Source organism: Erinaceus europaeus, chromosome 22, assembly GCF_950295315.1.
Source record: "Erinaceus europaeus chromosome 22, mEriEur2.1, whole genome shotgun sequence".
In the NCBI taxonomy this organism is placed as follows: domain Eukaryota; kingdom Metazoa; phylum Chordata; class Mammalia; order Eulipotyphla; family Erinaceidae; genus Erinaceus; species Erinaceus europaeus.
In genome coordinates this window covers 16,234,910-16,374,946 of record NC_080183.1, presented here as the reverse complement: position 1 = coordinate 16,374,946, position 140,037 = coordinate 16,234,910, and the positions used below count along the sequence as shown (strand labels likewise).

General features: G+C 49.8%; 4 protein-coding genes, 1 long non-coding RNA gene and 1 other non-coding gene across 7 annotated transcripts in view; 5 read left to right on the top strand and 1 right to left on the bottom strand.

Moving 5' to 3' along the window:
- SNW1 (SNW domain containing 1) overlaps positions 1 to 34,695 on the top strand; it is a 35,369-nt gene extending 674 nt beyond the window's left edge. For both annotated transcript variants that reach the window (XM_007531187.3, XM_060181346.1), the window contains exons 2-14: positions 2,840 to 2,993; positions 9,568 to 9,729; positions 13,882 to 13,977; positions 14,080 to 14,186; positions 15,469 to 15,573; positions 17,281 to 17,350; positions 17,820 to 17,885; positions 21,994 to 22,110; positions 24,370 to 24,511; positions 30,180 to 30,276; positions 32,210 to 32,327; positions 33,810 to 33,973; positions 34,068 to 34,695. In XM_007531187.3, the coding sequence (XP_007531249.1) occupies positions 2,840 to 2,993; positions 9,568 to 9,729; positions 13,882 to 13,977; positions 14,080 to 14,186; positions 15,469 to 15,573; positions 17,281 to 17,350; positions 17,820 to 17,885; positions 21,994 to 22,110; positions 24,370 to 24,511; positions 30,180 to 30,276; positions 32,210 to 32,327; positions 33,810 to 33,973; positions 34,068 to 34,266 (1,597 nt within the window). In that variant the 3' untranslated portion in view covers positions 34,267 to 34,695. The remainder of the gene's footprint in view (positions 1 to 2,839; positions 2,994 to 9,567; positions 9,730 to 13,881; positions 13,978 to 14,079; positions 14,187 to 15,468; positions 15,574 to 17,280; positions 17,351 to 17,819; positions 17,886 to 21,993; positions 22,111 to 24,369; positions 24,512 to 30,179; positions 30,277 to 32,209; positions 32,328 to 33,809; positions 33,974 to 34,067) is intronic.
- Positions 34,696 to 34,697: 2 nt separating this feature from the next.
- SLIRP (SRA stem-loop interacting RNA binding protein) lies at positions 34,698 to 38,651 on the bottom strand. The gene is made up of 4 exons (XM_007531195.3): positions 38,512 to 38,651; positions 36,891 to 36,949; positions 35,363 to 35,470; positions 34,698 to 34,802 (listed from the first exon to the last, which is right to left on the bottom strand). The coding sequence occupies exons 1-4, from the start codon at positions 38,585 to 38,587 to the stop codon at positions 34,731 to 34,733; spliced, it is 315 nt and encodes a 104-aa protein (XP_007531257.1). The 5' UTR covers positions 38,588 to 38,651; the 3' UTR covers positions 34,698 to 34,730.
- A 12-nt stretch (positions 38,652 to 38,663) lies between these two features.
- Positions 38,664 to 51,129, top strand: ALKBH1 (alkB homolog 1, histone H2A dioxygenase). Its single transcript, XM_007531194.3, has 6 exons — positions 38,664 to 38,875; positions 40,350 to 40,458; positions 44,753 to 44,915; positions 46,528 to 46,618; positions 49,151 to 49,344; positions 50,005 to 51,129. Exons 1-6 carry the CDS (start codon positions 38,693 to 38,695, stop codon positions 50,402 to 50,404), a joined length of 1,140 nt encoding a protein of 379 aa, XP_007531256.1. The 5' UTR covers positions 38,664 to 38,692; the 3' UTR covers positions 50,405 to 51,129.
- A 27,983-nt stretch (positions 51,130 to 79,112) lies between these two features.
- On the top strand, positions 79,113 to 132,561 carry SPTLC2 (serine palmitoyltransferase long chain base subunit 2). The gene is made up of 12 exons (XM_060181347.1): positions 79,113 to 79,309; positions 97,946 to 98,140; positions 104,330 to 104,484; positions 106,335 to 106,483; positions 108,413 to 108,537; positions 113,643 to 113,736; positions 116,870 to 116,975; positions 117,895 to 118,114; positions 120,238 to 120,364; positions 129,309 to 129,444; positions 130,222 to 130,351; positions 131,322 to 132,561. Exons 1-12 carry the CDS (start codon positions 79,196 to 79,198, stop codon positions 131,439 to 131,441), a joined length of 1,671 nt encoding a protein of 556 aa, XP_060037330.1. The 5' UTR covers positions 79,113 to 79,195; the 3' UTR covers positions 131,442 to 132,561.
- Positions 89,445 to 89,552, top strand: LOC132535476 (U6 spliceosomal RNA). Its single transcript, XR_009547279.1, has one exon. It is a non-coding gene; the product is annotated as a U6 spliceosomal RNA (small nuclear RNA).
- A 1,119-nt stretch (positions 132,562 to 133,680) lies between the features above and the next one.
- On the top strand, positions 133,681 to 135,752 carry LOC132535458 (uncharacterized). The gene is made up of 2 exons (XR_009547271.1): positions 133,681 to 135,100; positions 135,139 to 135,752. It is a non-coding gene; the product is annotated as an uncharacterized LOC132535458 (long non-coding RNA).
- The last annotated feature ends 4,285 nt before the right edge of the window (positions 135,753 to 140,037 follow it).

Sequence of the window (140,037 nt, the reverse complement as noted above, 5' to 3'; positions counted from 1 at the left end):
TTCGGGAGCCGGGCGGCGGCGTGGCGGGGTCAGCGCAGGTGGCGCAAAGCGCAGGGACCGGCGGAAGGATCCCGGTTCGAGCCCCCGGCTCCCCACCTGCAGGGGAGTCCCTTCACAGGCGGTGAAGCTGGTCTGCAGGTGTCTGTCTTTCTGTCCCCCTCTATGTCTTCCCCTCCTCTCCATTTCTCTCTGTCCCGTCCAACAATGACGACATCAATAACAACAACAATAATAACTACAACAATAAAAAGACAATAAGAGCAACAAAAGGGAAAATAAATAAATTATTTTAAAAAAAAACAAGGGCAACAAAAGGGAAAATAAATAGAATTACAAAAAAAAATTTTTTTTTTTAAGTTGCCATTTTCAGGACGTCGATGTGAGCTCCTGGACCGCCCCCCATGTTTTCATCGGAAAGTCACGTAGAGGGTCGGGGAGACCGAGCTTCTGCAAGTGCTTCCCCCGGGTTCGGTCCCCAGCACGGCCATCAGCCAGAGCTGAACAGGGCTCTGGGCTCTCTGTGTCGCTCACGATATATTTATTTGTTCATTTCTTTTTCTTTTCTTTTTTTTTTTAGTTTTTCTCTTTATTTATTCCCTTTTGTTGCCCTTGTTTTATTGTTGTAGTTATTGTTGTTATTGATGTCGTTGTTGTTGGATAGGACAGAGAGACATGGAGAGAGGAGGGGAAGACAGAGAGGAGGAGAGACAGACCGACACCTGCAGACCTGCTTCACCGCCTGTGAAGCGACTCCACTGCAGGTGGGGAGCCGGGGGCTCGAACTGGGATCCTTATGCGCGTGCTTGCGCTTAACCCGCCCTGCGCTACCGCCGACTCCCTGTTTCCTCCTTTTTAAAGAAAGGACGGAAGGGACACACACGAGAAAATAAAAATGTCAGAAGCCATCCTGTTCCGGTGAGGAGAACGTTGGGCCTGCAGAGGCCCGCAGAGTTGTGGCTCACCCAGCACAGCCGAGTGTGTTATGCAAACTCACTGTTTTGGCAGAATAACCCTCCCGATCATTTCAGGGACCACTTCCAGCCAAAGGGAGCTAAATATATTATGTATTTATTTGGGTAGAGACAGAGAGAAATCGAGAGGGAAGCGGGGAGGTAGAGAGGGAGAGCGACAGTGAGACACCTGCAGCCCTGCTTTACCACTCGTGAAACTTCCCCCCCCCCCCAGGTGGGGCTGGAGGCTTGAACCTGGGTCCTTGCACATTGTAGCATGTGCGCTCACCCGGGTGCGCCACCACCTGGCCCTTCCAACCAAAGGTAAAGACAACAGAGACAGGGCAGAGACAAGGCTGGGCTACTTGATTCGCGTGGTGGGAGCCTTGCTTCAGTCCCTGCAGAAGAAGCAAAATGCAGCGCAAGTTAGTATTTTGATTTGCAATTTATGCGTCTTTCCCACGAGTTGTGTAATAGCTGGTGGAAGCCCTAAACTTGACTCCGTTCCTTCTCCCAGCTGGTAAATGTTTTTGGAAGACCTGTCACTGCCCACCCACTGTTCCAGGGCTGGCTTCACAGTACTGAGTCAGTCAGGCTGACTGACTCCATCTCCAGAACTCCATTCTAGGGGTAGACCAGTCAGTACTGAGTGAGTAGGTCAGTAATGCAATAGTAATGCAGCGTTAAGAATTAAGGACTGGGGAGTCGGGCGGTAGTGCAGCAGGTTAAGCTCAGGTGGCGCAAAGCGCAAGGACTGGTGTAAGGATCTCGGTTCGAGCCCCCTGGCTCCCCACCTGCAATAACACAAGGGCAACAAAGGGAATAAATTAAAAAAAAGAATTAAGGACGGGGGTGGGGTGGGGTAGTGAATTGGTAGTGCAAGCACTGAGCCCCAGCAATCACCCTGGAGGCAAAATAAAATAAAGTCAAGAACCTTTTCCTGGGCGGCCCTTCTTTGATGAAAGAGTAGCAGGCTGCAGCCTCTAGACTTTCTGCTCTGAACCTCCGGCCTCTTCAGTCGCCCTTGCTACTAAACTGGACCCCCTGGGCCAGGTGCTTAGACACTCAGCTGCTTCCTGTAACTCACCTCTGGTGCCACCCCCTCTAATTCTTGTTCCACGCTGACACCAAAGTAGTTCAAAGGAAGAAGCTAACAGTATAAGAGAGTTTTAAAATAAGGGCAGTAAGAATAGCAAGGACCCTGGAAAAGCCTGTATTCCACTTGGGTGGAGTGAGACTTGACATCGTTTGCTTGCTTGTTCCAAGAAAAGGAATGTGTTTCTATAAAAACTAGGGGCAGTGTGGTGGCTCTTCTGGTTGAGCACACATTACGGTGCACAAGGACCCAGGTTTGAGCCCCCAGTGCCCTCTGCAGGAGAAAACTGGTGAAGCAGGACAGCAGGTATCTCTTGTCTGTCTCCTCTATCTCCCCTACCCGATTGATTTCTGTCTCTAATAAGTAAAAGACTTTAAAAGCTAAAAAAATAAAAACTTGAGTTAGTCTACTATGAAATATCTTTTCTTTTTTTAAAATATTTTATTTATTCATGTGAAAGACAGGAGGAGAGGGAGAGAACCAGACATCACTCTGGTACATGTGCTGCTGGGGATTGAACTCTGAACCTCATGCTTGAGAGTCCAATGCTTTATCCACTGCGCCATCTCCTGGAGCACTATCTGTTCATTTCTGATTCTGGGTCCCATCTGCCTGTCCCCTACTCGGATGGGTTTACTGTCTGTCTGGTGCTCACTTCTTCCTACAAAAATGAAGGGCAGCTATTGAATTAATAGCAGTGACTCACCCATTCCTCACTGCAAATCTTGTTCTGTTGCTTCTATGCATATGTATTTTTTTTCCTTCAGTTCTCTTTGAATCTCTTTTTTCTTAGCTTTTTGCCTGCACCTACTCAGCTGTCTCAGGACCAGCTCGAGGCCGAGGAGAAGGCGCGGTCCCAGAGGTCCCGACAGACTGCACTGGTCTCCTCCCGGAGAGAGCCTCCCCCCTACGGGCACCGAAAGGGCTGGATCCCACGCTTACTGGAGGTAAGCATGCATCTTCCTTTTGCCTTTAGTTGTTTTGAAATTTACCCTCTGCTTTCAGGTCGCAAGTGGAGAGAATTCAGGGCTCCCTATGGAGAAGCTTGCCGCCGAGCACCTCACAAGCACACAGCCCTGTTCTTAGCCTTCCCCGCCTGCCGGCTGAAGTAGCTCTTCTTGCTTTGGTTTTTTTAATTAAATCAGTGTGGGGGGTGATTTACAAGGCTGTGTTGCTACATGACGTCTTCCCCAGCTCAGGTGTCAGCACTGTCCACCCTCCGCCCGCCTGTCCACTGCCTTCGGGTCTTTAATGTTCCTTCCCCCGGCCTGCTAGGTCTCTGCTTTTTGTTTGATTGCTTGTTTTCTGATGCAGCATTTATGATACTGTGCTTGTCTTATCTTTCCCGCTTTCCTGTGGCGTTGGGACTGAACTTGGCCTCAGTGTGCAAGGCGGCTTCTCCACTGCCGCTCCCCAGCCCAGAACTCGTTGCAGCGCTTAGGAGACGAGTGCTTATGTCCACTGCCGCTCCCCAGCCCAGAACTCGTTCCAGCGCTTAGGAGATGAGCGCTTATGTCCACTGCCGCTCCCCAGCCCAGAACTTGTTCCAGCGCTTAGGAGATGAGTGCTTATGTCCACTGCAGCTCCCCCAGCCCAGAACTTGTTCCAGCGCTTAGGAGATGAGCGCTTATGTCCACTGCAGCTCCCCAGCCCAGAACTCGTTCCAGCGCTTAGGAGATGAGTGCTTATGTCCACTGCCGCTCCCCCAGCCCAGAACTCGTTCTAGCGCTTAGGAGATGAGTGCTTATGTCCACTGCAGCTCCCCAGCCCAGAACTCGTTCCAGCGCTTAGGAGATGAGTGCTTATGTCCACTGCCGCTCCCCCAGCCCAGAACTCGTTCCAGCGCTTTGGAGATGAGCGCTTATGTCCACTGCAGCTCCCCCAGCCCAGAACTCGTTCTAGCGCTTAGGAGATGAGTGCTTATGTCCACTGCCGCTCCCCAGCCCAGAACTCGTTCCAGCGCTTAGGAGATGAGTGCTTATGTCCACTGCAGCTCCCCCAGCCCAGAACTCGGTCCAGTGCTTAGGAGATGAGTGCTTATGTCCACTGTCGCTCCCCAGCCCAGACTCGTTCCAGCACTTAGGAGATGAGTGCTTATGTCCACTGCAGCTCCCCCAGCCCAGAAATCGTTCCAGCGCTTAGGAGATGAGCGCTTATGTCCACTGCAGCTCCCCCAGCCCAGAACTCGTTCCAGCGCTTAGGAGATGAGTGCTTATGTCCACTGCAGCTCCCCCAGCTCAGAACTCGTTCCAGCGCTTAGGAGATGAGTGCTTATGTCCACTGCCGCTCCCCAGCCCAGAACTCGTTCCAGCGCTTAGGAGATGAGTGCTTATGTCCACTGCAGCTCCCCCAGCCCAGAACTCGTTCCAGCGCTTAGGAGATGAGTGCTTATGTCCACTGCCGCTCCCCAGCCCAGAACTCGTTCCAGCGCTTAGGAGATGAGTGCTAATGTCCACTGCCGCTCCCCAGCCCAGAACTCGTTCCAGCGCTTAGGAGATGAGTGCTTATGTTCACTGCAGCTCCCCCAGCCCAGAACTCGGTCCAGTGCTTAGGAGATGAGTGCTTATGTCCACTGTCGCTCCCCAGCCCAGACTCGTTCCAGCGCTTAGGAGATGAGCGCTTATGTCCACTGCCGCTCCCCAGCCCAGAACTTGTTCCAGTGCTTAGGAGATGAGTGCTTATGTCCACTGCCGCTCCCCCAGCCCAGAACTCGTTCCAGCGCTTAGGAGATGAGTGCTTATGTCTACTGCCGCTCCCCCAGCCCAGAACTCGTTCCAGCGCTTAGGAGATGAGTGCTTATGTCCACTGCCGCTCCCCAGCCCAGAACTCGTTCTAGCGCTTAGGAGATGAGTGCTAATGTCCACTGCCGCTCCCCAGCCCAGAACTCGTTCCAGCGCTTAGGAGATGAGTGCTTATGTCCACTGCCGCTCCCCCAGCCCAGAACTCGTTCCAGCGCTTAGGAGGTGAGTGCTTATGTCCACTGCAGCTCCCCCAGCCCAGAACTCGTTCTAGCGCTTAGGAGATGAGTGCTTATGTCCACTGCCACTCCCCCAGCCCAGAACTCGTTCCAGCGCTTAGGAGATGAGTGCTTATGTCCACTGCAGCTCCCCCAGCCCAGAACTCGTTCTAGTGCTTAGGAGATGAGTGCTTATGTCCACTGCCGCTCCCCAGCCCAGAACTCGTTCCAGCGCTTAGGAGATGAGTGCTTATGTCCACTGCAGCTCCCCCAGCCCAGAACTCGGTCCAGTGCTTAGGAGATGAGTGCTTATGTCCACTGTCGCTCCCCAGCCCAGACTCGTTCCAGCACTTAGGAGATGAGTGCTTATGTCCACTGCAGCTCCCCCAGCCCAGAAATCGTTCCAGCGCTTAGGAGATGAGCGCTTATGTCCACTGCAGCTCCCCCAGCCCAGAACTCGTTCCAGCGCTTAGGAGATGAGTGCTTATGTCCACTGCCGCTCCCCCAGCTCAGAACTCGTTCCAGCGCTTAGGAGATGAGTGCTTATGTCCACTGCCGCTCCCCAGCCCAGAACTCGTTCCAGCGCTTAGGAGATGAGTGCTTATGTCCACTGCAGCTCCCCCAGCCCAGAACTCGTTCCAGCGCTTAGGAGATGAGTGCTTATGTCCACTGCCGCTCCCCAGCCCAGAACTCGTTCCAGCGCTTAGGAGATGAGTGCTTATGTCCACTGCCGCTCCCCAGCCCAGAACTCGTTCCAGCGCTTAGGAGATGAGCGCTTATGTCCACTGCAGCTCCCCCAGCCCAGAACTCCTTCCAGCGCTTAGGAGATGAGCGCTTAAGTCACTGCTGCTGCCGCTGCTGCATTTCTGTTCTTCCTTCAGTTATCTTATTACCTGTCAAATTACAGAGTGGGTGGAGCACACCTTCTCTTAAATCCAACAGAAGTCTCATCTTTGCTTCTCTTTCAGCATTTGAATACTCAAATAGTGTCAGCTTTTTAAAGTCAGTCTTGGCTATCAGAGGTTTCACACATCCTGGTGGAGAACAGGCAATTGGAAAATGAAGTCAAAATAGCCATCTAATCTAGAAGCAGCTTGAATGCTTCTTGAGGGAGTGAATGTTCCACAGAAGAAGGCATTTTGTTCTCATTTCCAAAGTGAAAGCTGTGATTTTTCTGACAGACTTAATGACCACGTAACACCACACGCACAGTGCAGAAGTGCTTATTAGAGAAGTAAGCGAGCAGATCAGAGCGCGTGCTGTGCTGATGTCTCGGTGCAGGATGCCCGTTCCTGGAATCGCTCTAACCGTTGGATGATTGGGAAAGGCTCGATGCATTTTGCTTAGGAAAACACAGAAAACAATATATATATTGTTATATATATTGATATATATATGTCATGACTTTTCTGACACCCTGATACCTGCCTGGATTGTAAAACATTGTCTCCCTAAACTTTATCCTTTGAAACTCTTTTTAAGACCTTTGGCAAGTGCACTGTGCCTAGGCAGCCACACATCCAGGACACCGTGGGGTGTTTCTCGAAGAAGGAGGCCATATAGGAGGGACTGTTTTCATAAATTACTTTTGTTACCAAACTCCTCAGTGATTGACTTAAAGATCTATTTCCCCAGTCATTTCTGAGCAGTTCTGATTTGCTTGTTTGCACTAAAACAACTTAGACTCAGTAGAGAAAATATCTGGGGGTGCCGGGTGATGGCGCACCTGGTGAAGCACATGCATTACAGTGCACAGGGACCCAGCTTCAAGCCCCTGGCCCCCACCTGCAGGGGAAACCTTCCTGAGTGGTGAAGCAGGGCTGCAGGTATCTCTCTGTCTCTATCAAGTAAAAAATAAAGTTTAAAGAAAAATAGAATTGTTAAAAAAAATAAAATATCTGGGTTCAAATCCTTGGTGTGCTCCCGTGTAAGACCTTGGAAAAGTCAATTCGTTTTTTTTTTTTTTTAATTTATTATTTATTTATTTATTTTATTTTTTTAAAGAAAGGATTAATTAACAAAACCATAGGGTATGAGGGGTACAACTCCACACAATTCCCCCCGCCCAATCTCCATATACCACCCCCTCCCCAGTAGCTTTCCCATTCTCTATCCCTCTGGGAGCATGGACCCAGGGTCATTGTGGGTTGCAGAAGGTAGAAGGTCTGGCTTCTGTAATTGCTTCCCCGCTGAACATGGGCATTGACTGGTCGGTCCATACTCCCAGTCTGCCTCTCTCTTTCCCTAGTAGGGTGGGTCTCTGGGGAAGCTGAGCTCCAGGACACATTGGTGGGGTCTTCAATCCAGGGAAGTCTGGCCAGTATCCTGATGACACCTGGAACCTGGTGACTGAAAAGAGAGTTAACTTACAAAGCCAAACAAATTGTTGAGCAATCATGGACCCAAAGCTTGAAAAAGTGGAGAGGAAGTGTTAGGGAGGTACTCACTGCAAACTCTAGTATACTTCTGCTTTCTTACTTTGGTGCCATACTCCAAACTCAGTCAATTTCTGCTTTGCGTTTCTACTTCTTCTTCTTTTTTTTTTTTTTTACATGCATAACATTCCCCAGATTCCCATTTAACAATACAACCCCCACTATTTCATTCATCATTTTTCATGGACCTGTATTCTCCCCACCCACCCACCCACCCCAGAGTCTTTTACTTTGGTGTAATACTCCAATTCCATTTCAGGTTCGACTTGTGTTTTCTTTTCTAATCTTGTTTTTCAACTTCGGCCTGAGAGTGAGATCATCCCGAATCCATCCTTCTGTTTCTGACTTATTTCACTCAACATGATTTTTTCAAGTGGTGAAGTATCTGTGAAGCTCTGTAAGCTAAAGACTAAATGATGAGTACCAGGGAGTGGTGTGAGGAGAGCCTTTTATGGTTTTGCTCCCAGAAAGAGATTGGTCAGCTCTAGGAAACAAGAGTGGTGAAGCAGGGCTGCAGGTATCTCTCTGTCTCTATCAAGTAAAAAATAAAGTTTAAAGAAAAAATAGAATTGTTAAAAAAAATAAAATATCTGGGTTCAAATCCTTGGTGTGCTCCCGTGTAAGACCTTGGAAAAGTCAATTCGTTTTTTCTAAACTTGACCTTTTTTCTATATGAAAATGTGTGGTGATGCAAGAATTACATGAAACAGTATAAGCTTGGATTATGCCTTGTAAAGAAGGTACTAATCAAATCTTAACTAATTTAACAACCCTCTTAAAGTTATATTTAATATTTCCATGTTTATTTGAAACTGTGCCTTCTTGGTAATTTCATATTAATATGCATGAGCATGGTAATGGTTGACAGGCTCTACTGTACTTGTTAAGAGTTTTAGTGTTTTAGTAGTTGCAGATAATCACCATTAGAAATATGGATGTGGGGCAGGATAGACAGCATCATGGTTCTGCAAAGAGACTCTTGTGCATGAGGCTCCAAAGTCCCAGGTTCAATCCCACACACCACAATAAGTCAGAGCTGAGCAGTGCTCTATTAAAAAAAAAAAAATAGTAATAATAGAAACAGGGATGTGTCAGCAACTGTACTGTAAACCTTTAACCCCTCCCGATTAAAATAAAAGATGGAAAAAAGTTTGATGAACTCACTTCACTGTATTCTATTTATCATTCTCATAGAACACTGAATATTGTTTTATTCTGGTTTCAAGGAAAAAAAAAAACTGTCCTTATTGTTTGACCTGCTTTCTCAGGGAGAGAAGTAAAAAATCTTCCTCAGCCTACACTTGTTACTGACTGTCTTAGCTACTTCCTAGCAGTGCACCAGGACCACCCACGTGGCTGCTCTTCTGCTGTCAGTGACCCCCAGCCCCAATTGACTCTGTTTCCTAGAGCTGACCAATCTCTTTCTGGGAGCAAAACCCATAAAAGGCTCTCCTCACACCACTCCCTGGTGCTTATCATTTAGTCTTTAGCTTACAGAACTTCACAGATACCTCAACTCGACTGCCAGAAGGAGCCTGCACTCCAGTGGGCGTCTAGTGTAATTAGAGCTCTGTGACCTGCAGGGAGCGTGACGTGCAGTGCTCAAGGCCTTGCCTTTAAGTCCGGGCACCACATAGGAACACTAGCTGAGCCCTATGACTGTTGGGGCTGCAGTGTCTCTTCTCTCTCCTCTCTCCTTTCTCTTCCCTTCCCCCTTTTCTCAGAGAGAGCAAGAACTATACTGGGAGGCCCCTCGGCAGTATTGAGTGGGCAGGGTGGTCCCATCTCTGAATGAAAGAAAGTCAAACAAGCAAACAGACTACAGGGCTGGGTAGTGGTACAGCTGATAAATGCACCAGGGTCTGAGCCCCCACTGGCAGGGGGAAGCTTCATGAGTGGCGAAGCAGGGATACAGGTGTCTCTGTCTCTCTCCTCTATTTCTCATTCCCCCTCCCTTTTTTTTTCTGTCTCTATTTAAAGGGGGGGAGGGTTTGCCAGGAGTGGTGCGTTCACAGTATAGGCACCAAGCCCCAGCAGTCATCCTGGTGGCGATAGAAAATGAGCAAATGAAAAGAGTGACTTGCCTCGAGTTTCAGATCGCTGCTGATCAGCCTTCCTTTGTTTCTTTAGGACTTTGGAGATGGCGGCGCTTTCCCAGAGATCCATGTGGCCCAGTATCCACTGGATATGGGGCGAAAGAAAAAAATGTCAAACGCGCTGGCCATCCAGGTGGATGCTGAAGGGAAAATCAAATACGATGCCATTGCTCGCCAAGGACAGTCAAAAGACAAGGTACCCTGGGGCCCGGCGGCGGCGCACCTGGTTGAGCGCACGTGTGTGAGGACCCGGGTTCTGGGGCCCGGCGGCGGCGCACCTGGTTGAGCGCACACGTGTGAGGACCCGGGTTCTGGGGCCCAGCGGCGGCGCACCTGGTTGAGCGCACGTGTGTGAGGACCCGGGTTCTGGGGACCGGTCCTTTTCCGCCTGCGGGGGGAGAGCTTTGCGAGTGGGGAAGCAGTGTTGCCAGTGTCTCTCTGTCTCTGTGCCTCTGTCTCCCCCTTCCTCTCAATTTCTGGCTGTCTCTATCCAATAAATAAACAAAGACGACAATTTTTTTTTTTTTAAAAAGACAGGTACCCTCTTGACTGGCTGAAGACACGACTGTAGCAGTGGACAGTGCGGGCGGCGGTTCACCTGGCAGAGCACACGCATTACAGTGCGCAGAGCCCTGGGGCCACGTCCTCCGTCTCTGCTTGCAGAGGGGAAAGCTTCACAAGTGGCATTTCCCTCTCTGCCCCCCTCTTTCTTTCCCTTCCCCTCTCAATTTCTCTCTGTCTCTAGCCAAAATAAGTAAATATTAGAAGAATTCAAGACTGGTGTCAGGTAAACAGTTGAAAGCTCAAGTTTGGGGAGAACAGCATTTAAAGTGACCAGCTAAGACATATAAGCGCAGGCATCAGGAATCAGACGCCTTGGGACTGAGTTTGAAGGACAGTGATGGCAGAAGGATAAGGTTGGGAAGGAGCAGTGACAGTGAAGTGAGTGGTTGCTACAGTTCTCATGGTGTTTTCGGCAGATGTGTTTTCTCAGCGCATTTAGTGTCCGTATCGGTAGATGTGTTTTCTCAGCGCATTTAGTGTCCGTATTAGCTTTGTACCCACTGCGCTGGTGCTTGGACAGGGGCCCTTACTGATTGTTGGGGACCCTCTGAGCATTGTGTGGGGTTGGACAGAACTTCCTGCTTACTGCCTCCAAGCAGACTCTGCTTGCCTCTGTCCGAACCAGGAACACCTCATGTCTGCAAAGGTCCCTGAAGGGAGCTGGAGACGACAGCAGAGCTCTGTTTTAAAAAGATCGCTTTTCCTGTTTTAGAAGCAAGAATTGGTCTGTGTTGGGGGTGAGACTGTTTCACAGACACTGACCAGGGGAAAATAAGAAATTGTAAACCATTAACCCCAGTAAAGTGATTGCAGAGTCAGAATTGGGGGTTAAACATACAAAATGAGAACTAAAAAAGTTGATCATTCAGGAAACTACAGTGTGGGACCACAGCATAGGATGGAGATGTCTGTGGGACTGTTGAGTTTGCTCCCTCGTGCAAAGATTTCTGATCTTCCGAAATGAAATATATGCTAGTTGAAGAGGTGAGGACCGAAGCCATATTCCAGGAGATAATATTCTAGACCTTAAGCCTTGGTCTCTACATGTCAAGGAAAATACTGCTAGTACCTGTGGACAGAAAGAAAGGAAAAAAGAATTCTAGAGCCAAGCGTATGTATGTGTTGTGTATGTTTTCAACTGTGACTTGAAAACTTTTTTTGGGTGGCACTGAGTATTATACAGGCTTACTTCCACTGATGTTGGGGTTTTTCTCTCATTATTTTTGTATCATTTCAGAGAGAGGCAGAGAAAAAGATCAGTACCACAGCTCAACCCCACCAGTCACTTGAGCCTGTGACTTCACACCTCGCCTAGTACAAGCCTACAGAGTGAACACTTAAAAAAGAAAAAAGAAAACAACCCTGTCATTTGGGCCAGGTAGTGGCTCACCTAGTCAAGTGCACATATAACCAGGCGAAAAGGCCTGGGTTCAAACCCACAACCCTGGGGGCCGGGCAGTAGCACACCAGGCTAAACGCACATAGTATGAAGCGCAAGGACTGGCTGGCACAAGGATCCTGGTTCTAGCCCCCGGTTCCCTACCTGCAGGGAAGTTACTTAGCAGGCGGTGAAGCAGGTCTACAAGTGTCTGTCTTTGTCTCCCCCTCTGTCTTCCCTCCTTTCTCAATTTCTCTCTGTCCTATCCAACAACAACAACAAAAGGAAAAGATGGCCACCAGGAATAATGGATTCATGGTGCAGGCACCTGGCCCCAGTGATAACCCTGGAGGCAAAAAAAAGCAACAACCCACAGTCCCACCTGCAGGGAGAAACTTCACAAGTGGTAGAGCAGTGCTACAGGTGTCTCTCTCTTCCTGTCCCTCTCTCGTTCCCTGTCCTCCACCTTTTCTTTGAAAGAAAAAGAAAAGAAAGCATTTGATGTTTCTTTCTAAAATAATTACATATGAAGTGTTACATACACTTGAAGAATGCCTCCAACCCCTGGAAATAAAAACCTCCAGCTTTAAATTGACCCCAAGATAAATGATAAGCTGTTCCCTCACGCATATGCTTTCACACATTAGCTCAGCCTGAAGAGAACATTTGCTTTGTATCTGAGGTGGGGACTGTGTTGACAGACTCGGCCTTTTCAGCAGCTCAGCCTTTGCCGGTTTTTAGTAATAAAGAATAAATAAATCCTTCACAGCTGAGTTAGTGTGGCATCCTGCTCCCAGAGCCCACTGTGCTGCTTACACCCCAGAGTGTTAGAGCTTCCAGCACTTTCCAGCCCCTCAGCCTCCTGGGATGCCGAGTCTTCCCAGCACACTTGGGTCACGCGCGAGCTAACGCTGGAGTTTCCCAGCGAGTTCCCACGGGGGATCTTGCTGCTCACGTGGCCTTCACTCAGCTCTGAGGTGCTCGGTTCCTCCCTTCACTCACTAAAGGGTCATTAACTTTGGAGCAGCAATGGCTCCTGGGCGGTAAGCGGGTGCTGACACTTGATGTGAGCATCACTGACGACCTGGGAGCCGTCTGCGCAGAGCTCCTTGCTGATTGCTGGGTAAAGCGGCGAACTCTTCAGAGGCTTGGCAGTTCTCTTCTGGGGTATCGGCCTATCCTGTAGGACTCTGGTGGTGAGAAGCGTGGGTAGTGGTGCACCCAGTAGAGTGCACACACTAGAGTCACAAGGACCTGGGTTCGAGCCCCCGGGTCCCACCTGCAGGGGGAGAGCTTCACAAGTGGTGAAGCAGGGCTGCGGGTGTCTCTCCTCTCTCTGCCTGCCCCTCTCAGTTTCTCTCTGTATCCATGCAAAGTAAATAAAATATTAAAACAAAAAGAAAAGAATTCTTCTGTTGATTATCCCACAGTGAAAGGAAGGGAGACTTTCTGATCAGTCGCTGGCCGGAGACCTGCCGCACTGGGTCCTTCCCAGATGAACTCCCGGACAGAGCGGCCACACTGGCAGTTCACGAGTCAGCAGTCCATGTTTCGTGGAAAATCACCTTGACTTTCATACTTGGTCTCAGTCCTGACTAAAGCAGCGAAGTCTAGGATGCTGCTCATTTGTTCAGTTTCCAGTACCCCGGGCTTTAAGCGAAATCTGTCGTGCCAGTTTTTACGACAGGTTGAGAGGCACAGACCAACTAGAAGGTAGACTGTATTTTCTGTGTCTGCGGCCCACCATGCAGTGTCAGACAAATGAAAACACGCTAAACATGGTCAACCTTGGGTATTGCATGGAAGATGAGTTGTCTGTGTAAAGCTTCTTTTTTTCACAAAAGGTACTTTATTTTAAAGCCAGGCACTTTCATGAAAGAAAGTGTTCCAAGTATTTCTCCTTATCGCCATTTTCTTAGTCTGTGAATACAGTTGATGCCGAGAAAGGCAAACATTGTAAGCAGAGCAAAGACTGGAATTTTCCAGACCCAGTGAATCTGGAAAGGATTTGGTAACCTGACTTCAATTCTGATGAGCTTGTAGTCTAAGCAAATGGCGCTCTCGGCAATTTCTATCATCATTAATTTCCAATCTTAGTGAACCTCAAATAGAGGAATCACTGATGCATAAGATTCTGTTGGCCAATTTATCTGGGATTAGACATGATTAGACAATCTCAAATAATTTAAATGCGTGAGGTCAGAGGGAAAGTATTCCATTGTATAGCCAGGGCAGCAATTTGTGTGCGTATCTTAAGCTTCCTTGGCTTTCAAATCTAAAAGACAAAATCTGTGTCCTCAATTTGCAAGTGTGCCGAGAGGACATATTGACTCTGAAAATGACTTAACGACGAGCCCGCTTTTCAGTGTCTGCGCTCCTAAGCCGCCTTGTGTTTGAACATTGTAGGTCATTTACAGCAAGTACGCTGACCTGGTCCCCAAGGAAGTCATGAACGCGGACGACCCCGACCTGCAGCGGCCAGACGAGGAAGCCATTAAAGAAGTAATGAGATGTGCTACTTACTGCCGCTGCCCACTTTCTGCCCCTGCTGCCCCGCCTCTCAGGTGGCATCCAGACCAATCAGTGTGGCATCTCTCATTTCAGATAACAGAAAAGACGCGGGTAGCCTTGGAAAAGTCTGTATCGCAGAAGGTGGCTGCGGCCATGCCAGTGCGAGCTGCCGACAAGCTGGCCCCTGCACAGTACATCCGGTAGGAGCCACGCCGGAGGCTTCATCCCTGTCGGGCAGTATTAAGGGTGTCCCAGCAGGCTTCACAGTCCTCCTCAGTCACAGTGAACTTTCTGAATAAGGACCTGTAGTGTCTGCTGTGAACATGCTAGCTGTTAGGAAATAACTGGACCATGAGCTCGGCCAGTAGGAGGGCACACACTAGTCTATGTGAGGTCCTTCTCCTGTAAGCTTTGTGCAGTGCTGGGAGAGAGAATGTGTGTGCCTGTGTCTGTCTCTCTTTCTTCCCCTCTCCCTCCTGCTCTCCCCCTCTCTCGACAGGAGAGTCAGAAAGTTGACCTAGGGAAGGCAGCTAACAGTGGCATTGCACATGCACGAGACCCTGGTGCTGTGTTATTTTAAAGTAGACGTTAGCTATTCGTGTTATTTTCAGACTCATTTTTCATCTTAAGAATGTAACAGTCTGGTGGTCCGAGAGGTGGTGCAGTGGATAAGGCATTGGACTCTCAAGCATGAGATCCAGAGTTAAATCCCAGACAGTACATGGACCAGAGTGATGTCTGGCTCTTTCTCTCTCCTCCTATGTTTCTCATTAATAAATAAAATCTTAAAAAAAAAAAAAAAAAAGAATGTAAGATTACGGTAGACGATCCAAACCACAAGTGTTGCTGGTTTCCATTTGCATATAATTAGCACTATAGTGTATAGCTATTATGTCCTATACTGTAAATCGTATGTTTTAATATATACTGTCACATCATTTGACGTTTTATTTTGGAATAATGATGTACAAGACAGTTGTATGTTATATACATACATAGTGTTTAATGTACAATCCACTAGTGTTGTTTATATCATAGTAATAAGCCAGACTTACTACTATGTAGCACTTTTAAATATTAAGGAAAAATGCAGGGCTAGTCAGGTTGATACCACTGCTTCTCAGCTGACAACCCGTGACAGATCCAGACTGCCATGCTGCTTATAGGGAACATTCTGGGCGTGTGTTTCCTCGAGTGCTGACCTTCAGAGCAGGTGCTGTTTGCCAGGCCTCTTCACTTTGAAATCCACCTGGGGTGGGAAATGGACAGGGCTGGGTGACTTGCAAAGCAACAGATTCCAGTTTACATTTTGCGTGCAACTCGCAACTGCTGGTCTCATCCTTTTTACCTAAACACTTTGTGTTTTTTCCCTAACGTTTTGAGAGGAAGTGACAAAAGAGCCCCATTTGGGCTGATGGTGGGAGAGTGACCACTGAAAGCATACACACTGGTGATACTCTTGGCCACGTCTCCATCCTGTAGGTACACACCGTCTCAGCAAGGCGTGGCTTTCAACTCAGGTGCCAAACAGAGGGTTATTCGGATGGTGGAGATGCAGAAGGACCCGATGGAGCCTCCCAGGTTCAAGTAAGTCGACGGCTCTGGGCCATGAGCTACTCATGTGTGCGTGTCCACACGCACACCAAGGACCCGGCCCACAGCCTCGTCCACGAGAGGATGCCCTCTGGGGCACCGAGCTGTGTCCTCCCCAGCCGGAACACCTGTAAACATGCTCTTGGTGGTCACGGGAGATGACTCGGTGGGTAGGATGCAGGACATCCAAGCTGAGAAGCAGGCTTCCAGGCTGGCTCTGCACATGCCAGAGCAGAGTATCTGCTGCCCTCTCTCTCTCACAGCATAATTAACTTTCCTTTTTAATATATAAAAAGAAAAAATTAGCTCAGCGAAGAAAAATGTCTCAGTTGTCAGCCAGCAGGTACGTGATGATTTGGGGATATACATGGAGTACAGTCCTAGGTCTGCGTTCATCGGCAACAAAAAGGAACAAACGGTCAGTACAGTAACAAGGGTGAAAGTCACAACGGTGAGGGCGAGTGAGTGGGAGCAGACAGGGCCCAGGAGATAGCTCACCCGGTAGAGTGCACGCTTCCACCATGCCTGAGGACCCTGGCAGCCCCGGGCGAAGTGCTGTGTGTGGTGGAACAGTGCCGTGGTATGGCCTCCGTTATCTTGGGGTGGACTGGGGGGGGGGGGAGTCGGCCACAGAGCCCCAGCAGGGCCCTGGTAGCAAAGTCAAATAAGAGAGGAGAAAGAAGCCAGGCAAGTATACCCTGTGATTCGTTCATAGGAGCTAGAAATTGCTCTGTAGTGACAGAAAGGGAATCAATCACTGGTTGCCTCCGGCTTGGCGAGGGAGGGGGAGAGGAGCGATCAGAAGGGCAGGGACGAAGGTGCAGAAAATGGGGGGTGACTGTAATGATGGCAGGGGCGCTTTCACGGCTGTGTGCTTTTGTCAAAACTGAAAGTGTATGAACATATATGTATGTTGAATTGGAGCCGGACAGTGATACCCCGATTAAGAGCACAGAGGACTGTGTGCAAGGATCTGGCTCCCCCCTGCTGCAGTGACGCTTCACAAGCAGTGGAGCAGATCTGTGGGTGTCTTTCTCTCTCCCTCTCTCTCCCCGTCCTCTCACTATTTCTTTCTGTCTTACAGAATAAAATAGGCTTGGGGGGGGGGGACCTCCAGGAGAAGTGGATTCAGCATATCAGTACCAAGCCCCAGCAATAACCCTGGAAGCAAAAGAGAAATAGATATATATATTAATTGCATGTCTGGTACCTATTCTCTTTCTCTCCCTTCCATAAAAATCTTAACGTTTCATGTCAGTGCACCTCCACAGAGCTGGGGTTTTATTATTTTAACGGCAGAGAGCAGAGAGCGCTGCTCCAGCCTGGCTCACAGCGGTGCCAGGAACTGAGCCTGCAACTTCTGGAGGTCTGGGCAGAAGCTCCAGGTGCAGGTGCAGGAAATCCCGCGCCGTCCCCTGGCCACAGGCTGTTTCTGAGAAAGGAAGAGGCACATTATACTGTGACTTGATGACATTGTGGCGGTGACGGGGCAGTGGGCACAAGGTTGGCTGTTTTAGTGATTGTTGAAGCTGAGAGGTGGGTGTTTTGACAAGGAATGCTCGTTCTCCACTCGGTGTCCTGCGCACACTCTGCTCTGTGTATGTTGGTGGGACTGCGCGGACCAGACCAGGCGGGGACCCTGGCTGTTGGTTTTTAAAGGGAAAACATAATGCTCTGTCTGTGCTTTGCTTTACCTGTCAGGATCAATAAGAAAATTCCTCGGGGACCTCCTTCTCCTCCTGCACCGGTCATGCATTCTCCAAGTCGGAAGGTAATGCTTGCAGTCTTTATGTACTCAGGATCATTGATTTCACAGATACCCTAAGTCCATATCACTACGCTTACTGAGTTTTTTTTTTTTTTTTAATTTGTTTTTCAAAATTCAGAGGGACCCACTCCCAGCTAACTTGTAGTGGCAGAGTGGTCATGGGACAAGTGCTTCTGTAAAGTGTAGCCGTCGGCTTCCTGATTATTAACACGACTCCTGCTTTGAGTGGAATGAGCAGGACCTGTGTCCGATATAAAGGATGGCATAGTTGCAGGACTTCAACACTTGGGTTCGTGAGCTGACTAGTCACCACTCTGTCCTGCTCTGACAAAGCCCAGTGCCCACAGCTGGGGTTTGGGCCTTTGACTAAACCCAGCCACGTGTCAAAGTGTGTTGAGCTGCCTTTGAAAAGAAAGACAGCACCTGGGTCTTCAGCCAGCTTGTTGATGTCTCTCTACTCTCTCCAACTCAGATGACCGTGAAAGAACAACAGGAGTGGAAGATTCCTCCCTGTATTTCAAACTGGAAAAATGCAAAGGTAATGGAGTTGCCATGAAATCAGCCCCTGGGATTGGAGCAGGAAGCAGCTTCCGCTGGGTAGCTCAAATCTGGCTGAGCGACAAACATAAAGGAACACATGTGTGATCACTGCTCTTTTTTTTTTTTCTTTATTGGGGGGTTAGTGTTCACAGTTGACAGTAAATAGTTTGTACATGCATAACAATAGTTTGTACATGTATAACAATAGTTTGTACATGCATAACAATAGTTTGTACATGCATAACAATAGTTTGTACATGTATAACATTTCTCGTTTTTCCACACAACAATACAACCCCCAGTAGGTTCTCTGTCCTCTGCTCTTTCCTTTTTTTTTTTTCCCCTGTAATGTAAAGGAAACATTAACATGCCAGTATGTAGTTTATGTAGTTTTTTTTTTTTTGACAGTTGCAGTTGTCAGTAGCATTTAGAGAAGGAATCAGTGAACTGAAGTAGCATCAGTGATAGTTTTTTCTTTTAATTTATTTCTTTAGTGGGGAATTAGTGTTTTACATTCAACAAGTCTTCTTTTTCTGGTGGTCACATTGGTGGCCCTTCCTTATTTTTGTCTTGCATCCAGAACATTTAACCGGATACTGAGACGGGGCCAGCCAGTGGCTCACCGGGCTAAGTGCACATAGTACAAAGTGCAAGGAACCGCTCAAGGATCCCAGTTCAAGCCCCGGCTCTCCACTTTGCAGGGGATTGCTTCACAAGCAGTGAAGCAGGTCTGCAGGTGTCTGCCTTTCTCTCCCCTTCTCTGTCTCCCCCTCCCTTTTCAATTTCTTTCTCCAAAAAAAAAAAAAGAGAGAGAGAGAATTCTAGAACAATATCCATTCACTCAGAATTGACTCCAAGATGTATTTCTTCACCCCAGACACTGTTCTTCCTCCACCAGGGTCCAGTGGGCCACTTCCCCTACCCTTGATCTTCCCCTCCCAGTCCTCTGTGTATGGTTCCCATTAGTATTTCTTCCAGCTCTGGCATAGTGAGGGTGAATTCTCTGCGTTGTTGCATGATTCAAACTTCTCCAGAGCTCCTTCAAACCCAATTGCTTGCCTAGCAGGATAAAGTATTCTTGGTGGAAGCCTCTGCCCATCAGAACTTTAAAGAGCTCTTGCCAGCCTTTTATGGCCCCTCCCATTTCTGCTGAGAAATCAGCTGATGTCCCCCCGTGTCTCTCCTGCTAAGTGACTCTGTATCCTTCCTCTGCTCCTGGCCAGCATAATTGTTACGTATCTGTGTCATCTTGGGTTTTGAATAATTTTTCTTGGGTAATTTTTGAGCCTTCTAGATTTGGAAATCTGTCTCCTTTAATTTGGGAACTAAGATTCCTTTAGATATGAATTCTGTCCTTTTCTGTCTTGCACCTCTGGATTATTCCTCCGGGTTCTGTCCTGTGAGTCTCTGGAATTAACCTCCTTTGTTTTAGCACATTCTTGATGGCTTCCCCTCTGGGGGTGAGGGGTGAGGTGAACTCCTTGCCTTGTCATTCTTCTCTGCTCACACCTTTGGCATCTGTCTTCCTGCAGGTATAGCCTCCGCTGTGTTTTTCTTGCAGTCACTGTACTTGCTGTTCCTTCAGCCACTATTAGGAGTTTTTCTACCAGTTTCTGTGTTCGTCTGCCTTTGTTGCCATTCTCCACTGATCTCGTTGCGGTGGACACACTCTGGGCCATTGCTTTGAGGCCTCCACTGGAAGGTCGTCTGAGCTCTGCTGGGTTTAGCATTTTCATCCAGCTGTTGCCTTGCTGCGTCTTCATAGCTGTCCCCGCTGCCTGCCCTGGCCACGTGCTTTAGCTTTTCCGTCTCTTGGTCGGTTGCCACCAATCAGGAGTGAGTCCTCAGCAGCAGTGGCAGTGCGTAGGCAGGATGGGCAGGGCGGACACCGGTGGGCTGGCAGTGGGCACTGACACCCGGCCGACGGCTGGGCTGCAGTCATCTCTCTGGCCTCACCACCTGCACGTGGGCTCGTTGGCCTCTGTTGGTTTTTCTGGCTTTTCTTGTAGGCTGTAGTTGTGGCGAGAGAAAGCACGGGACTTCTCTGCTAATCTGTCGCCGTCTTGGCTCCTCAAAAGAAAGTTTTCTTTACAAAACTCAAATTTGTGTGTAACATTACTGCTGAAAGATGCCAATTTACATGATTGTGTGACAGAACAGTGAATTTGTATACAACGCTTTAATTTTAAAATCATTTGTTCTACAACATAACAATCATAAGCTATTTAGCTCTGATGTTTCCCTACTAGTCACCAGAGTTTCCCGGAGCCACAATAAATATGTAAAATGATTTGGAATAGATTTTTCTAATCACTATTTTTCCTCTGTCCCCCAAATCAGAGGTTTCACTTTCCTGTCTTTTATGGGTGAATAAAGGGCAGATTTTTTAAGAGGAAGAGAGAGGAGAGGCGCCATACCACTGATCTGTCACTTGTGGCGCTTCCCCACGACATCTTGCTCACATGGCAGCCAGAGCTTGAACCCGTTATCCGCATGGGAAAGTGTGTGCTTTACCCAGTGAGCCCTCCCCCAGTCCCGAGAATTAAAAGTAAATTAGCCCTTAGAGCTTGTTTTCTATTCTGAAACTAAGGCCTTCGGGGGTCTGATACATATATATGTAATTCCTGGGTTGTTGGAAGACTCATGATGGATTTTTGCGTTGACACAGGAAAATATGCCATGCCTTTTCCAACAACCCAGGATATGGTAAGGATTTAGTGTGTTAGGCGCAAAGAGCCTGGACTAGAGGTCAGCAGCATCTGGGAGTCTAGTTGGAAACCCGCAGACACTTCACTTAGCTGCGCCTGCAAGTCCCATGGATGTGAAAGCATCGAGTTGCGGAACAGGGTGCGGGATTCCAGAGCACACACGCACACACAGAGTCTCCCTGGCCGGACACATTTCCTTCTCTTTCTTCTCTTCTCTTTCTTCGTTTCTTTCTTTTTCTTTCTTTCTTTCTTTTTTGAATTTCTTTATTGAGGGATTAATGGTTTATAGTCAACAGTAAGATACAGTAGTTTGTACATGCGTAACATTTGCCAGTTCTCCACATAACAATTCAGCCCCCACTAGGTCCTCCTCTGCCGTCCTGTTCCAGGACCACCCACACTCCCCCCAAGTCTCTTGGTGCAGTACACCAGCTCCAGTCCTGACACTTTCTTCTTTTCCATAGATTAGATTTCACAGTTGCAAGACTCTGCCGAGTCTTTAAAGCACAGTGGGTGAAGCCACCAGTGTGTCATTTGTCCTGCCTCCACCTGGCTTCTATATTCACCTGAGAAACAACCATTTTCCTACTTGATAAACAACTTCCTTTAGACAGATCTGCAATTACTCATAAAGTACTTCCTCTGAGCTTGAGCTAAGAAACCACTCTGCCCCTGTTGGAGTCCTAGCTCATCCACTTGTTAACTGAATGGCCTTGGGAACATTATCTGCTCTCTTCCTCAGCACCTTCATGTCTGAAATGGAAACATTACTAACCCGGGGCCTGGTGGTGGCGCCCCTGGTTAAGCACACATACTATAGTACACAGTGACCCAGGTTCAAGCCCCTGGTCCCCACCTGCAGGGGGAAGCTTCACAAGTGGTGAAGCAGGACTGCAGGTATCTCTCTGTCTCTCTCCCTCTCTGTCTCCCCTCACCTCTCAATTTCTCTCTGTCTCTATCCAGTAATAAATAAGTAAATAGATTTTTAAAAGAAACATTAACCTTTTGTTTAATTTTTAGATGATTTATTTATTTATATCTTATTTTAATGAGCTATACAGGGAGAAAGACCAGAGCCCTGCTCAGCTCTGGCTAATGGTGGAGCTGGAGTTTGAACCTGGGACCTCAGAGCCTCAGGCAGGAGAGTCTGTCTGCATAATGATTGTGCTGTCTCTCCAGCCTCAGCCCATCACCAACCTTTCAAGTTAGTAAGATCCTTGATATAAAGGACTCGAACAGTGCTCCACACGCTGCCGGCAGTCTGTCCACTGCTGCCGCCACACCTACTATATGATCGTGAAGGTGCAAAGAGCTTCAGCTGCGTGCTTGTCACAGTGGACGTTGAGGCCCGACTGACTCTCTCTTGTGATGGTTCTTTTCTGTCGCCTTCCGTGCCAGGGCTACACGATCCCACTAGACAAGCGTCTGGCTGCTGATGGCAGGGGACTGCAGACCGTCCACATCAACGAGAACTTCGCGAAGCTGGCTGAAGCCCTCTACATCGCCGACCGGAAGGTGGGTCTGAGCCACGAGGTGCTCCACACGGCTTGCCCGCCGATTCCTGGCTTCCCTAGATGCAGTGGGTCCAGCTGAAGCTGCGGGAATTGAGGGACCGGGCAGAGCTGGCAGCTGCGGGTCCATGTGCCAGGGCCCTTGGGCGCACCAGCCTTCTACACTCACCCCCTCGGGTGGCCAGCTTCCTGCCCGCTTCGCAGATACAGGCTCACTGGGCTCGTCCCACTGCGTGCGGGGTGCTGGGTGCTGCCCTAGGTTTCATAAGCTCCGTCTCATCTTCATCGGTAGCTGGGAGAGGCAGGGAAGCGTGGGGGGGGGGGGGGTCGAGTGCTGCCCTAGGTTTCATAAGCTCCGTCTCATCTTCATCGGTAGCTGGGAGAGGCAGGGAAGTGGGGGGGGGGTGCTGGGTGCTGCCCTAGGTTTCATAAGCTCCGTCTCATCTTCATCGGTAGCTGGGAGAGGCAGGGAAGTGGGGGGGGGGGGGTCGAGTGCTGCCCTAGGTTTCATAAGCTCCGTCTCATCTTCATCGGTAGCTGGGAGAGGCAGGGAAGTGGGGGGGGGGGTCGAGTGCTGCCCTAGGTTTCATAAGCTCCGTCTCATCTTCATCGGTAGCTGGGAGAGGCAGGGAAGTGGGGGGGGGGGTGCTGGGTGCTGCCCTAGGTTTCATAAGCTCCGTCTCATCTTCATCGGTAGCTGGGAGAGGCAGGGAAGTGGGGGGGGGGGTCGAGTGCTGCCCTAGGTTTCATAAGCTCCGTCTCATCTTCATCGGTAGCTGGGAGAGGCAGGGAAGTGGGGGGGGGGGTCGAGTGCTGCCCTAGGTTTCATAAGCTCCGTCTCATCTTCATCGGTAGCTGGGAGAGGCAGGGAAGTGGGGGGGGGGGAGGTGCTGGGTGCTGCCCTAGGTTTCATAAGCTCCGTCTCATCTTCATCGGTAGCTGGGAGAGGCAGGGAAGCGTGGGGGGGGGGGGTCGAGTGCTGCCCTAGGTTTCATAAGCTCCGTCTCATCTTCATCGGTAGCTGGGAGAGGCAGGGAAGTGGGGGGGGGGTCGAGTGCTGCCCTAGGTTTCATAAGCTCCGTCTCATCTTCATCGGTAGCTGGGAGAGGCAGGGAAGTGGGGGGGGGGGTGCTGGGTGCTGCCCTAGGTTTCATAAGCTCCGTCTCATCTTCATCGGTAGCTGGGAGAGGCAGGGAAGTGGGGGGGGGGTCGAGTGCTGCCCTAGGTTTCATAAGCTCCGTCTCATCTTCATCGGTAGCTGGGAGAGGCAGGGAAGTGGGGGGGGGGGGGGTCGAGTGCTGCCCTAGGTTTCATAAGCTCCGTCTCATCTTCATCGGTAGCTGGGAGAGGCAGGGAAGTGGGGGGGGGGGTGCTGGGTGCTGCCCTAGGTTTCATAAGCTCCGTCTCATCTTCATCGGTAGCTGGGAGAGGCAGGGAAGCGTGGGGGGGGGGGGGGGCGAGTGCTGCGGAGCTGGCCTTCACCGTGCGAGTGTGCAGCCCAAACTGCTCTTGGCGTGTGCTCAGCACAAGGCATTTATGGCCTGTGGACACACTGTACCTTGGATTGACTTGCTTGGTTCTGAGAGCTCTGCTAACCGTGTTGAGACTTGTCTTATTGTGGGGCCGGGTGGTGGCACACCTGGCTGAGCGCACATGTAACAGGCACAAGGACTCAGGTTCGATCCCCTAGTCCCCACCTGCAGGGGAAAGCTTTGCAAATGGTAAAGCAGTGCTACACATGTCTCTCCTTCTCTCTGCCTCCCCTTCCCTCTTGATTTCTGGCTGTCTCTGTCCAATAAAGATACAGTGTTTTTTTAATGGCTTTATTGGCAGATGGGAGAATATTAGAGCATCAGACCTGCTTGCCTGTGGCTCCCATGCACCTGAGTGGTTCTCTAACCTCTCTCTACCCCCCATCCTTCCCCTTTTCCCTCTTTCTCCCTTTGTCGCCCTCCTCCCCGTCTCTACCTCCTATGTAATGAATAAAGCTTCAGAAAAGATGGACTAGTGATTGTTTTGTGGAAATGCTCTTTCCTGTCCTCTGCGGAGCATCAGCGAAACACTGGGTCAGTGAGGATCCGCCCGGAGCGCGTCTCCTAGAGTGGAAAGCCTCCTTTTCACCTTGTTCCCAGCTGGGAGCTCTTTTAACAGACCAACAAAAACAAATGCAAACTTTTCCGAGCTGTTCTTTCAAACTGCTTTAGGTAGGGAGTGGACTGGTGTCCCCGGTGGTGTCTCATGGAACATGTGACTCTTCCGACAGGCTCGTGAAGCTGTGGAAATGCGCGCTCAGGTGGAGAGAAAGATGGCTCAAAAGGAAAAGGAAAAACACGAAGAGAAACTTCGAGAAATGGCCCAGAAGGCCCGGGAGAGAAGAGCTGGGATCAAAACCCATGTGGAGAAAGGTAAGGCGTGCTCCTCACTGGCCTGGCTTTACTTTGTGAGCAGTGCACTTGGAATAGCCTCTTTTTTTTACTGCATAGAAAAGTGCTACATGTATATAAAATCACGTACTATGTGCGCTTAACCCGGTGCACTACCACCCGGCCCCCTAAAATGTAAAGATACCTTTAAAAAAAATGCAGGCATGAAAGAGGACAGAATATGAAGAGGATCTCAATGTGGGTCGAGTTTGGGCTACATTGTGGAGGGCTTTTTTTTTTTTTTTAAGTTCTATCTATATATATATATATATATACCAACTAGATCAATGCTCAGCTCTGGCTTATGGTGGTGCTGGGGATTGAACCTGGGACCTTTGATGCCTCAGGCATGAAAGGCTTTTTGTAGAGCCATGATGCTGTCCGCCCAGCCCTTTTTTAAAAGTTCTATACAGTGTACTTTAAAAATCGCTTATTACGGGAGTAGCGCAGTGGGTTAAGTGTTCGTGGCACAAAGCGCAACGACCAGCATAAGGATCCTGGTTCATGCCCCCGGCTTCCCACTTCCAGAGGAGTCACTTCACAAGCAACTTTCTATTTCTCTCCCCCTCTCTGCCTTCCCCTCTTCCATTGCTCCTATCGAATAACGACAACATCAATATCAACGATAACTGCAACAACAATAAAAAACAACCAGGGTAACAAAAGGGGAAAATAATAAATAAATATAAAAGATTGCGTATTACTCAAATGCCTGGTCTTGTTTTCTTTTTTTCTGAGATGAGTTATCCAACTAAATGATTTCGTTTTCCCATACGGTAAACTCTAGAATTTTTTGGCCTTGTAGACTATTGCTAATCATTAAATTTTCCAGACTTTACCCAATGGTCTACATTAATATTTGTATTGGAGATTAATATTTTTCTTTATTGGGGGTATTAATGGTTTATAGTCAACAGCAAAATACCACAGTTGGTACATGTGTACATTTCTAAGTTTTCCGCATGTAACACTACCCCACCTAGGTCCTCCATGGCTATGTCCAGGACCTGAACACTCCTCCCTGCCACCTGAGTCCTTTACTTTGGTGCAATACACCAAAGTCCAAGTTCTGCTTTGTGTTTTCCCTGGTGTTGCTACTTCTCACCTTCTGTCTGAGAGGGATCATCCCATATTCATTCTTCTCTTTCTGGCTTACAGAGTGAGATTAATTTAAGAAAACTCTTAGAGTGTTTCTTGTTTCTCTAATAAATCTTAGACTAGTATCCACTCATTCATTCAACTAGTATTTGGTTTATTGATCACAAGGTGTTGAGGCTTGGGAGAGGGGGTGTCAGATTGTAAACATTCCTGTAAATGTGGCAGACCAAAAAAAGTTGTATAGTACATGAACTGGTCACTATAAGGCCTGACAGACAGCATAATGGTTCTGCCTTTCATGCCTGAGGCTCTGAGGTCCCAGGCTCGATCCCCAGCACTACCCATAACCCAGAGCTGAGCAGGACTATGGTCTTTCTGTCTGTATCTTTCTCTCTGTATAGCTCTCGTTAAAATAGATAAGGTAGTAATTATTATGGAAAGAAAAAAAGGAGTGATAAAAGTGACAAAACGGGGCTGGGCAGTGGTGCAGCAGGTTCAGTGCACATGGTGCAAAATGTAAGGATCCCAGTTCAAGCCCCGGCTCCCCACCTGTGGGGGGGGGGCAGTTGCTTTACAAGAAGTGAAGCAGGTCTGCAGGTGTCTGTCTTTCTCTCCTGTCTTCCTCTCTCCGTTTCTCTTTGTCCTATCCAACAACAGCAATGGCAACAGTAAGAATAACAATAAGGGTAACAGCAGTGGGAAAAATGTCCTCCAGGAGCAGTGGATTCAAGCCCCAGCAATAACCCTGGAGGCAAAAAAAAAAAAAAAAGTAACAGAAGGAAAGAGTGATCAGGACAGACCTCGCTTCTGAGATGGTAACATTAGAACAAAAATTGGGAGGGAGGGAGCTGTGGTGCTGTCTGGTGAAGAACCAGCAAGTGCAAAGCCCCTGGAGCGCTCGCTGTAGGTTTTAGTCAAGGAGGGAGACACCGAGTGTGGCGCTTGGGACTCTGCCTCCTGTGTGTCCAGGGAGCAAAGTGAAGTGGAGCGAGGAAGGGGATGGTGGTAGGACCTGAGCCACCAGCTGCTAGCAGGAGGAGTTGTGGGCACAGCATCTGTGGTTTCTAGGCCATTGGAGACTTTGCTCTAAGTAGCGAGGGAGACAAGGAGAGTTCTGAGCAGGGGGGAAGGGAGGGAGACAAGGAGAGTTCTGAGCAGGGGGGAAGGGAGGGAGACAAGGAGAGTTCTGAGCAGGGGGGAAGGGAGGGAGACAAGGAGAGTTCTGAGCAGGGGGGAAGGGAGGGAGACAAGAAGAGTTCTGAGCAGGGGGGAAGGGAGGGAGACAAGGAGAGTTCTGAGCAGGGGGGAAGGGAGGGAGACAAGAAGAGTTCTGAGCAGGGGGGAAGGGAGGGGAGACAAGGAGAGTTCTGAGCAGGGGGGAAGGGAGGGGAGACAAGAAGAGTTCTGAGCAGGGGGGAAGGGAGGGAGACAAGGAGAGTTCTGAGCAGGGGGGAAGGGAGGGAGACAAGGAGAGTTCTGAGCAGGGGGGAAGGGAGGGAGACAAGGAGAGTTCTGAGCAGGGGGGAAGGGAGGGAGACAAGGAGAGTTCTGAGCAGGGGGGAAGGGAGGGAGACAAGAAGAGTTCTGAGCAGGGGGGAAGGGAGGGGAGACAAGGAGAGTTCTGAGCAGGGGGGAAGGGAGGGGAGACAAGAAGAGTTCTGAGCAGGGGGGAAGGGAGGGAGACAAGGAGAGTTCTGAGCAGGGGGGAAGGGAGGGAGACAAGGAGAGTTCTGAGCAGGGGGGAAGGGAGGGAGACAAGGAGAGTTCTGAGCAGGGGGGAAGGGAGGGAGACAAGGAGAGTTCTGAGCAGGGGGGAAGGGAGGGAGACAAGAAGAGTTCTGAGCAGGGGGGAAGGGAGGGGAGACAAGGAGAGTTCTGAGCAGGGGGGAAGGGAGGGGAGACAAGAAGAGTTCTGAGCAGGGGGGAAGGGAGGGAGACAAGGAGAGTTCTGAGCAGGGGGGAAGGGAGGGAGACAAGGAGAGTTCTGAGCAGGGGGGAAGGGAGGGAGACAAGGAGAGTTCTGAGCAGGGGGGAAGGGAGGGAGACAAGGAGAGTTCTGAGCAGGGGGGAAGGGAGGGAGACAAGAAGAGTTCTGAGCAGGGGGGAAGGGAGGGGAGACAAGGAGAGTTCTGAGCAGGGGGGAAGGGAGGGGAGACAAGAAGAGTTCTGAGCAGGGGGGAAGGGAGGGAGACAAGGAGAGTTCTGAGCAGGGGGGAAGGGAGGGAGACAAGGAGAGTTCTGAGCAGGGGGGAAGGGAGGGAGACAAGAAGAGTTCTGAGCAGGGGGGAAGGGAGGGAGACAAGGAGAGTTCTGAGCAGGGGGGAAGGGAGGGGAGACAAGGAGAGTTCTGAGCAGGGGGGAAGGGAGGGAGACAAGGAGAGTTCTGAGCAGGGGGGAAGGGAGGGAGACAAGAAGAGTTCTGAGCAGGGGGGAAGGGAGGGAGACAAGGAGAGTTCTGAGCAGGGGGGAAGGGAGGGGAGACAAGAAGAGTTCTGAGCAGGGGGGAAGGGAGGGGAGACAAGGAGAGTTCTGAGCAGGGGGGAAGGGAGGGAGACAAGGAGAGTTCTGAGCAGGGGGGAAGGGAGGGAGACAAGGAGAGTTCTGAGCAGGGGGGAAGGGAGGGAGACAAGAAGAGTTCTGAGCAGGGGGGAAGGGAGGGGAGACAAGGAGAGTTCTGAGCAGGGGGGAAGGGAGGGAGACAAGGAGAGTTCTGAGCAGGGGGGAAGGGAGGGAGACAAGAAGAGTTCTGAGCAGGGGGGAAGGGAGGGGAGACAAGGAGAGTTCTGAGCAGGGGGGAAGGGAGGGAGACAGTTCTGAGCAGTGGGGGGAAAGGAGGCAGCTTTCACTGAGGCCTGAGTCAAGCCTCCAGCCATCATGGAAGCAGCTGAGGGCCATGGTGTCGGTCTGTCTGTCTCTCACCTCTCTCTGGAAGGCGGCGGAGCAACCAGCAGGAGTGGTTGGAATCTTGGCAACAAAGGAACAGAAACAGCCTATGGGCAGTGTGGCTCCGTGTGCCGCATCAGGAGGCTGTGGGGCAGACCAGTCTGAAGGCGACTGAACCGTCCACAGGAGGGTGCTGAATGAGAGCAGGTGAAAACATGACTAGACATTGGCTGCTGATTCGAATGAAGAACTGATGAGAAAGTGACCTCAGGGATAGAGAGAGTTGCATTGTCTCCAGAGCGGCTGGCTGAGAAGCAGTGGTGAATCCAGTTAAGACAGAGGTTTGAGAAGGCAGTTGATTTTAGGAGTCTAGAGTTACTGGGGAATTACCCATTTTTCTAAGTAGTGGTTTGCTTCCTTGACTTGATGAGGAGATAAGTATAGATGTCTGTTGTGTACTTAGTCACTGAAGGTAATTAGGAGTGAAACTGGCGTGCATCTGAGTGTTCCAAATTGGTACGGCGGGGGAAAAACCCAGCAGATTGAGTCTTATAAAACTAATTAAATGTTGAAAAATCTGTTGCCAGATATTAATAAAAACTGAAAAGGGTGGGAGTAGATAGCATAATGGTTATGTAAAGATTTCATGCCTGAGGCTTGAAAGTCCCAGGTTCAATCCCGCATGCCACCACCATAAGCCAGAGCTGAGCAGTGCTCTGGAATGTATGTATGTATGTATAAATAAATAAAACTAAATTAAAATAAAAACTGATATTTTTTAGCACTGTGCAAATGTTGAAAGCAAAAGCAGGGTCAAAAAGCTGAGTGGATTGCTTTTTTTTTTTTTAAGGTTACCTGCACAAAGTCACATCACTAATCTGTCATAGAAACAAGGCTTCGAGCAGACTCCAAAGCTCAGTCTGTGCTGTATTCCTTCAGAACAGAAAGGGCGGAGAAAGATGAAGAGGAACATAAACAGTTTACAGACACTAAGGTTCAAACAGCCTTTACTGACCCCCAAGCAGAGGCTTCTTCCTCTCTGAAATATAAAGGCACACTTAGGATTATTCTCTCCCTATTCTTTTATGATCATTTAAAAAGTACGGAATAGGGAGTCGGGCAGTAGCGCAGCGGGTTAAGCACAGGTGGTGTGAAGTGCAAGGACCAGCATAAGGATCCCGGTTCGAGCCCCCGGCTCCCCACTTGCAGGGGGGTCACTTCACAGGCAGTGAAGCAGGTCTGCAGGTATCTGTCTTTCTCTCCCCCTCTCTGCCTTCCCCTCCTCTCTCCATTTCTCTGTCCTACAGCAATAACACCAACAATAGTAACAACAATGATAAACAAGGGTAGCAAGGAGGGAGAAGCGTAGACTAGCTGGAAGGACTGTACTGTGTGCAACGCTGTGCACCTCACTACTGTGAGCATGTTCTGGAAAGTTAAAGACACCAGTGCACTTTAAACACTTGGTCTGCACTTACGCTTGTGGAATTCACAATCAGAATCAAAGCCAAAACTATGAAGTTTAAATGAATTGCAGGTAAGGTCGAGAGGTCTGGATGTGACGACAAAGAAGCTTGTGGAATGTTCTGTCTCAGCTGAAAGAATCTTCTGTCATCAAGTGTACTGATGAGCAGCACCAGTGAAATGATGTTCGATTTTGTTCACACAGAGGACGGGGAGGCACGGGAGAGAGATGAGATCCGACATGACAGGCGGAAAGAGAGACAACACGACCGGAACCTGTCCAGGGCAGCCCCAGATAAGAGGTGAGTGCGGTGCTGGTCAGAGGGGATGTGTGCGGCGAGCTCTGCAAGCCTTTCCCACAGGAGGGGCTGCTAAGGCCAGTCTCCTTTCTCTTTCATTTGATGCAGCCTAGGAGGGGGCACAGTGGATCAAGTGTTGACCCTCCAACGTGAGGTCCTGAGTTTGATCCCTGGCATCGCGTGTGCCGGGGTGATGCTCTGGTTCTTTCTCTCCTCCTCCTCTCATAATAAATCTTTTTTTTTTTTTTAATGTGTATATATATGAAGTAAATCAGCTCTAAAGTACTTACTTTGTCCGGGGTTGGGTGTTGGTGCACTGGGTTAAGTGCATATAGTACTAAGTGCAAGTACCCACATAAGGATCCCAGTTTGGATCTCTGGCTCCCCACCAGTAGCTGCTTCACAAGTGGTAGGGCAGGTCTGCAGGTGTCTTTTTCTCTTCCTCTCTGCCCCCCGCCCCCCATTTATGTCTGTCCTGTCCAAAAAGTCTTAAAAATGGCCACAGGAACAGTGGGTTTAGAGTGCAGGCAGCAACCCCAGTAACAACCCTGGAAGCAAAAAAAAAGAAATTATTTTGTCTTAGAAGAACTAACTCTCTCCAGAAGCAATTTTGCAGCATTGTGTAGTCACCAAGATAGAAAATGCTGTGAACATGGGAAGAGGAATTTGGCTCATGTTTGGGGGGAAAAACACAGCAGATGAGACAGTACTGACTTGTTCTGCCCCTCTTCCTCCCAGCGGTGAGACACGTTTGTTCTGTGCCGGCTTCAGGACAGTGGGGCGGGCGGGCAGGCTTTGTAAGGGGGGAATCTGCCTCTTTCCAGGAGCGCTTCCAACGGAAGCTTCAGACAGAATTAGAACTAGAACTGTCGTAGCAAATGACGTGGTGGCACGGAAAGCACCATTGAGAGCAGGCGTGGTAAGAGTAGAGCCACGTTATGAAGACTTGGCCAGAGTTTGGGAGACTCGGATTCACCAAAGGCAGTGGAAGTTCGATGCAGAGTTAAGAGCACATAGAAAACATCTTCTTTCCAAGCGAGTTTTCCGTGCTTCCATCATCCTGTCAACTGATAAAGTCAGGTGTATATTTTTATTTTTGTTTTTGTTTTCCCCGAGTCCTGTCTTAAACCTGGAAACATGTCTGTTGGTGTTGTTATTTAATGATATATTTCATCTCTCATGGAAAGCAGAAAATCTGAATATCAGTTGAGCCGTGGGTATCCATTCACATGCAGCATGGGAGAAGGATGGTGTCAACGTGTAGACACAGTTGACCCAAGTCCCCTGATGTGGTTCTGTGCAGATGTATTTGATCTTTATTTATTTATTTATTTGTATTTGATCTTTAAAGCCAATGAATTAGCTGTGAGAATTGATAACACCTTTGGCTGTGGAAACTCGGTTTCTCCCTGCAGATCATTTTAAAACCTGCACTACAGGTAATGCAGCGGCAGTAAACTGGCTTCATTGCAACGCAAGTTGCATCCGATCCAAACGGGAAGGGAAATGAATCAGCCTAAATGCCAAAAACCATGCGTCATCTAGTGGATGGGTTTTCCTCCACGTTTTAGCAAGATAAATAGCGTAGTTTCTTAGCAATGATTTGAGAAAGATCTAATCTGCACCCACCCCACGAATCACATTGGCCGATAGGAATATGGACTAGTGCAGCTTCCTGTCTGTCTCAGCACGCTCTAAGGGGACTGCCTCTATAAGATTCCAAGTCACAAGGGCACCTCGGGTAGTTCTTTTCAGCTAAGCGAGAACCTGATCGGCCCACGCCTGCTTCCTTCCCCTCTGTGCACTAATATGGAGCATAGGTTCACAGGGTATGAGAAGGAACACGTGAGTTTGCACTGCTTGTACGAGTGGCTGTAAATTGAAAGTCAGCGTGTCTGGGGAGGCTTTTAATTAGTGACACTGTACTCCCAAACAGGTCGAAACTTCAAAGAAATGAAAACCGAGATATCAGTGAAGTCATAGCTCTGGGAGTGCCCAATCCTCGAACCTCCAACGAGGTCCAGTATGACCAACGGCTCTTCAACCAGACCAAGGTATGGGGCACCCCGCTTAGCATGGGGTCTGTCTCGGGGCAGCTCCTGCTCTCTGGAGAGGATTGTGCCGCAGACTGGGGCACCTGCTGTCGTGATGACAGGGAAATGGAAGCTGGGTGTCAGCTCTGGTTCCTGACCTCCGACCTATGTGGGATATTCCCTGTGTGGCGCACTCAGTAGAGTGCACGCATTTTCATACCCAAGGACCTGGGTTCATGCCCCGGTCCCCACCTGCAGGGGAAGCTTCGTGAGCAGTGGAGCAGATTTGTCTGCAGGTGCCTTTCCCTTCCCTCTCCAATCAAAAAGAAATATTTATTTGCAGAGCCAGGACTTCACACGTGCACAATTTCACTGCTTCCAAACTACTTTTTCATTCAAAGAGAGGGAGAGATCCAGGAGCTTTCCCCAGTGCAATGGGGCCTCACATGGTGTCAGGGGTCAAACCCGGACCACACACACAACAGCAAATTACTGTGTGGGTCATTCCTGTGGCCCTGGAGCAGGATCAGGATATCCTAGTGACTTCGCTAGTCCAGCCTGTCCAAGAATGCTGTCAAAGGGCCGGCCGGGAGATGGCTCAGCAGAGAAGCAGAGGCGCCTCCACGCAGGCCCTGGGCTCGGTTCTAAAATGGGAAGCAGTTCCCCTCAAGTCTCAGTCTGAAAAAGTCAGCCATGGTCAGAAAGCCTCAGGAGTCCCCATGAATAGAATGAAAACACAGGTGGGTGGGGTGGGGGTGGGCAGCTCAGTGCTGGACTTCTCGCAGCGTTTACCTGGACCTTGTGCAGCCTGGCTGCTGCACCTGCTGCCACCCCCGCACTCTGAAAGGCCTCCATCTAATTGGAGAACCTAGAGGTGGCGTCTGGCACCTTTGCAACAGCTTTCTTCCCTCCGAGGTCACCGCAGTGTGAATCCACTGCACCTGGAGGCCTTTCCCCCTTGTTGGTGCTGTTGTTGAACAAGACAGAGAGATTGGGAGAGAAGGGGAAGACAGAAAAGGGAGACAGGCACCTGCAGACCTGCTTCACCACCTGTGAAGTGACCCCCCCCTGCAGGTGGGGAGCCGGGACCCAGCCCTGGTCCTTGGCGCTGCGTACCACGTGCTCTTGACCCGCTGCACTGATGCCGGGCCCTGCAACAGCTTTTTAAGGAAGGCTGAACTTGTTTTTTCTTTTCTTTTCTTTTCTTTATTTCTTTTTGTTGCCCTTGTTTTATTGTTGTAGTTATTATTGATGTTGTTGTTGGATAGGACAGAAAGAAATGGAGAGGAGGGGAAGGCAGAGAGGGGGAGAGAAAGACAGACACCTGCAGACCTGCCTCACCACCTATGAAGTGACTCCTCTGCAGGTGGAGTCGGGGGCTTGAACCAGGATCCTTATGCTTAGCGCCACCTGCATTTAACCCTCTGGGCTACCGCCCAACTCCCAAAAGATTGAATTTGTAAGTCAACCGCTAGGCGAATGTAATGGCCCATTCCCCCCCAGGGCATGGACAGTGGCTTCGCAGGGGGAGAAGATGAGATCTACAACGTTTACGATCAAGCCTGGAGAGGCGGTAAGGACATGGCCCAGAACATCTACCGGCCCAGTAAGAACCTGGACAAGGACATGTACGGCGATGACCTGGAGGCCAGAATCAAGACCAACAGGTGAGAGGCGGGTGTGTGGGCCGGCTGGCGCCTCTGCGCCTCTGCGAACAAGCGGCTCACGCTCCTCTCCCCACCCCACCCCACCCCACCCCAGGTTTGTTCCAGATAAGGAGTTTTCAGGTTCAGATCGCAGGCAGAGAGGCCGGGAAGGACCCGTGCAGTTTGAGGAGGATCCTTTCGGTTTGGACAAGTTCTTGGAAGAAGCCAAACAGCACGGTGGCTCCAAGCGACCCTCTGAGAGCAGCCGCCCCAAGGAGCACGAGCACGAGAGCAAGAAGAGGAGGAAGGACTAGGCCCTCCTCCCCAGGGTGGTGCCACTGCTCGCAGGCCCCCGCGATGCCGGTCGGGACGCCGCCTCACGACCAGGATGAAAACCAGACCCGGGTGTCCGCCCAGCACTACTTGTTATTACGGGAGAAAGGGTGGCGGGACTTGTACTTTCCACACTTAGTTTTTTTTAAAGAATGAGTTGTTCGTCCTTCTCCCACCTCTTGCCATTTCTAGAACACGCTTCCCCAGTAAGACCGCTTCCTTTTGTGTGACTTTGGGGTCAGTATTTTGTATAAGCACTAAGGAATAAAGTAACCCCGGCAGCACTGAATGGAAGGATGTTCGTGTGTTAGAAGCGACCAGGCCGCTTCCCCCTAACGTGCTGCTTGAGATCGGGAAGTAAGCTCTTGCTTGGTATAATATTTGTTTCAAATAAAACATTTAGACAGAAACATCAGGTTTTGTTTATTTATTAGGAGTAACGGTCTCAGAGATCTTTGTCTTCATCAGACGCTTGGCCTCCTTGAAGTGCTTTAGGCCTCTGGGATAGAACCATGAGCTGGGGAGAAAGAGTCAGCTCGTGTGAGCAGAGGCGGCATCTGCAAAGGCATCAGTGTGGAAACCGGCCGGGGGGCAGCCCAGCACACACTACATGGCAACAAACGGAAGTGACAGCCCTGCTCTGCCATGCTGCTCTTAAGAAAAACAGAGAGGGACAGTGGTGGCACCCCTGGTGCACTGTACATTACAGTGTGCAAGGACCCAGGTTCAAACCCTAGTCTCTACCTGTAGGGGAGAAACTTGATATGCACTGAAGCAGTGCTACAGGTCTCTCTTTTTTTGCTATCTCCCCTCTCAATTTCTATCCAAAATGAAAAATTTAAAACTTCATATTAGGACGTCATCAAGTTAAGTATGTTACATTCCTAGTTAAGACCCACTGAACAACTAACTAGTAGCTGTCAGTCTGACCAAAGGTCAGTTGGGGGGATTTTCCAACCCTGCTGCCCGACTTCAACTGCTACTTCAACTCTGTCACAAACACTTGATGGGAACATAAAGGTCCCTCCTCCCAGTCACCCATTACGTGCACAGGAAGCTCGTGATAATGACACTTGCCTTCACACCATCGATAACATGCTTGTCGTGCTGCAGGACGTTATTAAGTTCTTCCTCCGAAGAAAACTGGACCCAGCCTAGTCCTCTGTGAAAGCCAGTATCTTTGTCCTAGAAAGTTCAAGTTTTGGAAATAATTAAGAACTTGAAAAAGGGTCTATGAGCTTCAAATTTCAAATCATACTTTTTTTTTTTTTGCCTGCTAGGGCTCTGTACCTGCACCATGAATCCACTGCTCCTAGAAGCTGTTTTTTTCCTTTTGTTGCCCTTGTTTATTGTTGTGGTTATTTTTGTATTGTCATTCTTGGATAGGACAGAAAGAAATCAAGAGAGGAAGGGAAGATGGGAGGAGAAAGACCCCTGCAGACCTGCTTCACCGCCTGTGAAGCAAACTCCCTGCAGGTGGGGAGCTGGGGGCTTGAACCGGGATCCTTAAGCCGGTCCTTGCGCTTCGTGCCATGTGCGCTTAACCATGTGCGCTTAACCTGCTGCGCTACCACCCGGCCCCCTTGTTTCCTGTTTATACCATCACTGAAAGGGAAGCAAATCTAGAGGGCGCCAGACAAAGTCAGGCACTTTCTCCTTATCTGAGAGAGAAGAAAAAAGGGAGGATGCTAGAAAGTAGTAATAGGTGTAGGAGTGACTTTGAAAAGAAGTGAAGACAGGACCATAGAAGAAAATGGGCAAAATATATATAGTGATAAATACAAGGCCAGCCCGTATCTGTGACCCTGGGCGAACTGCTGCAGAATGGGCAAAATATATATAGTGATAAATACAAGGCCAGCCCGTATCTGTGACCCTGGGCGAACTGCTGCAGTTTGTAGTGGAGGGGCTGGGGACACAGCACTCTGGTGGGAAAGGTGTGGAATTATAACCCTATTCCAATTTTCTAAGTCAACATTAAATCACCAATAAAATGGAGAAAAGACAAAAAGGGCTGGGGAGGTCCCTCAATTTCACAAGAGAACAAGTCTGCGAGAGAACTTGAGAACCCACCTTCCCCAGCTGAGACCCTAAGCACCATGAGGCAAGGATGCACCCAGAGTCTTCATCTACAGAGACTCTGAGATTGTGTGTGTGTGTGTGTGTGTGTGTGTGTGTGTGTTGTTTCGGGCCATGAACTTTGTGGCCAGTTGTTACAAAGCAATGAAAAAGTAACACAAACACCTAGGAAGAATTTTTTTGTTTGTTTACTCTTTAATCAGGACCATCAGACAATAGTGTCACTACATTAAAATTGATAAAAGTTGATGTTCTGGTGAAAAATCAAGAATCTAAGGTTCAAGTTAATGCAAAAAAAAAAAAAAAAAAAAAGATTGAGGAGCTAGCATAATGGTTCTGTGGTTCTGCAAAGAAACTCTCAGGCCTAAGGCTCCAAAGTCCCAGGTTCAATCACACACACCACCATGAACCAGAGCTGAGCAGGGCTCTGAGAAGAAAGGGAAATCCAGTCTCAGATTTAATCTCCAGCATCACTTGTAAACTACACCTGAGGACCATCGTAATAGTTGTTAATAATAATACTTACAAAAGGTAAGTTGCACCTTCGTATGTGACCAAACTGTGCGAAGTGTTGTCTCAGCTCACCTGCATGGAGGACGTTAAAAGTCGTTCACATATTTTGCATTCTCCGTTGCAGATGAAAGAAGACAGAAACTGAAAGAAGTCCCAGAATCCCAACCTTCCCAGTGAGAGAGTTACAAAGAGAGAGACTAGTGGAGATTGGGCCTGGTTTGTTTGTGAATAAATGCCTCTATGGCCTTGAGAGAATTCCAGTGGTTAGCGCTGGCGGGGGTGGGGTGAACCCTGGTAGTGGGAGTGTGTTGGAATGATACCCCCAATACTTTGTAATCTTGTAAATCACTAACAGGAGGCCCGGCGGTGGTGCACCTGTTGTGTGCACGTTACAGTGCTCAGGGACGCGGGTTTGAGCCCCCAGTCTGCACCTGCAGGGGGTAAAGCCAGGCTGCAGGTGTCTCTCTCGCTCTCTATCAACACCTTCCCTCTCGATTTCTGGCTGTGCCTATCCAATAGCTAAATAAAGATCAAAGGAAATCACTAATAATGAAGAAGGGACAGTCCTTTCTTACATACTTGGCATCTAGCAAAAGAGCTTCTTTAGCCAAGAATTCTATGAGGGGAGGACTGATTCCATTTTACAGGTGACCAAGCGGGTTCAGCGCAAGTGGTGCAAAGCGCAAGGACCGGGTTCGAGCCCCCGGCTCCCCACCTGCAGGGGAGTCGCTTCACAGGCGGTGAAGCAGGTCTGCAGGTGTCTGTCTTTCTCCCCCTCTGTCTTCCCTCCTCTCTCCATTTCTCTCTGTCCTATCCAACAACGACATCAATAACAACAGCGACAATAAAAACAAGGGCAACAAAAGGGAAAATAAAGAAAAAAAATAAAAAACAAAACAAACAAAAAAACCCAGGCTGCCCCAGTCCATGGCACTGTGGTTCTGCAAAGGACTCTCCTGCCTGAGGCTCTGAGGTCCTGGGTTCAATCCCCAGCACCACCATCAGCCTGAGCTGAGCAGGGCTCTGTCAGAATGAATAAATGAATGAATGAGACATACAGTCAGCAAAGAGGGGCCGCGTTGACAGAGCGCACAGGTTACACCGCGTGAGGACCCGGGTTCGAGCCCCCGGCTGCCCCGTGCAGAGGGGAAGCTTCCCGAGTGCTGAAGCAGGGCTGCCGGTGTCCCTATCTCCCCCTTGCTCTCAATTTCTGGCTGTCGTTATCCAATAAATCCAGCCTCGAAAGAAGTAAAAAATGAACAAATAGAAAGGGAACCTGCCCGGCCCGACCCGGCCTTCTGCCGTGGCCGGGGTTCGAATCCCCCCGTGGACCCAGAGCCCTGCTCAGCTCTGGCTTGCGGTGGACTGAACCTGGGGCCTCCAAGCCTCAGGGGTGGCGTCTTTTTATTATTATTCCCTCTTGTCGTCCTTGTTGTTGTCGTTATTATTATTATTACTGACGTCGTCGTTGTTGTTCGGTAGGGCAGAAAGCAGCGACTCCCCTGCAGGTGGGGAGCCGGGGACTCGAACCGGGATCCTCACGCCGGTCCCTGCGCTTCGCACCACGTCCGGCCGGCCCGGGCCCCGGATGTCAGCCTTCCCCCCGGCCGGCCCGCGCCCCAGCCGGCACTCACCCGCGGACACCGTCCAGGGGATGCCCCTGATGAAGGCCACGGTCCGCACCGCGCCGCGAGCCACGCGCGCCGCCATCTTCCGCGCGGAAAACGACGCGAGCCGAGGTCGCGACCCGGAAGTGCACCCTCGGCGCCCAGCGTGACACACTTCCGTGTCCCAGGAGCCCCCGCGGGCGGCGAGATGGCCAAGATGGCGGCAGCCGTGGGGTCGATGGCCACGCTGGCGGCTGAGCCCGGAGAGGACGCCTTCAGGAGGCTTTTCCGTTTCTACCGGCAGAGCCGCCCTGGGACCGCAGACCTGGGAGGCGTCGTCGACTTCTCGGCCGCTCGACCAGCCTGCGGCGCCGGGCCCGACGGCCGCCAGGTACAGCGGAGCCGCGCGCAGGCGCAGAGCCGCCCGGAAGCGCCGCGCCGACCCGCCTTAAGCCTCGTCCAGACTTTTTCGTTATCGATGCAGTTATTATTGTGCTTATTGATGCCGTCGTTGCTGCACAGGACAGAGGGAAATGGAGAGAGGCAGGGAAGACAGAGAGGGGGAGAGACAGACAGACACCTGCAGACCTGCTTCACCGCCTGGGAAGCGACGCCCCTGCAGGTGGGGAGCCGGGGGCTCGAACCGGGATCCTCACGCCGGTCCCTGCGCTTGGCGCCACCTGCGCTGACCCCGCCGCGCCGCCGCCCGGCTCCCTGTCCAGACTTTTGCTCTTGCAGAGAGGAAACACCGAACGATGCTGAACGAAGCATGTGGGCAAAGGGATTCGAGTGCTACCCGCCGCCTCTTTTTCTTTCCCTTTTTTTTTTCACCAGAGCCCTGCGCCGCTCTGGCTCATGGCCGTGCGGGGGGATTGAACCCGGGACTTTGGAGCCTCGGGCACGAGTGTCTGTTTGCAGAACCATGATGCTGTGTGCCCTCGGCCCCATCCACTATTTCTCCTTTTTTTTTTTTTTTTTCCCGTCCCATGGAAATACAGTGACGGGAAGAGTGGCGCAGGGACAACCCCGGCCGCACTGTCGTGCCGTCGGTCGTCGCAGGCGCCGTGACTCTGGAGGTGCTCCGTCCTTCACTGTGCAGTGCGGCGGCCTTTCCAAACTAGACCTGCCTCTAACTGAAAACGCAAACACTCCTTCCTGCCGCACCAGTGGAGAACTCGGCTTCTCGTAGTCCAACTTCTGTCAGCAGAGATGGCCTTAGAGTTGTCAGAACAACGCGCAGAAAGTGCAAACCGGAAGAATAATGTATCTGAGGCTGGGAGACAGCAGGATGGGGATGCAAAGGTCTTTTAAGCCTGAGGCTCTCAAGTCCCAGGTTCAATGCCCGGCACCGCCATAAGCCAGAACTGAGCAGTGTTCTGGTCTCTTTCAGTGTCTTTCCCTCTGTGTCTACTCTTTATCAATAAAGTAAGCTAAATAAAAACATTTAAAAAGTATAATATATTTAAGGGACAGAGTGATGGTGCACATTACCAAGTGCAAGGACCCGGGTTCAAGCCCCCAGTCCCCACCTGCAAAGGGGAAGCTTTGCAAGCAGTGGAGCGATCTCTTTCCCTCTCCCTGGCTTCCCCTCCCTCTTAGTTTCTCTTTGTCGTTACCAAGTAAATAAGTGGTTTTGTAGAAGAATAGATTTAGAGCCAGCAGTATGGTTTTCACTTAGGAGCGGTACTCGGAGAATCCAGGCTCATAAACGTCTCCATGTGATTAGCAGAGAAAAAGGGACAAGACCACAGCAGGGCCCTGGGAGCGCTGCGGTGACCTGTAAAATAGCGCTGCCTCTCTCTCCTTGTCTCTCTCTCTCTCTCTCTCTCGCGCGCGCGCCCCTGACTTGTGCTTCCTCCTGCCAGGTGGTGAGGTCTCCGCTGAACGTGACCTCGGTCAGTGAGCAGAATGCTCGCAGGGCAGGACTCGAGCCAGTCAGCAAGTGGCGAGCCTACGGACTGGAAGGCTATCCTGGTGAGTGTGAGGTCCCCTGAAGGCACAGAACACAAGTTAGCAACAGAGGAGAGAACTAGACACAATTACATGGCCACCGTGGGTGGGGTGAGGGGCTGGATAGCATAATGGTTATGCAAAGAGATTCCCCATGCCTCAGGCTCTAAAGTGCCATGTGTTCTGGTTAAAAAAAAGGGGGGGTGGGCGAGGGTCCGGCAGTAGCGCAGCGGCTTAAGCGCACATGGCTTGAAGCGCAGGGACTGGCATAAGGATCCCGGTTCGAACCCCGGCTCCCCACCTGCAGGGGAGTCGCTTCACAGGCGGTGAAACAGGTCTGCAGGTGTCTGTCTTTCTCTTCCCCTCTCTCCATTTCTCTCTGTCCTATCCAACAGTGATGACATCAATGACAACAAAAATGGGGGAAATGGGGTGGAGGGTAGATAGCACAATGGTTATGCAAAGAGACTCTCATGCCTGAGGCTCTGAAGTCCCAGGTTCAACCCCCTGCCCCACCATAAGCCAGAGCTGAGTAGTGCTCAGTGCTCTGGTGTTTCTGTCTTTCTCTCTCTGCATCTCTCTCAAAAATAAAATAAATAATTTTTTTTTTTTTGAAAAATGGGGAAAATGGCCTCCAGGAGCAGTGGATTCGTAGTGCAGGCACCAAGCCCCAGCAATAACCGTGGAGGCAAAAAAAAAAAAAGAGAGAGAGACATGATCAACTCTCCAAGTCGTCCCCAAGTTCTGCCTCATCTGTGGTTGCTGTTGATGTAGCCTTCCCAAAGGATAAGACAGGAGTCATGTGCATCCCTTAATGTTGCAGAGAGTGACATGTCAAGTCTAAAAAGAAAAATAAAATCAGAGCACTAATTCTTCTGGGCTTGCTACCATGTCTTTGAATAGCTCCTCTGGCTGAAGAACCACTTTAAATGCTAAAATAACTCCCAGCAGTCTCTCAGTTCTCAAATAGGAGAGAAAAAAAAGTTGGGACTAGTTTAAGCTGTCATGGGGCTGTGATTTTGAAAAGAGAGCTACAGTTAAGGAGATCAAAAGTTCTAACAGTAAATGTAGAATTTTGAATGTTGATGAGGTTGGGTAGCTTGAGAAAGTAATTTTCTAGGTTCACGGGGCCAGTATAGATTAGTCATAAGGAACTAGTTTAACGAGAAGGAAGTGCCTTGTTTGGTCAGGTAATTTTGCATCTGTCTCCCTGTCTTTTTGGAGGATCTAAAGTCAGCGTTGAGCTTGTGGATTTAAGAGTAAAGTTTTAAAAATACTCATTTTGTTATGGTGAGCTCCTGATGTTTTCATGTTATAGTCTAATGTTTTGCGGTCCCTGAAGTGCCGTTGACAACACGGGACACATAACCTCTTAGTAGTTCCAGATAGAGACTTCGCTTAGGAGTTCGTTTTAAGTTTCATGTTCTTTTTTAAAGATTTTTTTATAATTATTATTATTAACTTTATTTGTTGGATAGATACAGCCAGAAATCAAGAAGATAGGGTTAGAGAGAGAGGGAGAGAGACAGAAAGATGCCTGCAGCCCTGCTTCACCACTTGCAAAGTTTTCCCCCAGCAGGTGGGGATCAGGGGCTCGAGGCTGAGTCCTTGCACATTGTACCATGTGCTCAACCACGTGCACCACCATCTTTCCCCTCTAGTATTTGTTAATTTAATTTTTAATCTAATAGGACAGAGAAAGAGAGGAAAGGAAGCTGTAGGGAGACACCCACAGCACTGTTTCACCACTCATGCAGCTTCCCCCATTAGGACGGGACCAGCGTCTTAAACTCGGGTCCTTTTGCACGGTAATATGTGCACTCAACCAGGTGTGCCTCCATGGTATTTGTTTGGTTTTTGATTTGTTTGTTTACCAGAGTGTGCTCAGGGATTGAACCTGGAACCTCAGAGCCTCGGGCACTAGAGTCTGTTTGCATAACCATTATGCTATCTCCCCTCCCCACTCCTTTTTGTTTTTATACCAGAGCACTGCTCAGCTCTGGCTTATGGTGGTGCTGGGGACTGAACCTGGGACTTTTAATGACTCAGGCATGAAAAGCCTTTTGCGGGAGTCAGGCGGTAGTGCAGCGGGTTAAGCGCAGGTGGCACAAATCGCAAGGACTGGAGTAAGGATCCCGGTTCTACCCCCCAGCTCCCCACCTGCAGGGAGATCTACGGGTGTCTATCTTACTCCCCCTCTCTGTCTTCCCCTCCTCTCTCCATTTCTCTCTGTCCTATCCAACAACGACAACATCAATAACAACAACAAGGGCAACAAAAGGGAATAAATAAATATTTTTTAAAGAAAGAAAGAAAAGCCTTTTGCAAGGGAGTCGGGCAGTAGCACAGCAGGTTGAGAGCAGGTGGCGTAAAACGCAAGGACCGCCATAAGGATCCCGGTTCGAGCCTCCAGCTCCCCATCAGCAAGGGAGTCGCTTCACAGGCGGTGAAGCAGGTCTGCAGGTGTCTGTCTTTCTCTCCCCCTCTCTGTCTTCGCCACCTCTCTCCATTTCTCTCTATCCTACCCAACAACAATGACATTAATAACTACAACAATAAAACAACAAGGGCAACAAAAGGGAATAGATAAATATTTTTAAAATCTTTAAGAAAAAAGCCTTTTGCAGAACCAAGATGCTGTCTCCAGAGCCCACTGCCATGTGTTCTCGACGCCGTATTTCTCTGTTGTCTCTCAATAGATATGTCAGACCACAGAAGCTGTCAGCCCCATGTCGGCCTTCTGTTGCCCAAAGTAGCGTGTTTGCTTTTTGGTGTTTTGTGGGATTTCCCCATCATTGAAGTTGACACCTCGTTGGGTCCTTGGAGACTTTTTTTCTGTCTTTCCTTCTCAAGGACCTTGAGTACCCCACCCTGCATGGGTGACAGGCCTCAATACCCAAAAGGGTCTGGGAGGATTCGGTTTGATGGGGCCTGCAGTGCCCCCAGGCGTTTTGGTATTGTCCTGTCTGAAAGGGGGTGGCAGGCAGTACAGGCCGTGCTGCAGCCTGGGTGCTGGTGCCAGGCTACCGGGGTTCATGCCTTGGCTACAGTCTGCTCTCAGATGAGCTGGGGGCCCATAGAATCAGGGCTGAGCTGTGGCCTGTATTTTAGATTTAAAATCTAGTCTCCTGAGTAAGCTGCAAGTCAAGTAAGGCGCTAGCTTGGAACCTAACGAGTGACTGAAGGACCTTGGTGAATTTAATGAGTGCCATTTATCATTTTGAATGAGAAGGAATCTCAAGATTTGTGCTTATCATGCCTGGCTAGAGTATGATTAATAAGCTTGTGATGTGAGTGCTAGAAGGCCACTAGAAACAACCCTGTCAGGAGCACAGTGGGTTAAAATCAGTGGGTCCAGAGGCAGTCCCTACCTCCCCACTAGAAGAGATCCCAGCCCACTTGCACCTGCAGCCCATGTGATCACCAAAAATAGCCGTTGTCAGGGCAACAACACACGCAGCTGACTTGTCAGTGGAGAGTGGGGCAAGGAGAATATCTGAAGGGCTGCTATAAAGCAGAGGAGCTGAGAGCTGGGATCAAACGCAGAGTCAGACCAGCTGCTTTTGGCGCGTCTGCGTCTGTGACTTTTGCTTCCCAGAGAGCGGAAGACCTAGAATGCTCAGGGCCGAAGTTTCCGAGGTGCTTGCATGATAGAGCTACTTGCGCTTTCACCCACGTCCTGCTCCAGTCAGTCCATTCCCGGTCAGATTCCTCGACGTCACGTCTGAAGTTTGTCTCGGAGTAACACCGTGCATGGCTGTGGAGGGCGTGTTTCTCTTGAGAATAGCCCAGGAATCCAGAGATTTGCTCAGCGCTGACATCTAGTGCTCCTCAGAACGTAGATTCACTTACTTGAAGGAACTCCTCATCCTTGAAAAGGGAGTTGGGCGCTAGCACAGTGGCTTAAACGCATGTGGCGCAAAGTGCAAGGCCCAGCGTATTATTAATTTGAGGCTTCGAGCCCCCGGCTCCCCACCTGCAGGAGAGTCGCTTCCCAGGCAGTGAAGCAGGTCTGCAGGTTTCTGTCTTTCTCTCCCCCTCTCTGTCTTCCCCTCCTCTCTCCATTTCTCTCTGCCCTATTTAATAACAACTACAACAACAATGAAAAACAAGGGCAACAAAAGGGAAAATAAATATAATTAAAAAAATGTTTTTAATTAAAAAGGGAGGAAAAGACTGGGAATGTTTGCATCTACTCAGGGAGCCCGTGGGGCCGTAGGCAAGAGAGGGAGAGGCAGCCGTAGAGCCAGAGGCGAATCACGGGGATAACAGGAGAACCGACCGCCCCTAATTGCCTTCTTCCTCTTTTTTGGCATAGGGTTTATTTTCATCCCCAACCCCTTCCTCCCGGGTTCCCAGAGGCACTGGGTAAAGCAGTGCCTTAAGTCGTATTGCCAGAAGCCCAACGTGTGTAACCTAGACAAGCACGTGGTGGAGGGAGAGACCCAGAATCTGTGGGCGCAGAGTAGAGACTTCCTGAGGTGAGTGACGACCCGCCTTGCTCTCCAAACAGACCCACACGGCCTTGTTCTCGTCTCCAGGAGCCTGAGGACAGGTGTGGTAAACTGAGACCCATGTTAGAGATTTACTTTTGCTAGCGGAGACATCAAGTTCGTCCTCAGAAATCAGGGGGTGACCCATTTAATTCGACTTCAGCCTTTTGCCCTGCATCCCTGAAGTGAGTTCCTTTTGGAGTTTTGAGGTGCTGTCCTGGAGAAGAGATGACTCCTGATGTTTAGTTTGGGATTGCATAACGCTGACTTGAACACGAGGAGGAGGAGAGTTTCTTTCTTTCTTTTTTTAATATTTCATTTATTTACTTGAGTGAGAGAGGCGTAGAATGAAAGATACACACAGAGAGAGAGAGACCAGAGCCCTGCTCAGCTCTGGCTGATGGTGGTACTGGGCATTGAACCTGGGACCTTGGAGCCTCAGGCATGCACATCCATTTGCAGGACCCTGATGCTGTCTCCCCAGCCCAAAAAATGTCTTCAGTTGGAAAGGAAAAGCCGGTCTGCCTGGTAGCTAGAGAAGGAGCAGCACTCAGGGAGCCTCAGCTCCCCCCCTCAGGGCCCCCATGCAGCGTGTGGAGCAGCACCGGGCCTCTCCCTGGCCCCTGGCTTCTCCCAGCCACCAGACCCAGGAGCCAGAGCTGAGCAGGGCTCCAGTGTCTCTCTACTTCTCCACCTCATTTTTTTTATTTTTAAAAAATGCTTTTATGTAAAAATGATTTTTAACTTACTGGCTATCCTTTAAAGGTGTTCTGTCCTAGAGCTGATGATGTAGACGGAAACGTGGAGAGCAAAGTGTAGTGGGGCTGGGCAGTGGCTCACCGGTTGAGCACAGGGAACTGAACCTGGGGATTTTGGTGGTTCAGGCATCAAATTTTTTTTGCAAAACCATTATACTACCTCCCCTCCCTATTCTGTTTTCTTCTCTACTTAAGCGCACACATTTCAGTGCACAAGGACCCAAGTTCAAGCCCCTGGTCCCCACCCGCAGGGGGGATGCTTCATGCGGCTGCAGGTGTCTCTCTGTCTCTCTCATCTCCCCTGGCCCTGTCAGTTTCTCTCTATCTCTGTGCACTGGTTCGAGCCCCCGGCTCCCCACCTGCAGGCAAGTCGCTTCACAGGCAGTGAAGCAGGTCTGCAGCTGTCTGTCTTTCTCTCCCTCTCTGTCTTCCCCTCTTCTCTCCATTTCTCTCTGTCCTATCCAACAACAACAATAATAATAACAGCAACAACAAAATGGAGAAAATGACCTCCAGGAGCAGTAGATTCCTAATGCTGGCAGCAATAAGCCTGGAGACAACAACAAATAAATAAATGTGGTTTTAGTCAAACAGAGAAAGAGTGAGAGACCACAGCGCTGACGCTTCCTTCAGTGTGGTGAGGGCCGGGCTTGACCCTGGGTCGTGCACATGGCAGGGGACAGTCGCCAGTATGGGGGGGGGGGGGCGGTCAGAAGTGGAAAGCCCCGGGGATGACAACAGGTGGCTGTGCTGGGAGCCCACTGGAGACCCCCGGGCCACCTGAGGTGCTGCTGTTGTCACTGGTGGTTGACTGGGTCCCCTTTTGTCTCCAACCTCTGCAGGTCTGAACACGGGAGTAAGCGGAGACCCCGAAGCTTGCTGGAGAAGCTGCGGTGGGTGACGCTCGGATACCATTATGACTGGGACAGCAAGGTACCCGGTGGGTGACACTCGGGCACCATCACGACTGGGACAGCAAGGTACCCGGTGGGTGACGCTCGGGCACCATCACGACTGGGACAGCAAGGTACCCGGTGGTCTCGCTCCTGGGGCCGCCCGTGCTGTGGCTCGGGCCCGCATAGTTGAGTTCTCCCTAGATCAGCTTGAATCAGCTTTACCCGTTTGTAAGAGTTCCCCTTTCCTTCAGTCCTTAACCCCCCCCCCCCCAGTACTGAATCTCAGGTGTCAGTTCTTTCTCTTCTGCCCCCCGGGTTTTCATTAAGTGCCTCCTCGGTGATCACTGGGCTCGGCACCTGCACGATAAATCCACTTACCCCTTTTTTTTTTTTTCTTCCCTCTCCTTTTCTTTTTACTTGATGGGACAGAGAAATTGAGCAAGGAGGGGCAGAGGCACGCCTGGTTAAGCATACGTGTCTCAAAAGCACAAGGATCTGGATTTAAGCCCACACACTCCCCACCTGCAGGGGGGCTAATGAGCAGAGAAGCAAGTATAAAGACCTGCTCAAGGATTCCAGTTCAAGCCCCTGCTCCGCGCTTGCAGGAGGGTCACTTCAGAAGTGGTGAAGCAGGTCTGCAGGTGTCTTTCTCTCCCCCTCTCTTTCTCCCCCTCCTCTCTCAGTTTCTCTCTGTCCTATCCAGTAAAAAATGGGGGAAATGGCCACCAAGAGCAGTGGATTCATAGTGCAGACACTGAGCCCCAGCAATAACCCTGGAGGCAAAAAAAAATTATTTCGGGGGCCAGCTGGTGGCACACCTGATTAAGTGCACACACTACAGACCAGGGTTCAAGCCCCTGGTTCCCACCTACAGAAGGGAAAAGCTTCGTGAGTGGTGGAGCAGCGCTGTAGGTATCTGTCTCTCTCCTTCCCTATCTTCCCCTCCCCTCTCAATTTCTTTGTCCAATAATAAATAAAAGATTAAGGGCAGAGTAGATAGCGTAATGGTTATGCAAAGAGACTCTCATACCTGGGGCTCAGGAGTCCCGGGTTCAGTCCCCTGCAGAGCTGAGCAGGGTTCTAATAAAAACAAAACAAAAATATTTTAAAAAGAAGACAAAAATCTTCCATTTGAAGGCCCTTTTTTAAAATATACTATGTATAGGGAGTCGGGCTGTAGTGCAGCGGGCTAAGCGCAAGTGGCACAAAGCACAAGGACTGGCATAAGGATCCCCGTTCGAACCCCGGCTCCCGACCTGCAAGGGAGTCGCTTCACAGGCGGTGAAGCAGGTCTGCAGGTGTCTATCTTTCTCTCCTCCTCTCTGTCTTCCCCTCCTCTCTCCATTTCTCTCTGTCCTATCCAACAACGATGACAACAACAATAATAACTACAACAATAAAAAAGGACAACAAAAGGGAATAAATAATATATGTATATATATATATGTATACTATGTAGTTATTAATGAGAATGATAGAAGGAGAAAGAGAAAGAACCAGACATCACACCGGTACATATGCTGCCGGGGGTTGAACTCAGGACCTCATGCTTGAGAGTTCAGTGCTTTATCCATTGCTCCACCTCCCGGATCACTGAAGGCCCTGTCTTTTCTGCACTTTACACCATTGTCAGCTGCCACCAGACCAGTGAACGCCACCGAGCCACATTGAGGGCTCAGGTTTTTGGAACCAAATTGCTGGTGACATTTGAGTTGTCTTTTTTTTTCTTAATGAACTTTGTGTTTTAGGATAGTTTTAGATTTACAGAAAAATTCAGAAGACAATAGAGTCTTTTTTTTTAATGTAGTTATTTTGGATAGAGACAGAAATGGAGATGGGAGGGAGATAAAGGAGAGAGACACCTGTGGCAATTCATTTTGTTTGTTTTTACCAGAGCACTGCTCAGCTCTGGCTTCTGGTGGTGCAGGGACTGAACCTGGGACTGTGGAGCCTGAGGCATATGAGAGTCTGCATAGCCGCTATGCTGTCTCCCTGCCCACCTGTGGCAATTCTTCACCAGTTGTGAAACTCTTCCCCTGCAGGTGGGGCTTGGAGGCTTGAACCTGGGTCCTTGCACACCGCAATGGGTGCATTCAGGCAGGAGAGCCACCCCCAGCCCTGAGCCTTTTTTTTTCTCATAGCCTCCACCGAGCTCTCTCCCTTCATGACATCTCGCACTAGGATGGTACCTAGCCCAGTGAGTGAGCCCATGGCGGTCGGTCCACTTTAATAGCGGGGCCACTATTTCAGATCTCTCGTTTTTAAGACGAGTCCTTTTCCTGTCTCGGGATGACATACCACTTGAGTTGTGTTCCCCGAGCCGCCTCTTCATACTAGCGACATGCTGCCCCCGGCGTGCTGCCCCCGGCGGGACTGTCAAGTGCAGAGAGCGGCGCGGCGAGCGCAGGGCCAGGCCCGGCACGGCACGGCGGTTGCTGGGCGCCTCCAAACAGATGACTAAGCCACAGCACGGGAACGCTTAGGACGTGGGGGGTGACTGATCTGCCGTAGTTTCCTGTCTCCCTGAGATCACTGTTTATTTTTCTCGTCTCCCCTGCTTTTATCAAAGAAATACTCAGCCGATCATTACACACCTTTCCCTTCTGACCTGGCTTTCCTCTCAGAGCAAGTGGCGGCCGCCTGCGGGTTTCAGGACTTCCAGGCTGAGGCCGGCATCCTCAACTATTACCGCTTAGGCTCCACACTGGGCATCCACGTGGACAGGTCCGAGCTCGACCACTCCAGGCCCCTGCTGTCCTTCAGGTGAGTGTGGGCCAGGCGCCGGCGTGCTCTTCCTCGCTTCCTCCATCTTCCTGTGCGTTCTTACAAGGCTCACTTGAACGTCTGCGGCAACAGAGTCCCTGGTTCAATCCCCCACACCACCATAAGCCAGAGCTGAGCACTGCTCTGGTAAAAAGACAAATTAATAGCCATTTTATTTGTCACCTATGAGGGAGAAAGTCTCACGTAAGGCAGAGAGAGAGAGCGAAGGAGAGGGGGAGAGAGAGAGAGAGAGAGAGAGGAGTTGGGGGCCAAGCCAGAGCATCACTGTGGGCCAGGCAGGGCCGCGCTTGATGGAGCGCACACATCACCACAGTGAGGACCCGGCTCCCTACCTGCAGGCAAACTTCACTAGCAGTGAAGCAGGCCTGCAGCTGCCTCTCTGTCTCCCTCTCTCTCTGTCTGTCTCTCTCTCTCTCTCTCTCTCTCTCTCTGCTTCTTTTAGCTGCCTTCCCTCATGGATGTCTCTCCGTCTTAGCAAACCAAGTTAAGTTTTCCTTAGTTTCTCAGCATGCGGAGCCCTTGCCCGGCCCGAGAGCATCTGGAAACCGCACACAGACACGCTCTCCCACAGCTGGGCCACGGAGCGGGAGCGGGAGCGGGGACTCACCTCAGGCACCGGGCGCTTGTCTGTCGTTGCAGCTTCGGCCGGTCGGCCATCTTTCTCCTGGGGGGCCTCCGAAGGGACGAGGCCCCCACGGCCATGTTCATGCACAGCGGAGACATCATGGTGATGTCGGGCCTCAGCCGCCTGCTGCACCACGCGGTGCCCCGGGTGCTGCCCGGCCCCGACGAGGAGCGGCTGCCCCGCTGCCTGGACGCGGCCCTCCCCGCGCCGCTGCCCGCGGACTCGGTGCTGGAGGCCTGCCCGGAGGAGGACTGGCGGGTGTGCGCCGGCTACCTGAGCGCCGCACGCGTCAACGTGACCGTGCGCCAGGTGCTGGCCCCGGGCCAGGGCTTCCCTCCGGAGCCCGCCGAGGGCGAGTGCCACCCGCTGGACGGCGACAGCCCGGGGAAGCGAGCCAGGCTGGCGCCCTTGTAGCTGACGTCCCCTGGACCTGGGGCGCCATCTGCCTCTGAGCTGCTTGCTGTGGGGCCCCACGCTGCCCCTCTGCTCCATCTCTGGGCGAAGTAAACACGGCTTCCCACGTCGAGTCCGCGCCTTTATTAATGGGGATGCGACGGCACTGCCCCCGCCTGGCGACGTGTGGCCCACACGCCAGCCCTTCACTGTCTCAGTCTCTTAGCTCTTCCTGTCAGCATCAGAGTTCTGGGGCGTCTCTGATCTCTCCTTGGTGATGTAAATCAAGATGGTTATATAAGTTAAGATGGCCAGGGAGATAGCATAATGGTTATGCAAAAAGCGTATCAATGGGGACAGGCACAAGCCCCGGCCCCCTCTTGCAGGGGGGAAGCTTCACAAGTGGTGAAGCAGGGCTGTGGGTGTCTCTTCAGGTGTCCTCTATTCAACAAAGTCTAGAATGATTTTCAGGGGAGTCGGGCGGTGGCGCAGCGGGTTAAACGCAGGTGGCGTAAAGCGCAAGGACCGGCATAAGGATCCCGGTTCGAGCCCCCGGCTCCCCACCTGCAGGGGAGTCGTTTCACAGGTGGTGAAGCAGATCTGCAGGTGTATTTCTCTCCCCCTCTGTCTTCCCCTCCTCTCTCCATTTCTCTCTGTCCTATCCAACAACGAAGAAATCAGTAACAATAAAAAAACTACAATAAAACAAGGGCAACAAAAGGGAATAAGTGAATCAATAGAAAAAATGAGTCTCAGTTTTTTTCCTCGTAATGTGAATTATTTTTTTTCTTTTTTTTGAATATAAGTTCTCTTTTTTTTCTCCATTCTCTAGTTCTCTTTCTCATTAAAAAAAAGTTAAAAATATCAACACTCATATATAACAATTAAACATTTTGGGGGATTGGTTTGAGTATAGGATTCTTTTTAAATCCTCAGACACTTTCTAAAATTGTATTAGGTGATATTTATTTATTTTTTAAATAATTCATTTCTTTATTGGGAAATTAATGTTTTACATTCAACAGTAAATACAATAGTTTGTACATGCATAACATTCACCAGATTCCCATTTAACAATACAACCCCCACTATGTCATTCATCATCCTTCATGGACCTGTATTCTCCCCACCCACCCACCCACCCACCCCAGTAATGTGAATTATTAACAGCGACAGAAATTGAGAGGGAAAGAGAGACCTGTAGCGCTACTCCCCCCGGAGGCTTGAACCCGGGACCTTCAGCATGCTAACCTGTGTTCAGCCAGCTGCACCACCATCTGGGCCTCAAGTCCCGACTCTGAGGCCTGACATGGCAAAGCCCTGAGAGCTTTCACATACACACGGGCCCACAAAGCCCTTGGGTATCCAGTTCTTATTCTGAGCTGGGATGTGACTGGGAAAGGCTGCCCTGGGCGAGCACAGGCTTCACCACGCATACAGCCCTGGGTTCAAACCCAGCACCATGGGAAGCTTCTGGAGTGGTGGAGGGGTGCAGTGGTCTCTGCCTCTCCCTCTAGCTGAGAAAAAGTCCACCAGGAATGGCGGAACTTCACAGTACAAAGCCCTAGCGGCAAACAACGGAGGTGCCACTGTCCCGTCAGCCACACTCCGCACGGGACAGGACACATGGGTCAAGGGACAGACCTCCACGGACAGGAATTGCGGCCCAGCCTCTGGGGAGCAGAATAAACAGGCCTGCACCATGGTGGCCGGGACGTCTGTCCTGCCCCTCTGCTCTGGTCCCCCGTCTGTCTGTGTGTCTCTGTGGTCCTCTGTCAGTTTCACTTAGAGGTTAGTGCCCTCCCCCCACACCCAGACCTCCCGGTGGAGGACCAGAAAACCCAAGTTCAGTTGCCCAGAGAATCTGCTTCAGCTTCCCATCGGGGTTCACACACACACACACACACGGGTTCTTTGGGCCACAGTGGGGACAATGGGTGGCACCTCTGTTAACAACACCCCCCCAGTGCAGGACGCTGCCCCCAGTCACTGGGCCAGGAGAGAACAGACACAGGCCTGGCCAAGCTGTCCCCTGCCCTCCCACCAAGCCCAGACTCTAATGCCCTCACCCCTCCTGTCCCCTCCTGGGCTCTGCCGCAAGGTTGGGGTGAGGGGAGGCATCTGGAGCCCTCACAGTCCCCCGCTTTGGGGACCAGAGGCCATCAGGCGCTTTCAGCCAGAAAAATATAATTTGAGGGCTCGACATCTGGCTGGGAGCGGAGCTGGGTTGCCGTGGCAACGCCTCGCTCCAGTTCCCCCACGCCCCCCTCGCGGTCACATCCCATCATCAGCCCTGCCGCTGGGCCCCTCCACACGGCAGGGCGAACTGAACCCCGCAGGCACCCACACACAGACCCTGCGGTGCCCGCCACCCGGCTGTGTCTGTCCCCAGTGGTGGGAGCTGGGGTGGACCGGGCTGCTCACTGCAGTGTCACCGAGGGAGGGCAGCCTGGACGTGCCCCAGCGAGGAGCAGGGCACAGCTCTGCTGGCAAAGCTACACACACGGGAGGTGTGTACACACACACTCACCTACACTCACACATACACACACACCACACTCATAGACACACACACACCAGACATACACTCAACACACATCACACAGTAACAAAGCCCACTCCTCTCTCAGTAACAAAGCTTTTAAAGAAGAAAGATGGGGGCAGGGGTAGACAGCATAATGGTTATGCAAAGAGACTCTCATGCCTGAGGCTCCAAAGTCCCAGGTTCAATACCCTGCACCACCATAAGCCAGAACTGAGGAGTGCGCTGGTTAAAAAAGAAAGGGGGTAGGGTAGATAGCATAATGATTCTGCAAAGAGATTTATGCCTCAGGCTCCAAAGTCCCAGGTTCAGTCCCCGCACCACCAGCAGCATAAGCCAGAGCTGATCAGGACTCTGGTAAAAAACAAACGAGGGAGTTGGGCAGTAGCACAGCGGGTTAACCGCAAGTGGCCAAAGCACAAGGATCCCAGTTCCAGCCCCCGGCTCCCCACCTGCAGGGGAGTCGCTTCACAGGCGGTGAAGCCTGTCTGCAGGTGTCTTTCTCTCCCCCTCTCTGTCTTCCCCTCCTCTCTCCATTTCTCTGTCCTATCCGACAACAACGACATCAACAATAATAACTACAATAACAATAAAAACAAGGGCATCAAAAAGGAAATAATTTTTTTTTTTTAATTAACCAGAGCACTGCTCAGCTCTGGCTTATGGTGGTGCGGGGGATTGAACCTGGGACTTCAGAGCCTCAGGCATGACAGTTTGTTTGCATAACCATTATGCTATCTACCCTCACCCAGGAAATAAATATTTTTTAAAATCTTTTTAAAAAAAACAGGAGTTGGAGCAGACAGACATTATTTGTTTCATCAGCTCTTGGTGAAAGCCTGCTCAGGGCAGAGCTGTGAGGTGAACATTGCCAGTGAAGGTGGAAGCAAACCAGGATCTGGGTGGGGACGACACAGCCCTGGGTCTGTCCTCGACCCACTGCCCGCCCCCAGTCGTCCCCGACACCCAGCAGATGTTCTGAGGACACGGATCTCTGAACCCACGTCCCAGCCGTGTGGGCTGCAGGCCGGGCTCTGCCCCAGGGGGAGCCAGCTCCTGTGGGTGGGGTCCAGGCTCCACTGCCCACGGGGACCGGGTCATGCCTCCCTAACCCGCTGGTGCCTGCTGGCCCTGGACTAGACTCATCTGAGAGCTGGGGACCCGCAGCCCCCAGGACATGAGTGAGGCGCCACATCTGAGCCCAGCTCGCCCTCTGGTGGCCAGTCTGCGCACAACAGCCGAGAGCCCACATCTGATTAATTCTTAGAGACTAACACCTTTCTCCTGTTTCCCCCACGCCATCAGGGAAAAGAGAAAAGCCCCAGTCCTTAGTCTGGTTGGAAAGGTCTTTCTCAGTTTTGTTTACTATTTTTTTTTGTTTACTATTATTATTATTTACTTTTTTTTTTGATGGAGTCAGAGAGATAAGGAGGCAGAGAGAGTGAAACATCTTCCTCTAATCTGCACTGGCTGGACTTGGGCTCTGTCATGCACATGGCCAAACCGTGCACGGTCCAAGCGAGTTATTTCACGGGCTCCCCACACCCTTCTCTTTCCTTCTTACTTTTTTGATAGCAGATGACAGAGAAAGAGAGGGAGTGAGTGGTTCGGGAGGCGGCACAGTGGGTAAAGCCCTGAACTCTCAAGCAGGAGGTCCTGAGTTCAGTCTCTGGCAGCACATGTACCCGAGTGATGTCTGGGTCTTTCCCCGTATCTTTCTCATTAATAGATAAAATCTTTTTAAAAAATAGAAAAACAGGGCAGGATAGATAGCATAATGGTTCTGCAAAGAGACTCTCAGGCCTGAAGTTCCAAAGTCCCAGGTTCAGTCCCCTGCACCACCATAGACCAGAGCTCAGCAGTACTCTGGTAAAATATATATAAACAGGGAGTCGGGCGGTAGCGCAGTGGGTTAAGCGCACGTGGCGCAAAGCACAAGGACCGGCGTCAGGATCCTGGTTCGAGCCCCCGGCTCCCCACCTGCAGGGGGTCACTTTGCAAGCGGTGAAGCAGGTCTGCAGGTGTCTGTTTTTCTCTCTCCTCTGTCTTCCCCTCCTCTCTCCATTTCTCTCTGTCCTATCCAACAACAACAGCTATGACAACAATAACAACTACAACAAGCACAACAACAAGGGCAACAAAATGGGAAAAATGGCCTCCAGGAGCAGTGGATTCATAGTGCAGGCACTGGGCCCCAGCGATAACCCTGGAGGCAAAATAAATAAATATAAATTTTTTTAAAAGTTAAAAAAAAGAAAACAACTAGAGGAACTCGGATCTCCTGGGGAATGACGTCCTCGGAGAAATGGCCGAGCAGGGGATGAAACCATTGACTCAGTCAAGCCTGAAGCTCTCACGTATGTGGCACTTAGACACTTGATTACTGTTTGCCAAATGCTCTCCAGTGTGTTTAGGTCCCGACTGCAAAGTGTAATTGATGAGGGGGGAATCTTAGGGTTACACTAAGAAGCGTTTCAGCTGTCTCAGATACTTAGAATGTTTATTGGCAACCCTTTGGGAGAGTAAAAGGAACTAAATACGGAATCAGGTTTCAAAATCATTCTTTTTAAAAATATTTATTTTATTCATTTATTCCCTTTTGTTGCCCTTGTTGTTTTATTATTGTAGTTATTATTGTTGTTGTGATTGATGTCGTCATTGTTAGACAGGACAGAGAAATGGAGAGAGGAGGGGAAGACAGAGAGGGAGAGAAAGACAGACACCTGCAGACCTGCTTCACCGCCTGGGAAGTGACCCCCCTGCAGGTGGGGAGCCGGGGGCTCAAAGCGGGATCCTTACATGGGACCTTGTGCTTTGCGCCATGGGCACTTAACCCGCTGTGCTACCACCCAACTCCCCTTAAAATCATTCTATACTTTGTTGAATTTTGGAGACATTTTGTCTGAAGTATATCCTTTTTTTTTTTTTTTTTTTTTTTAAATTATATATACTCTTTTTTTTTTTTATTCATTTATTCATGAGAAAGATAGGAGAGAGAAAGAACCAGATATCACTCTTGTACATGTGCTGCCGGGGATTGAACTCAGGACCTCATGCTTGAGAGTCCAATGCTTTATCCACTGCGCCACCTCCCGGACCACTGAAGTATATCCTTTTTTAAAAATTTTTATTTATTTATTAATGAGAAGGATAGGAGAGAGAGAAAGAACCAGACATCTCTCTGGTACATGTGCTGCCGGGGATTGAACTCAGGACCTCATGCCTGAGAGACCAACATTTTATCCACTGTGCCACCTCCAGGACCACCTGAAGTATATCCTTATTGAATTCCCTCTTCTCTGAGATGCTTGACAGCTAACAGGGCCAGTAAAGACTTTCTTGTTTACTGTATACAGGACTTATAAACTTCTAGTTCTTGAAAACAGATGACAATTTAAAAGGTAGCATTAAAACGCTAACCTAAGTACATATTATTGAGTGCTACATTTTCTAAAAGCTGTGTGTACATAATTTATAAAGGGCTTAATAAATATTTTTATATCTAAAGGAAAAAAAAAGACAGTTTGCCTGCAGCCCAGGAGGTGGCGCCATGGAGAAAGCCTTGGTCTCAGGCATGAAGCCCTGGGTTCACTCCTTGGCGTCACTGTGCCAGCACGAGCTCTGCTTCTACCCACACTAATGAACAAATAATAAGAGACACACTTCTCTTTTTTTCTTTTCTTTTCTTTTTCTTTTTTGCCTCCAGGGTTACCGCTGGGGCTCGGTGCCTGCACTACAAATCCACTGCTCCTGGAGGCCATTTTTCCCATTTGGTTGCCCTTGTTGTTATTGTTATTATTGTTATAATTGTTGGGTAGGGCAGAGAGAAATGGAGAGAGGAGGGGAAGACAGAGAGGGGGAGAGAAAGACAGACACCTGCAGACCTGCTTCACCGCCTGTGAAGTGACTCCCCTGCAGGTGGGGAGCCAGGGGGCTTGAACGGGGAGCCCCTCTGCTCTCCAGCCCGACCCCCAAGAGACAGATTTCTGAAGCAGCTTCTCTGTGGGGAGCAGTGTGTGGGGTGTTCTGCGGTGAAGAAAACAGAAGGTGGTGGCAGGGGTGTGAGGGGCAGAGCTGGACTCACAAACTCGCAAAGACTCAGAGGAAAATGCAGGAAGGAGGCAGGGTGGGTGCAAACCCACAGGCTCCTGTTCCCAGAACTGCTGGACCATGTCGCCAAAGCCATCCGGCCTCCCTGGCTTCCTTCCAGAGCTTTCTCCAAGCACATCCTTGCTTCCTGCATCGCCCCCCCCCTTAGAAATCATGCCTGCTGCTCACCCCTGGGGGGAGGAGGGCTTTCGGGATTGCTCCCCAAGATGGCGGTCAGGGCAGCCGCCTGGCCAGGGCTCTGATGTTCACAGGGACAGGACTCGGGACCCCAGGCTGTCACGGGACTTTTTCTAGAGAACCGTGTCAGGGCCTGAGGTGGCGAGGGACTCCTGCCCCAAAGAACTGACAGGCTGGTTTCCACTCTATTATTATTATTATTACCATTATTATTATTATTGTTATTATTTTAAATAATGGGAGTGGCTTGGTCTACCCTCCATTTCATCTATGGCCCTTGGGTTGGAGAGATAGCATAACTGTGATACAGAAAGACTGATGCATGAGGCATCGAAGGTTCCAGGTTCAATCCGCAGGAGCCAAAGTTGAGCAGGGCTCTGGTAAAACAAATATTCATGGGGGTCATGTGGTGGCGCACCTGGTTAAGTACACATAGTATGAGGCTCAAGAACCCCGTGCAAGGATCCTTGTTCAAGCCCCACCTCCCCACCTGCAGGGGGGTCGCTTCTCAAGTGGCGAAGCAGGTCTGCGGGTATCTCTCTTTCTCTCTCCCTCTCTATTCCTCCTCTGCTCTCAATTTCTCTCTGTCCTGTCCCAATAGAATAAAAAAATGGCCTCCAGGAGCAGTGGATTCATTGTGCGTACACCGAGCCCCAGTGATAGCCCTGGAGGCAAAAAAAATAATGAGCTTTTCTCCCTCTCTCTCTCCCTCTCTCTCTCTCTCTCTCTCAACTAGAGCACTACTCAGCTCTGGTCTTAGTGTGGTGTGGGGGATTGAACCTGGGACTTGGGAGCCTCAGGCATGGGAGTCTCTAGCATAACCATTACGCTGTCTCTCCCCTTCCCCGTCCCCTTTTTTCTTCTTCTCTAGAGCCATGCCTTCCCTTACTTCGTCTTTGTCCCCCCACCTGTATCTTCACTCCCAACTCGAGAAAGGCCTCCACGGGACTGGATGTTGAATTAATTTCTTTTTTAAATTTTATGATTGTTTTTTATATTTATTTTATTGGAATGAGAGATACAGAGAAAAAAGTCAGAGCATCACCTCTGGTTTATGGCGGTGCTAGGGATTAAACTTGGGAGCTCAGATAGAGACGGGGAGAAACTGAGGGTGGGGGGGGAGAGAGAGAGAGAGAGAGAGAGAGACATCTGCAGCACCGCTTCCCCCATGCAGGTGGGGACTCGGAACTTTGAGCCCAGGTGCTTGTTCACAGTTACCAGCGTGCTCAACCAGGTTGGCCACTATCTGGCCCCTGATTTAATTCCTGAGGAAACTCCCAGCTGCCTCTTTGGATCGCTTTACCCGCCTCACCCAGCCCATCTGCGGCCACATCTCTTCCTCTCTCCCGTTCATTCCCTCATGTTCCTCATCTGAGTTTCTTGTTTCTCTGCTTGGTTTTGTTTTTCAGATAGGCAAAGACAGGGATAAAGAGGGAGACATCGCAGGACCAGAGCTTCCTTCAGCGTGGCAGGAGCAGGACTCGAACCTGGGTCCCTCCATGACAAGGCAGCACACCACATGAGTGAGCTATCTCTATCTCGCTGACCCCTCCTCTGACCTTGCTCTGCCTCCCTGTGTCCTCACCCACTGTGGGCTGAGGCAAGCTGTGAGCTCACGCCTCCTCTTCCTCTGAGAATCACATGTCCCCCCAGCGTTGTTCCTTGTCAGTCATCTTCGGAGGTGACCCTCCTCTCTAACCGGGAATACGCATGACTAGCAAGTGGGCCAGGGCCGGTGAAATAGCTCACTTGGGTAGTGCATTCCTCTGCCTTGTGAGTGGCCCAGGTCCGAGCTAGGCCTCCGCGGCACTGAAGGAAGCTTAGGTGCTATGGTCTCCCTTCTCTTTCGGCATCTCTCTCTCTCTCTCTCTCTCTCTCTCTCTCTCTCGCTAATAATAGCAACAACAATAATAACAGTGGTAATTAAAAAACTCCAATGATTCCAGCCCATTTTCCTTCTAGAATTGGAGGCTCTGCCCCGGACACGCTGGCTCAGTGAAAGCCAGCCTGCAGAGAACCAGTCCAGTTAGTTGAAAGGACTCACCAAAAATAACTGTTTGAGGGGCCGGGTGGTGGCATACCTGGTTGAGTGCACATGTTGCAATACCCAAGGAGCCGGGTTCGAGTCCCCAGTCCCCACCCGCAGGGGGAAAGCTTTGCCAGTGGTGAAGCAGGGTTGCAGGGGTCTCTGTCTCTCTTCTTATCGCTCCCTTCTCTCTCTCTCTCTCTCTCTCTCTCTCTCTCTCTTTTTTTTACCAGAGCACTGCTCAGCTCTGGCTTATGGTGGTGCTGGAGATTGAGCCTGGGACCTTTGGTGCCTCAGGCATGAGAGTGTCTTTGGATAACAACAATGACATCAATAACAACAACAATAAAACAACAAGGGCAACAAAAGGGAATAAATAATTTTTTTAAAAAAAACCTTTTAAAAAAATTTAGTGGTCTGGGAGATGGTGCAGTGGATGAAGCATTGGACTCTCAAGCATGAGGTCCTGAGTTCAATCCCCAGCAGCGCATGTACCAGAGTGATATCTGGTTCTTTCTCTCTCTCCTCCTATTTTTCTCACAAATAAAGAAATAAAATCTTAAAAAAAAAACTTTTTTTTTTTTAATAGGGAGCTGGCGGTAGTGCAGTGGATTAAGCGCACATGGTGTGAAGCGCAAGGACCTGTGTAAGGCTCCTGGTTTGAGCCCCCAGGTCCCCACCTGCAGGGGGTCACTTTGCAAGTGGTGAAGCAGGTCTGCAGGTGTCTGTCTTCCCCTCCTCTCGATTTCTCTCTGTCCTGTGCAAAAACAACAACATTAATGACAACAATAACAATGACAACAACAAGGGCAACAAAAATGGGAAAAATGGCCTCCAGGAGCAGTAGATTCATAGTGCAGGCACCGAGCCCCAGCGATAACCCTAGAGGCAAAAAAAAAAAAAAAAAAATTAAAAATCAAAATAGATTAAACTAGAACAATTCCATTTTCATTCTTAGAAAAGGTGGAGGAGGGGCTCGCTTATTTTGTCCATGCGAAACAGCCTCTCTCTCAGAGGACTCGCGGATTTCCTCTTAGGCTGCATTGACGAAAACTGTGTCAAGCAGCCGCTCTCCCAGCAAGGCAGGCAGGAAAAGTGGGTTCCTGACAGAAGGGAGCTGACTTCCTCTGATGACTCACAGGGCTGGCAGGACCTCTACTTCTGTGGAATCAACGGGCTCTCCTCCCTGGCGCTGAACAGCGTCCACAGGGCGGGCACAGAGCGAACAGTCCTCCCCACACCTCCCGGACCACTTCTTTTCTCTCCTCTCCTCCCCTCCCCTCCCCTCCCCTCCCCTCCCCTCCCCTCCCCTCCCCTCCCCTTTTCTTTTCTATTATTGCTGCTGCAGTCATGGGCCAGCTCAATTCCACTGCTCCCAGGAATCTTTTTTTTTTTTTTAAATATTTCTTCATTTACTTTATTCCCCTTTATTGCCTTTGTTGTTTTTTTATTGTTGTCGTCATTGTTGGATAGGACAGAGAAATGGAGAGAGGAGGGGAAGACAGAGGGGGAGAGAAAGACAGACACCTGCAGACCTGCTTCACCACCTGTGAAGCGACTCCCCTGCAGGTGGGGAGCCGGAGGCTCAAACCGGGATCCTTATGCCGGTCCTTGTGCTTTGCGCCACCTGCGCTTAACCCGCTGCGCTACCACCTGATTCCCCCAGGAATCTTTTTTTCCTTTCCAATTTCACAGAGAGAGAACAAGAAAGAACTCTGAGCACACCACTCCTCTGTTCCTCAGGCTTTACCCTGGTGTAGTGTGTGATATTCCCACTTAGTCCCAGGGACACAAACCCTGGTCCTCAGAACAGTCAAGTATTTGCAACACTGAGTGACCCAGTTCCCAGTCCCTGTTATTTATTTCGTGGGGGTGGGGGAGGGAGACACCACAGCGCTTCTGCAAACAGACTCTCCTGCCTGAGGCTCTGAGGCCCAGGTTCAGCCCCAGCACCACCATCAGCCAAAACCGAGCAGGGCCCTGACAGAGAAAAATAAGGGGGCCAGGTGGCGGTGCACCTGGTTGAGTGCTCACACCGCCCGACCCCCCCCCCCCTCTCTCACTTATGTGGGGGGAAGGGGGAAAAGGATAATAATCCACTGAGAATGGTCAAAATATGCGGGCAAGAAGCAAAAAAAACAGAAAATCCGGGCGTCAGCCTTTAGTCTCCATCTGCAGGGTGGGGCTTCAGCAGCCGTGAAGCAGGGCTGCAGGGCTCTCTCTTTCTCTTCCTTCTCGATTTTGCTGCCTTTATCCTAAATAAATAAGAGAGAGAGACAAATCTTGAGGGCCAGCAGAGCCCACACTTGGCCATCAAGGACCAAGGGTTCAAGTGCCCAGCATCCCAGGGAGCCTCTCAGACATGGCACCAATGATGGAGACAGACAGACACATGGACGTGGTATGGCCACTGGGTCCTATGGACATGGGCCTTTGGGCTGTGTGAGCTGCAAGGTCTCACTCTTCTTTAAATCTTTTTTTTTTTTTTTTTATTTAAGAGAGAGATGCAGACAGAGAGACACAGAGAGAAACACCAGAGCACTGCTCAGCTGGTGCTGTGGGGGACTGAACCTGGGACTTTGCAGCCTCAGGCCTGAGAGTCTGTTTGCATAACCATTATGCTGTCTCCCCCACAAGTCTCACTATTCTTAAGCCAAATCCAGTCTCGTTTCCAAACTCGAAACTTAGTCTTGACTCAGATTTGCCCTGGGAGGAATCCGAATCGTTATCTTCACGCCACCCTCCCCTTCCTGGAGCCAGGCAGCCAAAGTCCACTTCCTGATTGCAACAGGCGGCAGCGTGGGCTGGGGCGGCTGGGTGGGGGTGGCTCCAAGGTGACTGGGGCAGAGGAAACTCGAGGGCAGTGACCTCTGGCTGTGCCAGCCTCCAGCTGCCGGTTCCTGGAGTGAGCTCTGTTCCCTGCTTCCAAGGCCATGGCCTTGTTAGACCGGATTACAGTCACTCAGCTAAGTACTTGGCAGTCCCATTCTCTTCAAACTGCTCCAGCCTGAAGATGAAGACAATAACAACAACAATAATAATATCCTTCCAATATCCAAGTCCACTGGAGAAACAATTACAGAAGACAGAACTCCCACCTTCTGCACCCCATGAAGAATTTCACTCCATACTCCCAGAGGAGAAGGGATGTTAGGGGAAGATGGCCAGGGGCTCTGAACTCCAACTCCATCAGGACCCAGAGAGAAAAGAAGACCCAGTCAGGGAAGCAGGTCTGTCTGCAGGTGTCTCTCCCTCCCGCACTATCTTCTCTTTCCTATTGATCTCTCGTAGATTTATATATATATATATATATATATATAATTTTAAAATGCGTTATTAGTAATTTAATAGTTATTTACAAAATTATAAAATAATGGGCCAGGTGGTGCAGCTGGTCGAGCACATGTTACAGTGTGCAAGGGTCTGGGTTCAAGCCCCTGGTCCCCACTGGCAGGAGGGAGTCTTCATGAGTGGTGAAACAGGGCTGCAGGTGTGTGTTTCTCATTATCTCCCACTTCACAGTTTCAGTCTCTGTCCTAAATAAATACAATTTACTAGGAGAGAGAGAGAGAGAGAGAACCAGCCAGAGCACCACTCTGGCACATGTGATCCCCTGGGATTGAACTCGTGACCTCATGCTGAAAGGCCCAGGACTGTACACACCACGGCACCGCCTCCCAGAACACTGCACACAGCTACTTGCTCTCCACATGCATAGATCCGTCTTTCTTTTTCTCTTTTATAATTTTATTGGGGCTGCGGTTAATAGTTTACAGCACAGCTGCTGACACATGGGTGCATCCCCGTGACAGGTGTCTGCAAAACACTCTCGGCCCCCACGTAGACCCTTCCCACCATCGTGCACCAGGACCCCAGAGCACACCCTGACCTCTGCCTTCCTCTCCCTCCCAGAGTTTGCTTTGCTGAGATGCACCAAGCCCAGTTCAGGTTCTGTGCTGTGTCTCCCTTTTCTGTTCTTGTTTAAGTTCCATCTATGAGTGAGACCATCCCACATTCATCCTCCTCCGTCTAGATCTCACTTCAGATGGTTCCTTCAAGCTCCATCCAAGATGCAGCTGAGTAGTTTTCCTTCCTTCCTTTCTAGACTTAGTTACTGGGTGAGGTAAAAGCACACAACACCGTGTAACCAGGTTCAAGTCCCTGGTCCCCCACCTGCAGGGGGAAGCTTCATGATTAGTAAAGCAGGGCTGCAGGTGTCTCTCCCTCCCTCCCCCTCTCTCTGTATCTTTATTATCTTTGTTTATTGGATAAAGTCAGCCAGAAGTCAAGAAGGAAGAGGGTGATAGAGAGGGAGAGAAACAGACACCTGCAGCCCTGCTTCACCACTAGCAAAGCTTTCCCCCTGCAGGTGGGGACTGGGGGCTCGAACCCAGGTCCTTGCGCACTGTGATATGTGCGCTCAACCAGGTGCGCCACCACCCTGCCACGTCTCCTTCTCTCCTCTCAATTTCTCTCTGTCTCTCCAAAATAAATAAGATTTTTAAAAAGGTTTACTTATTAATGAGGGAAAGAGAGAAACGACCAGAACCAGAGCAGCAACACTTTATCCGCTGTACCACATCCTAGGTCACCAGAATGTCTATATTTTTATTTTATTTTATTTTATTTTACAGCACTGCTCAGCTCTGGCTGACGGTGGTACTGTGGGCTGACCTGGGACCTGGAGCCACGGGTATAAAAATTATTTACATAACTATTATGCTGTCTCCCTGGCCCAGATAGATATTTCTTTTCTTTTTCCTTTCTTTTTAAAAATTTTGTATCATTGATGTAATAATTATTAACAAGACTGTAAGATCACAGGGTTACAATTCCACATATTTCCCACCATAACTGGCTTGTGTCCCATCCCCTCTACTGGAAGGCTCCTTATTCTTTATTTCTCTGCGAGTATGGACAAAGATCTTTTTTTTTTAAATATAATTTTTATTTATTTTAATGAGAGAGAGTGAGAGACCCGAGCACTGTTCATCTGTGGCTTATGGTGGTATTAGATTTGAACCTGGGACTTCAGAGCCTCAGGCACGAGAGTCTTTTTTTTTTTTTAATTCTTTATTGAGGAATTAATGTTTTACATTCAACGGTAAATACAATAGTTTGTACATGCATAACATTCCCCAGTTTCCCATTTAACAATACAACCCCCACTATGTCATTTATCATCCTTCATGGATCTGTATTCTCCCCACCCACCCACCCCACCCCAGAGACGAGAGTCTTTTTGCATCACCATTATGCTGTCTCCCCAGCCCTGGACCAAAGATCTTCATGGGGTGCTGAAGGTGGAAGGTTTGACTTCTGTGATTGCTTCTGTGCTGTACCTGGATGTCGGCAGGTCAATCCCTACCCCCAGCCTCTTTCTATCTTTCCCTAGTGGAGTAGGGCTCTGGAGAGGTCAGACTTCGGGACACATTGATAAGGTCGTCTGCCCAGGGAAGTCAGGTTGGAATCCTAGTAGTGTCTGCAACTTGGTGGCTGACATGTGGAAAGATATAAAGCAGGACAATTTATTTAATAAGCAGGAACCCAAAGGAAGGAATAGAGCAAGAGAAATTAGTGGTCTTCGTGTGGGAAGATGCTAGGAAGTCTATTTTAGGTATGTTCCAAAGAGCCCATGACTTTAGTAATTTTTGCCCGAGCCTATTCATTTAAATATTTATTTTGCCAGTGCACTGCTCAGCTATGGCTGATGGTAGTGCTGGGGATTGAATGTGGGACCTTGAGCCTCAAGCATGAAAGTTGTAATCATTATGCTGTCTCTCCAACCCAGATAATTTTTTTTTTTGCCTCCAGGGTTATTGCTGGGGCTCGGTGCCTGTACTATGCATCCACTGCTCCTGGAGGCCATTTCTCCCATTTTGTTGCCTTTATTGTTGTTATTGTTATTGTTGTTGTTGACAGAGAGGAATCGAGAGAGGAGGGGAAGACAGAAGGGGAGAGAAAGACAGACACCTGCAGACCTGCTTCACCACTTGTGAAGCGATTTCCCTGCAGGTGGGGAGCTGTGGGGCTTGAACCAGGATCCTTACGCCAATCCTTCACGCCATGTATGCTTAACCCCTCTGTGCTATCACCTGATATCTATATATATATTATATTATATTATATTATATTATATTATATTATATTATATTATATTATATTATATTATATTCTTCCATTCTACAAGAACCTGTCCTATCAGATAGAAAATACTAACAGTGGGAGGCTGCAATGGTTAAAATGTTGGGATTAGGACTTCCGGAGGCGGAGCTACGAGCAGCAGATCGCTTTCTCTCCTCTCCTCTCCTCTCCTCTCCTCTCCTCTCCTCTCCTCTCCTCTCCTCTCCTCTCCTCTCCTCTCCTCTCCTCTCCTCTCCTCTCCTCTCTCGGATCAACTAGGAATACCAAAGGAGACCACCCGGACCGAAACAAGACAGGACTAGAATGACCACAGAAACCCAGTAAATCACCCGTGAGTACAAACACGCGTGGCTGGTGACAGAGAGGAGAGAGGGGCCCAAGGAGAGATTAAGTGACCGCTAACAGTTCGACAGTTTGTCAGTGGAGACACCACCTCCAGTCTGCTCCACCAACAAGGGGACAGCTGAAGGGAGGAAAGGACTCCCCAGAGACTCACCAAGTACAACTCTGAGTCTCCATTGCTACTACCCTCAGAATCTGGAGCAGCAACAGGGAGGGACACCAGGGGACAGAGATCTAACCGGGAAACTCAGGAGAAGACCTATACCTCGGTGGCATAGCTGAGAGGCTGTGAAAGTCTCTTTGCATAACCACTAGATTATCTCTGCCACACCCTGCTTTATCTCTTGGTCAGGAGTCATTGATTAAGCCAAGAAGCCTATTGATAGTTTAAAAGCCCTCAGGCTACCATAGCCTACAGGGGAAAAAAAAAAAAGGCTTTTACACCACTGAACTCCAACTCAGGGATTGAGAAAACTGTTAACTTATATAAAATGGTTAAAACAACAAGAAAAAATAATGGAGACTCGAACCAGGACAAGAGTCCAGCTAAAAGTCCTCCAGAGGGCGAAGCACAAAACAACGAGTTCAACATCCAAACATTAGCTAAGGAAATAATAACAGGAGTGAGTAAAGAATTTGAAAAAATTGTAATCAGAACTGCAGGAACAACAAATGAGAATATGGAAGAAAATTCTAATAATCTCATGGTTATTAGAGAGCTGAAAGCTGAAATTGCTGAGCTAAGAAGGCAACTAGCTGAACAAGCTAAAACAGTATCACAGCAGGGCAACAAAATAGATGAACTCCAGAAAGCAGTAGAGGGCAGAGAGAATAGAATCAATGAGGCTGAAGACAGAATTAGCAAGATTGAGGATGAATTAGAGACAACTAAAAAAGAAGTAAGAGATCTCAAAAAGAGATTAAGAGATGCTGAAAACAACAACAGAGTCCTATGGGATGACTTCAAAAGAAACAATATACGCATTATTGGCTTACCAGAGGAAGAAAGAGAAGGGGAGGAAGAAAGCGTTCTCCAGGCCATAATAGCTGAAAATTTCTCTAGTCTAGACAACACCAAAGACATAAAGATTCAAGAAGCCCAGAGGGTCCCAAACAGAATTAACCCAGACCTAAAGACACCAAGACATGTCATACTTAGATTGGAAAGGAATAAGGATAAAGAAAGGATCCTCAAGGCTGCAAGAGAAAAACAAAGAGTCACCTACAAAGGAAAACCCATAAGATTAGCAGCAGACTTCTCCATACAAACACTACAGGCCAGAAGAGAATGGCAAGATATCTATCGAGTGCTCAATGAGAAAGGCTTTCAGCCAAGAATACTATATCCTGCTAGACTGTCATTCAGACTAGATGGAAGCATCAAAACCTTCTCAGACAAGCAACAGTTGAAGGAAGCAACCATCACCAAACTGCCTTGAAAGAAGTTCTGAAAGGTCTCCTATAAACAACCAGACCACCACAAATAGAACATATATCAAAACACTCTAAAACTCTACAAGAATGGCGTTAAAACATCTTCAATCTTTGATATCAATAAATGTGAATGGCCTGAATTCACCTATTAAAAGACACAGAGTAGGAAGATGGATCAGAAAACACAACCCAACAATATGTTGTCTACAGGAAACCCACCTAACTCAACAAGACAAACACAGACTTAAAGTGAAAGGATGGAAAACTATCATTCAAGCCAATGGCCCACAAAAAAGGGCAGGAACAGCTATTCTCATATCTGACATGATAGACTTTAAAATAGATAAGATTAAAAAAGATAGGAATGGACACTACTTAATGCTCAGAGGATCAGTCAATCAAGAGGACTTAACAATTATTAATATCTATGCACCCAATGAGAAGCCATCTAAATACATCAAACTTCTACTGAAAGAGCTACAGCAATATATTAACAGTAACACAATCATAGTAGGGGACTTCAACACCCCACTCTCTCAACTTGACAGATCATCCAGGAAGAAAATCAGTAAAGACATAAGGGAGCTAAATGAAGAGATAGATAACCTAGAACTATTGGACATTTTCAGAGTCATTCATCCCAAGAAACTGGAATACACATTTTACTCAAATCCACATGGATCATTCTCAAGGATAGACCATATGTTAGGCCACAAAGACAGCATCAGCCTATTCAAGAGCACTGAAATCATCCCAAGCATCTTCTCAGACCACAGTGGAATTAAAACACTTAACAATCAACAAAAGATTAGTAACAGTACCAAAATGTGGAAGCTCAACAGTACACTTCTTAACAACTTCTGGGTCAAAGAGGAAATCAAGGAAGAAATCAAAATGTTTCGAGAGTTCAATGAAAATGAAGACACAAGCTATCAAAATATTTGGGACACAGCTAAAGCAGTCCTAAGAGGGAAGTTCATAGCTATACAAGCACACATTAGGAAACAAGAAAAGGCACAAATAAACAGCCTGACTGCACATCTTAAAGACCTAGAAGAAGAACAACAAAGGAACCCTAAAGCAACCAGAAGGACAGAAATTACTAAAGTTAGGGCAGAAATAAATAACATTGAGAATAGGAAAACCATACAAAAGATCAATGAAAGTAAATGTTGGTTCTTCGAAAGAGTAAACAAAATCGACAAACCTTTAGCCAGACTCACAAAACAAAAAAGGGAGAAGACCCAAATAAATCGGATAGTAAATGAAAGAGGAGATATCACAACAGACACTGCAGAAATTCAACATATCATGCGAGACTTCTATGAACAACTATATGCCACCAAGCTAGAGAACCTGGAAGAAATGAATGATTTCCTAGATACCTACCAACTTCCAAAACTAAGTAAAGAGGAAGTGGATAACATGAACAGGCCCATCACAGCTAATGAAATTGAAACAGTTATCAAAAATCTTCCCAAAAATAAAAGTCCTGGACCAGATGGTTTTACAAATGAATTCTACAAAACTTTCAAAGAAGAACTAATACCTCTACTTTTAAAAGTCTTCCAGAAGATTGAAGACACTGGAATACTCCCTGCCAGCTTCTATGAAGCCAACATCACCCTGATACCAAAAGCAGACAGGGACACAACCAAAAAAGAAAACTACAGACCAATATCTCTGATGAACATAGATGCGAAAATATTGAACAAAATTCTAGCCAACCGGATACAGCAGTATATCAAAAAGATTGTTCATCATGACCAAGTGGGGTTTATCCCAGGCATGCAAGGTTGGTTTAATATACGTAAATCAATCAATGTGATCCACCACATCAACAAAAGCAAGACCAAAAACCACATGGTCATATCAATAGATGCAGAGAAAGCCTTTGACAAAATACAACATCCCTTTATGATCAAAACACTACAAAAAATAGGAATAGATGGAAAATTCCTGAAGATAGTGGAGTCTATATATAGCAAACCTACAGCCAACATCATACTCAATGGTGAAAAACTGGAAGCATTTCCCCTCAGATCAGGTACTAAACAGGGCTGCCCACTATCACCATTACTATTCAACATAGTGTTGGAAGTTCTTGCCATAGCAATCAGGCAGGAGCAAGGAATTAAAGGAATACAGATTGGAAGAGAAGAAGTCAAACTCTCCTTATTTGCAGATGACATGATAGTATACATGGAAAAACCTAAGGAATCTAGCAAGAAGCTTTTGGAAATCATCAGGCAATACAGTAATGTGTCAGGCTATAAAATTAACATTCAAAAGTCAGTGGCATTCCTCTATGCAAACACTAAGTTAGAAGAAATTGAAATCCAGAAATCAGTTCCTTTTTCTATAGCAACAAAAACAATAAAATATCTAGGAATAAACCTAACCAAAGAAGTGAAAGACTTGTATACTGAAAATTATGAGTCACTACTCAAAGAAATTGAAAAAGACACGAAGTGGAAAGATATTCCATGCTCATGGGTTGGAAGAATTAACATCATCAAAATGAATATATTACCCAGAGCCATCTACAAATTTAATGCTATCCCCATCAAGATCCCAAGCACATTTTTTAGGAGAATAGAAAAAATGCTACAAATGTTTATCTGGAACCAGAAAAGACCTAGAATTGCCAAAACAATCTTGAGAAAAAAGAACAGAACCGGAGGCATCACACTGCCAGATCTCAAACTATATTATAGGGCCATTGTCGTCAAAACTGCTTGGTACTGGAACATGAACAGACACACTGACCAGTGGAATAGAATTGAGAGCCCAGAAATGAGGCCCCACACCTATGGACATCTAATCTTTGACAAAGGGGCCCAGACTATTACATGGGGAAAGCAGAGTCTCTTCAACAAATGGTGTTGGAAACAATGGGTTGAAACATGCAGAAGAATGAAGCTGAATCACTGTATTTCACCAAATACAAAAGTAAATTCCAAGTGGATCAAGGACTTGGATGTTAGACCAGAAACTATCAGATACTTGGGAAAATATTGGAGGAACTTTTTTCCGCATAAATTTTAAAGACATTTTCAATGAAACGAATCCAATTACAAGGAAGACTAAGGCAAGTATAAACCTATGGGACTACATCAAATTAAAAAGCTTCTTCACAGCAAAAGAAACCACTACCCAAATCAAGAGACCCCTCACAGAATGGGAGAAGATCTTTACATGCCATACATCAGATAAGAGTTTAATAACCAACATATATAAAGAGCTTACCAGACTCAACAACAAGACAACAAATAACCCCATCCAAAAATGGGGGGAGGAATTGGACAGAATATTCACCACAGAAGAGATCCAAAAGGCCGAGAAACACATGAAAAAATGCTCCAAGTCTCTGATTGTCAGAGAAATGCGAATCAAGACAACAATGAGATATCACTTCACTCCTGTGAGAATGTCACACATCAGAAAAGGTAACAGCAGCAAATGCTGGAGAGGGTGTGGGCTCAAAGGAACCCTCCTGCACTGCTGGTGGGAATGTCAATTGGTCCAACCTCTGTGGAGAACAGTCTGGAGAACTCTCAGAAGGCTAGAAATGGACCTACCCTATGATCCTGCAATTCCCCTCCTGGGGATATATCCTAAGGAACCCAACACATCCATCCAAAAAGATCTATGTACACATATGTTCTTGGCAGCACAATTTGTAATAGCCAAAACCTGGAAGCAACCCAGGTGTCCAACAACAGATGAGTGGCTGAGCAAGTTGTGGTATATATACACAATGGAATACTACTCAGCTGTAAAAAATGGTGACTTCACCGTTTTCAGCCGATCTTGGATGGACCTTGAAAAAATCATGTTGAGTGAAATAAGTCAGAAACAGAAGGATGAATATGGGATGATCTCACTCTCAGGCCGAAGTTGAAAAACAAGATTAGAAAAGAAAACACAAGTCGAACCTGAAATGGAATTGGAGTATTACACCAAAGTAAAAGACTCTGGGGTGGGTGGGTGGGTGGGGAGAATACAGGTCCATGAAAAATGATGAATGAAATAGTGGGGGTTGTATTGCTAAATGGGAATCTGGGGAATGTTATGCATGTAAAAAAAAAAAAAGAAGTAGAAACGCAAAGCAGAAATTGACTGAGTTTGGAGTATGGCACCAAAGTAAGAAAGCAGAAGTATACTAGAGTTTGCAGTGAGTACCTCCCTAATACTTCCTCTCCACTTTTCCAAGCTTTGGGTCCATGATTGCTCAACAATTTGTTTGGCTTTGTATGTTAACTCTCTTTTCAGTCACCAGGTTCCAGGTGTCATCAGGATGCCGGCCAGACTTCCCTGGATTGAAGACACCACCAATGTGTCCTGGAGCTCAGCTTCCCCAGAGACCCACCCTACTAGGGAAAGAGAGAGGCAGACTGGGAGTATGGACCGACCAGTCAACGCCCATGTTCAGCGAGGAAGCAATTACAGAAGCCAGACCTTCTACCTTCTGCAACCCACAATGACCCTGGGTCCATGCTCCCAGAGGGGTAGAGAATGGGAAAGCTATCGGGGGAGGGGGTGGGATATGGAGATTGGGTGGTGGGAATTGTGTGGAGTTGTACCCCTCCTACCCTATGGTTTTGTTAATTAATCCTTTCTTAAAAAAAAAAACAAAAAAAAAAAAACAAATAATAAAAAAAAAAAAAATGTTGGGATTACAGCCATGAGGTCCTGAGTTCAACCCCGGGATCACATGAGCCAGAGTAATAATCTGGTTCTCTCTTTATCATGAATGAACGAATGAATGAGTGAATGAATGAATGAATGGGCCAGCAAAATAGCTCACTTGGATAGTGTGTTGTTTTACTATGTGTGCAACCCAGGTTTGAGCCCAGTTCCCACCGATGGAGGAAGGTTTGGTGCTGTGGCCTCTTTTACCACCTCTCTCTAAAAAAAAAAAAAAATTAATAAAAAAATGCAATATATATCCCCCAGTGCTTGGGAGCAAAAAAACGAAACGTTTCTCACACAGAGAGGCGCTGTTTAAGGAGCTGCCTCAGATCTTTGCAAGGACAAGGCCTCCAAGCTTAGTTGAATCACTTCTCTGCGGTTCCAGGCACTTCCCAGCAGCAGGAGCGGCCACGTGCACTGCTCACTCTGAGGACAGGGTGTCTCAGCCCCTTCCCCCACCCCCTACGTACTGTCCTTCTGAACCCCTGAGTTCCTGAGCGGCCACCGTCTTGGTCTTGGGTTTTGCTAACACCTCATTAAAATCTGATGTTCTCTGTATCTCACTAAAATTAAATAAATAAAGTTAAGAGCCAGGCTGGAGATATATCATAATGGTTCTGCAAACAGACTTTCTTTTTTTCTTCCTTTCTTTTTTTGCCTCCAGGGTTACTGCTGGGGCTTGGTGCCTGCACTACGAATCCACTGCTCCTGGAGGCTATTTTTCCCATTTTTGTTGCCCTTGTTGTGCTTGTTATAGTTATTATTGTCATTATTTTTAAAATTATTTATTTATTTATTTATCTATTCCCTTTTGTTGCCCTTGTTGTTTTATTGTTGTAGTCGTTGTTGGATAGGACAGAGAAATGGAGAGAGGAGGAAAAGACAGAGAGGGGGAGAGAAAGACAGACACCTGCAGATCTGCTTCACCGCCTGTGAAGCGACTCCCCTGCAGGTGGGGAGCCAGGGGACTCGAACCAGGATCCTTGCGCCAGTCCTTGTGCTTTGCGCCACCTGAGCTCAACCCACTGCCTCCGACTTACCTGCTTACCTCCAACTCCCTATCCAGCCCATCTTAAGGTGGACCAACCAGAGTCCAGCCACCTGGTCTCTGGGGAGGTAGCATAATAGCGATGCAAAAAGACTTTCAAGCCTGGAGCTCCAAGGTCCCAGGTTCAGTTCTGCACAACATCATCCAGAGCTCTGGCGAAAGGTAAACAGACTCACTAATAAAAGGTTAGGGGGCGGGGCAGACTGTAGCGCAGTGGGTTAAGCACACGTGGCACAAAGCGCAAGGACCAGCTTGAGGATCCGGGTTTGAGCCCCCGGCTCCCCAGCCGCAGGGGGTCCTCTCACAAGCCACAAGCAGTGAAGCAGGTCTGCAGGTGTCTGTCTTTCTCTCCCCCTCTCTGTCTTCCCCTCCTCTCTCTATTTCTCTCTGTCCAGTAATAACAACAACAACAAGAGCAACAAAATTGGGGGGAAATGGCCTCCAGGAGCAGTGGATTTGTAATGCAGGCACTTAGTCCCAGAGACAACCCTAGAAGCAAAAAAAAAAAAAAAGTTATCAGGGATGTGAAAGTTCTAGATTGCCAAGAGTTCAGAAGATGGTTGGTGCTAGGGAGAAGATGTTAACATCGTTTAAAAATTTTAAATATTTTATTTATTATTGGACAGAGACAGAAATTGAGAGGGGTAAGGAGATAGGTAGATAGAAGAGACAGCTGCAGCCCTGCTTCACCACTCATGAAGCTTTCTGCAGGTGGGGGGGACCAGGGGCTTGAACCTGGGTCCTTGGGCATTGTAATGTGTGTGCTTATTGCAGAAATGATCCTCAAAGCACAAGACTGGAGCCGGTTCTTGGTGAAAGAGAGGAGCTTATTACACTGGTGTATAGGAGACTCCAGCTCACTCCGGAAGTTCCCCACGCACCTTTCAAAAACACCCAATTTTATTCTAGTTTCATTGCAGCTGCCCCCACCCCCAAAGGGGAGGAGAGAACAGACCAGAAAGACTTATTTCATTATTCCAAAGTACACAGGAAACAAAGACAATCTTTCACATAATTGCCATACATGTTTCTTATCTGTGGCCTTGGTGCAGGCTGAGATGGGGAGGCCTAGTGCCTAGTCTGTATCAGTCCCGGGCTGGATTCCTCCCTAGCGTCTTTATCTTCAAGCACCGTTGTCTTGGGCCTACTAGCTTAGGAAGGTGGAGGGAGGAGGTAAGGCACCTGCAGTCACTGATGGCTGTGAGGCCTGTCAAGCAGAGGAAATACAGACTTAGGCTCTATGTCCCTACATCACAGAAGAAATACAAAGCCCGGGGCTGGGCGGTAGCGCAGCGGGTTAAGCGCACATGGCGCAAAGCACAAGGATCGGTGTGGCGTAAGGATCCTGCTTTGAGCCCCTGGCTCCCCACCTGCAGGGGAGTCGCTTCACAGGTGGTAAAGCAAGTCTGCAGGTGTCTGTCTTTCTCTCCCCCTCTCTGTCTTCCCCTCCTCTCTCCATTTCTCTCTGTCCTGTCCAACAACGAACGACATCAACAACAACAATAATAGCCACAACAAGGCTACAACAACAAGGGCAACAAAAAACAAAAGGGAGAAAAAAATGGCCTCCAGGAGCAGTGGATTCATGGTGCAGCCACTGAGCCCCAGCAATAACCCTGGAGGCAAAAAAAAAAAAAAGAAAAAAGAAATACAAATCTCTACCAGGTACATAGATTAAAATGCCTACGTAAAGGAATCAGGAGAGCAGCCTCTGTGTCCATGTATTTTCCATTACATGCTTAACTAGGTGCGCCATCTAGCTCCTATATTTAAAAGATTTGTGATACTAGCTTTTATTTGTTTTTGCAATAACCTGGGTTTACAAGCCTATAACTGTTGTATTATTTTTTATAAATATATATATGTTTATTTATTTATTAATTAGAAGGAGAGAGAGAGAGAGAAAGAACCAGACATCACTCTGGTACATGTGCTGCTGGGGATTGAACTCAGGTCCTCATGCTTGAGAGTCTCATGCTTTATTCACTGCACCACCTCCCGGGCCACATGTTTTGTAATTTTTATTGCATTTCATTTACTAGAACTCTGCTCAGCTCTTGTTTATGATGGTGCTGGGGATTGAAACTGGGACCTTTGGGACCTCAGGCATGAGAGTGTTTTTGCATCAGCACTATGCTCTCTTCCCAGTCCTGGAGCCTGTAAATGTTTTAAAGATACAGTTTTTCACCTCCTCCTAATGCATCATTACACCCCCAAACCAAAGTGTCTATATCCCCCCTACCCACGTCCACTGAGTCACTCCTACATTTCTTTTTTTTATTTAAATATTTATTTCCTTTTGTTGCCCTTGTTGTTTTATTGTTGTAGTCATTATTATTATTGATGTCATCATTTTTGTTGGATAGGACTGAGAGAAATGGAGAGAGGAGAGGAAGACAGAAAAGGGGAGAGAAAGACAGACACCTGCAGACCTGCTTCACCACTTGTGAAGTGACTTCCCTGCAGGTGGAGAGCTGGGGGCTCGAACTGGGATCCTTACATCGATCCTTGCGCTTTGCGCCACGTGCGCTTAACCCGCTACCTCCCAACTCCCATACATTTCTACAACCCTCCCACACAACTTTTTTTTTTTTTAAAGATTTTATTTATTTATTTACTTGGAATATAGGAGAGGAAGCACCAGTCATCACTCTGGTAGATGTGCTGTTGGGGATTGAACTCAGGACCTCATACTTGAGAGTCCAATGCTTTATCCATTGTGCCACCTTCTGAACCACTCACACACACAGCTTTCTGTTAACCTCAGTTAGAGCCCACAATCTTCTCCACAGCCTTCACTGAGCATTGCTTATTTTCTTCACTTAGTTCCCCCCATGAGTGAAGTCACTTTATATTTTAATTTTATGTAAGTGCATCCAGCAGTTCCTCTAGGTCTGTTTTAGTGGTGATGAACCCCTGTGATTCTACTTGCTGAAACGCTCTTCATTGTCCCAAGTCCCAGTGCCTCCTTGTCGTCACAAATGCTGTGGTTTAAACAATCTTGAAGGAAGAAAAAAAAATCTATCTCTGGGGTTGGGGAGACAGCATCGTGGGAATGCATAAGACTTCCATGTGAGATCCCAGGTTCAATCCCCAGCACCACCAGAAGCCAGAGCTGAGCAGGGCTCTAGTAAAAAGGGAGCAAGAAGAGGAGGAAGAGAAGGAGGAGGAGAAAGAATAATGCATACCAACAAAGAAGAGAAAGAAGGAGGGAAAAGAAGGCAAACAAAGGAAAGAAGGGAGGGAGGGCAGCGTCCCTCTGGTGCCTAGCACAGACCTTTACATATGAACTCAGTGAATTGCTGGTGCTGTGGCCTATGAACCTGGAAGCAGGCGTTTTCCTCTTGACAGGGAGCATAGGGCGCTTCCCACTCCCTCTGAGGCATGGATTGCGATTGAGCAACAAACAGCAAGGTCACTGGGAAGCACTTGTGTGTTCAGTCACTGCTGTTCAAGAAAGTCTGGCGAGGTTAGTAGTACCGGTTCTGACTTCTCTGCCAGGTGGGTGAGGAAGCCAAGGCTGATGTTGCATGACTGGGCAGGAACACACATGATGAGTAAGTGGCAGAACTGGACATGGGCCTGGTGTCCTGCCTGCCCGCTCTCAGCATGGAGGGGTTGGCTGACAGGATCGCTCCAATAGATCTAGCCGCCTTTGTATGCTCAGGACCCAGTTCTTTCTGGGCTTTGTTCATCCCAGTGTCTGTGCTTGAACTTCTAAAAGCTGCCCTTCCTTGGAACGCAATCCACTTTCTTCTCATTCCTAGTTCTCCAAACCTTACTCATTCTTCAAGATGTAGTTCAACTCACATCTTCCTCCCAAGCCTTCTCCAAATTAATTCTCTCACTCTCTAACCCCCAGTTAGATTCTCTAGCTCTGCTTCCAATCACATTCCTTCCTTGAAAAGTCCAATTTAGGAAACAACTTCCTCTATAAAACTTCCTATTGACGTCACTGCTACCTAACCCTCCTCATGAGAGCACTGTCATTGGACTGGGGAGATAGCACAGTGGCTCTACAAAAGACTTTCATGCCTGAGGTCCCAAGATCCCAGGGTTAGTCCATGCACCACTATAAAGCAGAGCTGAGTGGCCTGGGAAGTGATACAGTGGATAAAGTTTGAACTTTCAAACATGAGGTTCTGAGTTCAAGCTCTGGCACTAAGTGTGCCAGAGTGATACCTTGTCTCATTGTTATTTACTTTACCTGTGTACTTTGTTTAGTTTTGCTTTTTTTTTTTTTTTCCATTTTACCAGAGTGCTGCTCAACTGTGGTTTATCATGGGGTTGGGGCTTGAACCTGGGGTCTTTGGTGTCTTAGACATGAAAGTCTTTTTGCATAACCATTATGCTATCTCCCTAGACCATTTGTGTACATCGTGCCTTTCTTTTAGAATACAAATTCAATGAGGTACAAATCATACACTTTTTTTTGTTTCATACATTCACTGCAATATTCTTCTTTTTGCTTTTTTATTTTTAAAATTATTATTATTATTTTTATAAACCAGAGTACTGCTCAGCTCTGGCTTATGGTGGTGCAGGGGATTGAACCTGGGACTTCAGAGCCTCAGGCATGAGAGTCTTTTTGCATCACCATTATGCTATCTACCCCTGCCCTCTTTTTGCATTTTTATAAAGATTTATTAATGAGAAAAATAGGAAGAGAGAGAAAGAACTCTGGTACATGTGCTGCAGGGATTGAACTTGGGACCTCATGCTTAAGAGTCTGATGCTTTATCAGACCACTGCATTTTTTGTTTGTTTTTACCAGTGCACTATTCATCTCTATCTTATGGGCTTTTGTAGTTTCAGGTATGAAAGTCTCTTTTATATATTTATTTACTTATTTTGATAGAGAGAGAAATTGGTAAGGAAAGAGGTGTAGAGGGAGGGATGAGAGAGAGAGAGAGAGAGAGAGAGAGAGAGAGAGAGAGAGAGAGACGGTCCTTCAGCACTGTTTCACTGATCATGAAACTCCCCATTCCCTGCAGGTAGGGACCCAGGTCTTGACGCTGGGTCATTGTACATCACACTGTAATGTGTGTGCTTTATCACGTGTGCCACTGCCTGGCCCCTGCGATCACAGTCTTTATTGACTCGGGATACCTGCTTTGCCAACCTGCTGTAAAACTGTGCAGTTCTGAATCATGCAAAATTGATATCTTGTTAACCCCCTGGGTGGGGAAGATTGCAAGTGCTCTCGTAAATGCATTCAGCAATTAATAATAACCAACACTTAATGATTGTTCTCTAATGGCCAAGCCCAAAATGCACTCCATATATTAACTCATGAAATCCTCAAGGCAGCTATTATCATCTTCATTGCACAGATGGAGACATATGGCGATCTTAGTTGGTGAGTGACACAGGGAGCATTTGAGCCAAGATCAGCTCAAATGGATGATGGGAAGTCTCTTGCTAGATGTCTGTCGACTCCTTTCTCTCTAACTCCTGGGAAAAGATAGCATGACAGCGGTGGCAAAGAACATTATGATGTTCCTATTATGGGCTATGTATTGTGACAGGTGTCCACGCCTTCTCATTTAATTCTTGTAGTGAGTTATGGCCCAGGAAGTTGTAAGTTCATTTAAAAATATTAGGCTCCCAAAGTGGCTAAATACTTATGGGCTTAGCTACCAGTTCTAGGCAGGGTTGGGAAGGGCTAGGGCCAGGGCGCAGAAGGATCTGATTAGCTAAGAAATGTGCAATGCACAGTGCACAGAGGAGAATAATGAGATGTCAAAAGGCCATTGTACAGGCACTCGCAGAGGAATTGGCTAATTAAATAAAGGCGCCCTGTCTCGGGCTGGAATTCTAAACTTCCCCAGAGGCAAGGGCAGAGAGGGCGCCACCTGTCCCGGAGACCCGGGAAGCCGTCCAGGAGACTCAGGCGCTCACTCTCATTGGCTGCTCCCCCCAAAGCCTCGCCCCCAAGCTGTCCGTACACTCTGATTGGTCACATCTTCCTGGGCCCCGCCTCCCAGTGGTGAATCCTTAAGAAGCCAAGGTGGGGCTTCCAATCCGGTGCCAGGGCCTCCCGCCGCTGCCGGAGTCCCCAGTACTCTCTGGAGGCGCCTCATTCCCGTCTGCGATTGGCCCTGCGCCCGCCTTTCTCTCCTGATTGGCCAGAGGCCGAGTGAAGGCTCCGCCCCCAGGGGCGACGCGGCTTGCCATTGGCTGGCGCCCGCCTCCATTTCCGGTGTCGGGAGGTGGGCGGGGCGCGCGCGCGCGGCCGGGAGCCGCCTGGGCCGCGGTGTCCAGATCCTGCGTGGCGCGCGGAGCTGCCGGAAGATGCGGCCGGCGCCCGGAGGCTGTTGCTGCCGCCGCCCGCCGCGGCCGAACGGCTGCGTGGCCAACGGGGAGGTGCGGAACGGGTACGTGAAGAGCAGCGCCGCCGCCGGCCAGGTACGGGGAGCGGGGCCGGGCGGCCGGGCGGCTGCGGGGCGCGGGGCGGGCGGGAGGCCCAGGGCGGCGCGGGGACGGCCGGGCCCCTCCTCGGGGCCCCGCACCCTCGCCCGCCACCCCGGAGTGCCGTCGCCCCGGGGCCGCGTCCACGCAGCTGGTGCGGCCAGCCCCCGTCCGCCCGGGCGAGTTCCGGGTTCGGGGCTGCGGGTTCCGGGGTGCGGCTGTGGCGACGGGCTGCGGGTCTCCGCGGCTCCCTTGGGTCCGAGGGCGAGGCCGCCGGCACCCCGCACCCCCCGGGAGCCCCCGCCGTCGTGTCCTTGTCGCCGGCCGCGGGGCGGGGCCTCCGGGGCTGCGTGCGCTCGCTCCCCTCCGGCCCCCGGCGTGGAGGCTGCCCCGCCACGGCCCCGGCTGGCATGGAAAGTAAAGCAAAAAAAAAAAAAAGCAAAAAAAGCAAAAAAAAAAGCAAAAAAGCAAAAAAGCCGAGCGCCTCCCGGGGCGCCCCCCCCCCCCGACTGGGAGGCAGCTCGCTGCAGTGGTGCAAAAGGTCTGTTCCCCTTTTTTAAAAAAAGATACATATATATATATATATATATATTGGTAAATATTTTAAATGATTTTTGCTAGTTTGTTGGAGAGAGACAGAAATTGAAGAGGGGAGTGGGAGGTAGAGCGGGAGAGACAGACAGACACGCTTGCAGCCCCGCTTCACCACTCTCAGCTTTCCCCCTGCAGGTGGGGGCCGGGGGCTCGAACCCGGGTCCTTGTGCTCCGGAACACGTGCGCTCAGCCAGGTGTCCCACCACCCGGCCCCCCGTTTTCTTTTTCTTTCTTTTTTTGTTTTTTAAGAATTAACGGTAGGAGAGAGGAGAAGGGACAAGAAGCAGTAGGAGTTGCTTTCCCCGGGCTGTCAGCGGACAGACAGTTGTCCGGGTGTGGACGGACGGACAGGTCTCCGGAAATGCAGACATTTCAGAAAGTCAGGTTAGGACAGAACGAGGGAGAGACGGGGTAGGATGTTGGCGTGGCGGGTGCCTGTGTTTCCCGGCTTGTTGCACTTATTCCGAAGTGACTTGCTGGAGGAGTTGAGCAGGGCAGGGGGTGGAGAGACAGAAGGACAGACACCTGCTTCCTCACTCTGGAAGCTTCGCCTCTGCAGGTGGGGGCTACAGGCTTGTACCCAAACCCTCACGCAGGTAGCATGTGCGCTCTACCAGGTGTGCCGCCGCCCGGTCCTCTTTCTGGGGGTTGTGTCCGTGTGTCTGTCTGTCTTAGAGCCCCGGCATCACTCTGGAACTCCGGAGCCCACGCTTCCTAGTCAGCGTGCTTGCTGCTGTACCACCTCGCTGGCAAGTCCTTTCCGGCTTAGTGGTAAATCAGATTTCTTTTTCCCGGACTTCTAAAAGTTTAGCATTTGTAGGCACGGCATTTCATCAGACCCCTGACAGAGATGGCGAGTTGCTTAAAGGACAGACAGACAGGACTGGGCTACACACAGCCGGCTCCCCATCTGCAGGGGGGTCGCCTCAAAAGCATTGAAGCAGGTCTGCAGGTGTCTGTCTTTCTCTCCCCCTCTCTGTCTTCCCTTCCTCTCTCAATTTCTCTGTCTATCCAACAACAACAGCTCTAACAACGATAACAGTAACAGCTACAACAAAGGCAACAAAATGGAAGGAATAGCCTCCAGGAGCAGTGGGTTCTTAGGGCGCCGGCACTTGAGTGCCAGCAGTGACCCTGGAGGGAAAAAAAAACCCAGACAGACAGACTGACAGGTGTTGCTTTAATGGTGAGCCCTTTCATATATGTTGATCTATTTAGTGACGGATTTTGTGGGAATCACTACATCGCCATTTCAAGTACCGGGCACTAAGAGGCCCCAGAGGACGTGCAAGGCTATAATGCCCCTTCTCATAAGTTCCCTTAAAACCAATTCCTTGGGTCGGTAGCTTTGTACACTGGTTTTCTCCATATTTATCTCTTCCTCTCTCTTTTTCATCATTTACTTACTTTTATGAGAGAGAGAGAGAGAAAGATAGATACCCCAGAGCCCTGCTCAGCTCTGGCTGAAGGTGGTGCTGGGGCCTGACCCTGGGCCTCAGAGCCTCGGGCAGGAGAGGCTTTTTCACACCAGCACCGTCAGGCTCGCTCCCTGCCTGCCGTACGGTCACTGATTTTCTTCTTTCCTGTTTAAGCAAAGGAGAGGTGACTTGGTGGTTTTCTGAACGCTTGAGTAGCTTGGAAATATTCTCAGAGTGGTTTTCGTCTTGGTGAAAGTGACCCAGTGCTCTGGCCCCGCCTGCGTCCGGCTTCCCACTTCCCGCTCTTGCTGGGGGAAGTATTGTCACTTATGGTGTCAAAAGTCCACACAGGCTGTTAGTGCAGGAGTGGTGTGATACCTTCACTAAAACAGAGGTTTTGAGTTTGTGTTTTATTTGTCTCATCCCTTTGACCAGAGCACCACCGAGCTCTGGCTGCGGGTCTCCTGACTATGCCTACTGTGATACTGGTTGTTTTTAATATTGATTTATTCCCTTCTGTTGCTCTTGTTGTCCTGTTGTTGTAGCTATTGATGTCGTCGTTGTTGGACAGGACAGAGAGAAATGGCGAGAGGAGGGGAAGACAGAGAGGAGGGGAGAGAAAGACAGACACCTGCAGACCTGCTTCACCGCCTGGGAAGCGACCCCCCTGCAGGTGGGGAGCCGGGGGCTCGAACCGTAACGGGTCCTTGTGCTTTGTGCCATGTGCACTTAACCCGTCGTGCCTTGTGATACTGTTTTTAAGCCACGGATGTCAATTTTCTCCCATCTTCTATATTTGTCTTCTGGTGAATGGGAGATAGAAACTTCTGAGATCCCTTCCTCTGTTTGAGAAAAGTGAATGCATCTACTTGCTGCTTCTGGACTGGGTACAGAGTTCAGTTCAGTACATCTTCCTTCTATCAGGTAGAGCTCACACAGGGAATAGCCCCTTACTTTCTATGTTTTCTGTCCCCCTTTGCATTTTTTATTTTTGTTCCCTTACTGTGACGAAGGTGAATGAGATCGGACCTAGGACAAGCGGGATGTCTGAGTGTCTTCGCTGGCTCATTTTCATGGTGTTTCTTGAGCTAGAGAAAGAGGAGGCGGGGGAGAGGCATCACAGCGCCACTCTGCCACCCACGGGGCTTCCTCTCGTGCCTTTGCTTCGTGCTCAGTGTGGTGCTGGGGCTTAGGGGGTCCCGCCATGACTCGTCCAGCCCCCAGGCAAGTGGGGCATGCGCTCAGATGCGCTGAGCCACCTGCGGGCCCCCCACCACTCCTGGACTCAGTCTTCATCCCGAGGGAGAGAGACCCAGCACAGCACCGGGGCTGCCCCCAGTGCCGTAGCACCACCACGTGGTGCTGGGGCTCTAGCCCAGGCCGCACACTTGCCAGGGCAGCACCCGGCCCGCTCCCCATCCTGCCGCTCCTCTGCTCTGGGACTCGAGGTCCACGGGGTGGCACGTGCAGTTTGGGGCTCACTCATCTGTGACGAGGCATGCGTCAGAACCCCGCCCTCTGTAAGGCTGAGCACTGCTCTACTGCTGTCCAGTCACGAGTCGCTCACGGGTGTCGGGCAGGGTGGCTCCGCGGTCGCGGGCTGTGCCCGAGGTTCCCGTGGGCACGGCTACTTGTGTAACTGAGAGCTCACGCACTGTCGCGGTTCTCTCTCTCCCAGAACTTGCTTTTGGTCCCTCTGGGCGTCTGCTGGGAAGTGGGGTCCAGGTCGTGTAGTGATGCCGCTTTGCAGCTTTTCAGGACCCAGGAGGCGGAGGGCTGGGAGGACCACCAGGCTTCCTTCAGTGTGGGGCCGGGGCTCGGACTTGGGTCCGACACGCCGGCAAAGCAGCTCACTGCCCAAGGGAGCCGTTTCACCAGCCCGACTTTCAGGTTTGAAAAAAATGACTATAGTACCTGTGAGGTAACAGGGGAGAAGTTTATTTTTTTATTTTTAAATTAAAATTGTTTTTTACATTTCTGTATTACACAATTACATGTGTGCTCAACTAGCTGTGCCACCACCTGGCCTGGCACAGAACTTTTAAAGTCAGTTTACTTTCCTGGGGTATCCTGGGTGAGGGCAGTGGGGGGCCAGGGCCTGGCCCCCAGAGAGACCCGCCACGGTTGTGACCGGAAGTTTGAGGTTTTCAGCCCCACCTAGGGGAGCGGGTTTGGGAGTGGAGTGAATGATGGCTCCTGCCTCTGTGTAGAATCCTCTGGAAATCCACAGGCGCTCAGAAGCCTCCAGGGCGCTGAGCCTCCAGGGTGCTGAGCCTCCAGGGCGCTGAGCCTCCAGGGTGCTGAGCCTCCAGGGCGCTGAGCCTGCAGGGCGCTGAGCCTCCAGGGTGCTAGCCCTGCTCCCCCTCTCCCACACGCCTGCACTTCTGGACTGTGAGTCACTCCCAGGGCCACTGACGCTGTTGACTGGCTATGGAAGAAGGGCAAACGCTAGAAGAAGAAGAGGGCCACTGACATGGAAGAGGGGTCCTGGGTCAGTCTCTGCACTTGAGCTGGTAGCTGGGGTGCTGGGGTGGGGCTGAGCGCTGCAGAAATCTCTACTAGAAAGTGCTGTCGGGAAGAAAGACTCCCCGAGACTTCTGAAGGCAGCAGAGTGTCCGGGTTTCCAGTCCAGGCAGCAGTCTCAGGAGTCGCTCCGCTGCATCGCTGCATCGCTCGTAGGAGGGGAGAGCAGTGTGAGGCAAGGAGAGAGGCCGAGTGGCCGTGGGCCTCGGTGGCGTCGTCCTCACGGGACAGGTCGCTGCCGTCTTGTTTGCTGGTCCGCAGCTGGTGGGTGTGTCTGTCTGTTCAGAGATAAAGACAGAAGGTCTCTATCTAGAGAGACACCAAAGCAACTCACCCCCCCACCCCTGGGCTGGTTGCCATGGTGTTCCCATGTGGCATTCTCTAACTTGGCACATAGTAGGGCACACACAGCCTGTGCTGCTTTTGCTTGTCTTAATTATTTTATGTGATAGGACAGAGACAGGTGGGGGGGAGACACCTGCAGTCCTGCTTCACTGCTCCTAAACTTGCCCCCTGCATGTGGGGGCCGGGGTCTTGAACCCGGGTCCTGGTACTGCCATGTGAGCTCTCAGTGCACAGCCCCTGTGCTGTCTTTAAGTGATGACAATAGACACGGCCTTGACAAGGGAGAGTAGAGGTCCCCTGCCCTTCAGAGAGGTGTCAGCCTTGTTAGACGTTGCTTTAGGGAAACTTTAGAAGCGTTAGGTTAGGTTAGGATTGAAAGCATTGGCCAATCAGGGCTGGAAGAACCCTGAGGGACTTACGTAATTCACTCCTTTTATCTCTTTCTAGGACTTTATTAAAACTGCTCTTGACAGATGAGCCTATCCTACTTTTAAGGACCTCGGGGACAATCTGCAGGGACTTCTGTCAGCTGTGTGTTGCAGGGTTAGGGATCCTAATTACCACGGGCTTCTTCCTGCGGATTCACATTTGATGAAATTAATACCTTGTCCTTAAAATCATTTTATTTATTTATTACTATTTTAAAATATTTATTTATTAATGAGAAAGATAGGAGGAGAGAGAAAGAACCAGACATCACTCTGGCACATGTGCTGCCGGGGATCGAACTCAGGACCTCCTGCTTGAGAGTCCAAAGCTTTATCACTGCACCACCTCCCGGACCACACATTTTATTATATTTATTTATTTTTTTATTTTTTGCCTCCAAGGCTTTTGCTAGGATTGATTTCTGCACTATGAACCCACTGCTCCTGGAGGCCATTTCTTCCCATTTTTGTTGACCTTTGTTGTTGTTATTGTTGTTATTGCTGTTATTGTTGGATAGGACAGAGAGAAATGGAGAGAGGAAGGGAAGACGGAGGGGGAGAGAAAGACAGACACCTGCAGACCTGCTTCACCGCCTGTGAAGCCTCCCCCCTGCAGGTTGGGAGCCAGGGGCTCAAACCTGGATCCTTACACTGCTTCACGCCATGTGCACCCAAAAGCATTTTATTTTTTGCTTTTCCTTCTCTGGAGATTTTTTTTTTTTTTTTTTGAGGCTCGGACACACATTTTACCCTTTTTTTTGGTCATCAGATTTTATTTTCTTCTATAGGCAATACCACTTAAAATATTCATAAAATGGAAATATTGACACGACCATAGGATAAGAGGGGTACAGTTCTATACAATTTCCACCACCAGGGCTCCATATCCATTCTCCTCCCTTGATAGCTTCCATATTATTATGGGGAGCAGAAGGTGGAAGGTCTGGCTTCTGTCATTGCTTCCCCGCTGAACATGGGTGTTGGCAGGTGGATCCACACTCCCAGCCTGTCTCTCTCTTTCCCTAGTGAGCAGGGCTCTGGGGAAGCGGGGCTCCAGGACACATGGGTGGGGTCGTCTGTCCAGGGAAGTCAGGTGGGCGTCATGGCGGCATCTGGAGCCATGCATGTGTGGGGTTGGAGCCTGGGACTCTCAGCCTTGGGAATGAGAGTCTGTTGCTGAGCCACTTGCTAGCTCCCCAGCCCGTCAGTTTCTTTCTGTCTTTTCCTTTCTTCCGTCCCTCCCTTTCTTTTTTGTCATTTATTTATTGTAAGAGATAGAATAAGGGGAATAAAGTGAGAACACTGTTCAGCTTGGCATCCGGTGGTGCTGGGAATTGAACCTTGATCTCTGGGACCTCGGGCATCTAAGTGGGTGCTCGACCCATATCTACCAGTGAAAGCACGAGAAGATGACAGTGGGCCTGCTCATGGGCCTGTTGCTGAGGGAAGGCTCCGTCATCTGGAGAACCGCTGTGCGTGTCCGACAAGGCCAGAAGACACATGTGCCGTGAGTGTCCTGTTGCGTCTCTGCGGGTGCAGGTGTGTGTGAGCACAGACAGGCAGGTTCTTGGAGGTCTTCAGGTGCCTGGTTCACTGTGCACCCCCACTCCTGTCCACCTGCATGTGACCTTTCCTTCACTTCATCACTGGGGCGTCGAAGATGACAGGAATGGGAATCCCCCGATTCTCAGGGAATCCCTCTGCTTCTGCTCAAGTGTCACTGGGCACCAGGGTGCTCTGCTCCGTTTTCATTGGCACTTTTTCGTGCCCACCCAGAGCACTGCTTCAGGTGGTGCTGAAGATTGAACCTGGGACCTCAGAGCCTTGGGCATGAAAGTCGTCTGCACTTTAAAAAAATAAAATATATATATATATATATATTTATTTATTTTATTATTTTATTTCTTTATTGGGGAATTAATGTTTTACATTCAATAGTAAATACAATAGTTTGTACATGCATAACATTCCCCAGTTTCCCGTACAACCCCCACTTATTTATTTATTTATTTATTATTTTTTAATAATTTTTAAAAAAATATTTTTTATTTATTATTTATTCCCACTTGTTGTCCTTGTTGTTTTATTGTTGTAGTTATGATTGATGTCGTTGTTGGATACAACAGAGAGAAATGGAGAGAGGAGGGGAAGACAGAGAGGGGGAGAGAAAGACAGACACCTGCAGACCTGCTTCACCACCTGTGATTCCCCTGCAGGTGGGGAGCCGGGGGCTCGAACTGGGATCCTCATGCTGGTCCTTGCGCTTTGCGCCACCTGCGCTTAACCCGCTGCGCTACCGCCAGACTCCCTATTTATTTATTTTTAACCAGAGCATTGTTCAGCTCTGGCTTATGGTGGTGCAGGGGATTGAACCTGGGACTCTGGAGCCTCAGGCACGAGAGTCTGTCTGCATAACCATTATGCTGTCTACCCTCCGCCCACTTCTGCACTTTTTTTATATCAGCTCAGTGCATACTTAATGCATTGTATTTTATGCACTTGACTCTGCGTGTTGAGTGAATGCCTCGTGTGTGCTGTGCCGCTGCTCTTGGCCCAGACCCTTTTTTCCATCCGTTTTGTAACTTTGGATACAGAGAGAGGGAGAGACAGACAGGATAGGTCCTGTAGCTTGACCACCCCACTGTCAGCTTATCGCGCCCCTCCCCACCCCATTCCCGCTCTCTGTGATGCTTCCATGTGGTGCTGGGACTCGAACTTGGGTCTTCACATGTGGTAAAATGTGCGCTCTACTGAGTGAGCTGTCTCCTGGCCCTGAACTTCACGTTTTGAAGATATATGCATGTGTCTAAGTGAACGGAGAGAAAAGAGGAGAGAGGTCACAGCACTGCTTTGCTACTCCAGGAGCTTCCTTTTTGCACGGCGTTCCATGTGACAGTGAAGGTCCTGAAGCCCGGGCCTTGCTCATGGTAAGGCGTTTGCCAGCTATACTGCAACCTGGCTCCTCAGTGAACATTGATTACTTTCCCAGAGCCGTGCTCAGCTCTGGCTGCTGGGGCTGCTGGTGATTGAGCCTGGGACCTCGGAGTCTTAGGTATGAGTCTTTTTGCAGAACCACTGTACTGTCTCCTCAACCCGATTTGTGTTTTATTTATTACAGATAGGAGGGAGGGGAACCGTGGCACCACTCTAGCACATGCAGTGCCAGGGATCCAGCAGGCAGCCTCAGGCAGGGAAGTCCTGTGCTCTGTTGAGCCACTTCCCCAGCCCCCTCGATGAATGTTTTTATTTAATGGAAAATTCAAAATGTTTACACATCTGTAGATTGTACCACGAGCAGCTGACAGGTCATAGCCAGCACCTGGGGCACTGCTGTCTTGCTAGGGCCGCCACGCAGAGCATCCCAGGTTTCGTGACTCAGGCAAGCAGAATTCGTTTGTCTGTCTATCTTAATGGGAGAGAGGGTCGGCTAGGCCAGAGCCCTGCTCAGCTCTGGCTGATGGTGGTGCTGGGGATTGATCCCGGGACCTCAGGGTTTCAGGCAGGAAAGTCTTTTGCTGTCTCCCCAGCCTGAGCTCATTTTATTTTAATGATCTCTTTAAAAATTTTTTTAAAAATTTTTTTAAAAATTTTTATTTATCCCCTTTTGTTATCCTTGTTTTTTATTGTTGTTGTTATAGATGTCGTTGTTGTTGGATAGAACAGAGAGAAACAGGAGGGGAAGACAGGGGGAGAGAAAGACAGACACCTGCAGACCTGCTTCACTGCCTGTGAAGCGACTCCCCTGCAGGTGGGGAGCCGGGGGCTCGAACCGGGATCCTCACGCCGCTCCTTGTGCTTTGCGCCACGTGCGCTTAACCTGCTGCACTACAGCCGGACTCCCGATGATCTCTTTAAAGACCCTGTCTTCAAGCCTACAGTCTCGGGTGTTGGAGGTTAAGCTGTCAACGCAGGAGTTTGGGGGTGGGATCAGGTGACTCAGACCTGCCGTTTCTCCCAAGAAGCTGTGGCCACGGGAACAGGAAGACGCAGGAAGCGTGCTGCCCATCTCCTTTCTGCGCTGGCTGCGTGGAGGGGCCTCGTGCCCATGTCCTGGCTCCCCGGCTTCCCGTCGCGACCTCAGGGGGACTCGCACAATGTCCGGAGCCGTTGCTGACCCGCAAGAGACGGAGGGGACGTCCTCGCGCCCCTGGGGGCAGGAGCCCACTGGGAGGCCGCCGCCCTGACTCCGGTGGCGCCGTGCTCCTGCAGAAAGCTAGGCCGTGGCATCTGCCTGCCAGAGGGGAGGCTCCCTTTGCTCCTGGCGCCTTCACTAACCTAATCCAGCAGCCGCTGTGGCGCCAGAACTTGCTGGTGGTCTGGCTGCCTGCCGTTGCTGTGTTTGACCCAGTCGCTGCTCTCCAAGTCGGGGCCGTCCCCTTCCCCAGCCACCAGCTCGCCCAGGGAGTTCTCTGCATGGGGGGCACCAGGTGCCATGGACACCGAGGGAGGTCAGGCCTGCTCTCGCTTCTCCAGAGATCCTGAGACACTGCAGAGCAAGGCCGGGGCTTTGAGGAGCCTCGGGGGGAGCGGCTGTAGAGTAGTCTTAGGCCGGCTTTCATGGACTGAGGACAGCAGAAAGTCTGATGGCAAAGGAGTGGTCTCGGAAGGAAGGATGAAAGAGAAGTTTCCTATTGAAAGTGTCCTAGTTGTTCTTTTAGAACTGCAAGGGTGGGGAAGGAAATCAAAAGCCAGCATGGAGTATTTTCCAGCTATTTCTGTTTTATCAGTAAGTTTGTGGATACAGCTCAAAAGCATGGCTGAACAGGAGTGGCAGGAAGCACGTGCGATGTGACGTGGGCGGATGTCTGGAGGCAGACAGACTGCACCTCGCTTCAGCGGCAGGTGTGCTGTGAGATTGGGACGAAGCAGAGAGGATCAGCATGCCCCCTGTGCAAGGCTGACACGCAAATCCACGAAGTGTTCCCTAGTTTACATCTTACAGTCTTGTAACAGCTATTAGTAACAAACAAATAAAAATAAAACACAGACTTGCAGACACCTATCATGGGGAGATGAGAGGCCGTATCTGTGTTCCAACAACTGCTGGAGACCAGTCACCCACCGCCTGGGCAGGGCAGGGCAGGGCAGGGCAGGGCAGGGCAGGGCAGGGCAGGGCAGGGCAGGGCAGGGGAGCCAGACGGGGCTATATTCATGGCTATGAGGATAGGGCGAAACTGCTATGTGCACAGGCAGGAGCCTCACTGAATTCGGGGCTAGGGGGGACTAGTAGGTCCCTGACTCAAACTTCTGGAAAGGCCTGGGGAGACCTGTGAGCCTGAGTCAGGGCCAGGACACAGCCGAGGCTCCTGGTCGCTAGCAGGGAGCCCCAGTCTGGTTTGGCTGCCCGGGCCCCTTGCCGTCTGGAACTCTCTTATCTCTGTGACTTCACGTCCTGCCAGGCCACTCTGTCCTGCCAGGCCAGGCCTGAGGCTCTGAGGCCTCTGTTCTTCGGGAGGGCTTGCCTGAGGGCATCTGCCCTTAGCTTATCTCCACCCAGAAGCCTTTTTTCCCTAGTGGTCACCTCCCCCCCCCCCTTACCCCCAGGTCCCTGCTGTCCCCTCCACAGAGCTCACACCTGCCTGCCTGTCTCTGCCTCCGTCCATAATACCTGCTTGTCCCGCGTGTGTTGGCTTACTTATCGTGGGCCTCTCTTACACTCCCTGAAGTCGAAGATTCCATGAGAGAGCTGCTGGCATCCTTGTGGTGTATACAGGTGCACACATCTGCTCGTGGTTGTGACCCAGGAAACCTGGGCGGACAGCACGCTGTGGACCAGTCGGCACGAGCAGCATGGAGGGTGGAGGGCAGACCTGGTTTGCAGGAAGCCTGCGTGGTGGAGATGCGGCATTTGTGGCCACGCTGTGCCGTGCTCCTGGCTGTCTGGAGGAGGGAGGGAGTGTTGCTGTGGATGGCAGATGGGGACTGTGAGTCCAGATCTCACTCCTGGGGTGCGAGAGGCCACTGGGCGTAACCACTAAGCTGTCTCTATGAAGTGTGAGTTGTTTTAAATGTTTCACTTATTATTGGATAGAAACAGAGAAATTGAGAGAGGAGAGGGAGATAGAGAGGAAAAGAGACAGAGAGACACCTGCAGCCCTGCTTCACCGTTCATGAAGCTTTCCCTCTGCAGGTGGGGACCAGGGGCTTGAACCTGGGTCCTTATGCACTGTAGTGTGAGCACTTAACGGGGTGCACCACGGCCTGGCCCCAGCTGTGAGTTTCTGATGGGAAGTGCTAATGGCAGAATGTGAGTTTGTTTTCCAACTAGCGTTGACAGCACTTTCTATTTCCATGTGAGTTAATTACTTACAGAATCTTAGGGATTTATTTATCCTGATTGTGGAAAGAAATGTGGACTCCCTACTTTCCCCCCATTTTCAGCCCTGCAGAAAGAGCACTTGTCTGAGTATTCAGATGGCATGATTGGCACTGAGCCCCAAGCTGTTTTCTCTAGCATGTGTGGCATGCGGTCGCAGGAGACCAGTACATTTCAGTAAAATTCCAGTAAAAGGACATTTTCAGCAGAACTGCCCTAAAGGGAGAGCAGAATATACGGGGCCAGGAGTAGAGTTCATTCGTTTTTGCCTCCAGGCTGCTGGGGCTCAGTGCCCGCACTACAAATCCACTGCTCCCAGAGGCCATTTTTTCCATTATTATTGGCCTTGTTTTTGGATAGGACAGAGAAATGGAGAGGGGGAGAGAAAGACAGACACCTGCAGACCTGCTTCACTGCCTGTGAAGTGACTCCCCTGCAGGTGGGGAGCCGGGGGGGTGGGGTGGGGGGGCTTGAACCGGGATCCCTGCACCAGTCCTTGTGCTTCACGTCATGTGTTCTTACCCCGCTGTGCCGCTGCCTGGCCCCGCCCATTGACTTCTCTGAGGATAGTGGATGCTCCCTCTCAGACGTCAATTTTTTTTAGACTCCAGATTCCCGGCAGGCGGTAGGGCAGGTGCTGTCTGCCAGCTGTGACACTCAGTGGGTGTCTGGTTGCTGAGAGAAAGCATGTTTGTGTTTATTTTGTTTTTTGCCTCCAGGGTTATCACTGGGGTTCAGTGCCAACTACAAATCCACCGCTCCTGGTGGCCCTTTTTCCCGTTTTACTGGATAGAACAGAGAGAAATTGAGAGGAGGGGAGGGAGACAGGAAGATAAACACCTGCAGACCTGTTTTGCTGCTTGTGAAGCACCCCTCCTGCAGGTAGGGAGCCACGGGCTCGAACCAGGACCCTTGCACACTTATCCTGGCCCCCAAGAACGCATCTTTGTGACTGTGCTCACACCAGAAGTCCAGGCCTCCTCGCCTCCTCACCTCCTCACCTTTTAGAATCCTCCACTGCTATGTAGTGACTGTGTTTCAGAGGGCCAGGCAGTGGCACACCAGGTTAAATGCACACACTACAGTGCACAAGGACCCAGGTTTGAGTCCCCGGTCCCCACCTGCAGGGAAGAAGTTTCACGAGTAGTGAAGCAGGGCTGCAGGTCTCTGTCCCTATCCCTATCCCCCCCCCACCCCCCACCCCCCACTCTTGAAATTTTTTTCTCCTGCAAGTGGGCATTGTGGGCTTGAACTCTGGTCCTTGCACATTCTATCAGGTGTCCTTACCCAGATGCACTATCAGCTAGCCCCCCAAACTTACTTTTTTAAAAACCTACTTTACTTATTAATGAGAGGGCTAGGAGAGTGTCATTCTGGTCCATCTGCTGCTGGGGATTGAATTCAGGACCTCATGCTTGAGAGTCCAGTGCTTTATCCATTGCCCCACCTCCTGGACTGCCCCAAACTTGCTTTTATGAAGAAGGAAAAAAAAGATTTGTCTTTTGGAGTGAGACAGAGACTGACTGAGGCCATAGCACTGCTCAGCTCTGATTAAGTGGCTCTGAGAATGGAGCCTGGAGCCTCGTGCCTAGGACGTCTCTACTTTCCTGCTGAGCTGTCTTTAGAAACCAACTTTCTTTTCATCGTCTTTGCACCCCCCAAGATGTGTTTATTTGATAAAACTTGCTATTTATTTGAAACTGGCGTGATAGCACGTAGCATAAGACCCAGTACTTTTCTCTTGCCGTAGTTGGCAGAATTGGCCCCGTCTCAGTTAAGTCTGTAGATGATTTCTCAGTGTGTGTGTCAGAGATGGTACATAAACTAGAAAACCCGGTACTTGTGTGACATTAGCTCGTAACGGGCCGGCGGTGGTGCACCCAGTGCAGTGCACATGTCAGTTACCATGCACAAGGACCCAGGTCCGAGCCCCTAGTCCCCACCTGCAGGAGGGAAGCTCTGCGAGTGGTGAGGCCGAGCTGCAGATAGCTCTCTGTCTCCCCTCCCCTCTCAAGCTCTCTCTGTCATAGTAAAAGAGAAAAAGGTGTGTGGGGTGGGGTGGGGGTGGGGGAGACGGCCCCCAGGAGCAGTAGATTCACAGTGCCAGCACCGAGCCCAGCACCGAGCCCCCGTGATAAACCTGGTGGCGGTGACAATTAAAAACTTAGGTAGTGACAGTTTATGATTTCGGTAATTATCTTATAGTTATGTAGGAGTATGTCTACTTTAAAGAAATACATGCACGTGGTCTGGGAGGTGGCGCAGTGGATAAGGCTTTGGACTCTCAAGCATGAGGTCCCAAGTTCAGTCCCCAGCAGCACATGATGTCTGGTTCTCTCTCTCCTATTATTTCCCATAAATGAATAAATAAAATCTTTACCAAAAAGGAAGTCCATGCACCAGCATATTAAAAAGTGGAAAGTATGTCATTGCAACCGCACATCCTCTCTACGAGCTCACACACTCCCATGTAGTTTTTCCTCCTCCCCTTGAGCCAGCTGAAGTGTAAGTTACGTGCTCCTTGTCCTGTTGTTTCTGCTTCAGGGTGCTGAGACAGCTACGCCGAAGTGCGTAGACTGGCCGGCCTCACAGCATTTCTTTCTCCTGACTCTGGAGTCTGGGGAGCCCGAGATGAGATGAAGAGGCGAGAGGCTCTGAGTTGGTGTGGACCCCTGGAGATGTCTGAGATTGTGCCTAAGGGCACTGAGCACGGTGCGGCCCGCCCTCGCCCCTGCTCGGACCCCGTGACTGCCCAGGGGCCTGTTCACATGGGGGCGCTAGGACTCCAAGACAAAACCGTGCTGAAGACACACACGTTCTTTTCTAGCCTGGGACGTTCTGACATTTACTCTCCCCTCCAGCCCGGCTATGTCTAGTCGCGCTCGGAGGTGCCGCTCTTTGTGATTCTCATAGGAGTGAACAGTAACATGACTGAGTTGGCGGCTTGCTAGCGCTCGGCAGCCTCCTGGTTGCCAGACCCGCAGCCACGAACAGAACGGGCATTTCAGCTCCCCTCTGAGCATCCTGTGTGTATACACCGCCCACCGTTTCTCCCGGAGTTCTGGAAAAGGGTCTTTCTTAGTGTCATCAGTTCTTGTCCTTGTTCTCTGGACTCTCAGACTTCCACACGGTCAGAGGTTTATTATATTTTATTATATTGCTTGGCCGGTCCATGCTGGGCCTGCATAAGAGACCTGTTTTGACGGAAGTGACTTAGAAAGCCATTTCATGCTTGAATCTCAATTCCTTAAAAATGCTTTTAACATTAATTGAGGCTGTGATGAAGTCACACTCAATCTAAAAACTCCTTCCTCAGCTTCCTCCTTCCTAGAGAGTTCCACCTAGAGGCTGGGTCGACTGGGTGAGTCCCTGGGTGTATCTTAAATTCAGGCAGATAACTTATTTAAAAATTTATTTATTTCCTTTTTTGTTGCCCTTGTTTTATTATTGTAGTTATTACTGATGTCATTGTTGGATAGGACAGAGAGAAATGGAGAGAGGAGGGGAAGACAGAGAGGGGGAGAGAAAGACAGACACCTGCAGACCTGCTTCACTGCCTGTGAAGCCACTCCCCTGCAGGTGGGGAGCCGGGGGCTCGAACTGGGATCCTTACTCTCGTTCTTGCACTTTGCCACGTGTGCTTAACCTGCTGCGCTACGCCCGACTCCCTGGCAGATAACTTTTTTTAAAGAGATCCACCCACAGCATTCCTGACCAGCCTACTCAGAAATTGCCATTGTACTAGCGTGTGTTCAATCACTATTTACATACAGCAAAATTTTTTAAAGTTTTTTTTTAAAGAGCTAATCAGAATATATGTTTTGGAATGATTTTTTAATTTTAATCTCTCCAGCTTATTTGTTTATGTTACATTGCCAATTTTAAAATAAATTTCTATTTACAGACCTGGTGAGAGAGCTTACCAGTAGCCAGGGCTTTGCATAGAAGTTTGAGTATTGGGGCCAGGTGGTGGCGCACCTGATTGAGTGCACGTTTCAATGCTTAAGGACCTGGGTTCAAGCCCCTGGTCCCCCCCCCCCCCCCACTTACAGGAAGGAAGCTTTATGAGTGGTGAAGCAGGTCTGCAGGTGTCTGTCTTGGCTCCATTTCTATCTTCCCCTCCCTTCTCAATTTCTCTCTGTCTCTATCCAATAAATAAATAAAGATAATAAAAAAGGTTAATTAAAAATACATATATTTTTAAAAAGAGGTGTGAGTATTAAGTGTTGCTAAGGCTTCCTTTGAGAAGCACTTGATGAAGACCTAAGCCCATCTGGGCGGTAGTTCCCAACACTGCTTCAGGCTGTGCGACTGAGTGAGTGCTCGCAGTTTCTGTCTGAATCCTTTCCCTTTGTCCAGAACTACGGTCTCTTTGCAGACTAACACTCCCACATACAGCCTTCTGGGGCCTCAGGCCTGCAAGTTAGTCCTGTAGCAGGCTGAGCGGTCTCCTGGGCCCCAGGCTATCACATGCGAAAGCACGTCTAGCCTTGAGGACACATATGCAGAGATAGGGATCAGTTTGCACAGTCACGTGACTTCTTGTTACTCTTGTGGCAGAGTTTCTATCTTATCTCAGATCAGCTTGCCCAAGAGGACAAGAATCTTAATCCTTTGACATTTTATTTTTGGACGGGACAGAGAGAAATGGAGAGAGGAGGGAAGACAGAGAGGGGATAAAGACAGACACCTGCAGACCTGCTTCACCACTTGTGAAGGGACTCCCCTCCAGGTGGGGAGCCGGGGGCTTGAACCCAGATCTGGTCCTTGCTGTTCGTACTATGTGTGCTCAACCTGGTGTGCCGCTGTGCAGCCCCTCCTCTGAGAATTTGCGTTAATTCTGGGACGATGTTCAATTTAAGATACTCTGCTACTAAGTTTAACAGCTCCCGTCACTTGTTTGAAAATAAAATGAGTCAAGTTAACAGGAGGCCTGCGTGGTGCCACAGTGCGCAGCCTGGCCTCTCCCCCTGCCCAGAACTGCAGAACAATCCGGGCTCCGTGGATGGTGGGGTCTTCACGCTCCCATGTCTTTTGCTTACAGACTAGAGGGGGTGGCCTGAGAGGGACTCAGCATGGTCTTGTGTGGCAGGTGTCTCCCAGGCTCACCAGCCAGCAACAAGAAATACAGATGCGTCTCTAGGAGAGTCTCTCTATAAAACACTGTTAACATTTAAACTTACCAAGAAGCAAAAACACTTGAAGCTATAGGATCAAAAGTAATCACTGGATATCTGTGTTAAAACTCAGTATCCCAAAGGATGAGACCAGCCCTAGCCTTTATAATCTTTTTATTTATTGGGTAGAGACAGAGAGGTTGAGAGGGAGTGGGAAAGGATCAGAGAGAGACACCTGGAGCCATGTTCCATGCTTGTGATGCTTCCTCCCTGAAGGTGGGGCCTGGGGGGGGGGGGGGCTGGCCGGAGCTGGGTCTCTGCTCACTGTAACGTGCACTCTCCTCGGCGTCCCCCCCCCCCCAGCCCCTCCGGTCTGTGTTAGATGGTCCGTCACTGCAGAGTGAAAAGAGGGACAGAATGATTTTTGTGACTGCCCCCGCCCATGTTGCCTTTCACCTACTTTCATGCAGTCCGGTTCAATCCCTGTCTGTAATCACTCACTTTTGTGCAGAAGCAGAGGCAGGCTGTGGGCAGCATGTCTGCACAGGACTCTGGAGTACTGAGACAAACAGCAGTGAAACAAATATTTTGTTATATCCTAAAACAGAATTGACTTGCGATCACTGTAAGCTGACATACAGTTTTTTAGAATCTGCTCTCTCTTTGTTGACTCATATATATATTGTTTGTTTGTTTGTTTACTGTACTAGAGTATAGAAGGTACATGTTCGGGAGTCGGGCGGTGGCGCAGTGGGTTAAGCGCACGTGGCGCGAAGTGCAAGGACCGGCAAAAGGATCCCAGTTCGAGCCCCCGGCTCCCCATCTGCAGGGGAGTCGCTTCACAGGCGGTGAAGCAGGTCTGCAGGTGTCTGTCTTTCTCTCCCCTTCTCTGTCTTCCCCATCTCTCTCCATCTCTCTCTGTCCTATCCAACAACGATGGCAACAGCAGCAGCAATAATAGCTACAACAATAATAAACAACAAGGGCAACAAAAGGGAAAATAAATAAATATTAAAAAAAAGAAGGTACATGTTCCCCAAGCATGATGTTTTGGAATCTCTTTCACAAAGTCAAATGGTGACAGAAATCAGTGTTAGATCTTCTTGGGCAGTCCCTTCTCCGTTTGCCTCCATCTGAAGAATATATAACTTAAAAAACTATTTTACTAAAAAAAAAAAAAAAATCACAGCCTGCTGAGGTCTTAGTGGGTATTTTTTTTTTAAAACAACTTTGGTAATTATGAAGATACATGATGGCGCACATCTCTAAGGACTGAGTTGGATTATCTTTATTGGATAGAGACAGCCAGAGATTGAGAGGAAGGGGGAGACAGAGAGGGAGAGAGACAGAGACACCTGCAGCCCTGCTTCACCACCTGGGAAGCTTTCCCCTGCAGGTCGGGACTGGGGGCTGGAACCTGGGTCCTTGTGCGCTAACGTGTGCTCAACCAGGTGCGCCACCACTCGGCCCTGTTATTTTTCCTTCCTTCCTTCCTTCTTTCCTTCCTCCCTCCCTCCCTTCCTTCCTTCCTTCCTCCCTTCCTCCCTCCCTCCCTCCCCCCCTCCCCCCCTCCCTCCCTTCCTTCCTTCCTTCCTTCCTTCCTTCCTTCCTTCCTTCCTTCCTTCCTTCCTTTCTGATTACTAGTGAGTTAGAAGATGGTAAGATTACAGGGCATAGTTCCACACAGTAACCCCACCCACCACTAGAGCTCTGTGTCCCCACCCTCCCACCTCCCCAAGATAACCGTTCTGGTCCTCACAAAGTTGCAGAAAGAGTTCCGTTGCTTCTGTTTTTGGTTTGTTTGTTTGTTGTGCAAGTTCATGCGTATCAGTCCTGTAGATTGCACCCTGAGTAAAGCCTTCTGCAGTAAACGCTTCCAACTTCCCTTTCAGATCCATCATGTCACACAGAATGGAGGGCTGTACAAAAGACCCTTCATTGAGGCGTTTGAGGAGACGCCGATGCTGGTGGCCGTGCTCACTTACGTGGGCTACGGCGTGCTCACCCTCTTTGGGTACCTCCGAGACTTCCTGAGGCACTGGAGGATTGAGAAGTGTCACCATGCGACAGAAAGAGAAGAGCAAAAGGTAACGGCTAAGGCTCTTGGAGTGTGAGTGGGGAAGCCTTTTATAAGTACCTCGGGCTTTGCTTTGTTTACAAATCTGGGTGTACATTAGAGTGAAGATGGTCCAGCTATGACAACTTTGTACAGAGAATGCTGAAAACAAGGTTAAACTTAGTGTATTTTAAATATAATCACATTGGTACCTATTCCCACCCCTTGACCAAGTGGGCAGTGGGGTTGGGGAGGGAAGATCCCATTCCTCAACCAAAGGAGAAAGAAATGACAGGGCCATGCAGGCGTCAGCCCCCAGCAGTAACCCTTGTAGCAACAGAGAGTGAGGAGGCGATTTAATTTAGTCAGTAAGCAGACACGGCCACAGTAGTGCTTGGAGAGGAAGACCCTTTTCTCTTCACTTTTCCCTGTACACACCGTGGCGTCTCTGCCGAGTTCCGTACCATATACCGCAGTTAACTGTTCTCAACAGTCAAGTCAGGACGAAAAGTGCCTGCTTTTATTATCTTATTATTTATTTATTTTATTATTTTTATTTATTTATTGGATAGAGAGAGCCAGAAATGGAGAGGGAAGGGGAAGACAGGGAGAGAGACAGACACCCACAGTCCTGCTTCACCACCTACAGAGCGGGGCTTGAACCTGGGACTTTGTGCACTCAGCCAGGTGCACCACCATCCGGCCCCAAAACGCCAAATTTTATTGAAGACAAACTGGGAGAGGTTCCATCAGCCCAGGGAAGGCAGTAGTTTACAGAAGGAATTTGGAAGTGAGAAAATGTATATATATATAATTTATTCCCTTTTGTTGCCCTTGTTTTATTGTTGTAGTTATTATTGTTGTTGTTATTGATGTTGTTTTTGTTGGACAGGACAGAGAGAGGAGGGAAGACAGAGGAGGAGAGAAAGACAGACCCCTGCAGACCTGCTTCACCGCCTGTGAAGCGACTCCCTTGCAGGTGGGGAGCCGGGGGCTCAAACTGGGATCCTCACTCTGGTCCTTGTGCTTTGCGCCATGTGCGCTTAACCCACTGCACTACCACCCGACTCCCGTGAGATTCTTTTTGTTCATCATACCTCACTCTTCTGTGGGGTATTGAAGAGGTGAGAGGCTGAAGAGACAGCTCCATCACCACGGAGAAGAAAAAGTAAACACAGAGAATGGTGGTTGTGGGGTGAAGGGTAGATAGTATAATGGTTTTGCAAACAGACTCTCATGCCTGAGGCTCCAACATCCCAGGCTCAATCCCCCCGCACCACCATAAGCCAGAGCTGAACAGTGCTCTGGTAAAAATAAATAAACAAACAAATAAAAATTTAAAATAATTAAAAAAAAAAGAATGGTGGTTGTGGTGATGCAATGGGGAGAGGGAGGGGCCTGGAGAGGTGGGAGAGGAAAGGACCTCTCAGCTACTCGGAAGCCTGGGGCGGGCTATGGGTGGAGGGTTCTGGGCCTGGGGGAAGCAGAACTCAGCCTACACTTTCTCCTCCCCCCTCAGAGCATCTATTCCTTCCCAGGCCTGGCAACAGGTCACTCACTGCCCTGAAGTGCCTACAAGTTCATTTCTTTAAGAAGGTAGAAAAGAAAAGTTGTACATGTATGCATTCAAAACTCAGTCCCAAGTGGACCAGATTAAGTTTGATCACTAAAAACCATACCAGAATTTAACATTTCTCCCCCCCCCCCCCCCTTTTCCCTACCACTCTGCACACGAAATAGACCCAGAAAATGCTGCCTTTATATTATAAAAATCCAGCTTTGGGCTGTAGGGGAAGCGCTGCTCAGCCTCTCAGTCGTGTTTGCTTCCTGATGTCAGATCTCATGGAGGTGTGAGAGCAGACAGGCATCTTCTCAGTGTCAACACTGGAGGGCAGTGAGGGAGAGAGCTGGCTGGGCTCCATCCCCCACTCCTCACTCCACCAAGCGAGTGGTGCTCAGAACCAACCGCAGCCTGCCCTTCCCTTCTCCCTTCTCCCTTCTTCTCCCTTCCTCCTACAGACCGGCGCACCTTGTGGCTCCTCAGTCCTGTTCTGCCCAGTTTGCTTTGGACAGAGCTGAGCTGTTTGATTCTGCTGATAAAAATGGATCAGCATGAGTTCACTTTACACTTGAAATTGTATGAAACTTTTCTAGTGGTTTGACTGAGAATGTTGGCTTTTCTCTAGCCTGTGGCTTATTTACTTGTAATTGTTATTTATTTATTTTGGATAAAAGCAGAAACTGAAAGGGAAGAAGGAGATAGACAGAGAGACCTGCATAGATAGAACTCCTTTTTTTTTTTTCCTTTCCCTCCAGGGTTATCGCTGAGGCTTGGTGCTTGCACTATGAATCCACTGCTCCTGGAAGCCGTTTTCCCCATTTTTGTTGCCCTTGTTATTGTTATTGTTGCCAGATAGGACAGAGAGAAACTGAGAGAGGAGGGGAAGACAGAGAGGGGTAGAGAAAGACAGACACCTGCAGACCTGCTTCACCGCCTGTGAAGCGGACCCCCCCCCCCCCACAGGTGGGGAGCCGGGGGCTCAAACCAGGATCCTTACTTCGAGTCCTTGCACTTCGAGCCATGTGCGCTTGACCTGCTGTACTTCTGCCCCCCCCCCCCCCCTTTTTAGTCAGAGCACCAAGCAGCTCTGGTTTATGGTAGTGCGGAGGATTGAATCTGGGAATATGGAGCCTTGGGCATGAGAGTCTCTTTGATAAACATTACGCTGTCTACTGTCTTCCTTTGTAGGAATTTCTAGAAGGATTTTATTCTCAACAATTTTCAGCAAATAACTTACTGAGATTAATTAGGATTTTGGCAGTATCTTTGGAAACTCTAAGGCAGTCTTGTTGCCTGGTGTGTTATTTTGGGGGATTGCGAGTTGGTTTGTTCTATGAACATAAGGCCCTCAAAGATCCCTGTTGATCAATCCATGGATTTGGATTTTCCCTGTGAGACGAGTGGGAGAAGGCCCTGCAGAGTGCGGCCAGGCTCTTGTCTCTGCTTATCATGTGGGTGTGCCAGTTTGGGGTTTGCGAGGGGCCTCGAGGACATGTGTCCTTCCCTGCTTTGAACAACACGCACACACACTACGGTGTGCTGTGTACCTAGCTCACCTGGTGCTTCTCCACAACACTCACACATCCTTGGGGACAGCAAGGCTGTGGCTTGCTCGCTTTGTCCCTACTGCCTGCAAAGCGTCGCTCAGTGAACGTTTGTCCAGTGACTGAGCAAGTGAGTTTGAGGTCCGCTGTGACTCAAGTCCTTGCACCGCAGCTGAACTGAAGGGAGGGAGAGAACAGGGTGGTGTGGGGGCAGAGGGCTGTGGGGGCGGGAACAGTGGGTGTCATTGTCTGCAAAGAACCAACTGCCTTGTTTTCTAACGGAGACTCAGTGTAGCAAAGAATTAATGGGCATCGAGCGCTCAGTAAAAGATGATCTGAGTGAATGAGAAAGGGACCCTAGCTGAGCCTAATTTAATCCCAGTCTTAGGAAGCGTGAGTCGTCCGATATTTTTGGAAGCCAGCTCCCGCTAGAGCTCTGAGCAGTGGTGCCTTCTGCCTGCTGTCATTGCCGAGTGAGCGGCAGACCATCTCCTGAACCTTGTCACTGCGGTCGGATATGGCCCGCCACCCCGGCTGTGAGTCCCTCCCCGTGACGGCCTCCTCACCCTGTGCGAGTCTGCTCCCTCCTGAGCGCACCCAGAAAGGAGAGGCCGGGCTCAGCCATGGTCCCCTGCCTTGTTCTAGCCTGTGACCTGCTTGCTCCTGGGACTGGACGGCTCTTCTACTAAATAGGACCCGACTCTCCAAGTATTTTCTGGGCTTTATAAATTGCAAAGGATTTTCTTCTTTTGTTGCTAACAAAATTTGGTGTGTGTGTGTGGGGGGGCAGTAGTGTACCAGGCTAAGCGCACGTGGCTTGAAGCTCAAGGGCCGGCTCAAGGATCCCGGTTCGAGCCCCCGGCTCCCCACCTGCAGGGGGTCACTTCACAGGCGGTGAAGCAGGTCTGCAGGGGTCTTATCTCCCCCCCCCCAGTCTCTCCCTCTTCTTTTTTTATAAAAAAAATTTTAATTACCTTTATGTATTTATTGGATAGAGACAGCCAGAAATCGAGAAGGGAGCGGGGAGAGACACCTACAGCCCTGCTTCACCACTCCCAAAGCCTCCCCCTGCAGGTAGGGACCGGGGACTCGGACCTGCATCCTTGCGCATTGGAACGTGCGCTGTCTCTCCATTTCTCTCAGTCCTATCCAACAACAATAGTCGCGGCAACAATAACAACAAAATAGAAAAAAAAGATGGCCTCCAGGAGCAGAGGATTCGTCGTGCAGGCACTGAGCCCCAGCAATAACCCTGGAGGCAGAAAATAAAAAATAACATAAGGCTTAAAAAAAAAAAAAACCTGTGGTGTATTTCTTCAAGTGTTTTAGTCTATACCTTTCATGTTAGTGTTCAGTGTCCTGAAAGGTCATACACAAAGAACATCAAAAAGTGTACTATTTACCCTCCTCAATATGAATAAAATAATGGGAAATTATGTGTTCCCTGTTGGGAAATAATGTACACTGAATAACAGCCAAAGAAAAGTCCTTAATGCAAACTTGGGTGTGTATTCAGTTTTCATCTACCTTGTTGGAAAAGGAGGCCATCTTAAGGGATATACCAGCACCGTTATCACATTAAATAACAATTTTCCAGTGGTGACAGACAAGCTGTTTATAGATCTGTCCCTTAAGGAAATGTAAAATTTTATAACCAGTTGCAAGAGAGATGGTGTCAGCTGTGCAGTTTATATTCCAGATTTTATCTACCACAGGCCTTATCTAGTAGGCTGTTTAGAATCCAAGGTCATGGAGGGTTGTTCATTTTATCTCTTTCTTGGCGGAGCTGGAAAGAGTGTGATCCTCTCACTCCCATGCTGACATTTTCATTTATTCAGACAGACACAGACGCACGGCACGTATGCTCGCCTGCACCCAGAGAGTGGCCAGACCACGCAGTACGTGTGTGCATCACAGCTGCACAGCGGCTGGTTTCTGCAGACTTAGTGTACACCGTGCACATTTATATTCTTTTTTTTTTTTTAATTTTTTAAATTTCTTTATTGGGGAATTAAAGTTTTACATTCAACAGTAAATACAATAGTTTGTACATGCATAACATTCCCCAGTTTCCCATTTAACAATACAACCCCCACTATGTCATTCATCATCTTTCATGGACCTATATTCTCCCCACCCACCCACCCACCCCTAGCACATTTATATTCAGTGTAACTTGGGCTCCAGGAAAGACGAGAGGGCTTTGAGTTCTCACTCACAGAAATTCATCTTGAGAATATATATTTTTTGATTAGCCAAGGAAAGAAATCGGAGACAGGTGTCTTTCTGTAAGGTAACTCCCCCCCTGCTTGTCATGTTGCTTTGCATTGTTTTTTTTGATTCTTGACAATATGCAAAGGATAGAATGTTCATTTTGGAATTGATTTTCTTGTTCGAGATTGAAACTCTAGAGACTCCTATGGCATTTTCCCCTGATGTACTATTGGGGCAGATGGGAAGACGTGCTACCTGTTAGATTATTAGGAAAGAAAGATGCTTAATGATAGCATTGTACAGCTAAGTGGTCACACACACCCCGGAAGTTCTGGCTAAGTTTTCTTTTTTTTTTTTTTTAAGGTTGTATCTTTTGGCACAGGGAGAGAGAGAACCAGGCAGAACCAGGAAGACGTGCTACCTGTTAGATTATTAGGAAAGAAAGATGCTTAATGACATCATTGTACAGCTAAGTGGTCACACACACCCCGGAAGTTCTGGCTAAGTTTTCTTCTGTTTTTTAAGGCTGTATCTGTCGGCACAGGGAGAGAGAGAACCAGGCAGAGCTTCATCTTAGCACACGGGATGCCAGAGATCAGACCTGGGGTCTCATTCCTCCAAGCTGAGCGCCACTCAGTGCCACACAACTGCTCTTCCAAGAGCTGCGTGACTGCGTTAGACCCGTAGACTCTTCGTGCAGGGATATGCTTGTTTGCGTCTCTTTGATGTAGGTCAGCCGGCAGGGCTAAGCGGCAGCCTGCTAGGAGCTGTTGCAGAGTGAACACTTTAGTTAGGTCAGTACCTGTTATTCTCACGCCCTTTTGCAATGCGAAAAGGCGGTCATAAAAAACCATGTAAGTAGCTCAGTCAAGTCTGATAACATCTCACCGTGTGCTGGCAGGACTTTGTGTCATTGTATCAGGACTTCGAGAACTTCTACACGAGGAACCTGTACATGCGCATCAGGGACAACTGGAACCGCCCCATCTGCAGTGTGCCTGGGGCCCGCGTGGACATCATGGAGAGGCAGTCGCAGGACTACAACTGGTCGTTCAAGTGAGTCTCCCTCACGCAACCCTCTCTGCCTCCCGTAGGAAGCGGAGTCGTTAGTCGCGGGGCCGGGCAGTGTCACACACCTCACCACGCATAAGAGCCTGGCCACAGCCGCCACCTGCCACCCGCAGGGGAAGCTTCATAAGCGGTGACGCAGGTCCTCTCCCTCTCTGGATCCCCCTCCCGTTTCCATTTCTCACTGTCCTAGCAAATAAAATAAGGAAGAAAAATGACCTCTGGGAGTGGTGGCTTTGTAGTGCCAGCACAAAGCTCCTAGGAGAATTCTGTTGTGACTCTTAAGCAAACACCTTTAAGTGTAAATTGTGGGGGAGTTGCTAGATCAACAGATAGGTTCAGCATTTATTGAAAAAGTACTGGTGGTCTGGGAGGTGGTGCAGTGGATCAAGCATTGGACTGTCAAGCATGAGGTCCTGAGTTTGAGCCCCATCAGCACATGTACCAGAGTGATGGCTGGTTATTTCTCTCCTTTCTCATGAATAAATAAATAAATTCTTTAAAAAAAAAAGTACTGTCAGGGGGCCAGGTGGTGGCACACCTGGTTGAGTGCACATGCTACAATGCATAAGGACCCAGGTTCAAGCCCCTGGTCTCAGCCTGCAGGGGAAAAGCTTCACGAGTGGTGAAATCGGTCTGCAGGTGTCTGTCTCTTTCCCGTTCTGTCTGCCCTTCCCCTCTCACTCTCTCTCTGACTCTATCCAGTAATAAATAAAATAAATATTTTTACAAAAGTACTATCAGAGTGGGGCTAGATAGTATAATGGTTCTGCAAAGAGACTCTCATGCCTGAGGCTCCAAGGTCCCAGGTTCAGTCCCCCACACCACCATAAGCCAGAGCTGAGCAGTGCACTCTCTGGTTAAAAAGAAAAAGTACTGTGACTTATATGCCTGTCTTTATATATGAAACTATCCTGGTGCGCATAGGGTCAATTTTCACACCTTTTATTTTTAAAATATGCGTATTTACTTATTGTTGACTAGAGACCGAGAGAAACTGAGAGAAACAGGTGGGGCCAGAGACTTGAACCTGGGTAAGCCTTGTGCCCTGTGGTGTGTGCACTGGCCCTGTTGACAAATGAAAATTGATTCTGTTTCGGCTCCTTTACCAGCAGTAACTTTACTGAGAGAGAAATAAGAGAGACAGAGACAGAATGAAAGAACTAGAGCCGAGTAGTAGTGCAGAGGATCAAACTCGGCACCTCAGAGCCTCAGGCACGAAAACTTTTTGTGTTGCCGTTGTGCTGTCTTCCAACCCAAGTGAGCTGCTCTCATCTAGGCCACTTTTTATATGTCGTGCTTTTGTTGTTGTTAAAGAATTTATTTATTTATTCATGAGAAAGATAGGAGAAGAGAAAGAACCAGCCATCGCTCTGGTACATGTGCTGCCGGGGATCAAACTCAGGACCTCATGCTTGGGAGTCTAGTGCCTTAGCCACTGCGCCACCTCCCAGACCACAGTTTTTTTAAAAAGAATTTATTTATTTATCCCTTTTGTTGCCCTTGTTGTTGTAGTTGTTATTGTCATTGATGTTGTTGTTGGATAGGACAGAAAGAAATGGAGAGAGGAGGGGAAGACGGGGAAAGATAGACACTTGCAGACCTGCTTCACTGCCTTGAAGCGACTCCCCTGCAGGTGGGGAGCCGGGGGCTTGAACCGGGATCCTTACGCCACTCCTTGTGCTTTGTGCCACATGCGCTTAACCCGCTGTGCTACCGCCCGACTTCTTGTATTGTGCTTCAATCCTTAGATGTGATAATAAACCGAAATATTTACTATCACATTAGTGTTTCACTTGTTTATAAGTTTCGCTAACATTTTAATTATTGTAATACAGGTACACAGGGAATGTAATCAAAGGTGTCATAAACATGGGCTCCTACAACTATCTTGGATTCGCTCGGAATACTGGCGCGTGTCAAGAAGCAGCCGCTAAAGTTCTAGAGGACTACGGAGTCGGAGTGTGCAGCACTCGGCAGGAAATTGGTGAGCGTGGCTGATGTTTGGCCAGGTGATGTGCTTGTTCTTAGAGGGACAATACCAGTGAACAGAGTATTTAACATTCAGTGCACTCTGTCATGAAGTGTCGTCGTTGTTGTTTGCGATTTTATGTAGTAAAGAGAGAGAGAAACAGAGAGAACCATGACGCCACTCTGGTACACGTTCAGCTGGGGATTGAACTATAGCCTCATGCCTGAGTGTCCAGTTCCTTCCCTGCTGCACCAGAATTTAGCTAAGAACCAGAATGCTTTGCTTCCCTGAAGTAATGGATGATTTTCATGTGACAACACATGTTGACACATGTTATGACAGAATATTTCTAGAAAAGTTATGTCATTTTTTAATGTATAATATTAACGTTGGTTTTATTGGCATTGGCTAGTAGGTGCTTTAGATAATCACTTGCCTATGGACAGGGTTCACCTGTTTCCATATTGGTCAGCGGGCGAAGAGTTATTCTACTTTCTAGGGCTGTTGGAAGAATTAAAGAAGTACACTCCTTGAAAGTGTTTGTAATACAGCAAACATCCAAATGTTAACTACTACTAGTTTTACATGTCTATAAAGTGTAAAGCTTAACAGAATTTTTTTTTTTTAAATTTATGTATTTATTTATTTATTCATGAGAATGATAGGAGGAGAGAGAGAAAGAGCCAGACATCACTCTGGTACATGTGCTGCCGGGGATTGAACGTGGGACCTCACGGTTGAGAGCCCATTGCTTTATCCACTGCACCACCTCCCGGACCACAGCTTAACAGAATTTTATGAAGAGATTTAAATTCTTTTAGTTTAAGTAGTTGCTGTATCAGAGCTCTAATAAATAGAGAAGTTAAAAGACCACTTGCTGGAAGTTGTTGTGAGTCAAGCCAAAACTGAACTTCTGAGTTAAAACAATGCTTCATTACTGAATTTCACTGCTCTAGAAATCATAGGTTCACCTGGGCTATTCTCACGCAGGCTGCCCAGGGAGTTAAGGAAGCACGGTGCAGTGGCGACTTGTAATGAGACTGTACATCTCTTGTGCGTTAGAGCTCTCTCCATTTCTCTCTGTCCTATCTAACAACGATGACATCAACAACAACAATAATAACTACAACAACAATAAAAAACAAGGGCAACAAAAGAGAAAAAAAAATATATATATATATATATAGAGAGAGAGAGAGCTTAAGCATAAAATCTCTTGCTCTTACAGCTGTGTCATGAGTCAGATAGAGTGAGTATCTTTGGTGTCTAGCAGATGCTGGAAAGGTCAGTGTGACTTACCCCCACCTGCAGGGCCTGAAGCCCCAAGCCCAGAATCTTCTTTCTCAGCGCTTTTTCTCAGTAGCCGTCATCACTGCTCAGTAGTGTTGAGTCTTTGAAGATCTGAGCACAACATAAATTTCCCAGTGAGTTCCATATGCGTGAAGGTGCTACCATTCTGGAGTTTGGTGGTGTGAAACAGAGATGTGTTCGCTTGAATGGGATTCTGCATCTGGGAGAAGACTTACAGTCAGTGCAGTCTCGTGTGGTGGTAGGTGGGGGATAGCGGCTGAGAATGGAGTATCTGACATGAGTCTGTTGGTGTGTCTGCTACCCAGCAGTGATCAGCAGAGGACTGACTGCTCCCTCTCGCCCTGATCTTCCAGAGTCCCTCTCTCCACATGGCCTGTCTTTAGTTTTACATGGCAGCTTCTTCGAAAGTATAGGAGCACATGCTCCCCAGCTTCTTAGACCCGTGTTCGGAACCGGCGTGTCTTCATAGGTGTGGAAGAAACGAGTCGCAGCCCCTTTAGAGGAGTCCCAGCACAGTGCTGTGTGCTCCTTGTAACAAGCCTCCTTGGAATGATAGTCCCGTATAAGGTAGTGAGTGAGTCCTTCTTGCCTGTGGGGTTTGGTGGCGCTGACTGTATGAACGTCTTCGCGCAGGAAACCTAGACAAGCACGAAGAGCTGGAGAAGCTTGTGGCAAGGTTCTTGGGCGTGGAAGCCGCTATGGCATACGGCATGGGGTTCGCGACGAATTCAATGAACATCCCCGCGCTGGTCGGCAAGGTGAGACTCAAGCCTGCTGTTGGCGATGCTACACCGGGCTTGTTGTGCATCCGTTTCGTAAAGCATGGAGAGTAGATAGAGTCGTTACACATTTTAGATGAAATACACTTGGCGATGCTGCACCGGGCTTGTTGTGCATCCATTTCATAAAACATGGAGAGTAGACCAGAGACGTTACACATTTTAGATGAAATACAGTTGGCGATGCTGCACCGGGCTTGTGCATCCGTTTCGTAAAGCATGGAGAGTAGACCAGAGACGTTACACATTTTAGATGAAATACAGTTGACCCAGCGGCGTTTCTGCCATGAATTTTTGGACAAGTTGATCCCAGCATGCCATACCGGTGTTTACTGCCCTGCTAGAACATAGAATTCTTCCTTCTTCCATAAGAACCTGAGGCCTAGAGAGGCCTGTGCTTGATGTTTTAGGGCTGAGGAGACAGCATGGTAGTTATACAGAATTCTCTTTCTGTTGTTGAACTTAGCTTATTTTTATGAAAGAGAGAGAGCTCTGGCTCACAGTGATGCTGGGGATTGAACCTGACTGCACACATAACACGGCCTGCACCACACTCAGTGAGCCATCTCTTCCCACCTGCCCACTACGCTTTTAAACTGACAACTTTAAAATAATAGTAAATGAGATACTAAAAACTATAAATTGGTGGGAGTCATTGTAGCTGCAACCCAGCTAAGAGAGACCCTGGGGAGTCGGGCGGTAGCGCAGTGGGTTAAGCACAGATGGCACAAAGCGCAAGGACCGGCTTAAGGATCCCAGTTCAAGCCCCCGGCTCCCCACCTGCAGGGGAGTCGCTTCACAAGGAGTGAAGCAGGTCTGCAGGTGTCTTTCTCTCCCCCTCTCGTGTCTTTCTCTCCCCCTCTCTGTCTCCCCCCCTCCATTTCTTTGTCCTATCCAACAACATCAATAACAACAATAACTATAACAGTAAAAATAAAGCAAAAAAAAAAAAGGGCAACAAAAGGGAATAAATAAATATTTTTTTAAAAGAGAGCGAGACCCTGGTGAATGCTATACTGGAATTCAGCCTCCAGCAGCAGATCCCAGGAAGGTGCTGCCCTGGCCAGCAGCTTACTCAGAGGGGCATGGAGAGGCGATAGTGTGAGTGCTCACTCTGGCCAAGCAGACATCCCTGACTGCTGGCACCTAAATCACTCTCTCACCGCCAGCAGGTGCTCTGCAGAGCATAGCCAGCAGTGGGGACCCCATTGCCTGCCCTGCACCCTTACGGCCCACAGCCTGTCAGACCTGCTCCCTGCCTCTCCCGGAGTGTGCTTGCTATCACCAGCTGGACTAAGATCCCAACCTCCTATCAGAACTGAACCCACCCATGGTGACCTAGTGACTGCTTGCCACTTTGAGCTTTGAACTCCCGGCCTCTACCCTGGTTGGCTCAACCCCTTTAGTACGGCCTTTGCCAGGTACTTGAGATTGTGAGCCCCCGGTCACTGCCCAGGCCAGCTCAATCAGAGTACTGACCCTCGTCCTTACAGAGCATCAGACATAGTGAGGAGACAGGAAATTACCAAGACAGTAATGTGAGGAAACACCCGTTCAACAGGCCTCCGTAGCCTTCCTAAAGAGAACTTGAAGGCTTTTATTTCTAAGGATGATGCTACTTTTTTTAAAAAAAGAACTTTTCTTGAGATTATCTGTTTATCTTTATTGTATTATTTATTATTGGATAGAGAGAGAAATTAAGCAAAGAGGGGAAGGTGGAGAGGGAGAGAGACACCTGCAGCCCTTCTTCACCACTCAGGAAGCTTACCCCTGCAGGTGGGGACCGAGGGACTTGAACCCCGGGTCCTTGCACATTGTAATGTGTGTGCTTAACCTGCCCCCTAAGTTCAGTGGAGGAAATTTTCAAAGTCAGAAGAAATGAGAGAGGTACAGATAGAAACTAGAGAGAGAAAGAATATAGCAGCTGAGCTGAATCATCGTAGAGAGACCACCAAAAGAACAAAGGCAGAGGCCGGAGCTGGGAGCTGGGGAAGAAGAAAACACTTTAAAAAAAGAGCCAAAATCAAATGCACATGCTAGAGTTATGGGGCAACGCCAAGAGCGACACTGTTTGCGTCACAGAAGTTCCCGAAGCAGGAAAGGGCAGAATTCTTACTTCAAGAAGCAGTAGCTGGAAATTTCCCCAAAATTAAGAAAGGAGGCAGTCGATCAGACCCAGGAAGCTCTAAGAATTCTAAGCAAAATTAAGCTTAGTTGATGCACACCAAGACACATAGTAATTAAGTTGGAAAAATACCAAAGATAGAATCCTAAAGGCAACAAGAGAAAGAAAGCAAAAAGCCATCTACCCATTAGGGAACCTCTGTAAGACTGTCAAGTGATTTCACAGTAGAAACTGAGGCCAGAAAACACCTGTCTTCTATATGGAGAGGCCTCCACCCAAGGAGACACTACCCCGCTAAGTTACCACTTAGATTTAAAAGAATGACAAAGAGATTGTCAGATAAGCAACAGTTGTTACCACTAGGTCAGCCCTTCATGAAATACAAGATGTTACGTGAATTTCTGAGTCATCTCAGTTTATGGTGTATATAAAAAAAGAAAGCAGTGGCCCGGGAGGTGGCACAGTGGTAAAGCTTTGGACTGTCAAGCAGGAGGTCCCGAATGTGATCCCCGGCAGCACGTGTGCCAGAGTGATGTCTGGTTCTTTCTCTCTCCTCCTGTCTTTCTCATAAGTAAATAAAATCTTTGAGAAAGAAAGAAAGAAATTGAACAAAGTCACATGAAGACAACAAGCCTTTGGACTAAAACTGCAGAACTGAGGCTGCTAAGGAAGTTTAAGTAGGTGGTGGGGAGGGGCTGCTGGAGTGCAGGGCGTCCAGTGGACTTTGATGGGCATGAAATGTTTGTCCAGGGGCCGGCTGGCAGCACGCCTGGTTGAACACATATTGCAGCGCACAGGACCCAGGTTCAAGACCACAGCTCCCACTCCAGGGGGGAGGCTTTGTGATTGGTGGAGCATGGCTGCACTTTGTGTCTCTGTCTTTCACCTACTTTCCCTACCTCCCTGTTCCCTTTCAATTTCTCTCTGTTGCTATCCAAAGTAAATGATTCATTACAGATATGTTTAAATAAATGTACTGCTGTAACATACATTGTTTTCAGTTAACCAAAGTTACATCAAATCAAATAAAATTATTAATAACTAACCACAGGAATAACTAAATAGAATGTAAGGGCAGGACCAGGGAGCAAGATGGGTGTTAGAATATCACTTGAAGGCCTGAAGCCTCAGGACAACAGGTCCAGCCCTGCCACCACTGTATGCCACCACAGTATGCCACAGCTGAGCAGTGCTCCGGGCCTCTCTTCTGTCCTCTCAGTCTCTGTCTCTTATAATACATCAATCTAGTTTAAAAACAAAATAACAGTTTTAGAGGAACGCTTTCCAAATATTTAAAAAATGAAAATAGGAAAACAAATCCAATCATGTCAAACACAGAAGATTATAATAAAAGGATAATGCGGCAGCTAACCAGTTTGAAAATAGATGAGAGAAGAAACCAGTGGATTGAAGCTAGTTCTGGAGAAACTGAGTAAAATTAACAAAGATCTAGCCAGACTGGTAAGAATAAAACGAAAGACGTAAACCACCAGTAGCAGGAATAGAAGAGGGAATCCCCCTCTTCCATCTTTCCTGACTTCAGAATACTGGTCGTGTGCGTAGATGACATCAGTCAGGAGTTGATGCAGTGGACAAGGCACCAGACTCTTAAGCATGAGGACTGAGAGTCCAACTCTGTCCACTACGGAGAATGGGATTTAGAAACCAGGATATGGTGTATTTATTGCTACTTGAGTGAAGCTGCTTTTTTTCTTAAGAGTGGGAACCTTTAAATGATATTTATTAAGGAGAGAAGTAGAGTCTCACTCTGACATATGCTGGGGATTGCACTCAGGACCTCGTGCTTGAGAATCCAGCACTTTATCTACTGCGCCCCCTCCTGGGCCACAATGTCACTGCCTCTTTCCCGTTAGTAAATAGAGCTAGAAACACGTACACACATATCCTAACTCACAATGCAGACCTCTGAGCGGGTCCACACCCCGTGTCGCTGGGGTTAGGCAAAGCCCAAGCACTGGCTGCAGTTGGGATGAGAATAAAGTGTTATTTCTGCGTGTGTTGCTGCCTCAGCTGCTTTCTCCCTCACACACATTTTCCCACCAGTAAAAGGTACGTCAGGCCAACAAGTCAGCTTACGTGTAGAGTGTGCCTGCACAACCCAACCCGGGTTTGAGCTGAAGGAAGTAGTGTGTCTTTGTCCTCTCTCACTCTCTGAAAGAGCGAGTACTCCTTAGAGCAGTGAAGCCCCAGCAGTTACCAAAAATTAAAAGCCTACCATAATAAAAACTCGTGCATTTCCATCAGAACAGTAAAACTGAAGCCTCACAAAACCCTCTGGAATACTGACTTAGACACTTAAACACAAAGCTGTCGCTGTGTATCTGATAGTCTAGTCAGCGTACAGAGGATTAGAGATCTTAAGAGGCCAGGAGCGGGGGTCGGGTGGTGACGCAGTGGGTTAAGCGCACGTGGCGCAAAGCGCAAGGACCAGCGTAAGGATCCCGGTTCGAGCCCCTGGCTCCCCACCTGCAGGGGAGTTGCTTCACAGGCGGTGAAGCAGGTCTGCAGGTGTCTGTCTTCCTCTCCCCCTCTCTGTCTTCCCCTCCTCTCTCCATTTCTCTCTGACCTATCCAACAACGAACAACATCAACAATGGCAATAATAGTAACCACAACGAAGCTACAACAACAAGGGCAACAAAGGGGAGAAAAATGGCTTCCAGGAGCAGTGGATTCATGGTGCAGGCACCGAGCCCAGCAATAACCCTGGAGGAAAAATAAAAAAGAGGCCAGGAGTCTGTATCTACTTCTAAGTTGGTCATATATATATATATATATACTTTGTTTCTTCACGCAACCAATAGCTTTTAATTGTTGCACGACCTTTCCTTAATAAGACGTTATTACAAATAGCTTGAGCACTTGACAATTTGTGTGAGTAAACCTCCCCCACACACAGCCTCACAGCTTCTTACCATCCTTTGCTTCTGGTTTTTCAGGGTTGCCTGATTCTGAGTGATGAGCTCAACCACGCGTCACTGGTTCTAGGAGCCAGGCTCTCAGGAGCGACCATTCGCGTCTTCAAACACAACAGTGAGTTTATTGCAAAGTTTGCTGCTGATATTAGTGATTTGGGGGAATTGATGACAGCGACTAATGTAATAGAAAATATAAATGAAGGCAAAGTAGCAATTTTTATTATTTTTTTAAGGGAACGACAGATGTTCAGTCCCCCACACCACCATAAGCTAGAGCCGATCAATCCTCTTGTTAAAAAAAAGAGACAGACAGACAGAGCTGAGAGAGAGGGAGTGAAAGAGATCACATCATGTGGAGGTGGTGCAGTGGACTGGACTCTCAAGCAGGAGGTCCTGAGTTCAATCCCCGGCAGCACATGTGCCAGAGTGATGCCTGGCTCTTTCTCCCCTCCTGTCTTTCTCATTAATAAGTAAATAAAATCAGGGCTGGGAAGACAGCATAATGGTTATGCAAGTGACTCTTGCCTGAGGCTCCAAAGTCCCAGGTTCAATCCCCAGTACCACCATAAACCAGAGCTTTTTTTTGTTTGTTTTATTAGTGACTTAATAATGATTGATAAGATTGTAAGATAAGAGAGGTATAATTCCATACAATTCTCACCACCAGAGTTCCTGTCCCATCCCCTCCACTGGAAACTTCCCTATTATTTATCCATATGAGAGCATGGACCAAAGATCTTTATGGGGTGCAGAAGGTGGAGAGTCTGGCTTCTGTAATTGCTTCTCTGCTGGGCATGGATGTTGGCATGCTGATTCATTACCCCAGAAGTGTCTGCCTAGGTTGGCATGTGCAACTTGGTGGTTGAAAAGCAATAAGATACAAAGCAGGACAAATTGTTTAAAAATCAGGAACCTAAAGGTCAGACTAGAGCAGATAAGGGTCTTTGGAAAGAAGTTAGGATGTCTATTTCTTTTTTAATATTTATTTACTTATTTATTTCCTTTTGTTGCCCTTGTTGTAGTTATTGTTGTCATCCTTGTTAAATAAGACAGAGAGAAATGGAGAGAGGAGGGAAAGACAGAGGGAGAGAGAAAGACAGACACCTGCAGACCTGCTTCACCACCTGTGAAGCGACTCCCCTGCAGGTGGGGAGCTGGGGGCTCGAACCGGGGTCCTTACACCAGTCCTTGTGCTTGGCACCACCTGTGCTACCGCCCGACTCCCAGGATGTCTATTTTATATATATTCCAAGGGGCCCATGGCTTTAGTGCCTGAGTCTGGTAACTAACATGCAGGTGGGCTAGAAGTCTAGTCTAGGAAGGTGGTATCTGAATTGAGGATAGAATTAGAAAGCTGGACCACGGCAGAGAGTAGCTCCCAAATACGGGGAAAGTATATAAATACTGTTAACTCTAAACCCCATGGATCTGCCCTAGGGCCCATGTCTATTCATATTCAGCACAGGCGCCTGTGTCACCTCTGCATCCCTGTCAGCCTGAGCTCACAGTTAAGGTCACAGCTGGGAACATTGTAGGCTGCTCTCATTGCAGGACCGGGCTTCCTGGAGTAGCAGTGCGGGCAGCTCCTGGAGAGGCCACAGGAGGCCAGTGATGGTGGAGAGAGGGTCCACTAGAGAGGTTTCCAAGAACTCCTTGACTAGAGCCTCTGGTGATGGGGTGGCCTGGTGTAGTGATCAAAAGGCCAGCAGAGACACAGGAACTCGGCTCTGTATTGGTAGCCAGAGTAATCACTGTGGCTTGCCAGGTTTGCTGAATACAGAGATCTGTATGTGCCCAGAATAATGTATGTGCTGAACCTACCACCAGGATAAAACCACCTAGCAGTCGTTGAACATGACGTAGGCATGACGTAGGTACAAGGAAGTGGGCCATTTGTTTATTCCTCCCCATGCTTGCTTTTCATGAAGTTGTGTATTTAGTCAGGCTTCTTTGTGTATTTATTTCTGAACGACTCCAGAGTATTAGAAAGTTAATTCTGTAAATAGAGAAAAAGCTTACTGACAAAACATTTTACTTAAAGGTCATCTCACAAGTGTGCTAGCCAGCTGAATCCATGGTGCCGTTGTTATCTAGTTTAGTTAGTTTTTTTTTTTTTTTAAGAAATTACTTTTCCCCCCATATTGATTGTATTTATTTTCCTTTTTTTTAATATTTATTTTATTTATTTATTCCCTTTTGTTGCCCTTGTTGTTTTATTGTTGTAGTTATTATTGTTGTTGTCGTTGTTGGTTAGGACAGAGAGAAATGGAGAGAGGAGGGGAAGACAAAGAGGAGGAGAGAAAGATAGACACCTGCAGACCTGCTTCACCGCCTGTGAAGCGACTCCCCTGCAGGTGGGGAGCCGGGGTTCGAACCGGGATCCTTATGCCGGTCTTTGTGCTTTGCGCCACCTGCACTTAACCCGCTGCGCTAAAGCCCGACTCCCGTTTAGTTTGTTTTTAAGAGTCATTAGATCTGGAAGCTGGGAGGTGGTGTACCAAGTTAAGCGCACATAGTACAAAGTGTGAGGACGCATGCAAGGATCCTGGTTTGAGCCCCCGGCTCCCCACCTGCGGGGGGCGAGGTGTCACTGCACAAGCGGCGAAACAGGTCTGCAGGTCTGTCTCTTCCCCTCTCAGTTTCTCTGTCCTAGCCAAAAAAAATGCAGGGGGCAGGCATGACCGCCAAGAGCAGTGGATTCATAGTGCCAGCACTGAGCCCCAGCAGTAACCCTGGAGGCAAAAAAACAAACCTCATTATATCTTTAGTGAGTCGCTCAGCCTGTATGCGCTTTTTCTCCTCAGTCGTGGACTGAGGTGCTGCTTAGGGAGGAATGTCTGTTTGCTTTCAGTTAGGCTGGGGAGTCGGGCGGCAGTGCAGCAGGTTAAGTGCAGGTGGTGCAAAGCTCAAGGACCGGCATAAGGATCCCGGTTCGGGCCCCTGGCTCCCCACCTGCAGAGGGGTCACTTCATAAGTGGTGAAGCAGGTCTGCAGGTGTCATTCTCTCTCCCTCTCTGTCTTCCCCATCTCTCTCCATTTCTCTCTGCCCTATCCAACAACTATGACAGCAACAACTACAATGATAAACAACAATGGCAATAAAGGGGGAAAAATAGCTTCCAGGAGCAGTGGATTTGTAGTGCAGGCACCAAGCCCCAGCAAGAGCCCTGGAGGCACATTAATCAATTAATTAAAATTAAACAGGTCCGAGGACTATGCTTTTGTTCAAGTTCTTTTTGTCCCTCTAGACATGCAAAGCCTGGAGAAGCTGCTGAAAGATGCCATTGTTTATGGTCAGCCTCGGACACGCAGGCCTTGGAAGAAAATCCTGATCCTCGTAGAGGGGATATACAGGTAACCTGCTTTATTGTGCCCGTCTTTGGGATGGCCTCCGTGAAGTCACAGAAGTTTACATTGGGGAGTCGGGCTGTAGCACAGCGGGTTAAGCGCAGGTGGCGCAAAGCACAAGGACCGGCATAAGGTCGCGGTTCGAACCCCGGCTCCCCACCTGCAGGGGAGTCGCTTCACAGGCGGTGAAGCAGGTCTGCAGGTGTCTGTCTTTCTCTCCCCCTCTCTGTCTTCCCCTCCTCTCTCCATTTCTCTCTGCCCTATCCAACAATGACAACAACAATAATAACTACAACAATAAAACAACAAGGGCAACAAAAGGGAATAAATAAATAAAATAAATATTTTTAAAAAATTTTAAAAAAGAAGTTTACATTGGAGGGGGAGGGAATCCAGAACCCTCTGCGGGGAGACGTCTCTCACTCTCAGCGTGGTTACTCTAGAGAGAAAGGCCTTTAGCTGGTTCTTGATTCATTGCATCGTGCAGCTTGGGGTCAAATGTCTTTCTGTTCGGCTTCTTTGTTTTTCTGTTATGTGTAAAGGGACTGCATGTCTGTGGATAAGAATTGGAACCTAGTCCCTATATGTCAAATCTAAAAACACCTCATTTGGTTCTAGGAAATATTGTAGGTCATAGAGATAGTGACAGGGGTAGCACAGTTGACTTTCATGCCTGAGGCCCCAAAGGTCCCAGGTTCAATCCACAGCACCACCGTCTGCACCAGATGAATGGTGCTCTGGCTTCAGGGACCCAGTTCAGGTCCTTATGCCCATGAGTCCTCTCTTCTTCCAAGTCTCCCTCTGACTTGCCTGTTTAAACCACAGTCACTGTCGTGCTCCAGTTAAAACACACGAGGCATTAAAAAAGAATGGGAGGGAAGTGACCGACTCCTAATTTTGAGTTATAACTTTCCCGTTTTGCCAGCATGGAGGGGTCGATTGTCCGTCTCCCCGAGGTGATTGCCCTTAAGAAGAAGTACAAGGCGTACTTATACCTGGATGAGGCTCACAGCATTGGGGCTCTGGGCCCCACAGGCCGAGGCGTAGTGGACTATTTCGGCCTAGACCCCGAGGACGTGGACGTCATGATGGGCACATTCACCAAGAGCTTCGGTGCTTCTGGAGGCTACATCGGAGGCAGGAAGGTAAAGGGGCAACGAGGAGCAGGCAGTCGAGGAAGGCGCTGGCCTCTGGACCTGCCAGCGGATGCTCTGCAGACGCGGTCCTGGCCCGGCCTGCGGGAGCCTGAGTGTTCTGTGGCTGAGGCCCTGGCCCATTGGGCTTCACATTGGGCTGTCTGTGAGCAAGTCCAAGGACCTAAAAGCTGGTTCTGTTTACTGTTGGTTGTTCTCTTATCTGAGCTCCGTTCTGCACTCCACGCTGGCCCGAGATACAGAGCACCTTGTGCAAGAACACGCACAGTGGGGCCGCCCGCCAGCCACAGACCTTCCGCTGGGCCAGAGCTGTGCTGACCCTGGCAGGGTGGAGCTGTCTCCTGGGAGCCCGCTGGGGGCGGAGAGAACTCTCTGCCCAGGCAGAGCTGAGCAGTCCAGTGTTTTACCCACTGCCCCACCGTAACCCCCCCCCCCCCCCCCCCCGCTGCTGTCACAGAGTTTATAGAGCATAGAACCTTGACAGCGGTATGTTAAGTCGAAGAAGTGAGTCAAGGGGCCAGGTGGTGGCGCACCTGGTTAAGCGCACACACTATAGTGCACGAGGACCCGGGTTCAAGCCCCTGGTTCCCACCTGCAGGGGGAAAGCTTCACGAGTGGTAAAGCAGAGCTGCGGTGTCTCTCTATCTCTCTCCCTCTCCCACTCCCCTTCAGTTGCTCTCTGTCTCTATCCAATAATAATAAACAAGTCAGTCAACAAAAGGTCCCTTTGGGGAGTGGTACAACCAGGGCCTTGCCCAGTCCCCTTCCTGTGCCCAAAGCACGTGGGGTGTGACACCTGGGCTGTGTCCCTGCAGGCCACAAGTCATGTTTGATAGGATGCGTCCAGAACAGACATCAGAGACTAAGCGTAGGCTAGTGGTTACGGGGGCCTAGGAGCAGAGGGGGAGATGACACTGATGAATGTGAGGCTGTTGGGGGGGGGGGGGCAGGGAGACAGGTGCCAGAGAATAACAACATATTGCTGACTGTCTTGAGATCATAGGCTTCTCAATTCGTAAATGTATGAGATAGCTTTAGTGTTCTCTTGCAAGACCTAGGGAATTTGTTTAATGTCTGTCACATTAATTCCCTCCCTTCCTCCCTCCCTCCTTTCCTTCCTTTCTTGACAGAACCTTGCTCAGTTTTGGCATATACAGGGATTGAACCTGGGACTTTGGAGCCTCAGGCCTCAGAGTCTCTTTGTATAACCATTGTGCTATCTGCCCTGCCATGCACACACAAATGCGCACACACACACACACACACACACACACACACACACACACACACACCTCTCTGTATATCTGGAGGACACTTAATGCCTTTAAAATCAGGAGCTAGGCAATAGCTCACCTGGTAGGTCACATACTGTCTGATGAAGAGAATCCGCTGGTGTTGGGATCATGCAGACAACTCCAGCGCAGTCCTGGAGGCAAAATAGGTGAATAAGCAAAAGTAAAACAAGCTCGCTATCAGACTGTGTTTCTCTCGTTCAGGAGTTAATGAACTCTGCGGCCATTCAACGCTGAGAAGTAAATCAGTGTAGCTGCCAGACACCTGTCTGACTCTGCATTCTCTCTTTCCTACACCAAATGAGCTGTTCTTCAAATGTAGAGATCTTCTTACAACTGGCTTTTCTTTCCTCTGTGTGGAGGCCTGTTTAAATCAAAACAGGGTCATGTGGTAGCGTAGTGGGTTGAGCGCACGTGGCGCAAAGTGCAAGGACCAGCTTGAGGATCCCGGTTCAAGCCTCCGGCTCCCCACCTGCAGGGGAGTTGCTTCACAATCGGTCTTTCTCTCCCCCTCTGTCTTCCCCTCCTCTCTCAATTCCTCTCTGTCCTATCCAACAACAAGGGCAACAAAAATGGGAAAAATAGCCTCCAGGAGCAGTGGATTCATGGTGCAAGACCGAGCCCCAGCGATAACCCTGGAGGCAAAAAAAACCAGAACCTGGGGTGCAGTGGCGTGGGGTGGGGTGGTGCCAGCTTTTGTACCCACTTGCTGGCTGGCAGAGTGCTTGGTCCCTGCCAGATACCCTTGCCTCCCCGATAGTGAAGGCAGCAGTGTGCTCTCACGTGTTGCCTTGTGCCCTGACGCCTGCCTTGCTCCCCCAGGAGCTGGTGCGCTACCTGCGGACCCACTCCCACAGCGCCGTGTACGCCGCGTCGCTGTCCCCGCCGGTGGCGGAGCAGATCGTCACCTCAATGAAGTGCATCATGGGGCAGGACGGCACCACCCTGGGTAAGCCTGCCTTCCCGGAAAATGCCCGGGGCTCAGTAGAGACCCGCGCTCCTTTCCCTTGACGACTTGTAAACGCGCTTCCTGATGTCCGGAGCTGGTGGGGTGTGTGGGTGCTTGGCCTTGCACTGAATGCACACCCAGGAGAGCCGGCCTGGCTCCCTCCTGCTGAGCACGCCTGTCGGGTCACGTGACTGCCGGCCGCTGACTCACGAGCTCTTTGGCTGTTTCTTGAGCTGTATGCTTTCCGTGGACATGCGGTTCTTTCAGTAGTGATTTTAACTTTTATTTACTTATTTTAATGAGAAAGACACCAGAGGAGGACTGCTCAGTTCTGGCTGATGGTGGTGCTGGGAATTGAACCAGGGACCTCCGAGCCTCAGGCTGGAGCTTTTCCCCAGGACCATTATGTCATCTCCCCATCGCTAGTGTCTTTAATACTTATTAAAAAAGAATCTAATTGAACAGGCAGTAGATAAAAAACAAATCATTCTGGATCTGTTACTCTGTTAATTCTGTCTGTGGTGGATTTCTTTCTTTTCTTTCTCTTTGTAAAATCTCTTGATTGGGTTATAAATGGTTTACAGTTAACAGTCAAAACAACAGCTTGTACATGTATAACATTTCCACATAACAGTACAACCCCCACTGGGCCCTGTGCCATCATGTTCCAGGGCCTGAACCTCCCACCCCAATCCCAGAGCCTTTACTTCCGCGCAGTACAACCTCCAGTCCAAGTCCTGCTTAGTGCTGTCCCTCTGCTCTTATTTTTCAGCTTCTGTCTGTGAGTGAGATCATCTCATATTTATCCTTTTCTTTCTGGTTAGTCTTACTTAATGTGATTTCTTTTTAAAAAAAATATTTATTTTCCCTTTTGTTGCCCTTTTTTATTGTTGTTGTAGTTATTGTTGTTGTTACTGATGTCTTCGTTGTTGGATAGGACAGAGAGAAATGGAGAGGAGGGGAAGACAGAGAAGGGGCCAGAAAGACACACCTGCAGACCTGCTTCACCGCTTTTGAAGCGACTCCCCTGCAAGTGGGGAGCCGGGAGCTCAAACCAGGATCCTTACACAGGTCCTTGTGCTTAACCCGCCACGCTACCGCCCGACTCCCACTTAATGTCATTTCTTCAAGCACTATCCAAGATGAGCTGAAGAAGGTGAAATCACCATTTTTAATAGCTGAGTAGTATTCCATTGTGTATATAGACCAAAACTTACTCATCTGTTGTTGGACACCTGACTTACGTCCAGGTTATAGCTGTTACAAGTTGTGCTGCTGTCAACATAGGTGAACACACAGTCATTTTGGATGGGTGTGTCTGGTTCCTTATGATCTGTCCCCAGGAGATGAATTGCAGGGTCACAGGCAAGGTCCACTTCTCGCCTTCTGAGAGACTCTGGACTGCTCTCCACAGGGTGGATGAATTTACTTGGGTGGATTTCTAACCCCCTAGATGTTTTGAAGCACTGTGTGCTGTTTGCCTGAGGTCCTCCACTTTGATTCTGTGTCAGCAGAGGGCACTGTTGGCTGCAGGAAGTTACAGCCACAGGGAAGCCGGACCTTTGCTGTCTGCTTGTTTTTCCTCACTTTATAAAGTGTTTCCTAATCAGCAGGATACGAGAGCACCTGTTTTGTCGTGTGTGTTTGTACGCGTGTGCGCGCGCGCGTCCCTCCCTCCCAGCTTCGAGCCTGGCCCCACCGCGCTTGAAGTTATCTCGGTGCTGTAGTGTCTTTCCCTTCCTCCCTCCTTTCTTCTCTCTCTGTTTGAAAAAGTTGACCTGGAGAGGTAAAACCCTTCCAGCAACTAAAACAAAAAAGCATTTCCACTATTAGTATGAGTCGCATTTATATGATTATTATTTATTACATCTGAGAAAGAGGAGCCAGAGTGCTGGTCCGTGCACACAGGGGATCCAGCCAGCGACCTCAGGCCTGGACGTCTGCTTCCATCTGCAGGCGGACTGGCACCCCAGGCACTTCCGTGGCTCTAAAGTCAGGTGTGTGTTTGTGTTTTTGTTTTTTTTTCAGGGGGGGGGGCTGTTTATTTTTATTTGTTGTTTCATTTTCTGAGCCAGGGGTGTGGGATGTTTATCTTTGCTTGTTCATTTCTTTGTTTTTTCCTTCTCACAGGCACAGTTTGCCTATCTCAGTCCACATTTTCTTGTTTCTTTCTTTTTTTTTTAATATTTATTTATTTTCCCATTTGTTGCCCTTGTTGTTTTATTGTTGTTGTTATTGGTGTCGTTTTTATTGGATAGGAGAGAGAGAAACGGAGAGAGGCAGGGAAGACAGAGAGGGGAGAGAAAGACAGACACCCGCAGACCTGCTTCACCGTCTGTGAAGCGACTCCCCTGCAGGTGGGGAGCCGGGGGCTCAAACCGGGATCCTTACACCGGTCCTCGCGCTTTGCATCACATGCGCTTGACCTGCCGCGCTACCGCCCGACTCCCCTCAGTCCACATTTTCATTTAGAGGGCGACAGTGAGAATGGCAGAGCCGCCACAGGCGAGCACGTGGCCAGCCACACTGCAGGGAGCCCTCTCGCTGGCCCTGGTTTTCTCTGTCGAGAGATTTCCCATGTGACCCAAGAATCGGCACAGTGAAGACAGCTGGGCTCCCAAGCAGGAGGCCCTAGTGTGGCCCTTAGCGGACCTCGCACACCTCCACCAGCAGAGTGATGCTTGCCCTGGGTCCATGTTTTTCCAAGGAGTTGTTGCCTTGTTTGTTTTACTCTTTGAAAAGAGGCATAGAGAAATCAAGGGGGAAGGTGAGATAGTGAGGAAGAGAAAGAGAGAGACTGGCAGCCCTGCTTCACCACCCGAGTCCTTGCGCGTGGCAGCAACATGCCCGCTCTGCTGAGTACGCCTCTGCCCCACACCTGGCTTTGGTCTGAGAGTGAGAAACAGTGGGAGCCGCCGCAGCACTGCTTGTGTGGCTGCCCTGTGCTGCTGCCTCCAGGTGGTGTCCTGGGGCTTGAACCCCGGTCCTCGTCCGCTGTACCAGCTGTGCCACCTGCTGCCACGCCCACCTCCCTGTTTGTGCTTTATGAGAACTTTCACCCAAGTCCCCCTTCCTCTCCTTCACAAAGAGAGAAAAGACACTTGAGAAAAGGGCGTGTTTGCTTATTACTGAGAGAAAGGACACCAGAGCATCATCGGCACATGTGATACTGGGGCTTGGCCTTGGGCCCTCCTGCCAGAGAATCTTCCTTAAAAAGCTGGTGCAGGGCCCGGCATCAGTGCAGCGGGTCAAGAGCACAAGGTACGAAGCGCAGGGACCAGAGCAGGGGTCCCGGCTCCCCACCTGCGGGGGGGTCACTTCACAGGCCTAAGGCGGGAGGGCAGGTTCCGACCCTGGGAGCTGCCCAGCCAGGCGCCCGCCCGGGTGCTCTCCGCAGCCGGCAGAGATGCACGCACCATGTCTGTGGTGCACCTGCAGCCAGTGTGGGCCTTGTGCATCCTGACGGTGCTGGCTTTGTGTAGCCTCCTCTAGGCCTTCCCCATTGACTGTGCCAGGCCGGGAGCCGTCCACACATCAGAGGAAGTGGCGTTCAGGACTGGACGTGGTGAAAGTACATTCAGAGCACTTCCCAAGGGGCGTGCTGGTGATCTGTGGGTTCTTACCTGGGCCAGCTAGTGACTTGGTTTCCTGGAACTTGTAGGTCCTGTGGGTAAGCTGGTGGCACCAGGTGGGTCAGAGTTCTCAGGTGTCCCCGAGCGCAGGCTCCAGGTGGCCAGTTAGAGGTGCTGGGTGCTCTTCTGCCAGCCGGGCGCCCGCCACCCAGGTGCGTGTCTCCATGGCCGCACACCCCCCCCCCCCCCCCCGCTTTGATGAGCGGTGAACGTGTCATCTGCTGCTACTGTCTCCGCTGCCCAGCCACTGAGAGGAAGTGACGCACCTCAGGAGATGGCTCAGATGCAAGGCCTGGGATCCTTATGTCTGTCTTCTTGTCCCTTCCTCTTTGCCAGAGATTGCTAGAGCATTCTTCCGGGCGGGCAAGGTGGCTCGTGGGAGCGGCGTCTGCTGTGTCACACACACGCGACGGGGGTCCAAGTCCCTCACACACCACGCGAGGGCTCTGCAGCACTGAGGGAGGTCTTCCCTCCCCCAGAGCAGTGACGCCCCAGTAACAAGGGGGTGGGGGGCTCACGTCAAGGATTGAGAAACAGGCCCCTGTCCCTGCCCCACTTCTTGAGGTGCATCGATTTCCTTCCTCACGCCGCCACTCAGAACTCTGAGACCGAAGAGAGCCCGCACTCGAGGGCCGCGTCTGAGACCGAAGAGAGCCCGCACTTGAGGGCCGCGTCTGAGACCGAAGAGAGCCCGCACTCGAGGGCCGCGTCTGAGACCGAAGAGAGCCCGCACTCGAGGGCCGCGTCTAGAGCCTCCCGGAAGGAGACGCGCTTCTGGCTTCTGGCGGGCTGGGGCGTCGCTAAGTGGGCGCGGCACTGAGCCCTCAAGCTTGAGACCCCAAGTTCAGACCCCCGGTTCTTGTGCCAGAGTGATTTTCTCTCATTGATGAAAAATAAATAAATAAATCTGTTTAAAAAGAATAGCTGTAAATCTCAGTGACTAAGCTGGCCAGTGGTTTCTTAGTTATGACTCCCACAAGCACAGGCGACCAAAAGGGGAAAAAAAATAAATAAAACTGCACCAAAATTCAAAGCTTGTGAAAAGACAACCCTCAGAATGGGAAGAAATTCTGAGACATGGCTCCCTGTGCAACTTAGGGCCGTGGCAGGACTCTGGAGTGGGAAATTGGAAAGAGGAACGCGGAATTAAGGACTCTGGAGCAGAGAAGCCGGCAGACCCTTGTGGGCCCATGGATTGGGTGCTGGAGGCGGTGTTAGCCAGAGAGCCCAATTGGCACTAGGCCCCCAGTCAGCCCTGCCCACACTGCCCTCCCTGTGCATCTCTGTCACCTGCCTTCCCCCGAGACGACGTGTCACAGAGCCATGGTGAGGGGTAGGGCGTGTGGGCACACAAAGCCGGAAATTGCAGCGTCTGACCCTCCTCCTTGAGTTCCTTGGCCTCTGCAGGATTTGGTTTGGTTTCCTCTGACTTCTGACCCCTGCTTCTAGAAGGGAGAGGTAATAGCAAAGCCAAGGGGCTTTCTTGCTCTCACGGCTGGTATGTTCTTCCAGCGCTGAGCAGAGAGGTTTACTGTCTCTTAAGGAAGTCACCTCTACTGATAGCGTCTGAGACTTGGTGTCTCGTGAACTGTCTGCACTTCTGGGGACAGAGGGAACCTCGAGCCCTAAGGCACAGCTGACTCTTTCCACACAAGCCCAAGACGTCCGGCAGAGAGGAGGGGCCTGTTTCCTAATGCTCTTTGCACGTGCAGGACCTTGCTAAGCTCATTTAACTTAGCAAACTTTGAGAACATAGTTGGCTGTTAAAACGCTGAGAACCACAGTCTAATCCGGAGCAAAGCCCTAGCTCTCTTCGGGAGTAGCGAGAAAGCTCTAGAAGAAAAGTCCAGAGCTGGCAGAGGTCAGCTCATGACGTTGTCTCTCTGTAGAGACAGGGCGAGCCAGCAGGTGTGGACGAGACGCTGTCGCAGGGTGACCAGGGGCCCCGCGTCACTGGTGTAAGTGGCTACACAAGGCAGAGTTTTCTCTTTTTTCCTTTTCCTATTTTCCCCCCAGATAGAGACAAAGGTAGGGTGGGCCACAGAGACCACAGCACAAAACTTCCTTCAGTGTGTGTGGGGGGGGGGGTGGGTGGGTGGGTGGAGCAGCACACTGCCCAGGTGAGCTATTAACTGCCCTAAGACTTTCTCTTCTTTTATAATGTGATAGGACAGAAAGAAATGTGGAAGGGAAGGACCCACATACATGTACAGAGAGGGAAGGAGAGAGCAAGAGAAACATCTGCAGACCTGCTTCACTGCTCGTGAGGCGTCCACCTGCATGCAGGTGAGGAACCAGGGGCTCGAACAAGGCTCCTGTGCTCAGTACTAAGTGCGTGCACTTAACCAGGCACGCCACCGCCTGGCCCCCATACAAAGTAGAGAGGATAACAGAAAGGGGTGAGTCAGAGTATCACCGGCACAGAGGACGCCAGCGGCCTCATGCCGCCAAGGTCAGCTCCCAGTGCCGAGGCTTTAGAGGCACAGCTTGGCATTTCTTCACCAGAACACCAGTTTCCCCCATCAAGCCCGTAGGCCCCCTGCACACTTTGCATCTGCTCTCTCTCCCCGCCCCTTTGGTGACCTCAGGTCTCCGGTCGAGCCTCAAGGATCTTTTAACTGTCCATTCCCTTGACTTCATTTTCCCCCCTTCCTTTTAGTTGCCCTTGTTGTTTATCGTCGCTGTTGTTTTTATTATTATTGTTGTCATTGCTGCTGCTGCTGTTGGCTAGGACAGAGAGAAATGGAGAGAGGAGGGGAAGACAGAGACGGGGAATCGATCCCCCTGTAGGTGGGGAGCCAGGGGCTCAAACTGGGATCCTTATGCCTGTCCTTGCGCTTTGGCCACCTGTGCTTAACCCTCTGCACCACTGCCCGACTCCCGACTTGCTTTTTTTTTTTTTTTTTTTTAGAATTTATTTATTTATTCATGAGAAAGATAGGAGGAGAGACAGAAAGAACCAGACATCACTCTGGTACATGTGCCGCCGGGGATTGAACTCAGGACCCCATGCTTAACAGTCCAATGTTTTATCCACTGCACCACCTCCCAGACCATGATTTGTTTCTTTTTTTAAATTTCTTTATTGGGGAATTAATGTTTTACATTCGACAGTAAATACAATCGTTTGTACATGCAACTTGTTTCTTTTTATATCACATGTGAGTGAGATGACTTGACATTTTCCTTTCATGTTAGTCCTAGGGGACCAGACCGGGCAGGGCCACACCCAGTTGAGCGCACACGCTACCTCGTGCAGAGACACAGGTCCAAGCCCCGGGTGACCTCCTGCAGGGGGAAGCCTTACAAGCGGTGGAGCAGGGCTGCAGGTCTCTCTCTAAAAGAAGTCATTTTAGTATTTCTTGTTAGAACCAAGTTAGTGGTGACATATCCCTTTAACGACGGTTTGTCTGAGAAGCTCTCTGTCCCTTTTCCCAGTCTAAGTAATGACTTACCTCAGTAGAGTTGTTCTGGGCTGCAGCTTCTCTCCATTGGGCACTTTCTCTCCTGCTTGTCCCTTCTGGCCTGTTGAGAAATCCACAGGTAGTCTTACTGCCTCTCTTGTCGCTTATCTTTGTCATTTTAATTATGTGTCTTGGTGTTTGTCTTGAGTTTACTTGGTTTGGAATTGTTTTGAGTTTCCTGGATCTGGGTGCATGTTTCCTTCGTCGGTTTGGGCTAGTTCTCAACTATTATTTCTTCAGATACCACTTCTGTCCCTGGGCACCAGGTGGTGACTCGCCTGGCACAGCACCTGCCTTGCCATGCATGAGGACCCAGGTTCAAGTCCCTGGTCCCCACCTGCAGTACTGCAGGTCTCTCTCTCTCTGATTTTATTTACTTAATAATGAGAAAGATGAGATACTGAACTTGGGGCCTAGTGCTTGAGAGTCTAACACTTTATCTCCTGCACCACCTCCCAAATCACCTTCTCTATCTCTGTCTCTATTTTAAAAAAAGTTTGCCAGGAACTATGGTGTTAAGAATTCTGCCCCTTCCTGTCTCTCACACCTTTGGAATCTTTGTGGTATAAATGTTATGCCTCCTGGTGTCCCATAACTCCCATATGTTACCTTGTTCTCTGTAATGTTAAATGTAACACACATGTCTTTTTTTTTTGGGGGGTGGGGGTTGAGTTTACCTTTTTTTTTTTTAGAATGTATGTATACATGAGAAAGAATCAGACATCACTCTGGTACATGTGCTGCCAGGGATTGAACTAGGGACCTCATGGTTGACAGTCCAATGCCTTATCTGCTGCGCCACCTCCCAGACCACTTTCTGCTTTTTATAAGATATGCCATAACTTAAGTGGTGCTCATTGTTCTCACTGATTATGCTAATGTAAGCTTGAGTGTTGGAGTCTTTGGTCAACTTGAATGTATTTACTTAAGTATTAATTCCGAGTCACATGTAACCTGCTCGGCAGTGGTTACGTGGCGGTATGACCCTGTGAGCAGTTTCTGACCACCCATATTTCTGATTCATGTATCATCTGAACTCTGTGATATTTGTGCTTTTTTAAGTGTGGACTTCCCAGCTTTTTAATTGATAAGAAAACCACCGCACGCTCTTATTTATGAGTGCTCACAGTCGGAAACCCATAAAATGGGGGCCGGTGGTGGCGCCAGGGTTAAGCACACATAGTACAGAGCATAAAGATCTGGGTTTGGGGCGGGAGTCGGGCGGTAGCGCACGTGGCGCAAAGCACAAGGACCGGCGTAAGGATCCCAGTTCGAGCCCCGGCTCCCCACCTGCAGGGGAGTCGCTTCCCAGGCGGTGAAGCAGGTCTGCAGGTGTCTGTCTTTCTCTTCCCCTCTCTGTCTTCCCCTCCCCTCTCCGTTTCTCTCTGTCCTGTCCAATATAACAAACAAACAGAAAATGGCTTCCAGGAGCAGTGGGTTCATAGTGCTGGCACCAAGCCCCAGCGATAACCTGGAGGCAGTTATCTAAGTAAACAAATATCGGTGCTACGTGTGCAGTGGATGAGAGTGTAAAATGAGCTGTGTGACTCAGAGACGGGAGTGTTTGGCCATGCTAACAGACCAGGGAAACTTCTGTCATTAACTTTGACGTTTGCATATTACTGTAAGATCTGCTATTATCAGCTAGTATCGACAGAGTATCGGGAACACTTCCCCATCTTGGTCGCTTCTGTGTACTCACACCCATCCCATCTGTGAGGCGGGGGTGCAGGCTATTCGATGCTGCGGAAGAGGAGCGACAGCTGGGGCCGAAGGCTGCTGTCTTCTGCCCTCGCACCTTTTCTCACAGCGCACTTTCTTCTCTTTTCCCTCCCCACCGCCTTCCAGGCAAAGAGTGTGTGCAGCAGCTCGCTGAGAACACGAGGTACTTCAGGAGGCGTCTGAAAGAAATGGGCTTCATCATCTACGGGAACGAGGACTCTCCGGTGGTGCCTCTGATGCTCTACATGCCGGCCAAGATCGGGTAAGTCGAGCCTCTGCCTCCCTGCGGTCGTCCTCATCTGCCAGACCCGCCGTGGACTCAGTCGTGGGTCCCGCTTTGCAGACGCTGTGGTCAGTCCTTGGCTGAACGAAACATCTGGAGGGCTGTCTGGTCAGGAGTCCAAACCTGTTTAACCTGAAAGCTCCTCTTGAGAGAGGACCGTGTCTACCATTGCACACAGTGCACCTCACTCTGTACACGCCGCCACTCAGACGCAGGCTGCCGCCCCTCTCTGTACATGCCGTCACTCAGACGCAGGCTGCTGCAGGAGGAGGCACTAGACAGACGGTCAGGGGCCTGCACAGGACACGGAGAGCGCCCGGGCTCTCCGTGAAGAAGCACAGCAAAGACGCTGTGCTCAGACACCCATGGAGACCCCCAGTTCTGCAGGCAGCACAATGCCTGCTTATCTACCCAAGAAACGCCCGGCTGGAGAGCTAATGCCAGCATCTCAAGGCCCCGGTTTTCAAAGCCTCTGGACCGCAGTTACTTACTTGCCAAGGACCATACTTAAAAATGACTGTAAACTCGGCCCACTGAAGATTTTCTCTGCTGGTTGTGGTCTTCCAGTTTGGCGAGGCCGTTTCGGAGATCTTCTTCCTGAGTAAAAGAAGTTTTTGTGAGCTGGCAGCTAACTTGAAAGGAACTGGGAAATGCTAAGAGAAGCCTCTGGTGCTTGTGACCGCGGAGTCACTGGGACTGGGGCCGCAGGACTGCGCCGTGTTAACCTTCCTGCTTGTTCTTGTTCTCCCTCTGCAGAGCCTTCGGCCGGGAGATGCTGAAGCGGAACGTCGGGGTGGTTGTGGTGGGCTTTCCCGCCACCCCCATCATTGAGTCCAGAGCCAGGTTTTGCCTGTCGGCTGCTCACACCAAAGAAATACTTGATACGGCAAGTACCCGTCCAGCTTTCTCTAAACATCCCTTACGCTAAGACACCTGTAAGCAGATGAACTCCATCAGTGTTGATCGTCTTGTTCTGTGAGCACTTTCATAGTCCTCCTGAAACACAGGCATCCGACAGCTGGCCTAACAGTATCTCCCACCGGGCCCTGCATCTCGGGGGCGTGGAGGACTTCTTCAGCTTCAGTTTGTTCCGCTCTCTGCCTCCTCTTGATGTCTACACTATGGCTTTTCCTGTGTTTTCTGTAGAATGTTCTCTCCTGAACCTTCTCTCCCTCAGCTTGGCTGGTTGCCGTTGCTGTGTCATGGAAACTCATTGAGGAGTCTGGCTAGGCTGGACTCTTCTTCTTCTCTTTCTCTGCTTCCTTCTTCCTACCTGAAAAAGTCGGTCTGAAACAGGGGCCCCAGAGATGGTCCCTTGCCTTCCCCCTCAAAAAAAAGTACTCCCAGAGTCCCATGATAGGTGTCTCCCTGGCATTTTAAGATTGCCTGGTAGGAACCTAACAAACACTTTTCAAAAACCAAAAATCATTTAAAAGAGGCAGCCAAGAGCGATGGCATAGCCCAGATGGCATAGCCCAGTAAAGCCCTGACAGCAAAGGGTCAACTCAGACCTGAGTTCAGGCCCCAACTCTGCTGTCTAGCTGCAGACTGCATTGCCGGCCCCAGTCTCCTGACCACTCCCGCCTGGTCCGGGAAGCTCACCACACAGACCGGCCTCAAGCCTTCTGACAGGAGTGAGGCAACACGAAGAGCAAGTGTCGGCCTGGAAGGGAGAGGCGGCAGGCCGGTGCGTCTTCTCCCAGGCTGTGAGCCGTGCGGGTCCCCATGGCCAGGGGTCTGGCCGGCCCCGAAAGCGGCTCTGCCTGCAAGCCGGCCTGGAGCCCCGCGAATAAACTCCGGACACACACAGCCCCTACGCACGGGCCTGCCTGACCTCTGCTCTGTGTCTGTTTCAGGCCTTGAAGGAAATCGACGAAGTTGGGGACCTGCTGCAGCTGAAGTACTCGCGCCACCGCCTGGTGCCGCTGCTAGACAGGCCCTTCGACGAGACGACGTACGAAGAGACGGAAGACTGAGCCTCTGGTGCTCCCGACGGACTGCTCCTCCCGGGACGGCGCCGGGGCCCCAGCACCGCGCTCTGCGGCCACCTGCACTCTAGACGGCGTTCTGTAAATAGTCCAGAATTACTTCACACCCTCCCCTGGCTCCATTTCGAAAACCTTGAAGACAGAGGTGACTCGCCTTGCTTTTTTTTTTTTTTCTTTTTTCTTTTTTGGTCCATTAAAAAATGGTTTCTTTGATAACTCTTCTCCTTGTGAGCTCACGCCGACCCTCGCCTGGCCCTGGCTGACCCTCTCCCAGCCTGTCGGAAGCTCCTGCTGCTCCCGCCACTGCAGCCTGGGGTCCACGGCCGCCTCCCGGGAGCAAGTGCCTTCCAGGCCTCAGAGCTGCCGGCCTGGGCGCCCTCGCCGGTGAGCCTCTCGTCAGCTGCGGTGTTCTCCCCCGGCCGCGGCTGTCAGGAACCACCGTGCACGTTAGCATCGCTGTAACTTCCCCGGCCCTGCAGCCCAAAGGCCTGGTCTTGTTCCATTCCGTTCCGGCTTCCACATTTCTTCTTCCCACCAAATATTTATCTGACCGTCACTGTTTGAGGGGACGTCTGTTTTCTGAGTTCTTTTCTCACTCCCAGCCACTGTTGGTAAAGCGCCCACACCTGTCCTGTCCACCAGCTCCGGAAGCTGCTCAGGAGAGTGACTTCCACTGGCGAGAAGGCAGAGCCGGGCGAGGAGGACTGAGGGCCACTTGAGCTTCTCGCTGGTGGCAGCCAGGTGAGGGCTCAGGAAGAGCACTGAATTCTCTGCTCGGGAATTTGTCGTGTTCCCGTCAATATTTGAGGACTGACATGGCTAACTGTCCCAAACTCTTTTGATGGCGTCAGACAATGGGAACTTCTGGCGTCTGGAACTTGAGATTCCCTCTGTCCTTCGCTTACTTTTTGGTCCCCTGAGGAATTCTGAACACCTCTCAGCCAGCCTGGACTTCTCTCTTTTTTTGACTGTTAGCATACCAGGCGAGGGAGCTGCAACCAGAGAGCTTTTACACTACTTGACCAAAGAGCAGATAGGAAAGTCACAATGTCGAAGTTCTTTCATTGTTACTGTTTTTCTTCTGTTGACCAAAGCTTAAGTGAAGAGAGCTTTAGTGTCTTATATCCAAGATAGCTCATCTTTCAGTAAGCACCAAGTACTGTCGGGGAAGGATCGGGGACAGCTTGGAGAAGCAGCTTAGGGTTGTTCCGGGCGGCTGGTCTGTCGTGCTGTCTGTGCAGAAGTGCGCACGGCCGTGGGGGTGGCAGGCAGTGTCAGTGGAAGGTTTTGCTCCACATTCTTGAGCACAGGTCATCTTGGGTCACTCTCAGCGCCTGAGAGCCCCCAGCCCTTGACATTACGCAAGGTTTTGTTTTTACTTGTGGAAGAATGAAGGAGGGCGAAAGAAAGCGCCCACGAGAGGTGCGGGAGCTACACTCAGCCCGAGCGCGTGGCCAGGAGTCTCCAGCCCGGTGACGTGCGCTCAGTTGCTCGGCAGAGAACCCCGCTCGCTAGGCACCCTGGTTACTGCCTGAACAGTCTGGGCTTCACCAGAGTCAGACTGCAAGCAGTCAGTTTCCCTGCCCGTCTCCTGTTGTAGGCTGCGTGAAGCCACTGCAACCGAAATGTCCGTGCGGACATGGGAAAAAAATGTGTGTGCCGTTCTGCTGGTGAGTTCTTTCAGGATAAACGGGGTTAAGGGCAGACTTATTTTGAAGAGGCAAAATGGGGTCACTGGGGTCAGTCACAGAGCGTGGCCCTCCCCACCCCTCTGTCTTGTCCCTGTTTCCACCCAGCGTTGCCGCTGCCCATGCCAGGCTCCTGAGCGCTTTTGCACCTTCCGCCAGAAACAGCAGATTCATAATTAGGAGACACCCAGCAGGCTCTTCCAAGCACTTCTCAAGGCCTCTTTGCTTTGCTTTGCTTTGAAAAAGTTCTCTTGAGGGCACAGCAGAGTTTCCAGACCCCCAAAGTACCACTTGCCTGTCTGAGTAACAGTCACCGTCTGAGACCGCTCTTGTCGGGTGAGGGCTCCGGGTGGGACAGTCGTCTCTTAGACCCCCCTCTTGTGTTTGCTCTTTCTTCCTGCTTCACTTCTCCATTTGTAGAGCTCCACCTGCTGAACTGCCCTGTGGTGTCTAGGCCAGACTCCCCAGTCTCTGTACACCAGCTCCCCATGCTCAGGAGACGGGGGCTCTCTTCCCCACGCAAAGGAGCCTGTGTTCCCTCTGACTCGAACGTTCCAGCTGCGTTGGCTAGTGTCTCACACCAGTCACATCCTTCTTGCTGGTGAGAACCAGAAGGGAGAATAACTCACTTGGCTAGGTCCCCCCACTTCTCCTGGAAGAGTCAGGGCACCTGGCTCCTTGCTTCTCATCCCCTCTTCTCTATCCCACTCCATCCATCCACCTCGATAAAGATCTCTGGCCTCTAGTTATGCCACAGGCAGTGAAGAAAAAAAGAACTCGAGTGACTCTTGTAAGAATCTGTAGGCGTGTGACAAGACCTCCGAGAGAAATTCAGACACCACTGGTGGCCTCCCTGCCCTCTGGTTGTCTTGTGTGACTGACTGCTGTGAGCCGGTGCCAGCGTCTTTCCTGTGCGGGCCTTCTGGGTAGCCAGAATGGGCATTGACCTCTGCTGACCTCTGTGTGACTAGACAAAGCGGAGAGTGGGGGCCTTTCTTCCGTCTTCCTTCTTGAAGTTCAAGGGCTGTTGAATATTTGACACAGGTATTAGATTGTCAGAAAAGCCATGATGCATTTCTGCAGAGAGAACAACAACAGAGAGAAGTACGTCATGGTGTGGGGCTGGCTGGCAGCTCACCTGATTGAGCGCTCACGTTACAATCCGCAAGGACCCAGGTTCAAGCCCCTAGTCCCCCTCCCCACTCCCCGCAGGGGGATAGCATGAGTGGTGATGGAGGGCTGCAGATGTCGGTCTGTCTCTCTCCCTCTCTATCTCCCCCTTCTCAATTTCTGGCTATCTCTATCCAATAAAAAATAATAATAAAACAAAAAATAAAATTAAAAAAAAGTCATGGCCTTCCTGACAACCGTATAGAGTCAGCACAGCCCAAAGGGTTGTGGGAAGTTAGGAACAGCAAAGGTTCCTCCAGGCTTCCTTTCTCACAGCCCAAGCCTGCAGGTGCGCCTCGGCCCACACGGCGCTCGGTGCCCAGCAGGCCAGCTCCCCACACCTCTCACGTGGAGACGAGCGTCTCCATCGCTTTGTCCCCACGGAGTCTTGTCCTGGCTTCCTTCCGGTTGCCATGGGCCAGGCACCCAGGTCAGAAGGCCACTCGCTTCTTCCTCCTCCTTCCTCACATAGAAAAAATGCAGGACTGGCCAGTGCTTCGTGTCCTTGTTGCTTCTAGTAACCCTTGTTTTTCAAGCACCTCCCCCCACCCTGTTTTTTTTTTTTTTTTTCTGTAAGTTGTGTCTTTCAAGTCCTGACTGAAAATGTGAGCTAGCTGTGGCTTCCTGGAGGCAGCGGTGGGCCAGGCCCACATGGTAGAAGGCCCTAGACTGCTGGTGCTTTGTGGTCTGGACAAGTTACGGCAAAGCGACCTCAGAGGACAGACACAGTGCCCGCGGCTCTGTTCTCTGGGAGTAGCAGTGAGACAGGAAGGTGACCAGAGCCCAGGTGTCCTGCAGAAGTTCAGTGACTGGACCTGGGCCCTCAGGAGGGTGGGACACGCCACAAACTAGGTGGTGGCACCTTTCCCTTGAGCAGTCAGGCTTCTTCCCTCTGTGATGTCAGACCGATGGCACGGTCAGAAGCATTCTGGAAGGTTCTTCACGGGATACTGGTGAGCTCACCTCCCTCCGGCCGCTGGCTGCCGATGATCCCTCGATGATCCCTCTCTATAAGGAAGATCAACAGAGAGCAGGGGGAGGGACGGAGGCCCTTAGAGGAGAGCTGAGCTCATGCCTCCTTGACCCCTACGCCCCACTGACCAGGTGATGTGAAACCCGGAATCTGTCAAGTGCTGCGATGACCCGTCTCTGTTGCTGTGACGCTCGCTCATCTGACCCGAGAGAGTAAGAGCAGGCGAGGTGCACATAAGAGGCGCTGTATACAAACGCCACTCTTTCTCCTTATCCACCCATCTCTCCGTTCTGCCAGAGGATGGTCTAGAACTGCTGGATGTTCTCTTTGTTGAGAGACTGATGCTGTGAATGGTTTGGGTAAACGGTGGTGTGTCTGTTCTGAGTGTATGTTGGCAACTACGAGAGGTGACCCCAGACCCACCCCATGCAGAGCTGCTGTCCGGCCCCAATAAAGTCTTCAGAAATACCGGCCTGCCTGATTCATTCAGCCGAGAAGTTCCGAGTGCAGACTCCACACTGAGGATAGGCCACGACACCAGAGAGAAGGAGATGAGCAGCTCCGTCAGCCCAGCCTGCTCAGGGCGGAGCGTGTTCCAGTGAGACGCCAAACCCGCTGTCTTGAGTGGGGAGCTGGTCCTGAGCAGAGGGGAGGGGAAACGGTGAAGTGAGCAGGGCGGTGGCACACCTGCTAGAGCACACGTTACAGTTCACAAGGACATGGGTTCAAGTCCCTGGCCCCCCCACCTGCAGGTCTCTCCCCCTTCTCTCTGTCTGTCTGTCTGTCTCTATCCCAAATTAATTAGTTTAAGGGGGTGGGGGGGATAGGCAACACACATTATGCACAAGGACCAGGGTTCAAGCCCCCACTCCCCACCTTGAGGAGAGAGGTTTCATAATGAGTGAGGCAGGTCTGCTGGTGTCTTCTCTCCCTCTTTGACTCCTTCACTCTCAATCTCTCCTGTCAGTTTAATAGGGAAAAGAGAAAGAAAAAAATGGCTGTCAGAAGCGGTGGGTTTGCAGTGCCAGCACCAAGCCCCAACAGTAGCCCTGGAGGCAGAATGAAAGGTGGAAAAGCCGCGCTGGAGCTACCACAGCAGTTTACTCGGGCACTTTACCAATTGGTCAGTTCACCAGCACACACAGCCGAGCGCCACCTGCCATATCCTGTGGTGGGGCTCAAACTCCTGTTTGAGAGTGGAGCACTACCCACTGCACCACCTCCCAGGCCACACCAAAAACAACTGAGAGAGCAGCAGAAGTGTCAGATTTTTTTTTTTTAAATAGAGAACTTAACATACCCCAGCTTTCTAGTTTTCTACGGAGCTACATTGTTCAAGACTGCATCTGGCATTAACATAGCCAACAAGACTGAGTCCAGAAATAGACTCACTTCCATGGTTAGTTGATTGTCAACAAAAGGGCAAAGCTAATCCAACAGGGAGAGAGGCCCACTGGTGGCGCTTCTTCCATAAGAGAGTGCCAGCGGGAGTTAGCCTCTGCCCTCCCTGCAGTCAGACACATCGACCAAGACCGAACCACAGCCTGACATTCTAACCTCTCGAGATAATACCAAAGATATGTGACCATGTGTTAGTAACTGCTGAATACACAAGTGTTCGAATTACGTAAATGAGACTTGAGTAAAGTGAGAACTTCCAAGGCCAGAAAAATGAAAAGGCAAGTCATGGACAAGGGAAACATTCACAAGACGTACATAGGACATGCTTTTTATTTGCTGCTCACTTCATACAACAGAGAAATTGAGAAGGGGCTGGGAAGACAGAAGGGGAGAGACAGACACCTGCAGCCCTGTTCCACCACTTGTGAACCTTCCTCCCAGCTTGTGGGAACCTGGGGCTTAAACCCAGCTCCTTGTGCACTGTAACCTGCACTCACCCAGGTGCGCCGCAACCCCGCCCAAAAGAAATTCCCTGCAGGGGAGTCCCTTCACAAGCGGTGAAGCAGGTCAGCAGGTGTCTGTCTCTCCCCCTCTCTGCCTTCCCCTCCTCTCGCCATTTCTCTCCGTGCTATCTAACAAGGGTGACAAAAATCGGGGGAAAGGGGCCTCTAGAAGCCGGGCACCAAACCCCAGCGATAACCCTGGAGGAAAGAAAGGAAAGGTGGGGCTGGCAAGAAGGTGCAGCTGCAAGTGCCTGCTCTACCATGAGCGCCACCCGGGACCAGGTCCCGTGCTGCCCCCGCTGCACTGAGGGAGACATCCTTCTCTCCCTCGCTCAGTCTTTGTGCCTTATTCCCCCAGAGGCCACCTCTGGCCTGGAGGATGGGTGTTGGGGGCTGGGAGACTCACGTTTTTCTTTGCCTTTGTCATTTCAGCTCCTTTTTAAAATTTTTAAAAAACTTTTTAATTTTCCCTTTTGTTACCCTTGTTTTATTGTACTTTTTGTTACTGATGTCATTGTTTGATAGGACAGAGAGACATGGAGAGAGGAGGGGAAGACGGGGAGAGAAAGACAGACCCCTGTAGCCCTGCTCCACCACTCACGAACCTTTGCCCCTGCAGGTGGGGGCCGGGGGCTCGAACCTGGGTCCTCCAGCCCTGCGACGTGTGCTCTCTACCAGCTGCGCCGCGACCTGGCCCCCACCCCACCCCACCCCCTTCTTCTAGCGTTTGCCCTTCTTCCGTAGCCAGTCAACAGCGTCAGGTTGAGCCTGATGTAAAGTTTCGAGACCTCCTTAGAATCTGGAGAGGTGGCAGTCTTTGACTATGTGGGTCATAGTCTGTCTGGAGCCACAGGGGCAGTTCGGGTCGTCTCTGGCTCCCCAGCGATGGAACATAGCGGCGCACCGGCCATGGCCTGTTGGATAGCGATTGAGGAGGGCCCGATCATAACGTGCCAGGTCAAAGCCGGGTTGACGCTCGCAGGGGTCTGTGATGAGGTGTTTGTTCTTGACCTCAGCTGACTGCCAACTCTGTTTCCAAGAGTCTGGAACAGAGAAGTTCAGTGTAGGCGTAGGGGACCAGATTGGATGACGAGACGTCAAGCATTGGACAGGGTGGGCGAAGATCTCCGCATATATTGGCAGGTCCGGTCGAGCGTAGACGTGGGAAATGAGCTTAGATGATGCCGCATCCCGACGAATATCTGGCGGGGCGATGTTGCTAAGAACTGGCAGCCAGACAGAACTTGAAAATAAAGTGCTTTATTCTCGGGGATGGCAGAGAAACTCCACCCCAAGGCGGCATGAGAGGCGCCGTGGCCCCCGCCCCGCCCCGCCCCGCCCCGCCCCGCCCCGCGAGCTCCGTGCACCCGCAGAGCACGCGCCCGGCTGGGTGCTGGCGCTCAGTACTCCTGCGCCTCCCGCAGCTGCAGCAGGTACTCGCGGCGCCCCGGGTTGGCGGCGCAGGAGAAGCCGTTGTTGGGGGGCCGCACGGCGTGGTAGCGGCTCCAGTCGCCCTTGCAGTGCAGCAGCGGCAGCGTGTCGAACTTGTGGTGCAGCTCGGGCGACAGCGCGGACGACACGAGCTGCGCGGTGGCGGCGCCCCGGCCGCGGGTCAGCAGGCGGCGGCGCGCGTCGTAGCAGCAGAGCTGGGCCGCCAGTGTGCGCGCGCCCGCGCCCGGCTCTGAGCGCAGGCAGGTGCGCGCGGGCGGCGCCGGGCGCGCGCTGTCCAGCCGCCACCAGAAGTGCCGCCTGGTGGGCCCATCGCGCACGTGCACTGGGCCGCGCAGGGCGCCGCGCGGCAGCTGGCAGGGGCAGCTGGGCAGGTCGTCGGCCATGAGCTGCAGGTACAGCAGCAGGTAGGGGCTGCGGCACTCCAGCCACTTCTTGCAGCTGTCCACCTCTGCGGGGAGAGGGCGCGGGTCAGGCGGCGGCCGGGGCCGGGAAGGGGAAAGGGGTCGGAGAGACAGAGAGGAGAGACACAGATAGAGAGAAAGAGAGATGGAGAGATAGAGGCACCAGAGATAGAGAGACAGAGGCATCGAGAGACAGATGGAGAGACAGAGAGATGGAGAGATTGAGATAGAGGCATCGAGAGACAGGGAGACAGAGGCATCGAGAGACAGAGATGGAGACAGATGGAGAGAGATATAGAGGCATCGAGAGACAGGGAGACAGGCATCGAGAGACAGAGAGATGGAGAGACAGAGAGAGGCATAGAGAGATGGAGAGAAAGAGAAAGCATTGAGAGCCCTGGCTGCAGAGACTGAGGCTCTGAGGTCCCAGGTTCAATCCTCAGCACCACCATCAGCCATAGCTGAGCAGCGCTTTGGTAAACAAACAAATAAAAGAGAGAGAGAGAGAGAGAGGGATGGGTGAGTAGGCTTATACAGGGACAGATGAATAAAGGCAGGTGGAAATGAAAAGAGAGGTGGATATATAGAGAAATATGTAAGATTGGGAGTCAGGCAGTGGTGCAGCGGGTTAAACAAAGTGCAAGGACCAGCATAAAGATCCAGGTTTGAACCCCGGCTCCCCACCTGCAGGGGAGTCCCTTCACAGGCGCTGAAGCAGGTCTGCAGGCGTCTGTCTGTCTCTCCCCCTCTCTGTCTTCCCCTCCTCTCTCCATTTCTCTCTGTCCTATCCAACAATGAATGACATCAATAACAACAACAATAACTATAACAAGGCTACAACAAGGGCAACAAAAGGGAATAAATATTAAAAAAAGAAAGAGGTGAAGATATATAGAAATATATAAGCTAGCTAAGTAGAATATATTGAACATATATATATATATATATATATATATATATATATCACAGAAATTGAAGGGTAGGGAACAGGGAAAT

Excerpts from the sequence above, each read along its gene's own strand:
- SLIRP (XM_007531195.3), bottom strand. The coding sequence starts at position 38,587 with ATGGCGGCGCGCGTGGCTCGCGGCGCGGTGCGGACCGTGGCCTTCATC. Across the intron at positions 36,950-38,511 it reads CCCCTGGACGGTGTCCGCGG|GTGAGCTGAGACAACACTTC; the intron begins GTGAGTGCCGGC and ends TCCTCCATGCAG. Across the intron at positions 35,471-36,890 it reads GAAGGTGCAACTTACCTTTT|GACAAAGATACTGGCTTTCA; the intron begins GTAAGTATTATT and ends TGAACTTTCTAG.
- ALKBH1 (XM_007531194.3), top strand. The coding sequence starts at position 38,693 with ATGGCCAAGATGGCGGCAGCCGTGGGGTCGATGGCCACGCTGGCGGCT. Across the intron at positions 44,916-46,527 it reads CAGAGTAGAGACTTCCTGAG|GTCTGAACACGGGAGTAAGC; the intron begins GTGAGTGACGAC and ends CAACCTCTGCAG. Across the intron at positions 49,345-50,004 it reads AGGCCCCTGCTGTCCTTCAG|CTTCGGCCGGTCGGCCATCT; the intron begins GTGAGTGTGGGC and ends CTGTCGTTGCAG.
- SPTLC2 (XM_060181347.1), top strand. The coding sequence starts at position 79,196 with ATGCGGCCGGCGCCCGGAGGCTGTTGCTGCCGCCGCCCGCCGCGGCCG. Across the intron at positions 104,485-106,334 it reads GACTACAACTGGTCGTTCAA|GTACACAGGGAATGTAATCA; the intron begins GTGAGTCTCCCT and ends ATTGTAATACAG. Across the intron at positions 116,976-117,894 it reads CTCGTAGAGGGGATATACAG|CATGGAGGGGTCGATTGTCC; the intron begins GTAACCTGCTTT and ends CCGTTTTGCCAG.